This window comes from Oncorhynchus tshawytscha, linkage group LG10 (assembly GCF_018296145.1).
Source record: "Oncorhynchus tshawytscha isolate Ot180627B linkage group LG10, Otsh_v2.0, whole genome shotgun sequence".
Classification (NCBI taxonomy): Eukaryota; Metazoa; Chordata; class Actinopteri; order Salmoniformes; family Salmonidae; genus Oncorhynchus; species Oncorhynchus tshawytscha.
In genome coordinates this window covers 49,905,724-50,027,619 of record NC_056438.1, presented here as the reverse complement: position 1 = coordinate 50,027,619, position 121,896 = coordinate 49,905,724, and the positions used below count along the sequence as shown (strand labels likewise).

The 121,896-nt window shown below is 43.8% G+C and overlaps 5 protein-coding genes, 1 long non-coding RNA gene, 1 other non-coding gene and 1 pseudogene across 17 annotated transcripts in view; 2 read left to right on the top strand and 6 right to left on the bottom strand.

Annotated features, from left to right (window-relative positions):
* Positions 1-2,981: 2,981 nt before the first annotated feature.
* eif4g1a (eukaryotic translation initiation factor 4 gamma, 1a) lies at positions 2,982-29,093 on the bottom strand. Of its 8 annotated transcripts, none has more exons than XM_042328678.1 (33): positions 28,667-29,093; positions 26,203-26,321; positions 25,902-25,988; positions 25,677-25,709; positions 25,002-25,022; positions 24,110-24,289; positions 23,698-23,797; positions 18,579-18,689; positions 17,534-17,688; positions 16,620-16,709; positions 15,941-16,019; positions 14,746-15,768; positions 14,513-14,601; positions 13,882-14,062; positions 13,523-13,656; positions 13,159-13,311; positions 11,997-12,389; positions 10,642-10,788; positions 10,119-10,352; positions 9,866-9,970; positions 9,214-9,588; positions 8,768-8,897; positions 8,362-8,461; positions 7,963-8,222; positions 7,699-7,823; positions 7,370-7,542; positions 7,063-7,188; positions 6,757-6,838; positions 6,544-6,642; positions 5,801-5,938; positions 5,585-5,666; positions 5,032-5,172; positions 2,982-4,526 (listed from the first exon to the last, which is right to left on the bottom strand). In XM_042328678.1, the coding sequence occupies exons 2-33, from the start codon at positions 26,275-26,277 to the stop codon at positions 4,345-4,347; spliced, it is 5,403 nt and encodes a 1,800-aa protein (XP_042184612.1). In that variant the 5' UTR covers positions 26,278-26,321; positions 28,667-29,093; the 3' UTR covers positions 2,982-4,344. The 8 variants fall into 8 exon arrangements, with proteins under 8 accessions (XP_042184612.1, XP_042184613.1, XP_042184609.1 ...); XM_042328679.1 differs by having other exon boundaries at positions 26,203-26,317; XM_042328675.1 differs by lacking the exon at positions 28,667-29,093 and adding an exon at positions 28,583-28,631.
* On the bottom strand, positions 4,834-4,964 carry LOC112261185. Its single transcript, XR_002955136.1, has one exon. It is a non-coding gene; the product is annotated as a small nucleolar RNA SNORA3/SNORA45 family (small nucleolar RNA).
* Positions 5,402-5,524, bottom strand: LOC112261175 (annotated as a pseudogene).
* A 3,407-nt stretch (positions 29,094-32,500) lies between the features above and the next one.
* LOC121847459 lies at positions 32,501-34,879 on the bottom strand. The gene is made up of 4 exons (XR_006084322.1): positions 33,963-34,879; positions 33,576-33,659; positions 33,450-33,470; positions 32,501-33,304 (listed from the first exon to the last, which is right to left on the bottom strand). It is a non-coding gene; the product is annotated as an uncharacterized LOC121847459 (long non-coding RNA).
* Positions 34,880-39,561: 4,682 nt separating this feature from the next.
* LOC112260396 (UBX domain-containing protein 7) lies at positions 39,562-47,197 on the bottom strand. Its single transcript, XM_042328695.1, has 12 exons — positions 47,055-47,197; positions 45,872-46,028; positions 45,615-45,682; positions 45,420-45,485; positions 45,169-45,281; positions 44,821-44,967; positions 43,290-43,380; positions 43,062-43,195; positions 42,597-42,881; positions 42,346-42,565; positions 41,960-42,039; positions 39,562-40,424 (listed from the first exon to the last, which is right to left on the bottom strand). Exons 1-12 carry the CDS (start codon positions 47,152-47,154, stop codon positions 40,263-40,265), a joined length of 1,623 nt encoding a protein of 540 aa, XP_042184629.1. The 5' UTR covers positions 47,155-47,197; the 3' UTR covers positions 39,562-40,262.
* Positions 47,198-47,482: 285 nt separating this feature from the next.
* LOC112260398 (protein phosphatase 1 regulatory subunit 7) lies at positions 47,483-63,071 on the bottom strand. Its single transcript, XM_024435470.2, has 10 exons — positions 62,950-63,071; positions 62,069-62,164; positions 59,168-59,223; positions 59,010-59,075; positions 58,711-58,841; positions 55,964-56,126; positions 52,229-52,345; positions 51,929-52,033; positions 49,680-49,766; positions 47,483-49,525 (listed from the first exon to the last, which is right to left on the bottom strand). The coding sequence occupies exons 1-10, from the start codon at positions 63,050-63,052 to the stop codon at positions 49,349-49,351; spliced, it is 1,101 nt and encodes a 366-aa protein (XP_024291238.1). The 5' UTR covers positions 63,053-63,071; the 3' UTR covers positions 47,483-49,348.
* A 27,466-nt stretch (positions 63,072-90,537) lies between these two features.
* LOC112260404 lies at positions 90,538-108,587 on the top strand. The gene is made up of 6 exons (XM_024435476.2): positions 90,538-90,838; positions 90,985-91,179; positions 97,163-97,438; positions 97,729-97,821; positions 99,614-99,640; positions 106,751-108,587. The coding sequence occupies exons 1-6, from the start codon at positions 90,781-90,783 to the stop codon at positions 106,825-106,827; spliced, it is 726 nt and encodes a 241-aa protein (XP_024291244.1). The 5' UTR covers positions 90,538-90,780; the 3' UTR covers positions 106,828-108,587.
* A 1,979-nt stretch (positions 108,588-110,566) lies between these two features.
* Positions 110,567-121,896, top strand: part of LOC112260391 (5'-3' exoribonuclease 1) — a 22,370-nt gene continuing 11,040 nt past the window's right edge. For 3 of the 4 annotated variants that reach the window (XM_042328685.1, XM_042328687.1, XM_042328684.1), the window contains exons 1-28: positions 110,568-110,984; positions 111,753-111,985; positions 112,113-112,210; positions 112,364-112,473; positions 112,605-112,715; positions 113,230-113,315; positions 113,392-113,479; positions 113,670-113,838; positions 113,950-114,017; positions 114,196-114,333; positions 114,426-114,583; positions 114,775-114,864; positions 114,976-115,132; positions 115,321-115,440; positions 115,536-115,705; positions 115,913-116,030; positions 117,090-117,182; positions 117,291-117,394; positions 117,606-117,737; positions 117,905-118,067; positions 118,264-118,377; positions 118,711-118,809; positions 118,916-119,031; positions 119,139-119,285; positions 119,416-119,505; positions 119,937-120,072; positions 120,326-120,382; positions 120,542-120,674. In XM_042328685.1, coding sequence (XP_042184619.1) covers positions 110,910-110,984; positions 111,753-111,985; positions 112,113-112,210; positions 112,364-112,473; positions 112,605-112,715; positions 113,230-113,315; positions 113,392-113,479; positions 113,670-113,838; positions 113,950-114,017; positions 114,196-114,333; positions 114,426-114,583; positions 114,775-114,864; positions 114,976-115,132; positions 115,321-115,440; positions 115,536-115,705; positions 115,913-116,030; positions 117,090-117,182; positions 117,291-117,394; positions 117,606-117,737; positions 117,905-118,067; positions 118,264-118,377; positions 118,711-118,809; positions 118,916-119,031; positions 119,139-119,285; positions 119,416-119,505; positions 119,937-120,072; positions 120,326-120,382; positions 120,542-120,674 — 3,373 coding nt within the window. In that variant the 5' untranslated portion in view covers positions 110,568-110,909. Of the gene's footprint in view, positions 110,985-111,752; positions 111,986-112,112; positions 112,211-112,363; positions 112,474-112,604; positions 112,716-113,229; positions 113,316-113,391; positions 113,480-113,669; positions 113,839-113,949; positions 114,018-114,195; positions 114,334-114,425; positions 114,584-114,774; positions 114,865-114,975; positions 115,133-115,320; positions 115,441-115,535; positions 115,706-115,912; positions 116,031-117,089; positions 117,183-117,290; positions 117,395-117,605; positions 117,738-117,904; positions 118,068-118,263; positions 118,378-118,710; positions 118,810-118,915; positions 119,032-119,138; positions 119,286-119,415; positions 119,506-119,936; positions 120,073-120,325; positions 120,383-120,541; positions 120,675-121,896 lie in introns of all 4 variants that reach the window. The other variant, XM_042328686.1, reaches the window with a different exon arrangement.

Sequence of the window (121,896 nt, the reverse complement as noted above, 5' to 3'; positions counted from 1 at the left end):
CAAAGTTTATATCACTGATCTTGGCTTCATAATACAGTTTCTTCTTCTTTTTGTTGAGTTCAGTCACATCATTTCTCAATTTGCAGTAATTCAGCCAGTCAGATGTGCAGCCAGACTCATTAGCTACTCCTTTTGCCCCGTCTCTTTCAACCATATAGTTGTTCAATTCCTCATCAATCCATGGAGCCTTAACAGTTCTAACAGTCAGTTTCTTAAAAGATGTATGTTTATCAATAATTGGTAGAAGCAATTTCATAAATTAATCAAGTGCAGGAATTTGGAATTTTGACTTTCCTGGATATAGCCACTATACTGTGATCACTGCATCCAATGGGTACGGATACAGCTTTAGAACAAAGCTCTACAGCATTAGTAAAAATGTGATCGCTACATGTGGATGATCTTCTTCCTGTAGTGTTTGTAAACACCCTGGTAGGTTGATTAATAACCTAAACCAGATTACAGGCACTGGTTACAGTGAGAAGCTTTCTCTTGAGCGGACAGCTTGATGAAAACCAGTCAATATTCAGGTCCCCATCACATACACTATCAAGCATTTCACACATATTATTTAGATACTGACTGTTAACACTTGGTGGCCTATAGTAACACTCCAAAAGAAAAGGCTTGAGATGTACCAGGTGAACCTGCAACCATAACACTTCAATAACACTTGACATAAGATCTTCTCTAAGTATTACAGGGAAATGGCTCTGAATATATACTGCAACCCCTCCCCCATAAGCATTTCTGTCTCTTCTATCAATGTTATATCCTTGTATTGCTACTGATGTATCATCAAATGAATTATAAATTAAGTGAGTCTCAGAAATAGCTAATATACTGTATGAATGTTATCTGACGTTAGCAAGTTATTGATTTCATAAACCTTATTTATAAGGCTACATATTGTATATTAATATGGGCTATTTTCAGCCCTTTCCTGGGTAGCTTATCAGAGATGGACATAATATAGAAAACAGCAAACAAAGCTATACATTCAGCCGTCCATTAATCAGTTGGTGTGCATAAGTGTGTGTGTGCTGCGGGGTTGAAGCTACGAACCCATAGGCTTGGTTCGCTTAGGATGTACAATAAACAGAGTAGCAGCAGCGTATGCGAAGAGTGTGAAAGTGAGTCTATGTGCGAGTGTTAGGAGTGTCACTCGACACTCTCCACTTCAGCCCCGTTGATGTGAACGGGGGCGTGCTCAGCCCTCCATTTCCTGTAGTCCACGATAAGTTATTTTGTCTCGTTGACGTTGCTGCCAGGTCTCTGACCTCCTCCCTATAGGCTGTCTCATCGTCATCAGTGATCAGGCCTACCACCGTCGTGTCGTTGGCAAACTTTATGATGGTGTTGGGAGTCGTACCTGGCAACGCAATCATGGGTGAACAGGGAGTACAGAAGGGGACTAAGTACGCACCCCTGAGGGGCCCCTGTGTTTTGTGTCAGCGTGGCAGATGTGTTGTTGCCTAACCTCACCACCTTGGGAGGCCCGTCAGGAAGTTCAGGATCCAGTTGCAGAGGGAGGTGTTCAGTCCCAGGCTCCTTAGCTTTGTGATGAGCTTGGAGGGCACTATGGAGTTGATCACTGACCTGTAGTCAATTAACTAAAAGTCATTGTCTGAGAGATTTACATGGTTACCAAAACATCACCCCCAGGGTAAGCTTGCACAAAATATAACCCTTATTTAAGTGTATCTAAAATTCCAAGGGAAAGATTTATGGTGGAAAAATGATTGGAATCATTTCCGTTTGACCGCTAAGTTTTATGGGTGTTATGACACCTCCACTGTGGGGTTCTATAGACAGCTACGAAAATCATAGATGAAAACCCTCTTGGTAAATAGTACGGTCTTCAGCTTATCATGAGGTATTTTAACTCAGGCAAGCAGAACCTCAAGACTTCCTTAATATTAGAGATTGTTAATAGCTGGTGCGCAGACACACCACCCCCTCCTTGAGTTTACCCGACGCTACCGTTCAGTCCTGCCGATGTATAGAAAAACAGAGCTAGATTTACATTTTCCATGATCACATTGTTAGGATCGTCTTGAACAGAGATTGCACGTCTGCCAATAGAACGGAGGGTAGAGGCGGTTTATCCACTCGCCGACGTAGTCTCGTCCGGGTATTCTACACGCCGGCCTCTTCCCTTTTCGTGTGTCAAGGCTTTGTGCCTGGTCCGGGATGAGCAGTATGTCCGTCTCATTAAAAGTAGAAATCCTCATCCAAACACAGTGCCTGAATTGCACATGGACACCTGTTTAAATTCATAAATGTTCATGTGACAGAAGGATGTCATAAGGGTTGTAGGTGTAATAAAGCCTATGTATACAGGCACCAACATGTTAGAAATTAATATGGCGGAAATTAGTAATTGGAACAAAAAACATTTCTGTATAAGGCGGTGGTAATGTTCAGGATAGATAAACAGTTTGTGTGAACTGAAACGACCAACACCAGAAGAAAAGCATGCAGAAACAATATTGAACTACATATTTTAAAACGATACCATCTTTGAGGACTAACACTCAAATAACAGCCATGACAACATGCATAGAATTACAGATAGCTTGCTTCAAAACTGCAAACTTCTCTCAGCTCAACAATCTTTCATTGCTGAAAATTTGATTTACAACAGCAAAATTCTCTTCACCACCAATATACCCTTCTAGCTAACAGGCTGTTAGAGTTAACACTTCCTCTTCCAATGAACTGTGAGAAGGTGAAAATAATGAAATGGTCTATCAAATCTATTCATTTTGAAATGGATTACTTCTACCTGCCATTCTCATTCCCCTGATAATACAAGTCGTTATTTTTGTTGCGATCATATGATGGGGGTCCCTGGGTTGCCGACTTTACCAGGGCAAGAAAAGTTTGAAAAGCCCTGCACTACAGTACCCTTAACGCAAGACCTGGGACACGCATGTACAAACTCCGCTCAGCAACTTGATGTACAAACTCCGCTCAGCAACTTGATAAGTCTTTTATTTGCAATTTTCGGTTTCCTCATCTTTTCCAGTTTATGATGCAAAAAGAAGCAGTAATTCCTTAAATAATAAAGAAAGCAACAAAATATTTACAAAAGTCCAATAAAACTAAATCAATGGATGACCTAAAGCACCCCTCTCTGCATCTGGACAAACTGCCACTTCTGTTGGAAAATGATACAGCATTTTATAGTTTACATTACATCAGTAATTTATTTTTATTATTTCTGAAAAATAAAACTGACAAAAAAAACAACTTTAATATATATGTACAGAACGCTCCTGAAATGTGATTCCACTTAGAGTAGAAAAGGCTTTCGGATCATTTCTGTTTTTCTTATTTCATCAAGTTGATTTCTGTAGGTTTCAAGTTTTAATGGTGATTTTTGTCATTAAGGAGTCCTCTAGTTATGGGGTTTGTTTTCTCATTCGACAGGGGTCGAGAGAGAACGCACCCAACAGTTCATCATGTAACTACAGGAGAGGTAAAAGACGCAGTATCTCAGTCAGGATTGACTACTGGGGGAGGAAGTGAAAGGTAGGCTTTAAGGAAGCATATAGAAGACCCCCACTGTCCTCCAGTAGCCAAGGTCAGAGGCTAATGGTCAAAGGTCACAATCCATCCCCCATCTTGTTTCTCTGTCCTCAAAGTCCCAGTACTGCGGTAAACAGGAAGTGGAAAAAAGGAAAAGAACCGTCGCTCAGAAAGCCATTCAGAGCCTCTATAGTCGGCAACATACGCTTGATGTCAGCTGGTCAGCAAACATACCTCGTCTACATCATTAAAAGAAACACACTTCAACCATGCTGCGCACACACACAAAAAAAGAGAAGACAGAGCTGTGTTCGATCGGACATCACACACACGCATGGCATGATACCCCACTCCAAGGGAAAAACATGCTACATGACACCTTGTCTCTATGCGTTTGCGTGTCATATAGTATGTTGCATAATATAATTTTGTCTACAACCACAAAGAGCAGCGTGTTGGTTTGTCATTGTTTTCTCAAGAACAACAAGTCAAAAGGGTTTTATACGCAGTGACCATAGTAGTTATTCCACGCGTTTACACAAGCAAAATCCATCTCAATCATTTATTTCATTTTCGGCGGACAAACGCCATCACAAAAGAGGGAAAAGAGAATGAGGAAGTGAGCGAGAGAGAGAGAGAGAAGAGAGAAAGTGATTGCATGTCAGGTCCCTCTCTAAAAAGCCTTGTTGAGGATCGATATCAGTCCGCCACATTAAAAAAAAGGGCCACAGAGTCCAATTCTCTCCTCGGGCTCCCCTTGCAATACACCTCCCTAGCCATAGAGGGCGGTGGTGGTTTTAGAGAGGACATTTAGTCCTTGTCGGACTCCTCTTCGGCCTCGCGGAGCCAGGTGAAGAAGGCGGTGACCGACTTTAGGGCCACGCCCTTGCCGGTCTGCTCTGCGGGGTCTTTGCTGGACTCCCACCTGTAGAAGGCCTCCTCTTTGATCACGTCCTCGTCGTACAGCGCGTCAAAGAACATCCGCAGCAGATCTGGCGAAGGGAGGATGCCACAGTCAGAGAGGGTAGTTAAGATGCACAGCCATAATCATGATTCCTGAACTATGAATCTAGCCACAACACCATCTGATAGAGAAATGTGGATAAATACATACGCCTTCAGCAAACATTTTAATTCACACAAACAATCAAAGTTCATCTTACATCATTTTTTTTTTTGCGAGACAGAAGACAATGCCAGTGGGGCAGAATGTGAACGACAATCACAAAATCTACACGGAATGGGAAGCAACTGCAGTGCTGTGGATGTTCACGACAAAAAGAAACATCAAAACGGAGGTTCTGTATCTGAGCTGGTGATTAGCTGGGCCACAAGAGACTACAGCCAATGAATAGGCAAAGAGGTTTACTCTGCGAGCACTCTAGCACACCAGGACAATGAGGTTGTAAAGGTGTGACTCTAGCCTCGCTACCCACAATCATACACAACCTCACAGAACTGAGGCGAAACACACACACACCACAGTACTGTACTCACTGGCCGGTTGCTCCATGTGCACCATGAGGGCCTGGAGGGCGTAAAGGGCCTGCAGCTCCCTATGCTCGTCACTCAGGTACCGCTGCAGCAGCTTGGCCCTCTGGGTAATCTGCTCCACGTCCACCTTGTACGGGTTCTCACCTGGACGGAGGGAAAGAGGGAGAGCGTGTTAGAGTGAGTGAAGGCGGAGAGAGAGGGAGAAAGGATGGATGCATGTTCCACCCTCATTCTTCTTACAACGTAGTCTCCAACCAGTCAACCCGATTCATAGGAAAATTAACCCAGACCCATAAACCTAGAGTAGCACCAAACGACCAACACTCATTCTACACCCAACATGATGCCCACATTGCCAATCAGACAGATATCAGAATGTACCAGCGATTGAGCATAGAACCAGAAGTCGGGAACATTCTGGCACCGAATACATAGCACTGTCCTTGGTTTCGCTCCATCACACACACACAGGGCAACAGCATGCCAAGAAAGGAGGTTGGAAGCATCTTTAAGGTACGCAAACAGAAGGGACAGATATGGGCTTCGCGGTACTCACATATAACAGCTGACTGGCAAATGGAGGTCATCAGAGCACGCACAAACTGGTTGGCAGCCGCCTGCTGTTCGTCCAGGTTGGCCTGTAAGTGAGAGGGTAAATAAATAAGTAGTTACCACACAGAGCCTGCTTTCCCAAAAGTTACATGTAGATAGCGTGTTTAAACTTTCAATTGACCTGCTGAAACACAAAGTTGCATATGCACATCACACACACCTCGACCCAGTCTCTGATGCGCTGGTTGTTAGCCCTGTCCTGGATCAGTCTGTCCAGATGTTTGCTAAGCTCCTCCCCGCTCATGGGCTTCTTCTGATTGGTCTCATCCGACTCCTCCCCCAGGGTAAACTCCATTTTCTGGAAAGAGCGAACACACCATAGAATTACATTAGGAACTCTACAGAAGGCACACTCCGATCCCTCAGGTTGCCTGACCACGTCACGAAAATTGATACGCGCGCGTTGCAGAGGCAGCGCGTTATGATTCTGAAAGGTCAAATAGCCATCTACAATGATAAGAGGTGGCTTGTTTCAGTTAGTTGTGTCTTGTTCTTGAGATCGCGTCTCGAGGTGTTTGGACTTATGTCACGTCTATGCAAATATGGCTCAAATTAGCTAGCTAACCAACAACTGTGACAACGCAATTGGAGTCAACCAATGCTTATTGTATGTTTTCAATAAACATTTGGAGACTAAATATAGTTCACGCTGTTGTCAATGATCCTTTGATTCTAAGCCAACAAGGTCCGTTTTGCACACATCGGTTTCGTTGCTAAACACACCTATAGAACGAGAAGGCAAACCCCCCCTTAACCAAAACAACAAAAATCTTCTAATTTATTTAGGGCAGTCGCATGTTCAGTCCACCGATCTTAAATCTTACATGGCATTCAGATCGAGTGGCACTAAAAAAAATATGATTATTATTTTTTGTAAAGTTTAACCCCTTCTCCCACACTGACCTGTTCAGTCACAAACTTATTGACGTCCTCATCCTCTGGCAGGAAGTCTCTCCAGTTGAGCCCTGCTTCCGTCCACAGACCACCCACCTTCTTATGGGTCTGAAAATCATTTATTTTTTTACAAATAATTAATACACAATTAATTTACACACACCCAAAATATTTTATGGACATACACAAACCCCACAGAGCTGCTTGCACAGAGACACTTACCATTCCTTTGCAGAGTAAGTTGAGAATCTGCACCAGCAGCAGACCAGCCTTACCCAGGGGAACCAGAGGCTTGGAGATCTCCCTGGAGAAACACACACAGTAGCAAAAGGTTACCGAGCGTTCCTTTAAACTTCTCATTCATTCTTTACATCCGTCTCAAGCTCTATATTTTCTTGACTAGCACTTCTTCACTATTCATCCACAAAGTCAAGCGTCAGTCAAAGCCTTTCTGGAACCAACGCTGTTACATGGAAGTGACTGCCGGGAGTTGGGGCCTATGCAACCTATATAGAGCCTGGGCCTCACCTGAAGAGCTGTCCCATGGGGATGCCTCCGTCATGGAGCATGGGGGTGATGAGCTCAGCCAGGTATTGCCAGATGTGGGGGATGTCTATGGCCATATCCTCAGCCACCTCCAGGATCTCCTGGAGCCTTTGATTAAAACATAACCAGGTAAAGACCTTATTCAGTACTCTCTCACCCACAAAACAAGGCAATGTAATCACTATCTTGTGGACAGGATTGCGTGCTTCCTCAAAACACACACTTTCTTTCACCATTTCAGAAACGCACACAACCTGGTCTTTAGGGCACTACTCTCTCTGCCTCTCACCCCTTGTAGTACTGTGTTGTGGGCAGGGTGCCGGCCTTGAGGAGTTGGTGCAGCAGCAGGCCCATCCGTTCCCTGGCGATGGCGCTGCGCTCCAGAGTGTCCTCCAGGCCGTTCCGCACAAACACAAAGAGCAGCGGGGCGCTGTTCAGCTCCCCTACACACTGCAGCGCCTCCTACAGGGCCGGAGGGGGAAGGACAGGGGTTTAGTATTACAGCAGTCAGCTATGCAATCGCCTCTGTGTGTGTACCTTTGTCATGGACACAAAACTGATTGTGTGTGTGTGTCTGTGTGCATCTTCATGTTGTCGATGTGGTGTGTGTGTGTGTACCTTCATGTCGTTGAGATGGAGGTACTCCTCGATGATGGCGCTGGACTTCTTGTCCAGCTCCTCCTCGGTCATGGCCGGTTTGGCCGGAGCAGCGGGGGGAAGGGTGGGGCCTGTCTCACGCTTCACTGTACAGATACAACACAGTTACACACACTATTGTACACAAAAACATATATTACACTACGGTGTGTGCACATGAATCCAGTGTGTGTGTGAATGATGTATGTGTTGGCAGTAGAAGTGTGTGTGTGTATAGTCTCTTACCAACAGCCTCCTTGCTAGGAGCCCTGTCCCGGCTACCACTGCCTCCCCGGTCACGGCTGCCTCTGTTCCGGTCGTCAGACATGCTGGCTACGCGCCGGACGGGGGGTTCCGTAGGGGTGCGACTATCGCTCCTACGCTCCTCTGTCTCGCGGCTGAAGCTGCGCTTGGTGACAGGCGGGCGGGCGTCGCGACTACTGTCGCGCCGCTCGAAGCGGTCGAACCTGTCCCGGTCCCCGCCGCGGTCACGACTGGAGCTGGACCTACGGAGAAGGAGAGAGATATTGGAGAGTGGAGAGGGGATAGAAAATTAAGGTGTGTAAGCGAGAGTCGGGGGGCAGAGAGAAAGATCAGGAAGAATGAGGGGGAAACGGAAAGCAAAACAGCAACAGAGGTACTGACCTCTGGGGTACCCTGCGGTCAGCGTCCGAGGACGACGCTGGTGGAGCAGACTGCTGCAAGGCAGAGAAACGGTTGCCAGTGGCCGGACGGCCAGTCTCCGCTATTAGAGAACAAAAGGAAGGAAGGAATGAGCGAGAGATCAATACACGCATATCACACAAATGCCAAGGTTGTATAGTACAGTGTGCACTATAAGTGTGTATAGTACAGTGTGTACTATAAGTGTGTATAGTACAGTGTGAACTATAAGTGTGTATAGTACAGTGTGAACTATAAGTGTGTATAGTACAGTGTGACACATTTGTTCGGTATTTTGCACTTGTGTGAGGGATGTCGGTGTGTGTTTGTATGAAGTAGGCTTCTACCCGACTCCCTGTGTTCGGCACGCGCCCATATGTGGCCCTACCCGGTTCAGCTCCGGCGGCAGGCTTGGCTCCTGTGGTGCCTCCACTGCTGCCCTTGCCCCAGCTGCCCCACATGCCCTTACCCCCGAGCTGGGGCGCAAGGAGCTGGTTGTTGAAGTCCAGAGCACCAGGCTAGTGGGCGGAGAGGTCAAAAGGTTAAAAGGTTGAGAGCAGAGGTGATGACATAAGTATATCCATCTCAATGGGGACTCGACTTGGTAAAACAAAATGACGTAAAATGGCTACTTAAGTGACAAGTGAAATCCCTGAGAATAAACTCTTCACCTGGTCATGTGATCGCAAAAAAGCATCCTTATGAGCTACTGAAATACAATCAATACACACTATTGTTTACCTTCCCCCTCATAATTAGGAACCCGATTTGTGTTGGTTTAGTAATTAAAAACGCGTTCCTTTATTAGTTGCGAACTTTAAAACCACCGCTCACCTTGGTGATCTTGCTGAGCCGGCTGGTATCGATGGGTCTGTTCTTGGTGGAGATGGGCACTGTGTTCCAGCCTTCGTCCTGGGGCTGGCTGCCCCTAGCCCCCTGGCCGCCGTGCTGGCCCCCACGGCCCCCCTGATCCCTTCCTCCTCTGTCTCGGTCTCCCCCCCTGCCGTCTCTTCCTCCACCACCACCACCTCCTCCTCCTCCTCTTCCACCACCACCTCCTCCTCCTCCTCCTCCACCACCACTGTCATTCCTTGACATAAGCTGCTGTTGGACCTTGACCAGCTGCATTTGCTCCTCTCGCTCAGCGTCCTTGTGGATCTGGTCTATGGTCTTCGGGCCTTGCTCCCCTCGCCGGGGTACCCAGCCACTCTGGTGGAGGGAGAGAACTCTTTTAAAGTTTAAGAATTAGCAAAGGCTTTAGAGCCATATGATGAATTAGAGTATGGTCATTACTGTGACGCCATGACTGTAATGATACTATTGCAGAGAAGACAGAGAGGAAAGAAGAAGTAAAAGAGAGCGCTGAAGAGGAGAGAGGAGGGGATGGCGTGAAGGACAGAAAGAGAGAGGAAGATACAGAATGATGGAGGGAGAGAAAAATGAGAAAACATTGCACAGAGAGGGATGGAGGGAGGTGTAGTTGTACCCGTCTGAGGTCGATGACGTCCTGCAGCATGAAGCGGATCCTGGACGAGGTCTTCTTCTCCTTGATGATCTTGTCCATCTGGGCAAAGTACTGGTCCATACGGGGCTGTAGGGACAAACAGAGGGACACTCAGACTGGTGTGTGTGTGGCCATTCACATTTCTGCAGAGAAAATGTCAGGTATCAGTATGTGTGTCCCTGTGCATTGGCATGCGTACATGCCTTTATGTGCCTGTATCTCTCTCTCTGCATACCTTGGCCTTCTCAAAGTCCAGGTCCTTGCCGATGGTGGACAGCAGTCTACAGAGGCACTCCAGCGATTCCTCGTCGTGGTTCTTCAGCAGCTTGACGATGCAGTCGTGCATGATGGCCTCCGTCAGCATCTTCAGCTTGAACAGCTCGCCGATGAACTTGATGTTGCCCAGCGACCGCCGGCGCGCCTTGTCCTTCGCCTCCTCCAGCTCCGCCTTCAGACCGGCTTTCTCCTCCTGGGAGGCGAGAGGTCAAAAGGTCATTTGAAAGTAAAGAAAGCTCTATTGCCCAAAATGCACCCGCTCTTTGAGGGTTCGGGACGGAACAGAATGTGATTCTATCTTTGCTAGTTCAACCACAGACCTCGGCAAAAGTGAAAAACAGCAAGTCAAATGAATAGTCAAATACATGGATTTAGAATTTATGAGGATACAGACCAATCTTGTGATATTGGCAATATAAACAAGGGTTGGATATGAATATAACAGAACGCATCTGTTGTGTAGACAGGATGTGATGTCGTACCTCTTTTGCGGCCTCCATCTCCTTCTGTTTGGCCTCAAAGATCACGTCGTCGTCCTGGTCCTTCTCAAACTCCTTCTGACAGCGGTTCAGCAGCAGCTTACGGAAGTTCACAGTCACTCCCGGCTTGTCTGTGGTGGGCACTTTCAACTGGGAGGACACAAGGAAAGGAAACAAGAAACAAGTCATGTTTAGTTCAAGGTCAGTTTCGTTTATGTTCAGTGGCTTAGAGAAGTACACTCAAACAAATGGATGAAGACAGAATTAAAACAGAGGGGGAGAAAAGGAACGAAAGAGGGCTTCTCAGCTCCTCGAGTTCTTCATTTCCATCCCTATACTGCAGTGTATGGATGTGCATCTTTCCCTTTCAAGACGACACCATACACACCTAGATACATGGGCCCCGAAATTATACATTTTAGTTAGAAACGATTCGGTGTGATTCAGTTTGATGCACTAACATTAATTTTCCATTCTAAATTCAAATCTGCTAGGGCCTCCCGAGTGGCGCAGCGGTGGAAGGCAATGCATCATAGTGCTTGAGGTGTCACTACAGACCCGGCTTTGATCCCAGGCTGTCACACAACCGACCGTGACCGGGAGTCCCATAGGGCAGCATACAATTGGCCCGGCGTTGTCCGTGTTAGGGGAGTGTTTGGCCGGGGGGGGCTTTACTTGGCTCATAGCGCTCTGGCGACTCCTTGCTGCGGGCCCGAGCGCCTGCAGGCTGACTTCGGTAATCAGTTGAACGGTGTTTCCTAAGGCACATTGGTGCAGCTGGCTTCCGGGTGAAGCAGGAGGGTGTTAAGAAGAGCGGCTAGGCGCGTCATGTTTCGGAGGACGTAAAAGTCTGCTGCTGATGGAGCTCATGAGCTGGGCCTCTCTCAACTGGACCTGTCTGAGCTGACTTCTGTGTGTAATGATGTACGTAGGCACCTGATCTGAGCCATAAAGGAGATAAGGCATCTACCACCCCACTACAAGAACTTGTCATGTATTTTTTGCACATTAACTGTTTGAGCTAGTAATGTATCAATAGTTATCATTTACAAAATGAGCGATGGACATAGCCAATGAATAGCACAACTCGGTTGTCACAAACTATGGAGGTATTTTCAGAAGGCAGAATGTAATGAGCAACATTTATTTTAGTTAACCAGCGATTCGTAATGGTTCAATCAACTTTCTGACTGATGCACTTGTATCTTTAACATTTGAATCGGGTACCAACGTGTACTGGTGACGCGTTACCTCCCTACTGCACTGGTCCAAACACATGGCTCAAAGTAGAGGCAGAGAGAACGAAAGAAAAAAAGACAAACACAAAATTCCCAAACGTCGTCAGTCACGTCACTCACCCCCATAAGGCAGCGGCACATGTTGGCGTAGGCCACGGAGAAGTTGGGCTCGGAGATGGCCTTCTCAAAGATGAGGTCGATCACTCCCTTCAGCCGCTCCTCCGTGTCGATGGTCAGCTCGGTGACCTGTTTCATCAGTTGCTGGAACATCTGAGGGGTCAGCTTGTTGAGGATGGAGCGGACCCTCTTGAACAGCTCCTGGGTCTTGGCCTGCTCGGGGTCGTCGCTCTCCTCCTCCTCGGGACCGGTCCCGCGGCTCCCCGCCATCTTCACCGCGGGCTTCCAGGCTTTCTCTGCCTTGTTGAGCTCCACGTCGCCGCCTAGCGATGAGGAGATGATGATCTTGCGGGGCTCCTTACGCTGGCCCTGCTGGGAGCGCCGGGGTCCTGGGGGCTGGGGGGGAGAGGAGAGAGCGCAAAGGGGGGAAAGCAAGATGGGTGAGGGGTAGAGGGATAAAACAGAGAGAAAGAACATCATGTAGAGCAGATAAGAGGGAAATGATGTCTATGAACTTCAAACAAACTGGGCCGTCAATCTATTCACAACTTGCGCCCAGCTTTAGACATAAACAAGGTAGAAAGCAGCCCCAGTTCCACTCAATGGCAGTCTTAGAACACTATTCAATGGTCATCTTTAAAGGCTCACAATAAATTACTGGTTGTCGACCAATTAAACCATTTGTTTTCAAGCAACGTGTGACAAATGATTGATTTATATCACGTGGAGAGTGAGGTAATGACATACTATGAACTGTGACTAATGCTTTCCAAGAGACAACAGCCCAACACGTGACCAAAAAAAATGGTCGATCTTGGTCTTGAATTATAGGATCTCTACGCACTTACAGAGGCATCTGGATGGATATAACCCGTTTTAGCAAAGATGTGTGCTCGGTTTTATACACCTGTCAGCAATGGGTGTGGCTGAAATAGCCAAATCCACATACCTTTGTGTATATATATATATAGTGTATTAAAAATAATATATATATTTACAAAGAACAAAATATGGGGGATTGGAAATGGAGACCAATTTTTCCACTTAAGCCTCCATCCATCTGCCATATTAAATATGATCTAGCCCATAAAATAAATAATATATATATATATTTTGAAGTGTCCACTATATAACTCCATACACGGACCCACACTGCGATACTCACTCCCATATGGTCCCTTCCAGGGCCCCGTGGTCCCCCTCCCCCACCTCCGGAGGACTGTCTGCCCAGGTTACCCATGAAGGCGGGGGTGAAGTCTGGCCCGGCGTTCATCATGTTGCGACCCGGCTCCGCTGGGCGCATGGGGGTCTTATTGGCCTACAGAGAGGAGAGGATTAAGAACCTATGAATTTGACATTGAAATTAGTATTCGGGACAGACTCGAAAAGCACACGAATGAACTACGGGAGCATAATCACGTCACTTAGTTGTGAATAATACACTTCAAACTGGATGCCTATAAAAAAAAAATATATACCCATATTGGCTCATTAAATTGTTATTTCTTTCCTTCAATGACATAGTTTACCTTATCCAACACCACATCACAGATAAGAGGCAGGCCCTCGGGCTTGTTCATGCTGGCACCAATGTACCGGAAGCCCAGCAGGAACTCCCTGTCGTACCTCTTCTTATCCTCCGGGTCGATAGGCTTCCATTGCTCTGTTGGGAGGAAAGGGTGGAGGAGTGGGAGAGTTTGAACAGGCGACGGACTCTTTCATACTGCTTAACCGTTGCTGGGACACATTCAACCAAATCTATCAGACTGCTCCTGAAGAGACATGCCATACACCTGCATAATGGGGTTGTTGACCATTCAAATAGTCGGAGTCAACAAAGATGAATTGGGTCACCTACAGACAAATGTATTTCTAGGGGGCCACCCACCTCCTTTGTACTGGTACTTGAGGTCGCCTGGTTTGAGCGGGGGCGTGTCGGCATTCTGCTTGTCCTCCTTCTCCTCCCACGTCTCGTCTGGCGCGTCGGCGGGCACCAAAGGGGGAGGGGCCACAGGGCTGGGCTCCGCCAGAGTGGACAAGGGCTCGGGGGCAGCCGCCGCCTCCTTCTCCTGTATGGATGAGAGAGTTGGGAGAAGGGACAGGACAATTGGAGGGGTAAGACGGAGTAGAATGAATTTGAGACCCCTACAATGCCGTCAGGATTTGGGGTGACAATCTTTTTTGCTACATTTTATTTTGTTGTTGTGAGAGAATACAAGTTTCAAATTCGCATACGGGAAGTTTGACAAAAACTGTCTGGAAAGTGAAATGATTGTCTCGACAGATATACCAGGACTCCAGGCACAAAGACCAACGGTGCCATATGCCAAGTTGCTCTTGCACTGACCAAACCGGAGTAGCAGCTGGACTGCAGTGCTGGGAGTAACAATCTTACACGTTTTTCAAGGTTTACCACTGGTGCACCTTCAAGTGGTCACGGCCACTGTTCAGAATAGCTCATGACTTTAGAATGCCGCTCTGCTCTATGCAAGCAGGCACATGAGTAGATACAAACGCACCTCTTTGAAGGCATCCAGCATGTCTCCTATGGCCTCCTTCTTGTTCAGCTCCTTCATGTTCCTCTTCTTCTTTGGCACAGACACAGCAGCTAGGAGAGGAGGGTTACATCCAGAAGTTGTTACGTCAAAACCTGAAGCCACACCATCCAGAACCCGTCTGCACCAGCCAAACCCTTGGTGCACACTACTTCCTGACCAAGTGATCCCGGCCAGTAAAAACCTTCCCCTCTCACCTTGCATAGACGTGTCCTCTGAAGGGCTACTGGCCAAGGGCACCGTGGCTGCATCTTCCTCTTTCTCCCCCTCCTCTGCCACAGCAGCATCTGCAAGGATAGCAGTTTCCTGAGGTGTGGGAACGGCAGGCTCGGTGTTGGGCATTGCAGTTCGCTCTTGTGCGGGCACGGGGGCGTCTACCTCGTCGGGGTACTCCTGGGGGAGGCCGTTGGACAGGGGCGTCTGCACCTCGCTCTTCTGGGCCATGGCGGGCTCTGCCTCCGGGACAGAGGGAGTGACGGCAGGAACAGGGGCAGACACGGGCACAGCAGCAGCAGATTCCTGTTTCGGCGCTGTCGGCTCGACCACGCTCTCAGTTTTAGTGGGAGCTTCCACAGACACCACCGGCTTCACAGCCGGGGCAGAGTGTTTGATCGTTGCTGTGGCAACGGGGGTCAAAGGTCGTGGAGCGGGCTTAGTGTGTTCTTTAGCGACCGCCACCGTAACAGGCGCCACTACCTCTGGCTTGGTGGTAAGCACAGGCTCCTGCTTTACCTTCTCTACAATCTCCTCCTCCACCACTACTTCTTCTTCCTTTTTATTCTCTGCCTCCTCTTTCTCCGCTACCAGAGCAGGAGGCTTCTCGACGGCTGCTAGGGCGGCCGAAGGCTCTTCCTCAATGGGAGGAGCCTCAGGAGTCACTGCCTTTCCCGCCAGGGTCACACCGGCATCCACCGTGTCACTGACCTGAGCGATGGTGGTGCTGGGGGGTGGTGTCTGCACCTCTGCAGGGGCAGGGGAGGTAGGAGCTGCCGGGGGCGAGGGGGATGGGGGAGGGGCCTGGTCTTCCTCTGGCGGAATGGCCTCCTCCGCAGCCGTGGGGACAGCCGATTGGCTGGCGACCTGTTCGGTAGGTGGGGCTGCCAGGCTATCTTTTTCCTGCTTGGCCTCAGTTGAGACGGTGGCGGTGGCAGGCTCTGGGGTCACCAACGCAGGAGGCGGGGTCATGGCGGCCATTGTTTCTGCAGGTTCCGTGTTGTCATCTGAAAAAATACATAATCAGTTCAGAACCGTTTTGGAACTATTACGTAATATCATTCAATCATTGAAGATCAAGTTCATCGTTTACTTCATGCTGTTCTACTCTCTATGTAATGTGGCAAATATCACCATGTAAAGACATTGTAGTACCACAAGACCTGGGAGGACGCTCACCTGTTCTCGTCATCATGGTGACGGGCTTTGTAACTTCTCCGTTGGTCTGGGAAGGACCTTCTCCCTCTGTAGTGGAGGACTAGTGGCAGAAAACGAGGAGCACCGTAAAAACTACCGTACACTAGAGTTAAAAAATAATAATCACAAATATGTTGCACAGTGTTTTCTAACGCTATCCTATTGCCTTGATCAAAACCAGTCGAGTTGGAGACGAGACACAACAACCTAAAAGTAAACACTAACTGAATGGAACCGTTCTGGAACAGTTGGCTTCCATTCCAAACTTCCTGGTCTCCCCTATGACATAATCTCTGTGGAATCATCTCAAAGACACAAGATTCCAAACTTGCATTGTGAGCTCATCACTGGGAACGATCCCAAGGAGGTGGCGAAACCAGGGGATGTATTGAGGGATGTGAAACATTTAGAGTTGAATGTATAGAACTAGAATGTATAGAGCTGACACGGCTCTGTCTGAAACATTCGTATCTGTTCTACATGATACATTTCTGCTCCCGCCCCATAGTTTATTTGATGTCCTCATATGATAAATACCAATCACAAAGTTTCAGGATGTGAACAGCAATAGAGTTTTAATCATTGGACAACAACGTTTCTGAATGGTCTGTGAGGTTACATTGTCCTGAACAGGCAGGCCCCAGTGGGTAGCGAGGCATACCTGTGATGGGGGGGTGGAGGTGGCCCTTCCCCCGGACATGATCTCCTCTGTGATATCGCGGCCCCCCTGGTTGGGGTCTCGTATTCTGATCTGAAGAGAAGGAGGAAGTTGAACAACCGACAGTCAGACTACTTCACATTAAAAATCGACTAGCCTGGGCAGTATTCACTAGACGCCAACAGATGAAAAACGCACCGAAACCGGGAGGGACTGGCTATCCGTTTTCTTTTCCCCATTGCAAAACGTTTTGCTACGGTATATACTGATGAATACAACCCTAGTTAAATAGGCCTAAATAAATGATAGTCCCCTTTCCTCTTCTCCCGTCATCCCTCCTACCGTCTAAACTAATCTATACTTCTTTCCCGTTGTTCAATCTCCATCTGTGTCATGAGGTGAGTTGCCTTTAATCACATATCTAGGGTCACATTACCCCGAGGCCAATTCTGATATAGGAACAGATTACCATCCCCCGGATTCTATCTTTAACCATAAGGGGGAGGGAGAGAAGGTATCCGTGTCTGACCCCGTATAAGCGGTAAGGGGCAAGATGTACTACTCCTGCACTGCATTGACCTCAGCAGCGAGGTCATAGTATACCAGCTGCCCTCTGACCTTTATAGGGCTTTTCCACTCCTAATATATACCCTGGTATTATACTAGAGAAAGTTCTCAACAGTGTGGGCTGACACTAACGACTTGTTAAAAGCAGCATCAACAACTTCTGAATCCCCTGAACAGTTGCTTTTTATAAGGAAAAGGCCCAATTGATATGCTAACAGTTAACCTTTGCCATGTTCACGCACCAAGTCCCAGTCTGGCCCCATGTCAGGGTCAAAAGACTGCGTCTTCAGGCCAAACACAAGGGGTACAGTCTTAAAGTGGAAAAGCAAGATTAGTTTGTGGTACAGTACCGCTATGCGCTCCCTCTTGGGTGCCAGTTGTTGGCTCGGCGGCGGCTGAGGGGGCAGGGCCTGTTGCTGGGGCTGGGCGGGGCTTATCATGACAGGCGCCGTTTGGACAGGGGGTGTGTGGCTGTACTGGGGCTGGGCTGGGTAGTAGGCACCTGCTGTAGGGGGGGGGGCAAGTCAAACACAGCACGAAAAGCAACACACAATCACACACTAAAATGACCACAAACATATCATACAGACTAAACAAGCATTGAAATAACCACACACTGAAATAGAACATGTTAAAATAACCACAACAGGGCCTAAAATAAAAAACCCTGCCAGATGTGGGTAGATTGGCATTGGTGGGTAAGACGTCTATTTCCCCAGCCACATTGGCAGTGCAAGCACTTCACTCGCATTTGCGAATAAGAAGAGAGTTAGAAGTGAAGAACGAGCACATTTACAGCAATATAAAGAGCTGGCAGCTAAATCGCACAAAGAACGACCAACCCTAAAACACGCCAGCTCCCACACTGCCTGGCTGGGGAGCTGTGTGCACTGGGATTGAAGTGCTGAAGTAAGACTGGTTTTAGAAGCGCTGAGCACAGGCATAAATGTTGGTCTAATTCACTCTTAAAGTCTACTACAGTGAGACTGTGTTCCTTGGCTATTACAATGTTTTGTTCAATGTTCACAAGCCAGGTTGTTTCCAATGTGTCTGCTTCAACTGCTAGCGAAGACCTGAGATATTTTAAGATGTAGCCGATGCCACAAATAATGAAATAGCATTGAGCAATATACCACATTACTGATTACTAGTAATACATTTGTTTGAGAAACATTACAAAGCATGCTCCTCCAGGTTTGGGGGGGAGGGGGGTTAAGTGGCTGGGGGACCAAAAGGTTTGTTTCAAGCCCTGACCCACATGCACCCGGAGCAAAATAAAACTATGTATACATAAGGGTGGGGCAGCTACAAACCAAACAAACACACAAAACTACAAACCATACATGCAGATAAAGATGCAGCCCCGCACACACCGTGCAACACACACTTACTCACCGGGGTAGCGCTGGGAGGTGAGAGGAGCGCCGTGGAGAGAGAGACGCCCGTTCTCTCGCCCGCCCCCTCTCCCCCCACCCCCCCGCCTTTCCCTCGCAGCCAGAGAGGGCTCTGAACACGACAGGGGGAGGAGAGGAAAGAAGCGAGGGAAGGGAAGAGAGAAAAAGGAGAGAGAGAGAGAGAGAGAGAGAGAGAGGACAGGAAGAGAGATGCAGAGTGAGTGAATGAGAAGGGAACCAGAGGTAAGCAGGGTGTTAAGGCAGTAAGAGGCAGCAGGTGAGAAGACAGAACACAGACTGATAGAGCCGAACCAAAGCCAGAAAAAACACACACACAGCCTTGGTCCTAAGAGAAACAAAGACCACCATACACACAAACACCTGCCAGGCAAAACCACTACAAACAACCAGCAAAGCCATACGGTAAAGAACCTAAGATCAACTGACTGATCAACTGGAAGATCAACTAAGATCAGGCCCTAAAATTAACACCCGCCACCTGCCAAATGCGGGTAGATTTCGGCATTGGCAGGTAAGACTCCACCAGCAACGTTGGTCAGGGCTCAACAGTGCAAGCATTTCACTCGCATTTGATAACAAATATAGTCAAGTGTGAAAACTTTTATAGTAAAATGAATTCTGCTGTAACTGTTTTCAAACTATAGCTGGAAAATGTAATCGCACAAAGTCAAAGAACGACGAAGCCTATATACAGTTGAAGTCAGAAGTTTACATACACTTAGGTTGGAGTCATTAAAACTCGTTTTTCAACCACTCCACAAATTTCTTGTTAACAATCTATAGTTTTGGCAAGTCGATTAGGACATCTACTTTGTGCATGACACAAGTAATTGTTCCAACAATTGTTTAGACAGATTATTTCCCTTATCATTCACTGTATCACAACTCCAGTGGGTCAGAAGTTTACATACACTAAGTTGACTGTGCATTTAAACAGCTTGGGAAATTCCAAAAATTGTCATGAATTTAGAAGCTTCTGATAGGCTAATTGACATAATTTGAGTCAATTAGAGGTGTACCTGTGGATGTATTTCAAAGCCTATCTTCAAACTCAGTGCCTCTTTGCTTGACATCATGTGAAAATCAAAAGAAATCAGCCAAGACCTCAGAAACAAAAATGGTAGACCTCCACAAGTCTGGTTCATCCTTGAGAGCAATTTCCAAACGCCTGAAGGTATCACGTTCATCTGTATGCAAATAAACACCATGGGACCACGCAGCCGTCATACCACTCAGAAAGGAGACACGTTCCGTCTCCTAGAAATGAACTTACTTTGGTGCAAAAACTGCAAATCAATCCCAGAAAAACAGCGAAGGACCTTGTGAAGATGCTGGAGGAAACCGGCACAAAACTATCTATATCCACGAGTCCTATTTCGATAGAACCTGAACCACTCAGCAAGGAAGAAGCCACTGCTCCAAAAACGCCTGACTACAGTTTGCAACTGCACATGGGGACAAAGATCGTACTTTTTGGAGAAATGTCCTCTGGTCTGATGAAACAAAAAATAGAACCGTTTGGCCATAATGACCATCGTTATGTTTGGAGGAAAAAGGGGGATGCTTGCAAGCCGAAGAAAACCATCCCAAACGTGAAGCACGGGGGTGGAAGCATCATGTTGTGGGGGTGCTTTGCTGCAGGAGGGACTGGTGCACTTCACAAAATAGATGGCATCATGAGCAACATCAAGACATCAGTCTTGAAGCTTGGTCGCAAATGGGTCTTCCAAATGGACAATGACCACAAGCATACTTCCAAAGTTGTTGCAAAATGGCTTAAGGACAACAAAGTCAAGGTATTGGAGTGGCCATCACAAAGCCCTGACCTCAATCCTATAGAAAATTTGTGAGCAAAACAGAAAAAGCGTGTGTGAGCAGAGAGGCCTACAAATCTGACTCAGCTACACCAGCTCTGTAAGGAAGAATGTGCCAAAATTCCCCCAACTTATTGTGGAAGGCTACCTGAAATGTTTGACCCAAGTTAATCAATTTAAAGGCAATGCTACCAAATACTAATTGAGTGCATGTAAACTTCTGACCCACTGGGAATGTGATGAAAGAAATAAAAAGCTGAAATAAATCACTGTTATTCTGACATTTCACATTCTTAAAATAAAGTGGTGATCCAAACTGACCTAAGACAGGGAATTCTTACTAGGATTAAATGTCAGGAATTGCGAAAAACTGAGTTTAAATGTATTTGGCTATGGCGTATGTAAACTTCCGACGTCAACTGAAGCTCATTCCACTTGCGCTGCAACACAGCCTTGCTGTGGCCCTCTGTGCATGTGAAGATCTGAGTCAAAGATGAATTTTTAGAAGCCTACCCACAGGCATAAAAATTGGTCTAATTTACTTGAAACTAAAGTCCACCGAAGTGAGACTGCCCTTGTTTCTTCACTATTTACATTGTTTTGTTCACAAGCTAGGTTGTTTCTCTCTCTTTGAGTTTCAACTGCTAGGGAAGAGAAAACGCTTCTACTAGTCAGACTCAATCTCACAGGCGCGTTTGTCTCATCTGTGATACAGTATTTTGGTTAAAAGACTTGGGTCACAGGCTCCCGAGTGGCACAGCGGTCTAATGCACCGCATTGCAGTGTTGCGGCATCACTACAGCCTGGGGTTCGATCCCAGGCTGTGTCATTACCGGCTGTGACCTGAAGTCCCATAGGGTGGCACACAATTGGCTCACCATCGTCCGGGTTAGGGGAGTGTTTGGCTTTACATGGCTCAAGACGCTCTAGCGACTCCTTGTGGCAGGCCGGGCACCTGCAAGCTGACTTCGGTCACCAGTTGAAAGGTGTTTCCTCCGACACATTAGTGCTTCCGGGTCAAGCGAGCGGGTGTTAACAAGTGCGGTTTGACGGGTCATGTTCCAGGGGAAAAATTAAGGGCTCAGGTAACAAAAAATATTACAAGACCTTAAACAAAGTACAATCCGCAAGCATTGCCTTGCCTCTGTCGGCGACTCGAGTGGAAACACTTCTAACATGTGTAATTTAAGTGTAATTTAAGTCGCCATCACAGCAGCAAAGTAATTCCCAAACTCCATGAATCATCAGAGAGAAATTGGATAGGAATTGACAGACACCCTATCTAACGCTCTCCACTGATAGTTGGACTTCCAGAGCAACTCAAGGCTACCTCACTGTGACGGTTCACTATGTACTGGATTGGGTTGACGAAGGGTTAGCCCTTGAACTACTGAACGCTGTGACAGAGTGGAAGCAAGAAAGACCAAATAGCACAATCCCAGCCACTACAGATAACGCACAAAAGATAGTGAATGCCATCCATGAAGCTGATGGGTTTGGGCCCCCACATTGGATGTTTGGCACACATCCTGAACCTTGCAGCCAAGAGGGCAGTCTCTCTCTCTCTCCCAAGGCAGTGTCCCGCCTCCTGGGGAAGGTCACAAAAACACCACCGCTCACCAAGTTGACAGTCAAGCAAGAGATGCTAGATATACCAAAGCACAAATGAATCCATGACAACCCGTTGGAATACCATTCATGACATGCTGGAACGTTGTGGAACAGCAACCGGCCAGCTACTCTGCTGTATTGGAGAAGAAGTCGGTCAAAGACTGACTGACAGCGAACCATGCTGACTGACAGTGAACTGAAGCTGGCAGAAGAACTCATTTTGGCTACTCAACCCCCTGAAAACAATAACAACTCTCATGAGCAGTGAAACCTCATCAATGATCCCTCTAAAGACAATGATTATCAAATCCATGGCACCGGGTCCTGAGGATAGTGCAACCATCAGCGAGGACCAAGGCAGCCATCACTCAGGACTTGGAGAGAAGATACACAGACCGGGATCCTCTGGACTACCTTCAAAGATCTACAGCCCTTGATCCAAGGTTTAAACCCCTGCCCAGCCTGCTGCGACAGAGTCGACAAGGACCTCAAAGAAATTGTGACGCATAAACATCAGGTATTTGATCTATTTTTAAACGATTTCTCATGATATTGCTTTTATCATGTGTGTTAATGTGATGAGATATGTTTCACTTAATAATAATTGTATTATTATTACTAGCCATTTTTCTTGCAGTTTCAAGCAGGGCCATCCACAGAGGAGGAACATCCATCATTATCCCCTCCTCAAAAGAAGAGCGCCATGGCAGAGTTATCTGGGGAGCTTTTCAAAGCAGAGGAACAGACCAAGCCCTTTCCCAAAATGATTGAGGTGGTAACCTCATACAAGGCAGCAGATTTCCTTCATGTGGATGCTGATCCTTTTGTGTGGTGGAAAACAAACCAGTCAAAGTTCCCCCATGTTACAAAACTTGCACAACAGTCTCGGTGAGAGCGTTTTCTCCACTGCAGGGGACATTGTCAGTACAAGCCATTCTCGTCTTGCATCAGAGAATGTTGGACGTGCTTATCTTTTCACAGAAGAACCTAAAAAGAACCTCAACATAAAGGAACAGATATCTCATACAGGGTACCAACTTGATGTTGCACTTTGTTATTTTTGACTTTTAAATATTGCCTATACAAGTATGTACCCTGTTTATTTAAAATAGAGAAGGCAAAGAACCTACAGGTCGTCACAGCTAAGAAGCCATTTTAATTTGAAGGTTTTTCTCCCCTTGGCTTCATACAGTAGAGACAGAAACCAGGCCTAGTCAGTCATGCTGCCATTTTTCCGAATGGAAAGTTCTATTTGTCTATAGGCAAAATAAAGAGTTCATTGTTTAAACGGTGCTGTGTTATGTTTCTTAAATATAAAGATACCGAAACCGTACCGTGGGCCCACTGTCCGTTGCATCCCTACTAGTAATGTATTGTTCTAGAAACATTACAAAGCATGCTTGTTCATTTTTGTGTCTTGCTGGTGTAATTTTAGCAGGCCAAAAATATTTTGGCTGGAAAATGTATTGTTTTTTATCTACCTGCCACAGTGGCTGGTGGACCAAAAAGTTACATTTATGCCCTGACGAGGAGCATCTGATTGCAGTTCAACACTAGGTTTTGGTTCGAGTTCCAGCTGCTGATCCAGTCGTGCCTGTAGTTCAAATCCAGATTGTGGTTGTGGTCATGGTTGTGCTTGGCTGTTGAGCCATGGCCCAGAGTGGAGCCCCTTACCATAGGTGGGGTATTCAGCCGGGCTGGTTCCTGGGTAGAAGCCTGCCGTGCCACTGGTCACGGGGTATTGTGGACTGGGTGGCATGTAGGGAGCCCGGTACTATAGAGAGAGAGAGGGGGGGGCAGACAGGACACTTAGAACTGTTTAAAGGTATAGGACTGTGAGTTATCTGTCCTAAAGGGGTCAAGCTTCTTGTTTGCTGCGTTTCGGTATAGCTACAACACTATGTTGATTTTAGACTTTTTGTTTTGGTGCTGGAATACTGTACGAGAGGTGTTATACGATTTACATTTTAAAATTCCCAAAACTTCCACGACATTCCAGAAAGCTGTGAATTTTATGGAATCTTGCAACCCTATATTCAAGTGAAGTTAACCATTAACATAAAGTCATCATGACCGGTTGTGGCACCTGTCCAGGGGGGATGAAGTAGCCCTGAGGGGAGCCAGCAAAGGACAGCTGCTGCCCAGGGATCATCATCATCTGGGAGCTGGGCTGGTAGACGTGGGTGGGACCCACCGGACGAGGCCCGCTGCTGGTCTGGACCCGGGGGGCACTGGTGGACATGGTGGCCCTGTTGGCATAGTAGGGCTAGAGAGATGGAGGGGAGAGAGAAACTGTCAGTATATTTGAGTGTGTGTATGAGCGAAATGGAGAGCTGTGTGTACTGCGGTGTTAAAATGTCACATGTTGAAACTGTCAGATGGTGGAGGTCGGTCGAGACTCCAGAGAGCTGAACACACTGCACACACGATGACTGCCATGGGGGGGTTTTAGTTTGGGATTTACAAGCCTGTGTTGTGAATTACTGGACACCTCATGGGTGCATGTTCATAGAGTAGCGAGTATGAGAATCCCCCATGACTAACAGGGAGGCGCTATATCCATCCTGGCCCAGTATTTACAAAGCGTCTCAGAGTAGGAGTGCTGATTTAGGATCCGTTTGGCTTTTTCAATAATATTGAATACGATTCTATGGACAAATCCTAGATCAGGACTCCTAGTCAAAAGACACTTTGTGGGCACAGGCTCTGGTTAGTATTTCAAAAGGTGGTCAAACTGGGAACTAGGCTATAATAGGACGGAGCAGGATTAAACTGAAGCAGGATCAGCTACAAGTTTCGACAATGATCATAGCTAGCATCTACCCAACAAAAGTATTTTGCCAATGATCACTGATTGTTGTCAGCCCTCGGGCAAGGGTCGAGAGTCAACTTTTGGACGTTAGTTCTATAGACTCAGACTAAACTACGGCTAGGTTTGACGGACCGAGAGGAGGGTGAGAAGGAAAAGAAGCTGTTACCTGCAGTGCCCTGTATCCGCCCTTCAGCCGCACAACACACGGGCAGAGAGCAAGAGAGGGGGGGGGTGGGGGGAGGAGGACAAGAGAAGAGAGAGCAGAAGGAACGAGAGAATGAGAAGAAGCAGTATATCACTCAGCCACTAACAGTTTGCTGCTGACTACCAGAAAATATGAAGCCATCAAGGAAAAATAAAGCTAGAGAGTTAAATCCACAAGGAACTACCGTTGATCGTAGGCCTGGCTGATGGGTTGGCTGGCACTTTGCCTGATTAGGGAAACTAATTTATACATGAACAGGTGAAATGTAAAAACCGATGGACCCTGGTGCCTAGGAACTTTACCGTATAGTCCTACAGTGGGTGGAATCAGGTGTAACCAAGGGCAACCTATGTAATTAGCAGCCTGAACACATCACTACTGGAATCCTTGGTCCTGGAGAGCCACAAAAGGGCTGAGGATTATAGCACGGCACTCTACTCATGGCCTGAATTGATACTTTTTGAAATATTTCACTCAAAATCAGGTGGTTTTACATCTAGTTACAGCTGGGTCTGATCAGAACTAGAATGGCTGTTTAGCCTCATCTTTCTATGAAGTTAAATTGCATTCACGCACAGCGGTCTACTTTCAGGTCGAGATGACAGACATTTTGGGGAAGGTGAGGGGAGTTAGTACCTGTTGGTGTAAAGCACGAGGCCCTGCGGCGAACTGGGAGGGAGGACAGCAAAAGAGAGCAAGAGATCAAGGTTGGTAGCCAGAGACACTTAAACACAAACAGGTTGGACCAAAGCGTTACAGTTGAGCAAGAGATGGAGTTAACAGCATAACAGAAGCTTGGACATTTAGAGAGCGTGAGCAAAAGAGCAGGAAATAGAATGAGAGAGATGGAGAGGGCAATACCTGTCGCGGTTGCGGTGAAGAGTTCATTTGTTGAGGTGGTGGGGTGGCGAAGACGAGAGAAGGGGGCTGACCTGGGGCATAGGCAGCCTGGGAGAGAAGGGAGGGAGAGAAACACAACTACGTTAGTTAGATCATTTCCTGCCAGAGATGGGTTGTGTTCAATAGGGTACAATTTAATAAAACAAAAATGTGCATCCTTATTGGACAAGTTCAGGTAGCAATGTCATTATCACGTGTTTTTGTCCTAATGAACACTACCCTGACCAGTCAGCACACACTGGGTCTTGTCAATGGCTCTCACCTGTGTCAGTCCAGGGGAGGGGGAGGGGTGTGGGACAGAGGTGGGTCCCGTTATAGGCTGCGGTGGTTTGTTCATTTCACTTGGTTCTGCATTAGGGTGGCGCTGACTTGCCAGCCTATCTGAGGAGAAGGAGGAAGAGTTAGCAAAACAACAACAAAAAATCTAAAATCAACAAAAAAACATGGAAGACGACAATCTACATTTTGATACTGGGTAGGTCAGACTAGGGTGAGTAGACTAGATATACAATAATAACCTGGACACCATGCCCACTGATCGAGCAGCCTCAAGTTAACGGGCTTCCACTAACAGGGATGTCAGAACTTGTGACAGCAATGTTGTTGAGGCGAGTTCCAAAATTGGAAATGGGTTTGTCTGCGCTATAGAAAGGTTGTCCCGCCAAGCAGCAAGGGTGGTGTTTACTGACCCTGCCCTGATAACAGTAATGCCTCCTCCCTGTACCCTTGCGCCAATACACACTTATTTTCACCTCCCTATATGCCTCCTTCACTTTCCACTTAGTCTTCTAGGTTTAGCCTATTTCAGCTGGGTAAAGTTGCATATACTATTTAGGCCTGAAACAAGAGAGATCACATCCCTCCTGGGGTTGAATTGGGTTACGGGTAATTACCATATCTCCACTTTAGGGGCAGTTGAACCATCTATTGATCCTCCTGGCAGATGATAACAATTTTAAAAACACGTTGCACCATGACTATCGTCAACTAATGATGGGGAGATGAATTTGACATGACACATGGATGCGGATTAGAAATGGCGAAAAACCAGTTAATGGGGTCATGGGGTCCGAGTGGCACAGCGGTCTATAAGGCACTGCATCTCAGTGCTAGAGGACGTGATCAGGAGTCCCATTGGGCGGTACACAATTAGCCCAGCGTTGTCCAGGTTCGGGAAGGGTTTAGCCGGGGTAGGCCGTCATTGTGAAATAAGAATTTGTTCTTAACGTGCCTTGTTAAATAAAGGTTAAATAAAAATCTAAAATATATATTCACTTCTCTGCATCCGTTCTTGGGGATTAGGCTCATGCTGGCCTGAGCTGGTACATTCACTCACGCTCAATTGAACTAACTGGTTAGCTAGTTTCAGAGAATGTATTGTTTCTGGTCAAAGTTCACTTGCCAGTAGCCTCTGATTCTAACAGATTTTCCCCATTTTTTTTTTTATAGATATGTGCTGGTTAGTGGTTACAATGTTTGAGATTCTCTATATTTTCTGTATACTTTTACTGTTAAGCAATATATTCCACATTTGAGTGGTGTGGGTTGTAGACAGGCATGGGTCTACTGAGACGTGAGAGGTTCCGCAAATTCCCATTACTTATTGCTACAGTGTTGCCATTAATTCAAGCATGAAAAGAAGTAGTGTCAAACTGTTATCACATGGTCTAAAGAGGCGATCCCACATTAGGAAGACGTGTCATATGGCTAGCTAACTACTAGCTAGCAAGTACCCGGTGTTAGCCATGTTATCCCATCTGTGGCTAGCTCATTATTTGGTAAACACATTTTAGGCACTAAATACAAATAAAGACCATGAAATAACCCTATGATAACACGATCGGTTTGTGGTTTGATTCGGTACAACTAACATTACTGATGGGTCAAATTGCAGGGAAGGCCTTCTAGCATGCCAATGATGGTGGATGTCAAACACACCCCACAAGCTAACGCGCGCTAGCTAGCTAGCTAGCCTGTGTGGTAGTTCTACGTGTCTCTCATAGTAATGTCGAGTGACTGATACATTCTGCAGTGACATGTCGACACATCATTTGTGCATCGCAATATTAAAGGCATTACTTTCTTGGTATCCAATTGAAATAGTTGATACACTTTCATATGTTAATTGGTATGTTAGTCTTGCGATCAGAATTAATTCGTTGTAGGCCCAACCAAGCCTCACACATAGAAAAACCAGCATGACAATTGCCTTACCTAGATTTAGCTATGTTGACAGGTCGGATTAACCAACGTTAGATATTTTAAAAGTGTGATTTAAGAAACTCAAGAGTAAATCGCCAGACCGGCATTGAAGTAAAACACAGGTTAACGAAATGGTTTAGATAGTTAGTCACTTTGTTTCGATGGGAACTGTCATATTGAACGTTCAAAAGAGGGAAAATTAGAAAGCTAGAAACATTCCAGGCTAGCGTTAGCTCGCTAACTAATTTACCAATACCTTCACCCACTTAAAACACCGATATGAACTGGCATTAGTTTAAACTCAAAAGGTTAGCTTATCAAGCTCGTTTTGACGAGCACAGACAGCCAAAGCCAATATTCAATTTTAGCTAGCCAGCGGTTTTACATGTAGCTAGCTAACATTAGCTACTCTTCTAAACTAGCTAGCTAGGTTAGCTAACCTTGTAAATGGACTGACAAGAGCAGGGCCTTCATCCAATTGTCTTTCAAAGATCGATAGCAGGTAGCGCACACTGGATTCTTACCGGTTATGAATTGTGTCTGTGAGGGATATGAGCGAAGACTGGAATCAACAGTGGAAAATATATATTACACCCGATCGTCCGTTACTTAAAAATTGTAGTGTAGTTTCTTGTCCTCTCCTCCAAATGGAAAGTGGTGCCCTTATTGGGGTGAGTGCTATTGCTGTCACTTGTTCTTTAAATCCATGGAGCGTGCAAAAGTGAGTAGGGCATAAAATGTATTAATATAGCACTTGAAGATTATTATTCACAACTCCAATGCCTCCGGAAAAAGCCTCTGGACCGGAGGTCCATGATCAAGGCGCCGATGGTGACGGATTGCCGGTCAAATACACAATCTACTGGGGTTTCGTTCGGTTTACAGCGAGGCCATGTTGCGATGCATTCTCGTCCGCTGGAGCCGGCCGGACGGTGCGCCTGGTAAGTCGCATGGGTACTTCCGGGAAAATCATTATTTGATGACGCATCCTCCGTCATGTGACAGTGGACACGAACACCAGCGTTTTTCCGCTTCTGTACACAAACTTCATATGCGTGTTGTATAAATTATTTTTAAGAGCTATTATTGCATAATGTTGTATTCTTTTGTCACTTACACCCCCTAGATTATTGTGAGAAAACAAGGAAATGACAATCTCTAGAGTAGACATTTGTTTGTAATTGATCAAGGCCAATAACTTGACATGTCTGATACATTCTATAAGAATATGTCATTTAGTCAATGCGTTATTAATTGATATAATACAGGAGTTTTTCAATGAAGAGGTGGCACAATGCAGAAGTAAATAGTGATAAGAATGTGTCAATGAATGGTGGTTGATGTATATCCTTCAATCTTTCTCAGGGGTCACACAAACCTGTGAAGCCAAATGGATTTCCAACAGCAGTATTGAAATAATAAAGGTCATTTAACTTGACTGTACCCACTTAGCCTCTGGAGAACAAAATAAGTAGCACTTGCCTAGTTGCTTTTGACCTGAAGATTTTAAAATGATTTCCTCTCATACTGTGCTCTCGAATGGCTCAGTGGATTGGAGCATGGTGCTTCAAACACGTGAGAAACACCAGAGGCTGTATGTATCAAAGTGTCTCAGAATAGGAGCACTGATCTAGGATCATGTATCCCCTTGTCCATGTAATCTTATTAATTGTGGATGAATCTAAAAGGTATTTCTTCGTTGACAGGCTTGATAAATATTTTTATTTTTTACCTTTATTTAACTAGGCAAGTCAGTTAAGAACAATTTCTTATTTTCAATGATGGCCTAGGAACAGTGGGTTAACTGCCGGTTCGGGGGAAGAACGACAGATTTGTACCTTGTCAGCTCAGGGATTTGACCTTGCAACCTTCCGGTTACTAGTCCAACGCTCTAACCACTAGGCTACCCTGCCGCCCCATATGGCCCCAGAGCACACACAACAGTTCTTGAGACACCCATACAGGTTTGGTTCTTCAGTCACAATCACATTCATCATCTTCAGAGGAACTTGTTCAATGTTCAGAGATTATGAGTCAGATTGGTATTATTTATTTTGACAGGGAAGACATATTGAGACCTAAGTTTCTTTTCCAAATGCGCCCTGTATAATACAATATAAAATACACATTAAACACAAAATAAATAAATACAAATATATATACACATTAGAATACAAAAACACAGTCATGGTAAGCACAAATAAAACATCACAAATTACCCAGAAAAACTGTTACATTCATCCACAAATAAATCCCCAATCAATACTATAAATTGCCCAAACGGCACCAGAACACCAAGAAGAAATGTATTTAGAATTTTGTTCCAGCAATACCGTGCATTAAAACTAAAAGCAGAGTTACCTAGCTCAGTGGAGACCCTAGGAACCTCAAGAGTTAACCAATCCTGTGATTAGGCATGTCCGGTGTTTTCACTTCCACAGCAAAGTTAGATAAGACGGAAGGTTATGGAGTTGGGCCGTGAAAAAAAAGGGAGTAACGTAGAGATCTGCAGGTCTTTAGCGAAGTCCAGCCAAGCTTTTGATATAGGATACAGTGATGAGTATCAAAATTGTAACCGGTAACAAAACCAAGGGCACTATGGTAGAGGGGAACCAAAGGTTTAAGAGTAATAGCAGCTGCACTTTGATGAATAATATCGCCATAATTAAGAGCAGATAAAAAGGTTGACTGAATAATCTGCTTCCTACTGATTAGAGAAAGGCACATTCTGTTTCTGTAGAAAAAGCCAACTTTAAAGCTTACCTTCTTAACCAGCTCATCAATATATTTTTTAAACATCAAATCCATATCAATCCAAATGCTGAAGTATTTATATGGGGGAACACGTTAGATTGGAGAACCATCTAATGAGTGAACATGTAATTCATCGGAAACATTCTTACAAGAGTTTAAAAACATGTCTTTCGTTTAGCCTGTATTAAGCACACATTTTAAATCAGCAAGGGATTCCTGCATTGCTCTAAAATCTGACTAGAGTTTTGACACAGCCAGATCAACAGTCAGGGCAATAGCATACATAATAGTATCATCCAAATACAGATGACATTTTTTATTTAACAGATTGACCAATGGTGTTTATATAAATAGTGAAGAGAGCAGGTCCCAAAATTGACCCCTGTGGTACACCTTTATGTACTTCAAGAAATTCAGACTTAACCCCATCCATGACGGCCTGAGTTCTGTCACGAAGATAATCATGAAACCATGAACAGGTGTTAGAACTCAGGCCTATCGAGGACAACTTAATCAATAAAATAGCATCATCAACAGTATCAAAAGCTTTGGAAAGGTCCACAAAAAGAGGAGCACATTTCATTTTATTGTCTAAAGCATTGACGAGATCATTAACACCTGAAGTGGTTTCTGAAATAGTGGTATGCCCAGGCATAAACCCTGATTGATTCACACACAAAAAATAAGAGCAAATTTGTACATTTACCAAGGATTCAAGAAGCCTAGCTAAACAATGAAGCCTTGAAATGGGATTATCGTTATTAAGATCTGTAATGGCTGCCGTGGGAAGAAGGTGAGGACCAAAGCGCAGCGTGTTAAGTGTTCATCTTATTTAATGAAAACTGAACACTGAATAACAAAACAACAAAAACACAACCGGAACAGTTCTGTCTGGTGTAGACACACAAAGACTGAAAACAACCACCCACAAAACACAATCGAAAACAGGCTACCTAAATATGGTTCTCAATCAGAGGCAACGATTGACAGCTGCCTCTGATTGAGAACCAGACCAGGCCAAACACAGAAATAGAAAATCATAGAAAAACTAACATAGACAACCCACCCAACTCACGCCCTGACCATACTAAAACAAAACAAAGGAACTAAGGTCAGAACGTGACAAGATGTCTACTATCCCTGTCCTTAAGGAGTGGCAGGCAGCACAAGATGATTTCCATACTTTTGGAATATTTCCTGATAACAATGTTAAATAAAAAATGTGGGTTATTGAGGCATCAATGATGGGCGCGGAACACTTAAGCAGACCAGGATGCAATTTGTTTGCCCCTTGTTGTCTAGACACTGTCAGTGATTTACTTAGAATTCAAGGCACACTTGACCAGCATGGCTACCACAGCATTCTGCAGCGATACGCCATCCCATCTGGTTTGTGCTTCGTTGGACTATCATTTGTTTTTTAACAGGCCAATGACCCAACACATCTCAAGGCTGTATACGGGCTATTTGACCAAGAAGGAGAGTGATGGAGTGCTGCATCAGATGACCTGGCCTTCACAATTACCCGACCTCAACCCAATTGAGATGGTTTGGGATGGGTTGGACCGCAGAGTAAAGGAAAAGCAGTCAACAAGTGCCCAGCATACATTATGCTACAATGTAGAAAATAGAAAAGATAAAGAAAAACCCTTGAAGGAGTAGGTGTGTCCAAACTTTATACTGGTACTGTATATCATAAAACCAACTAAATTGAACAATAAAAAGGTACCCATAGTCTAATGAGAAGGCTATTAACTAGTCTTATGGTGAGAAGACTAGAGCGAGGGCGAGTAACGGTACCATGGAAAGTCCCACTGACAGCTGTCTGTAGGCCTTTGTTGAAGTGTCTACGTGGTCTGCAGCCACTACAAATAGCACAAGGTGTTATTGAGCACGTGATGTTATTTTATATGTGTAGCAAGTAACGACGAGAATCATTGAAAATGCACAGAGATGGTAATAAGGGAGATTACTGAGTGCGTTTGGGAATAGTACTAAGTGAATGGGGATGTGAGAGCTGTGTGAGTGTGGAAAGGACGTGTTATGCTGATTTGAAATGTGGATAATAAGCTGAGGATTGAAATTTGGATAGTAAGAGGATTTAGATAAGAGATATTATCACTATTAACTACTGAGTGAATGAGAGCTGTCAGGAGACTAGCTCCAGTGTGAAAGAGGTGCGTGTCTGAATGAATACCCCAACCAGTTCTGTGTGAGCTGAGTTTTCAGAACTAGAACGTTATCTAGGGGTTCTGTCCACCACCACCCATCGATATACAGGTAGTGAGCACTGACCGGAGAAGCCGATGAACATTTTGAGAAGGTAACAGTTGAGCTGGGTAAGGGATGTAACAAAACAGATCCAGAGTCCTTCCTCACTACCGCCACCACATGGTACGATGACACCTCTGAGGGGACACACAGACACAAAGGGAAGAGGTTTAAGACAGCAGTACTAAAATTGTATATTAATACTTTATACTATGTTACCTTAGCAATACTGTAGCATGGTGGATGTTTTGTGAGGGAGTAGATTTAAACAAGTGTACTTACCACCAGGGAAGCTGCACAGACCTGTGAGGAGACAAAGAGGAATGCTGCACGTAAACAGTGGAGGCAGAGCAGAGGGATAGAAAGGGAGAAGAACATCTAGGAAAGTATTGTTTGTGTGTGTGATACCTGCGTCATAGTGTTCCACCTTGGCAGGGACCAGACCACATTTTGCAGCAGTGAACATCTCCCCACTATCCATCGCAGCTGCCTCTTACGTTGTGGGGAGGAGAGAAACAACATATAAATAGATGAAGGAAGGAAGAAAGGAAGGAAGGAAGGAAGGAAGGAAGGAAGGAAGGAAGGAAGGAAGAGAAGAAAGAAACAAACATACGTGATCGGTTCAGAGGGTTTCAAATCTATGTGGTAGCATGGGGTGGAAGAGTAGGAGGAGGATGAGTCGGCTTTTTAAGTTGTAAAAATCCAAATTAAATATTTTACGTTCAAAGAATGGCACTTGGCCGGTTCAAGAAAGGGGAAACAAAATCCTAGTTAGGTTCAGAGCACTTCACTTACAAACCAAAGATCCTTTCGATAATCAACAAATTGAATAGTCTTTTTTCGTGGCTAAGCTCGGTCTTGGCTCCTCCATCACGAGTGATGGCATCGGCCTCACCTGCCTGGCAGAGACAGAGAGAGAGAGACGTTGAGTGAGAAAGTGAGGGAGAGAGAAAGAACGCTAGATGTGCGCCTCACATTGTCGTTTACTTTAAGCAAGCATCTCAACTGGTGCTGGGCTGAAAATAATTATTCCTGTGGCTAATTGGAACCTTTGCCCTAACTCCAAGGAAGTATCCCTCAAAAGAATATGTCAACTATGAAATGCATAAATGAAACAAGCGTGCTATTGCAAAAGTCATTGCATGTCTTCAGCTCGTGGTCCGAATTTTCAACACCATTTCAACTTTCTTTCAGCTGGGGCAGCCTACGCTGTAGCTGAGGACAGAAGAAATGGTCGGCCTATCCGGAATACTTGGGCCCTCCATACCCTAACAACCCCGACCCCTACCATGGAGTTCCTAAACCCAGAGGCGCATCATTGTGTGACTTCCGGAAGAGCTTGCGAAACAGACAGGGTCGGGTTTGAGAAGTCAATGAGAAAAGTGAAAAATTCTTCCTTTGCTGTTAATTGTCTCGAAACCTAAAGACACAATCTAGATTCGAGCCAATGTCTTAAGTAGTTGAACATGTTATTACTCCAACCTCGTGAAGGTTACAAACTGACACGTTTTCATTTTCGTCAAAAAATGACTATATGGACGAAGTGCCTTTGTTTTGACGGCCTGCACCAGTCAAATCACTTGTTACTTATTAAAATCAAGCATTATTTCACAACAGGTCAGTTTTATTGTAGCCTCCCCTGACTGGAAGTGCCGTTATTTCCTAGATCTTTATCATAAGAAAGTGTTGGAGTGTATTGGGAGGGGATGGATGAGCAGCAAGTGGTGACATTTTGGAATCTCCAAGTCTGCTGCCAAAAAATCTAACAAAACAAACAACCCCCTCACTAAAACAACTTATGGCCCTGTATTCATAAAGAGTCTCCGAGTAGGAGTGCTGATATAAGATCAGTTTAGCATTTTAGGATTATATGGACAGGGGGGGGGGGCCTGATCCTAGATCAGCAACCTATGGGCAGCTGAAATGGGACATGGCTTTCCATTCTGGCTTCTCAATATTCAAAAGTGGCCAGTGGCCACAGATACTGTATTTATTTACCCATTCCCTATGTCTACCATGAAATTAGAGACATCCAGGGCTCTGAATGCGAAGGGCCAAAACTGCACTGTGCGCGCTGCACTGCAACTGACCTTGTGCGCCAACCTTTCCATGGGTGTGTCTCAGGGGTTGGGATGACATTGTCCGCAGTGCACGCTGAGAAAGAAACACTCAGAAACTATAAACATTCTGACAAGGACATGACCATTGATTTGAACCAAGTGGCTGGTCAAATGCATAATCACAGCTGGAAACACACATCCACACACTCTCTTGCTCTCTCTCTCTGACACACACAAACACAAGCTCACACACAAACACACACACAGTATCATGTGAACGTTGACCCTGAGTCAGCAGTGTCAGAGTTCAATGACAGCTCCTGGTACACATCCAGCAATAAAGACTTATGTTAGTTACTGGGCCAAGTTGCACAAGTTCACAGCATTAATTGGTGCTCTGGGTCAATATGGAGAACAGCCTCACCATATACAGAACTCGAGTTTCACTGAAGGATTCACTGACTTCCTTCTTATTCTTCATCTACACCAACTTGGACCTTGGACCTGGAGCAAAAGACGAGATTCCCGAAGGGGCGAGCCAAAAGCTAGCCTTTTGCTCGAGTGTAGTGCATGGCTTGTCAACACTGAAACCGGAGTTTGTAACCTCTACCTACTTCATGCAAATCACTCTGATTGCCCTGCACTGAACATATAACTAAATTGCCCCCTTGCCGCTGATGTGGAATTACTATCCCCCTAACGGTTAAGGTTAGGATGGAACCAACCAAAATCATTTCACCAAAATCAAGGTTTCATAATTATTGGCACTCCTCATTTAGTACTTAGTGCAACCACCTCTGCCTCTCCTTGTATGCATATCTGTTTCGACGCTGTATCTGACCAAAACGTTCCATTTGTGTCTCATCTGACCAGAGCACCTTCTACCAGTCATAATTTAAATGACGTTTGGCAAACTCCAAGCGCATGCGTCTGTGTCTTGGGGTCTGAAAGGGCTGTCTTCTGGCAACCCTTCAAAAGAGCCCGTGGTTGTGGCCTGCAATTCCTTCAGTGATTCTTGGGGATGTGGTTGCTTCTCTCACCATCCTCCTCCCTATCCTGGGGTGCAAAATGCATTTGCTTTCTCTGCCTGTGAGGTTTTCAACTGTTCCATATCTTTTACATTTTTTAATAATTGCCCTGACAGTGCTCAGTGGTATATTCAATAGTTTGTGGATCTTCTTGTAGCCACTACCAGATTTATGAAGGTCTACGACCATCTGTCTCTTTTGACCTGCCAGTTTTTTTGTTTTCTTCATGGTGTTGAATGACAAAGGGATATTGCATGCGTGTTACCTCATTTTTATACACTAGTGAAAGTGATGTAATGGCTCAATATAGTTCCTTAAGACTTAGATAAACTTTAATAAGTGGTATTTAATTCCTGGTTTAATTTTGGAATGTTATTTACAATAACCTTTAAGGGTGCCATTACTTGTGAAACCTTGATTTGGAGGACATTGATTTTTAATTAAATCATTTTGGTTGGTTCCATCGAAACATTGAAAGTACAGTTTCTCTATTATTATATTGTTTATATTTTTTTAAAGTATTGTTTGTGCATTGCCAGTCAGGGGTGCCAGTAATTTTAGAGCCCACTGTATATATATATATAATACATGACCAAAAGTATGTTGACACTTGCTCCTCGAACATCATGGGCAATAATTTGGAGTTGGTCCCCCCTTTGCTGCTATAACAGTCTCCACTCTTCTGGGAAGGTTTTCCACTAGATATCAGAACATTGCTGCAGGGACTTGCTTCCATTCAGCCACAAGCATTAGTGAGGTCGGGCATTGATGTTGGGCGATTAGGCCTGGCTCGCAGTCGACTTTCCAATTCATCCCAAAGGGGTTCGATGGGGTCGAGGTCAGGGCTCTGTGCAGGCAAGTCAAGTTCTTCCACACCGATCTCGACAAACCATTTCTGTTTGGACGACGCTTTGTGCACGGGGACATTGTCATGCTGAAACAGGAAAGGGCCTTCCTCAAACTGTTGCCACAAAGTTGGAAGCACAGAATCGTCTAGAATGTCATTGTAGGCTGTAGCGTTAAGATTTCCCTTCACTAGAACTAAGGGGCCTGAACCATGAAAAACAGCCCCAGACCATTATTCCCCCTCCACCAAAATGTACAGTTGGCACTATGCATTGGGGCAGGTAGCGTTCTCCTGGCATCCGCCAAACCCAGATTAGTCTGTCAGACTGCCAGATGGAGAAGTGTGATGCATCACTCCAGAGAATGCGTTTTCGCTGCTTGAGTCCAATGGCGGAAAGCTTTACACCACTCCAGCCGACGCTTGGCATTCGCATAGTGATCTTATGTTGTCGGCGGCTGCTCTGCCATGGAACCCCATTTCATGAAGCTCCAGACGATTTGGATGAAATTAAATGGATTCATTGGTTCTGGGAATCTAGAAATCACCATACAAATACGCCAACATTTATTCAAGACAGTCGTATGCAACAAGACCCCATGTTGAACTACTGACTCAGATCAGAACTCAACAGATTGATATCTCCCCCACTGTTAAGATTCTTAGCTTACTGCAAAGTTGAGGAACCCTGTGACAGACAAATCCAAACTATGAATAAGGGTCAAAGTTAGATTAGCAATATTGTACATGGTCCCAATCCCAAACTACTTGTTATCTCTCCCTCTAATATCAGACTAGACTACATAGATATTAGTTGTTGTAACAGCTCCCCCTCACTAACCATCCACTGGGCTAGATCATACTACCTGATAGATAGGTGAGTGCAACTGAGTCCTATACTATGAATCAGGTTAGAGGAGCTAGAATTGACCAAAGTTATCTGGCTAAATTCAACTCGGGATAACCGATACCAGGAAAGTGGCTCACGTTTTAGCCAGGTAAATTTCAAAGGCAACAAACCTTTTAGAACCAACCTGTTCTGGGGCAGGCTAACTCAATCGATCCTTAGTAGTGTCTGAGCCATAACTTGAGTACCAATGAAATTAGAAACCCTCCCTCGCGCAAATATTGTGTTATCATCCCTTTCTTTTGAGAAAGACAACTGATTAAATATTTTATTAATCAAATGTTGTGTTAAAAAAAAATTGTAATATTAAAATACCTATCACATTACACATTTAGTAATGACAGCATTTGGTTTCCAAACTGTACGTTTTTCTGCCCGATTGGATTTAAAAATTTGCCAAAGCCACAACTAACCATAGACATAAAATCCATAGGATGGCAGTACCCATTCAAGTCAAGACTGGCAGCCATTGCTAGTGTACCCATGAGTTTAACAGTCAAACTGGCAGGGTTAGAGGTTCAAAAACCCTTCTATGGATTATATGTCTATGGCCACAATGCAACAAGCTGTTCCACAGATAGAAGGAGCGATTGGAGTGGGGAAAAGGTGCTCGTGCATTGATAAGCACACCAAAGATGTCCATAAAATAAAGACGTCACTTCTAAAAGCCTATTTCACACCATAGCCTGCTGAATTCACAAGATGACTTTTCTTTCATTGCGCCACAAAATGTAAAATGTGGCACTGACTCGCCGATGGATCTATGTTTCAACATTGTCTCAATGAAGAGTTCAGCGTTCGACTATCCACGTGCGAGGCTTACGAGAAATATCCACCTTCGTAGTACGGATAAAGCCTGACCTTGAATGTTAAGCAAACTGAAGCTGGCTAGCTTTTAAAAAGCCTGAGTAGATCTAGCTTGCTTTGTACTATAAACTGGGTGGTTTGAGCCCTGAATGCTGACTGGCTGACAGCAGTGGTATATCAGACATATACAACGGGTATGACAAAACATGTATTTTTACTGCTCTAATCACGTTGGTAACCAGTTTATAATACAAATAAGGCACCTCCAGGATATGTGGTATATGGCCAATATACCACGGCTAAGGGCTGTGTCCTGGCACACAGCGTTGTGTCGGACAGAGAACAACTCTTAGCCGTGGTATATTGCCATATATCACAAACCCCCGAGGTGCCTTATTGCTTAAGTATACCACTCTGGTGTCCCAGGTCTGAATTAGTCCCTGATCAGAAGGAGAGGATGAAAAACAGAAGTGTTTTGGCCCTCCAGGACCAACAATTAACAGCTCTGGGCTAGAAAGAGTGATAATACCACATCCCATTGTTTACACAAGATCCTTCAGGTCATTGGGGCGGGGGTACCAAGAAATACCTGAGTGATATTGTAGATTCAAGGGGTCAATTTGGGGTTCTTTGTGGCCATTTTCAATGCATCATCACCAAAACTATACTTCTGAGCTCGTGGTCACAATTTAGACAGATTGCAGATACACAACATGGTAGAAATTGAATAGAACAAACAAGCCAAAGATCCCTTTGTTTTGATGATTATATTTAAGCATCAGCATCTTTTCTTGGAAATGGGGCAGCATATAAAAAAATGAATGAAATAAGAAAAAAACTAGACTACATGTCAATCGCTACACCACCCCTGTACAGTGCAGGTTGACAGTTAAGGACACCTCACCCCCTCCCCAAAAATCCCTCACCTCCCCCCCTCATTGATTCCCATATTCAAAGTCACCCCCTTTCTCACAGTCACTACTGCAAAAGCTCCTCGCCCAAACAATGCGGAGAAGAGCAAATTTGGGACCCATCGGCGCTCAGGGTCAGAGTTCAAGCCCCTCCTTTACCTGGCTGTAGGTGTCCATGACTCAAAAAAATAAGTATTAACAACTCAGGGGATAAAAGTATTTTGTCTGCTAACTCTGATGCCAGCTCTGATCATTATCCGGGCCCTCAGCTTATTTCTAACTGTATCTCTAATGTATTCTACTCCGATTGGTTTATTACCTCAGAATAAAACTAAAATCAGAATAGAATGCCTTCGGTAATTGACGATGAACAAAATGCCCTCTAACAAAGTACACAGCCAGCAGCTTCGTCCCAGTCGAATGATGGATAATGGAGTCCATCCACTGTTCCAAAAGAACAAAAAGGTTGCAGTCTGTAACGTCCTCCTGGGGAATTGGTGATATGGGTGTGGCCTGAAGAGATAGAAAAGACAGGGGCTTAGTTCCTCTCCTGCACAAATACAGTCTCCTGTGGACATAGTCCCGCCTCCTGCAGTGTGATGTCATAGTCCAAGTGGGCCAGCTTCCGCCGGGGGAAGTTTGTGACGAGCTCGAAGCGTTCATTGGGGTAACCCTTCGACTGGACGTGTCTCACCAGAGCCTGGATGGGGTGGAGGACACAGAGGAAGAAGTTAAGTAACAAGTCATGGTAACAGCTTACTAAATAACAGCTTGATAACTACAGTCGCAAGAAAAAGTATGTGAACCCTTTAGAATTACCTGGATTTCTGCATAAATTGGTCATAAAATTTGATCTGATCTTCATCTAAGTCACAACAATAGACAAACACAGTCTGCTTAAACTAATAACACACAATTATACGTTTTCATGTCTTTATTGAACACACCGAGTAAACATTCACAGTGCAGAGTGGGAAAAGTATATGAACTCTTGGATTTAATAACTGGTTGACCCTCCTTTGGCCGCAATAACCTCAACCAAACGTTTTCTGTAGTTGCGGATCAGACTTGTACAACGGTCAGGAGGAATTTTGGTCCATTCCTCTTTACAAAACTGTTTCAGTTCAGCAATATTCTTGGGATGTCTGGTGTGAACCGTTCTCTTGAGGTCATGCCACAGCATCTCAATCTCGGGTTGAGGTCAGGACTCTGACTGGGCCACTCCAGAAGTCGTATTTTCTTCTGTTGAAGCCATTCTGTTGATTTACTTCTGTGTTTTGGGTTGTTGTCTTGTTGCATCACCCAACTTTTGTTGAGCTTCAATTGGCCGACAGATAGCCTTCCATTCTTCTGCAAAATGTCTTGATAAACTTGGGAATTCATTTTTCTGTCAATGATAGCAAGCTGTCCAGGCCCTGAGGCAGCAAAGCAGCTTCAAACCATGATGCTCCCTCCACCATACTTTACAGTTGGGATGAGGTTTTGATGTTGGTGTGCTGTGCCTTATTTTTTCCACATGTAGTGTTGTGTGTTCCTTCCAAAGAGCTCAACTGTAGTTCCATCTGTCTACAGAATATTTTGCCAGTAGCGCTGTGGAACATCCAGGTGCTCTTTTGTGAACTTCAAACATGCAGCAATATTTTTGGGGGACAGCAGTGGCTTCTTCCGTGTTGTCCTCCCATGAACACCATTCTTATTTAGTGTTTTACCTATCGTAGACTCATCAACAGAGATGTTAACATGTTCCAGAGATTTCTGTAACTCTTTAGCTGACACTAAGATTCTTCTTAACTTCATTGAGCATTCTGCGCTGTGCTCTTGCAGTCATCTTTGCAGGTCGGCCACTCCTAGGGAGAGTAGCAACAGTGCTGAAATTTCTCCAATTTTTTGTCTATATTGAATACAATACATTTGTGTTATTAGTTCAAGCAAACTGTGCATGTCTATTGTTGTGACTTAGATGAAGATCAGATCAAATTGTATGACCAATTTATGCAGAAGTCCAGGTAATTCCACAGGGTTCACATACTTTTTGTTGCCACTGTAGTTATAGGCATGGAAGATCCTTTATAATGTTCTATATGTTAATGTCCCAGGGAGTTTGGGTCAGTTGCATTTCAACTCAGGATTAATTGAAAATCAATTATTGAACTGAAAACTAACCAGGACTTTCTACGTGGATTTAATTCAGCTCATGAATTGAACCGAAGACCTAACACAAGAGTCCAGTCTCACCATAAGCTTAGCCTTGAACGATAGGGCGATCTGCTCTCTCTGGCCATCTGGATAGCGCAGCATCAGTCTGGCCTTGGGACCTGACGATACAATACAGGAAGAATGCAGTCAGGGTAGAGATGGAGGAAGACGTAGTCGTAGATACACACAATTTACATTTGGTCATTTAGCAAAGGCTTTTATCCAGAGCGATTTACAGGAGCAATTAGGGTTAGGTGTTTTGCTCAAGGGCCCATTGACTGATTTTTCACCTAGTCGAACCAGCAACCTTTTGTTACTGGCCCAATGTTCTTAACTGCTAGGCTACCTGCTAGACTACAATCTCAGAGTAACAGTCACAGCCACACACTTAAACATGGTGCGCAATAACACAGTAGTTTTAATACCATTGTCATCAAGGCAGTCGAGGTCGGAGGTTTCCGTCTTAACAGATCTGGAGCTTTGGACAGCTGAGGTGCGATGGTTCTCCCCAGAACGATGCTCTGAGTCTGGGTCGGCTTGGGAGCGGGCCGGGGTGGCCGCCGGAGGCTCCAAGTGGTTCTTTTTGCTCTCCTCTTTCCTGTGGCTGTTCTCTTTGTGGGGGGACTTCCTGTGACGGGCGGGGGACTGTCCGGCCGTGGCGGGGGCTGGGGGCTGCGGCTGCAGAAGTGGGAGGGGCTGGTCCTGGAGGGGTGTGTCCGCCCATGGAGTAGGAGCTGCCCTCCCGGGGTTCTGTTGTCTCGTTGTCCGAGCCGTCAACAGAGATTAGGCCCTCGCTGTCAGAGAAGGGTTCTGCTTCGGAGTCTCCATCCGAGTCTGCATCTGCAGAGTGGGGGGAGTCAGGGAGATCGGGGGCGGAGGACGACTCATAATGGGTCTCCTGGAGAGAGGCTCGTATGGCTGCCTCCAACTGGCTGTCCTCACTGGCATCTATCAGACTCTCCTGAGAGAGAGATGGGGAGAATAAATCAAACAGAGGTGTGAAAGAGATAGAAGTGATGAAGAGAGAGAGAGTGAACAGATTGAGAGAATAAAGTTACAATGTGACTGGAATTAGCAATATGGAGCTTATTTAAGAAAACACAAAGAGAAAGCTGAAAAAAGAGAGTAGGAGGTGACTCACAGAGCGGGCGCGTTTGGCAGGTGGCGGGTGGCTGGATGCCGGGCCATCTAGCTGGCCATGTTCCGTCAGGAAGCCCGTCACCTGTTCAAGAAACGAAGCCACGTCCAACTGGTTCCACTCCACCATTTTCTGACCTGCAGAACGGTCAAACATCGTCAGCAAGACTTTCCAAAACCTTTTTAGTGTTAGTAACTGATCAAGCACTCAGAAACCCAGAGCAGGCCTCACCAGTCCGGGGGTCCAAAATGGAGATATAGGGAAACTTGTTGAGCTTGTAGAACTGGATATACCTCTGTCCCTCTTCACTGTCGTGGTAAACCTGTCAACGCAAACACACACACAGCAGGTCAGCTCCCCTCAACACGCCTCTATGGCACACAGTGTGTGTGTGTGGAAGTGACAGCGTATGTACTGTGTATGCATGACAGACCAACTGGCAGGTGTCTTCACTGACATTTTCAACGTGTCCCTGATTGAGTCTGTAATACCAACATGTTTCAAGCAAACCACCATAAATTCATGTTCATACTACCTCAATTGGGCCGACCAACCAGCGCTCCCACACATTGGCTAACCGGGCTATTTGCATTGTGTCCCACCACCCACCAACCCCTCTTTTACGCTACTGCTACTATCTGTTCATCATATATGCATAGTCACTTTAACCATATCTACATTTACATACTACCTCAATCAGCCTGACTAACCGGTGTCTGTATATAGCCTTGCTACTGTATATAGCCTGTCTTTTTACTGTTGTTTTATTTCTTTACCTACCTATTGTTCACCTAATACCTTTTTTGCACTATTGGTTAGAGCCTGTAAGTAAGCATTTCACTATGCGGCTGTATTCAGCGCACGTGACAAATAAACTTTGATTTGACTTTATAACAAGGAGAAAAATTGTCACAGTAACCACATTTCCACCCGACCATTTCATGCAGATTAATTACCTGACACACGGAAAAAATCACAACCGGGCTGATGGAAACATGAAACGGCGGTACAATTTTATAAATGCCGACAGACAAAATGTTCGTTCGACATGGTGGAATGTTTTTATGTCTGTAAAATAAAATGATGAGATAAATGGTGGTGGAAACTACTTTATGCGCAGATATTTATGTAATAGCTTTCATATCCAAGTAAACTTGGGAGTCACGCCAAGATATGTTGTGTGGTCCTAATAAACATGCAGTTTGTTAGGCTACAGGTAAGTCATGATGAACTTCAAGGTGGTGAAAGTGCTCGGTAAAAAGCTTGACGCTCATTTCCAATAAATATAGAGGGTCTTAGTCTGGTGATGATCGATGCTTGGCTGCCGTTTTACAACTACAAATAATATTGCTCTTGTCCATAATAATCACATAATGTAAGTAGACTACCCACACAGTAACTATGAGCTGTTGGCCAGAGCACATGTACCAAGACCAGAATGGGCACATTTGCTATAAAACAGTTTTCATGACAAAACCATCAGTAGAGTTGAAAATGAGCTGAAACCCATTTAACTTGAATTTTTCATTCGGTACATGGGAATATACGTTTAAAAAAAAAAGTGAACTATATCATCACGCACAACCTTTTATCCTCAAAAAGTCTGATATAAAACATCTCTGGTGGGAAAAAATGTTTTATGCAGATTTGATAATATTTGCATGAATATCTGCTGCAAACTGGATGGAAACCTAGCTACTGAAACAAAGTATTTATTTCTGAATGGGAAGGTGACATTTCATGTGTGAGTGCACATTCGTACCTGCCAGAATATGAAGTGCTCCCTGATGATGGTCCGGACCGCATCGTTGCTCCACACGTCTCTGTTGAGACACTGGCAGGCAAAGTCCTGCACATTCTGGATGTTGATCATCAGCCACTTGTTCTCCAGCTGACCACAGTCCTTCGCCTAGAGAGAGAAAGGAGCCAGATAGCTATTAAGCAATATGGTAATAGCTCCACCTTGCCCTCTGGCAGGCTAGGTGGAATTGTTACCATATTGCTTAGAGGCCTATTCAATCCTTTCAGCTAAGAATGGTTTGGATGAGGGTCGACTGACAGTCCTCCGGGTCAAGGGAGCTTGGGTGTCCAGGGGGAGGGGGATCCTCACCGTCTCAAAGCTGCCTTTGTGCATGAGCTCGACGGGGGGCCGGAACAGATCCGCCAGGGTGCTGAGTTTTTTGTCCGCCGCACTACCGTTCCTCAGCTCCTGCTCCTGGCGGACTTAAAGAGGGCAGAGAAGCCTTTAGCGTATATACCACAACCTGACCAAGATCACAACACAAGTAGTGCTTTGCCAGATGCCTGAAGGCTGGGTGGCACTATTTGATATGCAAACACATACACATGTGGGCAACTTACTGGTTTCTGTTTGGAAGTCCCTAAAACCGTCAAATATGGAGCGGGCAGGTCTTCGTCGCTTTGGCGCTGCGAGAGTGATAGATGGAGAGAGAGTGAGAGACTGTTAGATGGACTGAGACAGAGAGGGGGAGACAGAGGGAGCTTCAAGTTGTAGTGAGGTAGGCTAAATTATGGGGTTGCTCTGCAGTACTGTACCTCCAAACATAGGCTCTGGCTCCACCAGTATGTCCTGCTTCTGAGGGATGGGCGCCCGCACTTCGTCACTGCAAAACAGACAGACAATATTCAATTTTAAATCCAGGAGCGCAGATCTTTTTCTCATGAACGTGCTTTAAATGAAAAACAACAAGACCAGGATTGGCGATCTCTCGAAGTTTGGGTTTGTTTCATCACAGGCCCCATCTCTTATGACCCTGCAGTTGTTGGTGTGGTGGAACAGGCCATTGACTTACTCTGCGGGGGGAGCTTTGCTGCTGGATGCCCCTGCTGAACTGGAGCTGGTGCTGGGCTCCTCTGCGATCCCCCCTCCGTCCAGGAACATGGTCACTGCCATTTCTAGATTGTTGTTGCATGCTTCTAGCATATGCTTCCCCACACTCTCTGTGGCACCTGGGGAAATGTAACAAATAGCATGGATGACACACACACACGTGACCGGATGTATTACATCTGAAATATATTTTGCTGCATTGAATCATTTCTTAATTGGTTGACATAATCAATGTTATTAAATGTTTCACGAGATCTGTACACCAACTAGGATCAAGCTTTAAAAAAAAACGGAGTGATGCGCATGCGCGGTTCTTGTTTGAGCTGAACGCACCTACAGAAGGATAATGGCACTTTCACTATGTATACGTTTTATCTCCATGCATGGTAATCAAGAACTGTGTGACATGTGCAATTTACAAGCAATCTAAACTTGCATGCAAAAATGTCTGCATATATAGATGGTTAGAGTTTGTCATGTTTACTGCGCATGTCTGTTTCACTTTTCATGTCTTCTCGACAGAACATGATACGATCACACAAAAAAATGGGATGATTCGGCCAAATTGCCATCTACATATATACAACATTAAACGTAGCATCGTTAAATTACAATTTGAATGCAAACTTTGTGTAACAGTAACGTTAGCAGAGGGAGGCTGGTGTGGTGCTTCCGTTCCGATCGCTTGAACATGACAGGCGGGAGATGTTTCAGCCATTGTAAGGTGGAGCCTAGGCTAGGTTAGCTCGACAAGAGGAAAATGTTGCACCCAACGTCCATTCCACAGAAATGAGAGGAAATAAGGCGAGTTATTGCACCCCTAGATACTCAAAATGACTTTTGGGGAAACTCTAGAAAGCCATTTTGTGTCAGACATCATCCCAAGACAATTCTAAGTAGTCTTTCCTGGGGGTCATTTTATGTTTAAAAGTTATATGTTCCATTCTGGTGAACACACACTTGACGGTCGTAGCTATCTCCAGTTATTTTTTCCCCTTGTGTGACAAGAGGGGGCAGTAAGTAAGCACTGATGCCCCGTCTGATTTTCCTGCGCAGCGTTCTGTGATGCTGGGGCGACATGATTGTTTTCGGAAGCTAACTCATGAAAAATGTACATTGTAACAATAAAAGGTAACACATTTTACCTGTAATAGATGTGAACTGTTGTATTAACCCATTCACCCCCGGAGTTGATGCGTCCCCGAGCGCCGCCATCTTACCGCCACCAACAACAACACAAATCATGCGCGTGCGTACTGCCGTTCTGTACTCGCGAGCTTTGCCTGGATGGCTGCGTCACAGACTTGTGTTGGATTGTGGGTAATGTATTTCATTACCCTATCTCTGGTTTGACTACGTTGGCTGAGTAGCAGGCCGCACCAACCACAGCTCAATGGCCCATACAAGGGTATCCTTTCAAGTAAAACAGTTATCTTCTCTTCACAGTATTCACAATGGTACAGCAGTTTTAGTCAATACATGTAATCTAATTTATACAGTGCATGCAATAGTAGCTTTCAATCTCTTTACTAATGTCAGTTTAGTGGTGTAAGCATTTGTGGGGGGAGACATGTAAATTTAAGTAACTTTATTATTTAGTCTTTTATAATACATTCAGTTCAAGAACAGTCTACCAAGCTTGACTAAAAACAAGGCAAAAAATACAAGTGAGTTGTGTGGCATTGTTTTATGAACCCATCTGAGGGACTGGGAATAGTGGGGCAGATACAAAAGTAATGTATAGAACTGCCAACTTGTCTGGCAAAGGGAGTCAATAGTTGAAATTCTATACATTGCATTTTTATCTGTAACATTGTAAAATGTTGCACCCTCTTGAATAAGCCCCAGTTGTATGGGTCACCTTTCACTCTGCAGGTGGGAATATACATTTTCCCCTAACCACTGATAGGGGGGTCATTACACTATTAAAGTTCAAATCTGATTGGGGGTACAAAGGGTTAGCTGATCCTAGATCTGTGGTTAGGGGCAAATTCTGAGCCCATTGGTCCATTGATTGGCAATAGTAAGGTCCTGAGCAATGTGGTTAAAAGTGGTTTACACCACAAACACTCCTTCCCTTCCACATACCTTAACTCAGACACACTCCACTGATCCAGGTTAATAGGTCATAGGAGCCCATTTCTGTTCACAAACACGGTTCACTTCTGTTAAACTTTCCCTGTAAGTGTTCAACTGTAGGTGACTCCATACATGTATATGCATGGGCTATTGACTTAGAAATATTATAACAGATTGTCATATTTGTCTTTACATTATTTTAAAACATTTGAGGGTCATGGCCTGAAAAGAAAGAAGCGCTGAATACCACCATCACTGAACGTTAGTTGCATTTCACAGCAGCAAGATTGACATATGGATAAGAACAGCTCAGACTGCAGATTCATTTGAATTAGGATGTTGAGTCAGTCTAAGAGAATTAGATTATTTACAATCAAAAGCAGATGATCTCCTGGGGATGTTTACCGAAGGATTACCATTCAAAACAAATATGTTTTATAAGAAATCAATGAAAAAAAAACCCTGGTCTGTTTCTTCGGGTGACAATGCATTCAGAACATTTGCCTTATTGGCCTGAGACAGACCAGTTTCAGATAGAAGCGCACTCTTTGTGCTCTTTGATGTGACAGGGCGTGAATTAAGTTCAAGCCTTCACTTAGAACAAGATATCACGTGCACGAGGCAGTGTCTGTAATGCAGCTGCAGTATGCAAGCAGTCCAACGTTGTGATGCTCTAAATATCCCTATGGCAAACTAAGTATCATACGGCCACATTATTTTTATTTTTTTAAACACATTTGATCATTTTAAATTCTTTAATATAAAAAAAAATAAGACTTTGATATCTGTTGAGTGTAGTAGACCTTCCTAAAAAACCACTCACCCCCCTCTCTGCCAAGTGCAGTGCAATTTCAATAACAAAGAGAAAACAGCCTGCCTTCTTTTTTTAATCATCCAGACAAAGGCCAATCAGGCAGGGCAATCGTTCCCTACTCCACATGCAAAAGGGAGGAGAGAAGGAGAAAAGAGGGAGGGAGGACAGTGGGGAAAGATGGGGTCTTTTTGACATCCCTGCAGCCCCCACTCCTACCAGCCCATTTCCAGTCCAATTCTGGGAATAAATTAATAAGCGGTCACACAATAGCATCGGTCAGGTGATGAGTGTGAGTGAGTGTGTACATGCGTGCGTGCACGTGTTTGTGTGTGAGACGTTAAGGAGAAAAGTGATGGTCAGAATGTGTGTATTTAAGTAGACATGTTATACAAAGGGAACCCTTGTCTGTGTGTATCAGTATGTGTCTGTGGTGAATTAGTGCAGTGAGCGGAGATCCATTTTGCAGTGGCAGGGGAAGGACGGTGAGTGGGAGGTGGGGGACACTGAGGTGGGGGTACGAGATGTGGCACGGCTGGCGTGGGCCGGTTAGAAGCGGATGAAGGTGGCATCGATCTGGCGTACGGTGGGCAGCGCCAGCATGATCTTCCTGCGGTATTGGGGGTCCTTCTGTAAGGGGTTCCTCTCCAGGTACACTGTCTCCAGGGCCTTGGAGCTCTTCAGCTCATCCAGATCTGACCAGTTCTCGATCTGATTATCATTCATCTGGGAGGGGGGGTGTTAGAGATTTCATATATGGCTTAACTTCTTTATCTGCAGCCTTGGACATATCTATTTCTCGAACAACTGACAGTGATCTACATTAAAAAATGACTCATCCATGCTACATCCCTCCTTTCAATCTCTCCTTCCCGCTTACCCAGAATTCCTGTAGGTCTGTTAAATGGCTGATGTTTTCAATTTTCTTCACCCGGTTGGCTGCGATGTCCAGAGTTGTCAGCTTTTTCTGTATGTGGACAAACAGCATAAATTGAGTCACCACTTTAAATATTTTCAAATAGTTGCTATTAAACTAGTGTGCAGACATGTTATGTCATAATTTTACAATAACTACAGTTGAAGTCGGAAGTTTAAATGTATTTGGCTAAGGTGTATGTAAACTCAGTTTTTCACAATTCCTGACATTAAATCCTAGTAAAAATTCCCTGTCTTAGGTCAGTTAGGATCACCACTTTATTTTAGGAATGTGAAATGTCAGAATAATGGTAGAGAGAATGAGTTATTTTAGCTTTTATTTATTTTGTCACATTCCCAGTGGGTCAGAAGTTTATACATACACTCAATTACTATTTGGTAGCATTGCCTTTAAATGGTTTAACTTGGGTCAAATGTTTTGGGTAGCCTTCCACAAGCTTCCCACAATAAGTTGGGTGAATTTTGGCCCATTCCTCCTGACAGAGCTGGTGTAACGGAGTCAGGTTTGTAGGCTTCCTTGCTCGCACACACTTTTTCAGTTCTACCCCCCAAAAATATGGGATTGAGGTCAGGGCTTTGTGATGGCCACTCCAATACCTTGACCTTGTTGTCCTTAAGCCAGTTTGCCACAACTTTGGATGTATGCTTGGGGTTATTGTCCATTTGGAAGACCCATTTGTGACCAAGCTTTAACTTCCTGACTGATGTCTTGAGATGTTGCTTCAACATATCCACAACATTTTCCTTCCTCATGTTGCCATCTATTTTGTGAAGTGCACTAGTCCCTCCTGCAGCAAAGCACCCCCACAACATGATGCTGCCCCCCCTGTGCTTCACGGTTGGGATGGTGTTTTTCGGCTTGTAAGCCTCCCCCTTTTTCCTCCAAACATAACGATGGTCATTATGGCCAAACAGTTCTATTTTTGTTTCATCAGACCAGAGGACATTTCTCCAAAAACTATGATCTTTGTCCCCATGCGCAGTTGCAAACCATAGTCTGGCTTTTTAAAAATGGTGGTTTTGGAGCAGTGGCTTCTTCCTTGCTAAGCGGCATTTCAGGTTATGTCGATATTGGACTCGTTTTACACTTTCGTACCCGTTTCCTCCAGCATCTTCACAAGGTCCTTTGCTCTTGTTCTGGGATTGATTTGCACTTTTCGCACCAAGTACGTTCATCTCTAGGAGACAGATCGCATCTCCTTCCTGAGCGGGATGACGGCTGCGTGGTCCCATGGTGTTTATACTTGCGTACTATTGTTTGTACAGATGAACGTGGTACCTTCAGGCATTTGGAAATTGCTCCCAAGGATGAACCAGACTTGTGGAGGTCTACCATTTTTTTTTGAGGTCTTGGCTGATTTCTTTAGATTTTCACATGATGTCAAGCAAAGAGGCACTGAGTTTGAAGGTAGGTCTTGAAATACATCCACAGGTACACCTCCAATGGACTCAAATGATGTCAATTAGCCTATCAGAAGCTTCTAAAGCCATGACATTTTCTGGAATTTTCCAAGCTGTTTAAAGGTACAGTCAACTTAGTGTGTGTTAACTACTGACCCACTGGAATTGTTATACAGTGGATTATAAATGAAATAATCTGTCTGTAGACAATTGTTGTAAAAATGACTTGTGTCATGCACAAAGTAGATGTCCTAACCGACTTGCCAAAACTATAGTTTGTTAAAAAGAAACGCGTGGAGTGGTTAAAACGAGTTTTAATGACTCCAACCTAAATGTATGTAAACTTCCAACTTCAACATGTTCATTTATTTTTCTTTAACTAGGCAAGTGAGTAAAGAACACATTCTTATTTACAATGACGCCTACAACCGCCAAACAGACGGCGCTGGGCCAATTGGGTGTCCCATAGGGCAGCGCACAATCACGGCCATTTGCGTTACAGCCTGGATTCAAACCAGGGTGTCTATAATGAAGCCTCTAGCACTGAGACGCAGTGCCTTAGACACCCCCATGTAAATCGCACATTATTCTTTTTTAGATAAAACATTTTTTTAAATACATTGTATAATCTACATGCAGTGAAGCCGCTAAACATTTACATCAAGTCATCTAGCAGACTCCCACCACATTACTTCATTAGGGATCCATAAATATTGCATTCCTGCTCTAATTTTATTGGTCACCATGGCAACGTGCATGGCCCTACAGTTGTGCAGGTTGCAGTTGACTCACGTTGTTCTCCAGGCCCTCTATGACCTCGATGCCATTGTGACTCAGGTAGAGCTCCTTCAGGTTCACCAGACCCTGCAGACCCTCCATCTTGGTGATGCGGTTACTCTGGAGGAAAGACGACAATTCAACATCCACTTCTTCAATATTGTACCGCTACTGAATAGGGTCACTAAACACAAGCATTTGCGTATTAGAAATGCTGCAGTCTATGACTCGATGTCCCACTGAACACAAAACTGAAGACTGAGGAAGTGGCAGACACTATTAAGCCACTGTGTGTGTGTGTGTGTGTGTGTGTACCTGGATGCTAAGGACTGTCAGATTGTGTAGGCCCTCCAGATGCTGAAACTGTGTGATCTTGTTGGTGCCCAGAAACAGACTCGTCAAGGAGGACAGAGAGTCCAAATTCTCAATTACCTGGAAACACGCAAAAAGCCACACACACACGTTAGATCAATCAAGTCTTTGCGGCAACGATGACTCTTTCTGTTCCAAGTGGCTGCCAATTGAGAGATGTGTAGACTTGGAGTAAGCAGAGCATAAGTGTAAAAAACATTAACACCTTCCTAATATTGAGCTGCACACCACCTCAGAACAGCCTCAATTCATCTGGGTATGGACTCTACAAGGTGTCGAAAGTGTCCCACAGGGACGCTGGCACATGTTGACTCCAAATGCTTCCCACAATTGTGTCAAGTTGGCTGAATGTCCTTTAGGTGTTGGACCATTCTTGATACACACGGCAAACTGTTGAGAGTGAGAAATCCAACAGCATTGCAGATCTTGACACAAACTGGTGCGCAGGGCACCTACTACCATACCCCATTCAAAGGCACCTGTCTCTTGTGGTCTTGCCCATTCACCCTCCGAATTGTACACAAACAATTCATGTCTCAATTGTCACAAGGCTTAAAAATCCTTCTTCAACCCATCTCCTCCCCTTCGTCTACACTGATGGAAGGGGATTTAATAAGCGACACCCTTAGAGATTTTTTACACATTGTAACTTAACAAAGTAGGATTAAATTATCTACAAAATACTCTGTCAAAGTGAAAGATGTATAAAATTAAAATAAAAGTGGAATGAAAAATCCAAATATCTTGATTAGATAAGTATTTTACCCTGAGTCAATACATGGAATCACATTGGGCAGCGATTACAGCTGCGAGTCTTTCTGGGTAAGTCTTAAAGCTTTGCACACCTGCATTGTACAATATTTGCAGATTATTTTTACAATTCTTCAAGGTCTGTCAAGTTGGTTGTTGAAGTCTTGCCATAGATTTAAGCCGGTTTAAGTCAACATTTTAACTAGGCCACTCAGGAACATTCAATGTTGGTTTGGGAAGCAACTCCAATTTATTAGGTACACCCATTTAGTACTGTGTCGGACCCTTTGCCGCCAGATCAGCCCGGAATACGTCGGGACACGGCGTTCAAATCATTGCTCAATTGGTATCAAGTGACTTAACTTGTGCCAGGAAAACATTCCACACACAAATTCACCACAGCCATGAGCCTGTACCGTTGACAACAGGCAGGATGGGTCCATGGACTCATGCTACTTACGCCAAAACTTGACTCTCGCATCTGCATGTCGCAAAACAAACCGGGATTTGTCGGACCAGGAGATGTTTTTCCACTCAAATTGTCCAGTGTTGGTGATTGCGCACCCACTGGATCCGCTCCTTCTTCTTTTTAGCTGACAGGAGTTGAACCCGGTGTGGTCCTAACAGCCCATCCATGACAAGGTTCAACAAGTTGTGCAAGCAGAGATGCCGTTCTACACACCACTGTTGAGCTGTGTTTGCCCACAGGACCGCCGCTGACTGAATGTTTGCGTTGCACTATTCTCGGCAAACCCTCGACATTGTCGTGCATGAAAAACCCAGGAGGGCGGCCGTTTGAGATACTGGATCCGGCAGGCCTGGCACCGATGATCATACCACGTTCAAAGTCGCTTAGGTCATTCGTTTTGCCAATTCTAACGTTCAATTGCAAGCCATGGCCACGTGACTATAGGAGCAATCCATTTTCGTGAACAAGGTGGTGTACCGAATAAAAACAGGCCACATTGTAAATTTGGCCATGTGTTTTAGGCTATTGTCCTGCTGAAAAGGTGAATTAATCACCCAGTGTCTGTTGGAAAGTAGACTGAACTAAGGTTGTCCTCTAGGATTTTGCCTGTGCTTAGCTCTATTCCATTGCTTTTTATCATAAAACACTCCCCAATCCTTGCCGATGACATGCATACCCATAACATGATGCAGCCACCACGATTGAACATTAAGAGTGGAGCTAAGGGATTTACCCCAAACATGACACTTTGTATTCAGGACATGAAGTTAATTTCTTTGCCACATTTCTTGCAGTTTAGTGCCTTACTGTAAAAAGGATGCATGTTTTAGAATATTTTTATTCTGTACAGGCTTCATTCTTTTTACTCATTTAGGTTAGTATTGTGGAGTAACTACAATGTTGTTGAACCATCATCAGTTTTGTCCTATCACAGCCATTAAACTCTGTTTTGGCCTCATGGTGAAATCCCTGAGCGGTTTCCTTCCGTTCCGGCAACTGAGTTAGGAAGGATGCCATCCGAAGTGTAATTAATAACTTACATGCTTTTTTTGTAAAAGCTTAACAAGTCACATAATAAGTAGCATGGACTGTGTGCAATAAGTGTTTTACATGATTTGACTGGACTACCTCATCTCTGTACCCCACACATACAGATAATTTTAAAAGGTCCCTCAGTCGAGCAGTGAAATTCAACCAAAGAGGTTTTCCAATGACTCACAACATTGCACACATTGAACGTCCCGTTCAGCATGTTGAAGTTATTCATTACACTTTGGATGGTGAATCAATACACCCAGTCACTACAAAGATACAGGTGTCCTTCCTAACTCAGTTGCAGGAGAGGAAGGAAACCGCTCAGGGATTTCACCATGAGGCCAATGGTCACTTTAAAACAGTTACAGAGTTTAAAGGCTTTGATAACAGAAAAATGAAGGACAGATCAACAACATTGTACTTACTCCACAATAGTAACCTAAATGACAGAGTAAAAAGAATGAAGCAGAATAAAACATTCAAAAACATGCATTCTGTTTGCAATAACGCACTAAAATAAAACTGCAAAAAATGTGGCAAAAAAATTAACTTTATGTCCTGAATACAAAGCGCTATGTTTGGGGCAAATCCACAACACATCACTGAGTACCACGCTTCATATTCAATCCCACCGCTGTCAATTGTTTTGGGGTGGCAGGTAGCCTAGTGGTTAGAGCGTTGGGCCAGTAACCAAAAGTTTGCTAGATCGAATCCCCGAGCTGACAAGGTAAAAATCTGTCGTTCTGCCCCTGAACAAGGCAGTTAACCCACTGTTCCCGGTAGGCCGTCATTGTAAATTAGAATTTGTTCTTAACGGACTTGCCTAGTTCAATAAAAAGGTTAAATCAAATAAAAATATAGATTTGAATATATATTTTGAAGCATGGTGGTGGCTGCATTATGTTATGGGTATGCTTGTCATTGGCAAGGACTAGGGAGTTTGATAAAATAAACAATAGGGCTAAGCACAGGCAAACTTCAGTCTGCTTTCCAACAGACACTGGGAGATGAGTTCACCTTTCAGCAGGACAACCTAAAATACAAGGCCAAATATACACTGAATGACTACATTGAATGTTCCTGAGTGGCCTAGTTACAGTTGCAGAAAGAATGGACAGAGAAAAGCAGGTGAGTAATGGCTGGTAGCGGATGCGGCGGGAAGATCACAGCTGTCACATGATTATTGGATGAGGCACTCATTGTGATATGACATCACACTGTGTTTGATATTATATTTGTAGAACACAGAGATGCATTCTGTGCTTAGTCAATGATTTTGATGACAGAAACAAACAGTATTTTTTTTCTTCAAAACTGCGAATATCGCCAAAAAGCAAGGAGTTTGCATCTCTGCATACAAATTCTAAGCATATGTAATTGGTCGCACAAGCCCTGTAACCCCTGACCCATGGCCTCTGTCTCACCCGGATGCGGTTAGAGCCCAGCTCCAGCATCTCCAGGCCGGTGAGATGGTCCAAATTGGCGATGTGGCTTATCTTGTTGTGCAGCAGGAATAGCTTCTTCAGCCCCGTCAGACGCTCCAGACCCTCCACCTTCCTCAGAAGATTGAAGGACACGTCCAGCTGGCTGGAGAGCAGAGTCAAAATACATTCAGGTTTAATTAAACTTTACTGAGAGGAAACATTTTGTGCAAAATAGCACATGGAGTAACAAAGTTAATTCAGTTCTGTCAGTGTAACTGAGGAGAGGACACTTAATGGTTAGTAAAAGCTGGTCATCGAGGCAACCGCAAGGTCAGCTGATAGGAAGGTAAACACTGGTGTGTATGCATGCATTTATGTACAGTACCAGTCAAATTTGGACAAACCTACATTGTAGAATAATAGTGAAGACACCAGAACTATGAAATAACACATATTGAATCATGTACTAACCTAACAAGTGTTAAACAAATCAGAATATATTTGAGATTCTTCAAAGTAGCCACCCTTTGCCTTGATGACAGCTTTAAAACAATCTTTGCATTCTCTCAACCAGCTTCATGAGGGATGTTTCTCCAACTGTCTTGAAGGAGTTCCCACATAAGCTGAGCACTTGTTGGCTGATTTTCCTTCACTCTGCAGTCCAACTCATCCCAAACCATCTCAATTGGGTTGAGGTCAGGTCATCTTATGCAGCACTCCATCACTGTCCTTTTTGGTCAAATAGTCCTTACACACCCTGGAGGTGTATTTTGTGTCATTGTTTCACTAAGCGCAAACCAAATCGGATGTATCGCTGCAGAATGCTGTGGTAGCCATGCTGGTTAAGTGTGCTTTGAATTCTAAATAAATCTTAGATAGTGTCACCACAAAAATCACCCCACACCATCACACCTCCTCGATGTTTCACCACACAAGATCATCCGTTCGCATGGGGGTTGGAACCAAAAATCTCTAATTTGGACTCATCAGACCAAAGGACAGATTTCCACTGGTCTAATGTCCATTGCTCATGTTTCTTGGCCCAAGCAAGTCTCTTCTTCTTGGTGTCCTTTAGTAGTGGTTTCTTTGCATCAATTGGACTACGAAGGCCTGATTCACACAGTCTGTCTGTTACTTGAACTCTGAAGCATTTATTTGGGCTGCAATTTCTGAGGAACTTATCCTCTGCAGCAGAGGTAACTCTGAGTCTTCCTTTCCTGTGGTGGTCCTTCATCATAGCGCTTGATGGTTTTTGCGACTGCAACTAAAGAAAATTTCAAAGTTCTTGAAATTTTCAAGATTGAATGACCATGTCTTAAAGTAATGATGGACTGTCGTTTCTCTTTGCTTATTTGAGCTGTTCTTGGCATAATATAGACTTGGTATTTTACCAAATAGAACCATCTCCTGTATACCCCCCCTACCATGTCACAACACAACCGATTGGCTCAAACGCATTAAGGAAAGAAATTCGACAAATTAACAAGGAACTGTTAAAAACCTCTTGATCCTACTTGAGACGCAGACGTCCCAACTAGAGCTCTGGAAATGCAAATGCGCTACGCTAAACGCTAATAGTATTAGTTAAAACGCAAACGTTCATTAAAATACACATGCTTGGTATTGAATTAAAGCTACACTCGTTGTGAATCCAGGCACCAAGTCAGATTTTTAAAATGCTTTTCGGCGAAAGCATGAGAAGCTATTATCTGATAGCATGTAACACCCCAAAAGACCCGTAGGGGATGTAAACAAAAGAATTAGCATAGTCGGCGCTACACAAACCGCACAATAAAATATAAAACATTCATTACCTTTGACCATCTTCTTTGTTGGCACTCCTTGATGTCCCATAATCAATACTGGGTCTTTTTTTCGATTAAATCGGTCCATATATAGCCTAGATATCGATCTATGAAAACTGTGTGATAAACGGAAAAAAATAGCGTTTCATAACGTAACGTCATTTTTTAAAAGTTAAAAAGTCGACGATAAACTTTCACAAAACACTTCGAAATACCTTTCTAATGCAACTTTAGGTATTACTACACGTTAATAAGCTATAAAAATCATCAGGAGGCGATGTAAATTCGATAGCTGGTCGTCTGGAAAAAATGTCCGGAAAAACACCGAGCCAATACATCAAGTTGGTGGTCGGAGGGAATCGGTTCCCTTTGGTCGGATCTACCAAGAATCAAATCAGAATCAAATGAGAAGACTCTATACATCCTGTGGAAGCTGTAGGTACTGCAACCTCGGCCTCATTTAATACGGTTCACCTTTAACAATGGGTTGAAGTGGCGCATGGATATTTTTTTCCATCTCCAGTGATCAGATTTTCCTGCGCTTTTCGATGAAACAGACGTTCTGTTATAGTCACAGCCGTGATTTAACCAGTTTTAGAAACGTTAGAGTGTTTTCTATACACACATACTAATCATATGCATATACTATATTCCTGGCATGAGTAGCAGGACGCCAAAATGTTGCGCGATTTTTAACAGAATGTTCGAAAAAGTAGGGGGTCGGCTTAAGAGGTTTTAATTGAAATGCATTCCAGGTGACTACCTCATTAAGCTCATTCAGAGAATGCCAAGAGGGTGCAAAGCTGTCATCAAGGCAAAGGGTGGCCATTTTGATTTCTTCAGTATTATTCTACAACATAGAAAATAGTAAAAATAAAGAAAAACCCTGGAATGAGTAAGTGTGTCCACACTTTTGACAGGTACTGTATGGGTCAGACTCACTCCAGTTCTGTGAGGGTCTGCAGGTTCTCAAGTTTGCGGATTTGGTTGTCGTAGAGATCCAGCTCCTTCAGAGTCACTAACGTCTCCAGGTTCTCAATGTTTTTGATCAGGTTCTGCCTTAGAGAGAGCGTCTGGAGACACGCAAACATTCAGCGTTAATTAATCTAGTCATTCTGTTTGTGCAGACAGTCTCCTTTACCCGAGGGTGATTGTCATCTATGTTTTCTATAAATAGCTATATGATGTTTTTAGAAATCATACTCTATGGGTGAAGGACTGACAGTAGTCAACCTACTGACCTTAGCCTTCCTCAACACCTCCAATCCCTCAATCTTCCCAATCCTACAGTGGACAAGATCAACATCCTGTGAAGAGAGGTAGGTGTGTTAGGTAGAGAACTAAATTGGAACACCATTCATAATTGTTATGGCAACACTAATTCCCATCCCTCCATCACCTCTTCCTCTGGGTCCAAGGTTATGGTATCCATATCAACGGGAGACTCCTCTTTAACTGTGTACAAAGAGAAAAGACATTTCAAGAAGTGATTTGTAACACAGCATCTAGGCCTAACTAGAGTAGCGTGTACTAGCTACAAAAGTACAAAATGTTCTCAAATCAAATTGTATTCGTCACATGCGCCTAATACAACAGTTTACTTACAAGCCCCCAACCAACTTTGTAGTTTAAAAAAAAATACAGATAAGATTAAGATGAAAGTAACAACTAATTAAAGTGCAGCAGTAAAACAATAGCGAGTCCATATACAGGGGGTACCAGTACAGAGTCAATGTGCGGTGGCACCGGTTAGTTGAGGTAGTATGTACATGTGGGTAGAGTTATTGAAGTGACTATGTATAGATGCAACAGAGTAGAAGCGGTGTAAAGGGGGGGGTGGGGGAGCAATGCAAAAAGTCCGAGTAGCCATTTGATTAGGTGTTCAGCAGACTTATGGCTTGGGAGTAGAAGCTGTTTAGAAGCATCTTGGACCGAGACTTTGCGCTCCGGTATCGCTGCCATGCGGTAGCAGAGAGAACAGTCTATGACGACTAGGGTGGCTGGGGTCTTTGACAATTTTTAGGGCCTTCCTCCGACACCGCCTGGTATAGAGATCCTGGATGGCAAGAAGCTTGGCCCCAGTGATGTACTGGGCCGTACGCACTACCCTCTGTAGTGCCTTGTGGTCGGAGGCCGTTGCCATACTAGGCAGTGATGCAACCAGGATGCTCTCGATGGTGTAGCTGTAGAACCTTTTGGGGATCTGAGGACCCATGCCAAATCTTTTCAGTCTCCTGAGGGGGAAGAGGTGCTGTCATGCCCTCTTCACGGCTGTCTTGGTTTGCTTGGACCATGTTAGTTTGTTGGTGAAGTGGACACCAAGGAAGGAACTTGAAGCGCTCAACCTGCCCCAATACAGCCCTGTCGATGAGAATGGGGGCGTGTTCGGTCCTCTTTTTTCCAGTAGTCCACAATCACCTTCTTTGTCTTGATCATATTGAGGCCAGGTCTCTGACCTCCTCCCTATAGGGCGTCTCGTCATTGTTTGGGCCTCCCACTGTTGTGTCATCTGCAAATTGAATGGTGTTGGAGTCATGCAGTCATGAGTGAACAGGGAGTACAGGAGGGGACAAAACACACATCTAATGGGCCCCTGTGTTGAGGATCAGCGTGGCAGGATGTGTTACCTACCCTTACCACCTGGGGGCTGCCCGTCAGGAAGTCCAGGATCCAGTTGCATAGGGAGGTGTTTAGTCCCAGGGTCCTTCACTTATTGATGAGCTTTGAGGGCACTAGTGTTGAACACTGAGCTGTAGTCAATGAATAGCATTCTCACATAGTTGTTCCTTTTGTCCAGATGGGAAAGGGCAGTGTGGAGTGCAATAGAGATTGCATCATCTGTGGATCTGTTGGGATGGTATGCAAATTGGAGTGGGTCCAGGGTTTCTGGGATAATGGTGTTGATGTGAGCCATGACCAGCCTTTCAAAGCACTTCATGGCTACAGGCGTGAGTGCTACGGGTCGGTAGTCATTTAGGCAGGTTAACTTAGTGTTCTTGGGAACAGGCACTATGGTGGTCTGCTTGAAACATGTTGGTATTACAGACTCAGACAGGGAGAAGTTGAACTTGTCAGTGAAGACACTTGCCAGTTGGTCAGCGCATGCTTGGAGTACACGTCCTGGTAATCCGCCTGGCCCTGCGGCCTTGTGAATGTTGACCTGTTTAAAGGTCTTACTCACATCGGCTGCGGAGAGTGTGATCGCACAGTCGTCCGGAACAGATGGGGCTCTTATGCATGTTTCAGTGTTATTTGCCTCAAAGCGAGCATAGAAGTTCATCTTGGGCAGGTCGCAGTTGTTCTCAACTGGCCTACCTAGTTAAATAAAGGTGAAAAAAAAATGTTTAAAAAATAGTTTAGCTTGTCTGGTATGCTCGTGTCACTGGGCAGCTCTCGGCTGTGCTTCCCGTTGTAGTCTGTAATGGTTTGCAAGCCCTGCCACATCCGACGAGCGTCAGAGCCAGTTTAGTACGATACAATCTTAGTCCTGTATTGATGCTTTGCCTGTTTGATGGTTTGTCTGAAGGCAAAGCGGGATTTCCTATTAATTTCCGGGTCCTTTTTTTATTTCACCTTTATTTAACCAGGTAGGCCAGTTGTGAACAAGTTCTCATTTACAACTGTGACCTGGCTAAGATAAAGCAAAGCGACACAAACAGAGTTACACATGGAATAAACAAACGTCCAGTCAATAACACAATGGGTTAGAGTCCCGCTCCTTGAAAGCGGCAGCTCTAGTCTTTAGGTCAGTGCTGATGCTGCCTGTAATCCATGGCTTCTGGTTGGGCTATGTACGTACGGCCACTGTGGGGACGATGTCGCTGATGCACTTATTGATGAAGCCAATGACTGATATGGTGTACTCCTCAATGCCATTGGAGGAATCCCAGAACATATTCCAGTCTGTGTTAGCAAAACAGTCCTGTAGCTTAGAATCTGCTTCATCTGACCACTTTTTTATTGATCTAGTCACTGGTGCTTCCTGCTTTCAGTCAGATTCAAATCAAAAAATTTTTGTTCAGTTTGTGCCAACTGAGCATGACTTGACACTTTACTTGTGCATAACATAATATTTAATTTGCAGAGCGCATGTCCCACATTAAATTCACATAAGGTAGCAAACAAAAACAGCATTGATTCATCAACAAGTAGAAAAGTCACAATACATCAATACATTACCTACTAATGCAAAAGAGACTTTATGCAAATTAAGTGATCAAACATTAATTGCTAGGTTCTCAGTTAAGTTTTAAATTAGGACATTGAAGCTGCCTCCTTGGCATGTACAGGTAGGCCCCACCTGTGGCAGGAGGCTGGTTCAGGTCTACCTCCCCATTGATGCTCTTCCTCCTGGTCTCATCATCTCCTGACTCCTCTGACTCTCCCTTCCGGTCCACTGCACACATAACAGATGGGAAGGAACAGCCTGGGTCAGTTCAATGTAGTTTGAACATTATCACAGTTGTAGCCATGGATGAGTCATGAAAACTAAAGCGCCCATGTAGCAGGCTCACATGATCGGACCCGCATTTCTATGGATGGCTGTCTGCAAACTACTGCTAGCTGATCAGTAGAAGTAGAAACGTATTTATACTTAGCTAAACCTTGTTTTGAAGTTAGCTATATACAGTAGCTAGTATGGTTATTTTCGTATGTGTCTGTCTGACAGTTTGATTTAGATGTTGGAAGAATCCGACAATATTGAAAGCAACATTTCCACGCTAGCTGACTGGCCAGCAAGGGCCGACCAACCAGCTAGCTAGAGTAGCTTGATAGACCAATCACCATGAGACGTTCCCATTTCAACTACACTCAGTTGCTAGGCTAACTTGCTTTAAGTGGATGAGACGGTCATTATTTGTTATATAGCTAATGTTAGCTAACTACAATAAACATAGGAGGATGACATTTACCTAGGTACAGAAAAAACATGTTAGCTAGTACTAGTAGCTAGATAAATGCTAGCGAACGTAAACAACTTATTGAATGAAATAGCTAGCTACTGCCACTGGTGGCTAACAACATTAGCTAGATAGCATGTCCACGGAGGGAAGGGCAAAGTAGCACAAAATAACATCCCCTGCAGCATGGGGGGGGGGTTCAATAATAAATAGTTAAATATATATTTAACCACCCTCATGAAAAACTATTTGTGATGCAATATTTTAAATTGTCACTCACCTTCCATCTCTTGAGGCTCTCCAACAGACAGGGTAGCCATATTTGTTTCCGATAACTCTCCCTTTTTAATTGACAATCTCCTCAGCCAATCAGGAGGCTGCATGTTTGATGCGGGCTCTGCCTTCAAAAGGGGTGCGTCACTGACCACAATAGACCATTTATCCGTTTGTTAGCGATATTCAAGATCACATTTGAATCCCGAAAATATAGACAAAACATGAATGTTTAAACTGGAAAATATAAGAACTGCGACACTATCACAAAGAGCAGTTTAATTGCACTTTTTGACCACAGGATGGTGCCAATCACACATATTCCTGCACAACAGCACGCCACAATCACACCTGCACAAGAGGACATACATAGATAGCCCTTCAACAAGGGCAGATAAATAAAATAAGAATAGTGTTTATTAAGGGAAGGTCATCCATAACCAGAAACATACTATAGGTGGATGGTGTATATTTTTAAAACAATGAGTTGATGTACTTAATCTACTTCCCGAGTAGGTGTCATGACTTTCCTTTCATTATTCAGATGAATGTTATTTATCTAATCAACTATGTTTAATTGTTACCAGATTAAAATAATCATGTAACAATTAACTCATTAGGAATTTGGGGCACCACAAGAGCGATTGTTTAAAGAGTTACCTGAATTAAATCACGCCCATCAAAGAGTCAAAACAGTTCATCCTAACCTTGTATCATATCATCATTCTGAACAATCATAATCTCTTGCATCTGCAAAAAAAAAAAACCACAGCCTTACATTTGATTCAGCACTACACATATTGGTTTAGTTATTTATTTACTAGCTAACTAAATGATAACACAGGATAAAGATACACACTTAATACATTAGAAACAGGTCCCTAGCCGACTGACACAATATGGTGGCTTTTTATAAAAGACATGGAGAGGGGGAGAGAGAGAGAGAGAGAGGCACTGAGACATAATACTTTGGTACATTTATAAACTACTCTCACAGTAATCATATACTTTGCATATGAACCGCCTCCCTTTTGGAGTAAGCCAAGCCTTCTTGGAAAGGGTTTGGTTGGGCCTTTCCACGGCACGCTTGTAATGCTCTGATCTCCCTCCCCCCTCCCCCTTCTTCTTCTTTGAAGATAGGCTAGCCAGCCGTGTCGTTGGTTCCCATTGAGTGATGAGAGTAGTAGAATACGGTAATTCGAGAAGAGTTGTATAAGGATGGATGGTTTGAAGAGTAGTAGGATGGTCCCACTTCAATTCGCTTTTCTAGAAACTTTACTTAGGACAGCTAATCAGCCGTACCAGTGATATTGTCTCGACCTCGTGTTGAGATTTCAGCGTTCAAACCCCTTTGGACGTGACCTGTAGCTACACACCTCTTTGTTCTGAATGTTAATTTCTTCACCAATCCTTTTATGCACTCTGGTCAAAAGGGACTGTTCCGTCAGGCTGACACACTCTGACCTCACTCGGGGCGTGGCTACTTACTGTGCAAAGTTTTTGAAAACAAATGGTCTCTTATGGCTACAAAAACCACATCCCTACCAAAAACACATTCATCGTTATTCATATTTCATGCACAACGTAAAGGATGGAGACATCGTACATGTAGTGTATATACTTTAAGTTACAGTATTTCCTCTATAATATTTTTAATGACATCCCAAAATAACCAACAATAGTTTTTCATAGCTCGCCTCTAACCATTCCCCACATTTGCTGTGAGAAATATTGTTCCAGTATTCACTTTAGAACGTCTCTGGAGACAGCGCGCATTCCTTTGTGAATTTGGAGAGGGAGACCCTAGAGCTCCTCTGTTTTAATTTACAACAGGGTGTGAGGCTGGTTTTCCATATGAAGTAAAGTACACGGAGTGAAACCGAGACGCTGCTGTTCTTGTTATCTTGACACAGATCTTTACTGCCCAAACAATATTCCCCTCCACTGCGTACCAGGCTTTATAGGCCCTCTTCAGACACACTGCTGGTGAATGGGACTACTTTACTCCAAACTCAGTGTAGTGCCATCAGAACCACACAGTTGCAAAACTCTCTGAAGCATGTGTGGAATCAATCTTTAATAACCTCCCTGTGTATTACATGGATACCATAATATACTTTCCGCTTAGATCATGCATCATGCTCTGTGAACACTTCTTTGTATGAGCTGCTAGCTACTTTGTGTCGTGTCTTTACTATCATTAATTTGAAGACATAGTTAAAGATTCTCTGTAATTAGTATTACGCGATCAACTGATTAATCATGTACATGTAATTAACTAGGAAGTCGGGGCACCATAATTTCCTAATATAACCTTTCAGATATTTTCATATCTGATCCATAGTCTCCTGATTAATGAATTATTTACCTCACGTTAGTCTTATTCCAAACATCGTAAATTGTTGGTTATCTGCACGAACCCAGTCTTCACTATGAGTCATCCATACATCAATTGTCTTAGATGATTTATTACTAACTAAGTAATTCACAGAAATGCATAAACAGTAAATATGGTTACAAGAAATGATAGGAGAATGTGCCCTAGTGGGCTAAACCGGCATCGCGGCTTGTTAGACAAAAAGGGGAAATGGAGGTCAACTAAGAAGTCACTACAGAGTGATAATTATAACAATTGAAATGCTAATCCTTTGCACATGAACGCTCACTCATTCGGGAACAATTGCAATCAATATACACTGCTCAAAAAAATTAAGGGAACACTAAAATAACACATCCTAGATCTGAATGAATGACATTCTTATTTCTTTACATAGTTGAATGTGCTGACAACAAAATCATCAATGGAAATCAAATTTATCAACCCATCGAGGTCTGGATTTGGAGTCACACTCAAAATGAAAGTGGAAAACCACACTACAGGCTGATCCAACTTTGATGTAATGTCCTTAAAACAAGTCAAAATGAGGCTCAGTAGTGTGTGTGGCCTCCACGTGCCTGTATGACCTCCCTACAACGCCTGGGTATGCTCCTGATGAGGTGGCAGATGGTCTCCTGAGGGATCTCCTCCCAGACCTGGACTAAAGCATCCGCCAACTCCTGGACAGTCTGTGGTGCAACGTGGCGTTGGTGGATGGAGCGAGACATGATGTCCCCAGATGTGCTCAATTGGATTCAGGTCTGGGGAACGGGCGGCCCAGTCCATAGCATCAATGCCATCCTCTTGCAGGAACTGCTGACACACTCCAGCCACATGAGGTCTAGCATTGTCTTGCATTAGGAGGAACCCAGGGCCAACCGCACCAGCATGTGGTCTCACAAGGGGTCTGAGGATCTCATCTCGGTACCTAATGGCAGTCAGGCTACCTCTGGCGAGCACATGGAAGGCTGTGCGGCCCCCCAAAGAAATGCCACCACACACCATGACTGACCCACCACCAAACCGGTCATGCTGGAGGATGTTGCAGGCAGCAGAACGTTCTCCATGGCGTCTCCAGACTGTCACGTGCTCAGTGTGAACCTGCTTTCATCTGTGAAGAGCACAGGGCGCCAGTGGCGAATTTGCTAATCTTGGTGTTCTCTGGCAAATGCCAAACGTCCTGCACAGTGTTGGGCTGTAAGCACAACCCCCACCTGTGGACGTCGGGCTCTCATACCACCCTCATGGAGTCTGTTTCTGACCGTTTGAGCAGACACATGCACATTTGTGGCCTGCTGGAGGTCATTTTGCAGGGCTCTGGCAGTGCTCCTCCTTGCACAAAGGCGGAGGTAGCGGTCCTGCTGCTGGATTGTTAACCTCCTACGGCCTCCTCCACGTCTCCTGATGTACTGGCCTGTCTCCTGGTAGCGTCTCCATGCTCTGGACACTACGCTGACAGACACAGCAAACCTTCTTGCTACAGCTCGCATTGATGTGCCATCCTGGATGAGCTGCACTTCCTGAGCCACTTGTGTGGGTTGTAGACTCCGTCTCATGCTACCACTAGAGTGAAAGCACCGCCGGCATTCAAAAGTGACCAAAACATCAGCCAGGAAGCATAGGAACTGATAAGTGGTCTGTGGTCACCACCTGCAGAACCACTCCTTTATTGGAGTGTCTTGCTAATTGCCTATAATTTCCACCTGTTGTCTATTCCATCTGCACAACAGCATGTGAAATGTATTGTCAATCAGTGTTGCTTCCTAAGTGGACAGTTTCATTTCACAGAAGTGTGATCGACTTGGAGTTACATTGTGTTATTTAAGTGTTCCCTTTATTTTTTTGAGCAGTGTATATATATTTACGCTCAGTGTGTCGTCTTGACCGCTGGTGAAAAGTTTATTTTGTAGAATTGTCCATCTCTCTCCCTCTCGTGGTTATAGTGGATAGTTCAGAGTGACATTCATTCGTTTCGTTATAGGAGTGGATCAGTGGTTCGTAACCTTGGAGGTACTGAACCCCACCAGTTTCATATGCGCATTCACCGAACCCTTCTTAATTGGAAAAATAAAATGTGATTTTTTAAAATTCAAAACATAGGTATATATTTGACTGGTGCACAAAATGAACCGTGCATCAACATCACTGTGTTCAAAGAACAAAATCATCAAAACCTGATTTTCAAACAAAAACAAAATAATGAATATTTACTGCAAATCAGTGTGACTTCAGCTGTTGCCTTTCAGAGACCAGTTCAGAAATGCACGGCTTCACCTTGGCAAGTGCCACTCTCATGTCATTTTCGCAACAAAGTCTGTTCCTTTTCTTCTTTTTATGTCCAGCATCCTCGAAAAGGATTGCTCGCAAAGATATGTTGTAACAAACGGTATGAAAATCTCCAGAGCTTTCTTAGCAATAACAGGGTACGTTACCATTTGTTGACACCAAAACGTTGAAAGCGTTGTTGTTCTGAAGAGTTGCTGTTGAACCTGGCTCTGCTGAATTTCAATGATTTCATTGAGGTATTCATCATTGACATCTGTTGTCTCAACATTAAACGTGAACGGCTGTCTCACCCTTGCTCGATATGACTCTTGTAGGGAAGTATCCGTCGAGAGACTTTGCAAGCTCATCTAAGTGCATGGCAATTGCTTGCTTCAGTTCCGCGGGTACAGAAATGTCTCCGATTCCAGATACATCTTCGATCTTACTTACACAGGCGTCGCAAACTTTCCCCTGCTGGACGTTATCGTTCTCTGTTCGTCGTTTCCATAACGGTAGCTTTTTTTGAAAAGCCTTCATGTTTTCCTTCGCTTCGATGATGTCGACTCCACCGCCCTGCATCTTTTGATTGAGATGATTGAGAGCTGCGAAGATATCAGACATGTACGCTAAAATGAGAATGAACTCATTTGGTGCTCTTGCAAAAACAGGGCTAATTCCACACGCACGGCAAAGACACGATTCAGCACCTGTCCCCGGGATATGGTACAGAAGTATTTCGAATTCAGAGCACATTTCTTTACACAGCTCACTGAAGATGCGGTGCCTCAGAGCACTAGTTCGCACATAGTTCACACATTCCACTACCATTTTTAATACTTCTGCCAGTTTGAGGCAAGCTTTTTGTTGCCAACGCATGCCTATGCAGAACACAATGCGTAACAATGATGTGTGGTGCATCGGCTTTCACTAGCGCATCAAAACCAGACTTTCTTCCCAGCATGACTGGAGCTCCGTCCGAACAAACTGCAGAAACCATATCCCACGAAAGATTGTTGTCTTTGAATAAGTCATCCACAAGTTTCTTCACATCGGCTGCCTTAGTTGTTGTTGTAAGAGGCTTACAAAATAAAAAATCTTCCTTTATCACGTTGTCTTTAACATAGCGCACGAATACAGCAAGCTGGCTTAGATTGGAAACGTCTGTGGTCTCCTCGAGTTGAGGAGTCATCTTGTGTCATCGCGAATCATATGAGTCGGGTGCGTGTCTTGACCTCTGCCGAACCCCTGAGACTGACTCACCGAACCCCTGGGGCTCGATCGAACCCAGGTTAAGAACCACTGGAGTGGATGTTTCGGCGGTTGTCGTTCTTCGCGTTCAATGATACCGAATTCCTAGCTGCAGACTAGTAATTGATAAAGACCTGTTCTTATTCTGTCGGTATCGATAGTCAGAGTTTAACCACGTGGTATGGTTAAAAGATTCAGCAATGGTCTACAACCTTTGTCTCCTCCTAATAGAGAAAAGCATGGTCTGCAACCTTTAGCCATCTCGTAATTGAGGTAAGCTCGGTCTGCTGATCGAAAACCCAGGTGGGGGTTTTATTTGGAAGGGCCGAAAAAGGGCTGTCCCAGGAGGCCTTACCCTAACTGGGCTCAGGGGCAGTCCTCTGATTTAGTTCAAATCAAAAAGCGAATTGTATTTTTCTTCAGTAAACAGTCCAAAGTCATATTACACAATTATACAAACAGTATCATACTCACTCATTCATCTTATACAACAATTAGATGTAAAACCTCATATCTGAGGCGATTATATAAACAGCGTTATGGTAATGTGGCCACACCGTCTCCCATGAGCTTCCCCAAGTTGTGACAAACGGACCAGTTCGTAGCTGGATTCTACACCGATCTTTTATACTTTCTCCGGAACATGAAATTTGTTCGTACCTCAAGTTCTGTGAGGAGGAAGGATTTCCTTTGTCCTCTATGAAAATGTACTCTCTCTATACTGTGTGTCTATGAGGAGATCCTCAGGAATTTACGACGTCTCTCTGACCACAGCAACCTAGTTGAAGGAGGAGGCAGGGAGAGGGGGATGGGGCTTGCTATACCCAAAGAGGCCAACGTCATGACATATCCAAACCACCAGGGGGAGGTCTTGTTTGTCCTGCAAGTTACAAATCAACATAAAATCATGAACACGTGATGTCCTGTTTGTAGATCATCGTTGCAGTCCCCTCTGGTGGTTGAACTTGTTAGGCTTCTCTGAAAGTGGAGCAGTCCACCACAAGGATGGCAGTTGATGTCCGGTTGGTGATCGACGTTGCTGTCCCTTCTAGTCATGTACCTTGGTAGGTTCCCTGGAAGCTGCAAAGTACCCCAGGGAGGGCCAGGGGATGTCCTGGTTGGTGACCGCCATTGCGCCCCCCCCCCCTGTGGTTTACCTTGGTAGGCTCTTTGACAGCGGGGCATGCCGCCACAAGGATGGACCGTGGGTGTCCGGATTTGGCGTCGCCGTTCCGGACCAGTCATCTGGTCATTGTCCAGACTGGATGATCTGGGCAGTAACTTACGCACACACACTCATTAAATATATACAATTACATTCATTCCCCAATGAGCAGCGCTGTGGCACTAAGTGATGGTTGTATGGGGACTTTGTTTATGGCTCTCACTTCCTAAGTGTCAAAGGAACTGAACCGAAAAGGAATGAAAGCATAAATAAAAGATATACAAAATATAGTTCTCACACAAAAATAATCTAATTGGACTGTATTCTATATACGTCCAATGTTCTGGCAAAATGACTATCATGGCATTGTCTCCAATGCCATATCTGTGGTTTTCCTACTTGGTGTGCTGCTTAGGCACTATCCTAAGTTGATAACGATATGATAGGTTTACAGCTGTAAGGCACTAGTTTTGGGCAGTCTACAGGGATGACCTATGGACTTCCGGGAAGAAACTGGTGAGTGCTGTAGAGTCAAAGGCCTAGAAGTAAATGTTCAACTTTACTAAGGCTGGTATTTTGCTTGGACCCTTAAGTGATCCTAGCACAAATCCTAATTGGATGTTCCATTGTGCATGTGCGTTTATGCTTACACAAGCGCCCATGTCAAGGAAAGAAAACCAAGTATCCTGGCAGATTACAATTTGTTCTGAATGAGTCTGATGTAATTTTCAGGTCAATGCCTGGAGGTCAGTCAGAATTGGTGTCGAGGGAGTCTGTAGTAGTTTTTCACTACAAGTCACGGTCTTCCACTATTGTAATGGTGATAGCTATGAAATAGACTTCATACCCATGTTATCCACGGAGGAGCTAACCTCACGACGGAAGTACACTAAGTATTAGACCAGTCGTACGTGGTGTGATCGTGGTTAATGATTCTAATCATTTTCCTCCTGAATGGAGGATTCTATTTATTTGTGACATGTCTGTTAACCATTGAAAGAGTGCACTGGAGATTCCCTTCCACGTGTTGCACTCTGAGTAACTCCTATGTCGCTAATTGTCAAGGGTAATTTGATTGGTTAGGTCTCTAACCTTCTTACTGATTGTAGCTAGGCTGACTGTCGCTGGTATTGGTACTGGTGCTCAAAGGGACCAGGTATCCTACCGATTTATTCTGAAATATTATACTACTGGAACACATGATTGGAGCATTTTACTAGTTGTATTGTAGTTGAACCTACACATGGCAAGGAATGATTGTTGCCATTTGTTTTGGAGGTGGACAAGTCCACTGGACTTCCTTTACGACCAGTGTGGTACACCTCAGTACCATCTTAGATGTGTTCTAAGAATCTCCGTCTAGGGGCCTGTCTGCTCCTCACTGTTCTCATAGGGGATTTAACAACTAGACTTAATTTATGCTCTGGCGGCCTCGTATGGTGTCGTCCATAGTCTCTACCCCCCCACCGGCCTCGATGAGGCTCATCATGGGTCTGGGCTACTAATTTCCCCCCTTTGTGTCTCCGGACCCCCCCAGTGCGTGGTGTTGGTGTCCGAGGTGCAAACGAAAAGGTCGGACCCTATGTACGAGTTGTCAGCGTCCGCGTTATGAGAATGGCTGTAACCTTTCAACCAAATCTCCTGGTGTTTGTGCTTCAAAACGCTCAGTGGCTGTCGAGGCATGTCATTCACCAACGCGGCCGCGTGTAAACCTCTTCAGTACCTCCGAACTGAGACGAGGATATGGGTCTGTTATAATCGCAAAGTGTTTCACCAGTGGAAATCGGGTCAGTTGCTGGACTGACGCCATTAGTATCATTGTAAGGGGTGACAGTCCCCAACAAAGCGGAAGGTGTATCATCGGAAGCAGAGTATATTCTGTGCATCAATGTTTTTCTTGCCGAGACGGCCGCAGTGCTTGCGGATGTGTCCGAAAGGCAAGAAGAGTTCATCTCAACTACCGTATTGCACGACTGCAAGGAGGGAAGTTGCTTATTCACAGAGACAGCTGGCTCGAAATCACGAACAGAATGGTCAATCAGGTTGGCTGATGGAATGTGTCGAGATAACGTAATATCTCCTTGGATCGGATTCTGCCCCAAGAGGTTTTAAAACATATTTTTCCCAAGGGGTGCTTTCGACAGATACCCCTTGTGAATGACTGCGTTGCAGCTAGCGTTAGGGGAAGACAGTGTGGTCAGTGGAGAAGGCACGGTGGCCTGTGACCATACCTGGTTGGTTTTCCAATCCATCAATGGGAGTAACCGATCCATCAAGTCTGCTCCAAGTAGCAGGGTTACAGTTTCGAGGCTGGTAACATTCACAGGGTGAACGAGCGATACGATCTTGAAGTGTAGTTTCAGCATGACTCTCAATGTGAGAGACGAGGTAGTTTGAGTGACTCCTCGAAGTGTAGTGTCGCATTGTTCCACTTTTAACCAACATTTAGTTGGCTTCAATGCCCTTTTGAGATCAAACAATGTTTGAGAGATGAGGGATATTGTCGCACCCGAATCAATTAGTGCATGCAAAGTTAAGCAGTCCTCCAGGACTGTTTCCAGGTATGGCCGTTTATATTTGTGGTTAGTGGACATATTCCCCACAAAGTGGAGTGGTCGTTTGCAACGACGTGATGTGCCATCTCTGTTCAAGGTGGAAGCAGATTGACTCTTCCGATTTTGAGTGGGCTTGGCTTTAACGAAGCGTTTGACCTTTTTCTTAGCAACCTTTGTATCAGAGTCTATAGACAAAGCCCGGGGGCTTGTTTCTTGATCAAGCGGGCCCTGGATAGGGTCTTGAATGAGAGCTGGAGAAATTTGAACTTTAACGTCCTTGCTATGGGTGTTAATTCCTGCGGACCTGGTGTCCGGTAATTCCTCGTCTAGTCCTTGTGACTTATCTTTTACCCTTTTCTCAAATTGTTCTCGCTTTAGTTCTTCCCGTAGTGGAACTTCTGGAGAACATTGGTCTACATTTTGATCGTCCTTCAACCCTTTGTTACACTTGTGCTCTAACACTTTTTGTGGGTTGGGTGCAGGAACGTAGCGAACAGGTCGATTGTAGCGGTAGTCATGTTGATGGCGACGTACTATACAGTTATTTCGACTGCGGAGGTTATTGGAATCATGGTTTCGTGGTAGAAACTGTAGTGCGTCATCTCTAAACACTCCAATAGCTGATAATGCACCCTCTAACTGGAGTGAGTGCTCCTGGTCAAACTTCAAAACCGAGTGATCAGGTCTCTTAGCGTTGTGAACTTTTGATGCCTCAAAAGCTGTGCTTGCAAGCTCTCTGAGTTGTAAGATAGGCAAGCCAACGTGGGCGGCAGGGCCCAAATAGGTAAGGAAGGTAGGATACATGTTCGACAGGAACATTTGTTTAAAAAGGTAACAGGTCTTCCATGACCGTTTCAGTGAGTAGGCCAAAGTAAGCTGAACGAAGCCTATGATAGTAAGCTTGTGGGTGTTCGTTCCGAGCTTGTTTGACGGTGTTAGCCAGTGAGCTATCGTGTTTGCGAGTCGCAGAACCACTGAATTCTAATTTCAAAGCTGTGGCAAGTTCAGCGTAGTCATTTAGCACGTGTTGCTGTTGTAGACGAATGAACCTTGTCACATGTCTATTTGATGTTTGTTTCAACAGGTAAACCCTGTCAGAACCAGTAGCCTTCGGGTAGCCATCCAATGCGTCCTCTATGTCGGCTAGGAACGTCTCAGTATCGTTTGGCTGACCTGGAACGGGGTCAAAGGTGGGGAAATTCTCGATGAGTTTGTCAAGGTATTCCGCGGAAAGGGTTGGCTTCATCCAGTGGAGAGATTGGGGCCGAAAGGCCAAGAGGAGAAGACAAGCCTTGTGGTTGTTGGCCAAGAGGCGCAATATTACTCAGTGCCGAATGGCCAAGAGGAGAAGACTGAGGGACACATGAGGGAGGCAAGGTCTGAAACCTATTGTCTTTACTCCTGTGAGTACAGGGCTCCGGTTGCTTGGATTGGTAGAGCGTGACCATTCTGAACTTCCTCCAGATGGTACCTAAGGGCACTGTAACTGCTTTCATATATAAAAGTAGGCCTATGCTCTGTAACTGGTCGAAAATTATGGAATACGATGTAACTTTGGCAGTAGTGTGTAGGCTACTATAGTGCGATTATTAAAACAAATGAAAGTGGCATTGTACAGAAAACAGGCCTCTGTTCTTGCACTTGAGGCAAAGAAATGACACATGGACATAAAAAACAAATGAAATTGCTCTTCAAACCACACACAGTTAACCAAGGATACCTTGCTGAGAAATTGAAAAGTTGAAACAATGGTATAGGATTGATTTCAACTGGAGTCTCCAGTGATCTCACCATATCCAATCTCAACAGCCAAAGCTGCTTCATGTCTTGTAAGGAGGAAGATGGTAGCTACAACCTGGACTCAGGGGTAGACTTAACATAGTAAATGTAAATAATCTGTCTCCCTCCATTTAGTTTGATATATTACATTTCGTATGGTATATATTCATTTATAGACATCCATTTTCCATTTCGTGTGATATGTTATGAATTACAATTTGTATAATATTTTACAAATTGCAATTCGTACAATCTGTTACAAATATTGCATCGTATATGTTACAAATTCCAATTTGTTGTGGCTAATGTTAGCAAGGTGGCTAACGTTAGTTAGGGGTTAAGGTTAGTGTTAACAGTTAAGTTTGAAGTTAGTGTAAGGAGTTAGGGTTAGGCATTAAGGTTAGGGGAAGTGTTAGTTAACATGCTAAGTAGTTGAAAAGTTGCAACACTGAACAAAAATAAACACAACATGCAGCGAAATAGAGAGAGAGGGAAATGGAGGAAAAAGGGAAGTAAATAGTTTGAATGTACAAGTGTGAAGAGGCAGAGAGGGGGAAAGTACATCAAGTTTGCACTTAAGTTTGGAGTAGTAGAGAAAGCACAGGATCAAGACATCGACATAAAGCATTATATCAGGAACTTCATCTTGAGACAGCTGGACGAACCAGACAGTACAGTGTCCAAAACTGACAGAGCTGAGAGCCCCAGAACCCACAAGATGAGGAATCTACTGATATTAATCATCCTGTCCTTTATGACAGGTAATACACTTGTTATAACACTATAGCAATGTAATAACACCCAGTAAGTATTCTTTAAAATACTTCTAAAATAGAGTCTGGAATACCAGTGTGGATGGATAATATGATGCCACCACTGTTTTCTAATGTCATCTCAGGTTGTGTGAGCTGCCTTGAAGTGGAAGGATGCTCAGGAGGAACTGCCATCTTCACCTGTAAATACCCAGACAAATATCAAAGCAACAATAAATATTTCTGCAAGGAGTCAACTCTAAGTTGTGAGGAGATAAATAAAAAGTGGGATGAAGAACACCTGGGAGAACAAGGATAGATTCTCTCTGTGTGACACTGACGGGGAACGCTTTACAATGACCATCAGGAAACTGGAAAAAAGCGATGAAGGGAACTACAAATGTGAAGTGGCCACATCAGATCCATCAAGTGGCCATGTTACTAACGTGGAGCTGAAAGTAAAGGAAGGTGAAAGACATTTTCATTTAGCAAAAACCGAATAGAACTTAAAGGGCAATTCCGCTACTTTTCAACCTCATAGTCATTATCTTCAGCACCATACCAGTGTTTAGATATGGGAAAACGGCACATTTCTATGAGCTGTGGTTAGAAAGATAACAAGAAAGGTCTTAAATGCTTCTCTGTGACATCACAGGGTAGGATTTAAACTTTTTGAAAAAAGGAGTGGCTGTGGATCCAACTTTCCACAGAACTTTTTTTCCTGAATTAAAGATTGACGGCTTCTGCATGTGCAGATCACGTTCTGCGCATGTTTATGCTCTACTTATCTCTATTATATTCTCTACTCGTAAAGAACAGGTTACTCTGGTGAATGGTGTTAGAATAAAGTCAGATCAAAGCTGAATCCATGTCTGCAAGATTACATAATGATAGCATTCTACATAATAGAACTGCATATAATAGTTACTGTAAGACAAAAACACCACCGCATTTTTCTCCTAAATTTGGCCAAAACTCAACCGCACGCGCCACTACGCAGAACACACAGGTAGGCTATGCTACAGTTTGTTAACACCATCTGCTCTACAATTTGTGCACTGTACATCCTTCAAAACAACACTGTAGAGTACTTCAAACACTGCATAACTCAAGAAGATCTAAACGTGTGCAAAGTAGAGGTAAAAAGGCTAACGCACAGAACTTGAGCCTCACATTCGCAGAAGCTTCGGGACCTTTAGTCCAGGAAAAAAGGTCACAGAGAAGTTGGATCTGCAGCCCCAGACTTTTTAAGACCTGCAACGAGTTTCTAGCCAGAGGGAGGGTATTTTCTTTCTCCCCACGTCACTGTTAATCTCACAGAAAATCCCAGTTTATAAAATGCTACCACTTTTGATGATGTCATCGGAATGATGTCAACTTTTTAAAATGTGACCTTTTCACATATGTAGACACTGGTATTATGTTGGAGATGATGAAAGTGAAGTTGAAAAGTTGTGGAATTGCCCTTTAATCCAGTTAAATTTGGCTAGTCACGGTGGTCATCAAGTGAGGGTGTAAGGAGAGACAGGAAATAAAGGCTGAGGTTGTGTTTCCCTTGATGACTGCTGTAAGAAATTAGTCAAAGAGAAAGCCTATCTGGGGGGAAACGCTACCATCACCTGCCAGTTTCCAGAGGACCATGAGAATCGCACCAAGTATTTCTGCAAACAAGAAGATCACTTCATCTGCAAAGACAATATCACTTTAGAATCTGAAAAACTATCAAACAAACATGGTTGATTATTTGTGTCTGATAACAGAAGGTCGAGAGTCTTCACTGTGACTTTCACCAAACTGACTGTGGAGGATACAGGTGTATACAGGTGTGGTGGGAAAACTAATGTCTACACCACCCTGATCACTGAAGTAGAACTCACATTTAATGGTGGGTGTAAGCATTGTTATTCATATCTACTCCCAAGAACAGTTTTTCCCAAAATTATTTTAGTTTTTAGACAAAAGAGAAATAGTAATACCATCCAGTTTATGTAGCAAGGCCTACTAGTATCTTGTTCACAGAGAATGCAAGGAATCAAGGAAAGACCAATTGGGAAAGAGCACTTCCTTTTATCACTTCCTGTGTTGTGTTTCTATGTGGTGAGCTAGCTGTGAGATCTGGGCATGCTTAGTCATGAGATAGTGGTCTGTGAAGGATTTGGTGATTTTGACAGTCCACTTTACAATTAGCTTGTAGTCTTTGCTCTATGATGCCAACGACTTACTATCAAAGCACACACTTCCAGCTACTTAGCCTATTGGTCATTTCAACAAATTAACTGTCTACAATAGTACACTTAGAAAAAAGGGTTGCAAAAGGGTTCTTCGGCTGTCCCCATAGGATAACCCGTTTTTGGTTCCAGGCAGAACCCGTTTTTGGTTCCAGGCAGAACCCTTTTTGGTTCCAGGCAGAACCCTTTTTGGTTCCAGGCAGAACCCTTTTTGGTTCCAGGCAGAACCCTTTTTGGTTCCAGGCAGAACCCTTTTTGGTTCCAGGCAGAACCCTCTATGGAAACGGTTCTACATGGAACCCAGAAGGGTTCTACCTGGAACCAAAAAGGGTTCTTCAAAGGGTTCTCCTATGGGGACAACCAAAGAACCTTTATTGGTTCTAGATAACACCTTTTTTTCTAAGAGTGAAGGGAACTGTGGGCCTATTACTACACTGTTTATAGTTTGTTCTCATAGGAGACGTCATGAACAAATAATGTTTGCTGTACAACATTAAAACCTATTCAGTCTGTCTACAAACAGGCTCTCAAAGTGCTTGATAGGAAGCCCAATAGCCATCATCACTGTTACATCCTCAGAAAGCATGAGCTCCTGAGTTGGGAAAATCTTGTGCAATACACCGACGCATGTCTTGTATTCAAGATCCTAAAATGGCCTGGCTCCCCCTCCAGTCAGTATTTTTGTTAAACAGAAAACCCAAACATATGACAGCAGATCCACAAGGTCTGCCATGAGAGGTGGCTGTATAGTTCCCTTAAGGAAAAACACCTTTAGTAAACTCACTGTGAGAGCTTCCCATGTCTGGAATACACTGCCATCAGAAACACATAACTGCACCACATATCACACTTACACAAAATGCATGAAGACATGGCTAAAGGTCAATCAGATTTGTGATCATAATCCCTAGCTGTGTATTGCCGCTTTCCATGATGTCTGTTGTCTGTAGCTTGTGAGGTGTGGAAACACTGTTGCTTTTATGAATTTTGTCTTGCTGCTTTTTGTTCTGTTGCTCTGTCTGTATGCTATGTCTTGCTTGTCCTATGTTGCTCTGAATGTGCTCACTGCTCAATGATTGTCTATATTGTAATTGTTTTTAAATAACCTGCCCAGGGACTGCGGTTGAAATTTAGCCAGCTGGCTAAAACCAGCACTTTTACTGAAACGTTGATTAATGTGCACTATCCATGTAAAAATAAAATAGACTCAAATAAACACTGTCAAGTTTGTGCGCACTACAAATATGAAAAAGAACTCAAGTACTATTTGCATATGAGGATGTTATGTATTGCACCTAGAATATTCCTCGTATGTGGGCCCACTGTTAGGTTACCCAGGCAAACAGCAAGTTTGTAGCGGTATTTATTAGAGAGGGGTAAAGATAAAAAAATTGTTCGGGCGCCAGGCAGGTATTAACCATGCCAAAAGGAAAAGAGTAGAATAGAGAGAGTACCACTACCAGCAGAAAAGACTGCCCAGAGTGTAGCCTGTTTACCAGATAGCCAGTGTAGAGAAAAGAGAATACACATCCTATAAAACCCACATCACAGCACAGGGGTAACCCCACCAAGAATACCTCATATTATAATAATAATAATAATAACAATAAAAAATGGAGCAATTTAACAGCAACTTCATACAAGAAAGAACCCTGTCATCAACAGAGGATTTGCAATAATATGGATTATCTTGCAGGGGAGGAGAGCAGAGGGTATGAATGTGGGTGGTGTTCATAGACACAAAGGCCTTATAAATGTCCACAATCTTCTCGGCCAACATGTCATTAGTACACCCCACCTCAATACAGTTCAAATAACAATACACAACTTACAAGCAACCTCACTTTTAACTAAAATGTCCACCCAAATACTTCTGGCAGGGCAATAATAGTCCAGCTCTAATGAACTTCAATGGGAAGTGTATTTGAAAAATAGAAAGTCTGGTTGCAGGGTAAAGCACTGGATCAATAGCGGGAAGAGAAAGAGAACAAGAGAGATCTTAGCTGTGATCTTCAGGCGTGCCGGTGTACTGTCTGACCGTTCGATGGTTTGTTGGTTTGTATGTCAAAGCTTCTGGCAACAATGTTGCTACTAATCTACGCGATCCATTACCGGTGTGGTCCCAAACAATAACAACCACGACCTAGAACTTTCACACCGATGATTGAGTTAAATACTTTATAAACTACACAGGCTGAAAATAAACCAAACTTCTACAGCACAGCACACACAATCAAACTGTCGCGCCAAACAAGAGCTCATCCCCAAAGAGCTGTCTTTATTTCCTCCTTCCTGACGGCTGATGCGCTCTTAAAGTGGCAGCGCACGGTGAAGGCTCCGTGCAGGATTTCGCCACAGGTTTAGCTAAAAAAAACAAACAGACAAAAAACAATCTAATTTAATTGTGAATTTGACTGTATATGTGAATATGTCTATATGAATAGTGTATACAAAGGATTTGTGTTTTTTGGTGTAGTCTCTTGACAATATATGACTCTCTTATCTTATTTTAAAATAAATGTACTATTATCTTAGGTTGTTCTTGTCTACAACTGTTCTGTACTCTGTCATTTATTTTTCTATGTTTTGTGTGAACACCAGGAAGAGCAGGGCAATGGGGATCCTTATAAACGAAATATTTGTGAGGCTGTAATTGTGGCAAGCAGTGAAAACATTTCCCCTTTTTGTGTCTCTAACCATTAGCACCACCCAAGACCACCACGGTGACAACCATGTCTCCTGCATCTTCATCCAGGTCACCACCATCACCACTAAATGGTAAATCAAACCTTGATATGAAAATTGGGTTATTTTCGTTTGTCTTTTTTTTTAGGGGGTAGATCAGATTTAATATTGCAGATAGATTGTGGTGTCTATCAATGTAATTGCCTGCATAATTTCCAATCCCCCATATATATTTATTTCAGGCATTCGGAAAGTATTCAGACCCCTTGACTTTTCCCACATTTTGTTACATTACAGCCTTACTCTAAAATTGATTAAATCGTTTTTTCATTTCTCAATCTTCACCCCATGATGACAAAGCAAAAACAGGTTTTTAATATTTTTGCAAATGTATTAAAAATAAATATCACATTTACATACACTACCGTTCAAAAGGTTTAGAACACCTACTCATTCAGTTTCTTTATTTTGACTATTTTCTACAATGTAGAATAATAGTGAAAAAAATCAAAACTGTGAAATAAGCACATATGGAATCATGCAGTAACCAAAACAGTGTAAAACAAATCCAAATATATTTTATATTTGAGATTCTTCAAATAGCCACCCTTTGCCTTGATGACAGCTTTGCACACTCTTGGGATTCTCTCAACCAGCTTCATGATCTAATCACCTGGAATGCATTTCAGTTAACAGGTGTGCCTTCTTAAAAGTTCATTAATGCGTTTGAGCCAATCAGTTGTGTTGTGACAAGGTAGGGGTGGTATACAGTAGATAGCCCTATTTGGTAACAGACCAAGTCCATATTATGGCAGGAACAGCTTAAATAAGCAAAGATAAACAACACTCCATCATTACTTTAAGACATGAAGATCAATCAATATGGAAAAGTTTTAAGTGCATTCGCAAAAACCATAAAGCGCTATGATGAAACTGGCTCTCATGAAGACCGCCACAGGAATGGAAGACCCAGAGTTACCTCTGCTGCAGAGGATAAGTTCATTACCAGCCTCAGAAATTGCAGCTCAAATAAATGCTTCAATGAGTTCAAGTAACAGACACATCTCAACATCAACTGTTTAGAGGAGACTGTGTGAATCAGGCCTTCATGGTCGAATTGCTGCAAAGAAACCACTACTAAAGACACAAATAAGAACAGACTTGCTTGGGCCAAGACACATGAGCAATGGACATTAGACCGGTGGTAATATGTCCTTTGGTCTGGAGTGTCACACACTAATCTGTTTCACCTGTCTTTGTGCTTGTCTCCACCACTCACCAGGTGTCTCCCATCTCCCCTCATTATCCCCTGTGTATTTACAGTTGAATTTCGAAGTTTACATACACCTTAGCCAAATACGTTTAAACTCAGTTTTTCACAATTCCTGACATTTAATCCTAGTAAAAATTCCCTGTCTAGGTCAGTTAGGATCATCACTTTATTTTAAGAATGTGAAATGTCAGAATAATAGTAGAGAGAATGAGTTATTTCAGCTTTTATTTCTTTCATCACATTCCCAGTGGGTCAGAATTTTACATGCACTCAATTAGTCTTTGGTAGCATTGCCTTTAAAATTGTTTAACTTGGGTCAAATATTTCGGGTAGCCTTCCACAGGCTTCCCACAAAGAAAATGGGTGAATATCGGCCCATTCCTCCTGACAGAGCTGGGGTAACTGAGTCAGGTTTATTGACCTCCTTGCTCGCACACACTTTTTCAGTTCTGCCCACACATTTTCTATGGGATTGAGGTCAGGGCTTTGTGATGGCCACTCCAATACCTTGACTTTGTTTTCCTTAAGCCATTTTGCCACACCTTTGGAAGCATGGAAGCATGGGGTCAATGTCCATTTGGAAGACCCATTTGCGACCAAGCTTTAACTTCCTGACTGATGTCTTGAGATGTTGCTTCAATATATCCATATAATTTTCCTCCCTCATGATGCCATCTATTTTGTGAAGTGCACCAGTCCCTCCTGCAGCAAAGCACCCCCACAACATGATGCTGCCAGCACCGTGCTTCACGGTTGGGATGGTGTTCTTCGGCTTGCAAGCCTCCCCCTTTTTCCTCCAAACATAACAATGGTCATTATGGCCAAACAGTTCTATTTTTGTTTCATCAGACCAAAGGACATTTCTCCAAAAAGTTCAGTCTTTTTCCCCATGTGCAGTTGCAAACCGTAGTCTGTCTTTTTCAGGTTAACCTTTTCAGGTTATGTCGATATAGGACTTGTTTTACTGTGGATATAGATACTTTTGTACCTGTTTCCTCCTGCATCTTCACAAGGTCTGGGGTCTGTTCTGGGGTGGATTTGCACTTTTTGCACCAAAGTATGTTAATCTCTATGAGACAGAAAGCATGTCCTTCCTGAGTTAAGGGTATGAATACTTATGTCAATGTGATATTTCAGTTTTTTTTAATGTTTAATACATTTGCAATCCTGTTTTTGCTTTGCTATTATGGGGTATTTTGTGTAGTTTGTTGAGGGGGTAAAACTATTTAATCAATTTTAGAATAAGGCTGTAATATAGCAAAATGTAGAAAAGGTCAAGGGGTCTGAATACTTTCCGAACGCACTGTATAACTGTTTGGTTTGGTTCTGTCCTCTATAGTGCTGTCCGGTTATAACATGATGTTGTGTCCCATCCCTGTACTCTAGATAGTCACCACCACACACACATACACAGCTGTTTCCTTTGAAGATGTTTATATGATTTTGCAGTGGTGTAAAGTACTTAAGTAAAAATGCTTTAAAGTACTACTTAAGTCGTTTTTTGGGGTATCTGTACTTTACTTTCTGATTGATATTTTCTTCACTACATTCCTAAAGAAAATAATGTACTTTTTACTCCATACATTTTCCCTGACAACCACAAGTACTCGGTACATTTTGAATGGCTAGCAGGACAGGAAAATTGTCAAATTCATGCACTTATCAAGAGAACATCCCTGGTCATCCCTATTGCCTCTGATCTGGCAGACTCACTAAACACAAATGCTTTGTTTGTAAATTATGTCTGTGTTGGAGTGTGCCCCTTGCTATCTTTAAAAAAAATAAAAATTAAGAAAATGGTGCTGTCTGGTTTGCTTAATATAAGCACTTTGAAATGATTTATACTTTTACTTTTCATTTTATATTTGAGCAATTATACTTAAGTATCAAAATAAATGTATGTAAAACCAAATACTTTTAAACTTTTACTCAAGTAGTATTTTACTGGGTGACTTTTACTTTAGTAATTTCCTGTTAAGGTATCTTTACCTTTACTCAAGTATGACAATTGGGTACTTTTTCCACCACTGTGATTTTGGTGATCCGAATAACTTGGAATCTTAATGTTGTGGTTATTTCAATACATGCACAACACTCAGACATTCGTGTTACTGTCGACAACAAAAAGTCCTCAGAAACATGCGTCTTCTCCCTTCTGACGACAATAACACTCTGACCTGAGTGGGCGGGTGCAGTAGCTAGATGTGCATTTCCAAGCACTCTGATTGGTTGGGCATGGCAGGGCTTTGATGGGTGAGGAATAACCTAGGTAGGCTGAGCAGACGAACATACGGGACTGAAGGGAAACTGAAGGGACTGTGAGGGGAAGTTAGATAGAGAGGAAAGGAGCAGGACAGCCTTTTTTACACCAACTTTTCCCATTATGTAGGATACATCCAACTTATGCACCACACAAAACGCACTGTGTGTGGGTGTGTGTGTCTTCAAGGTATCTCTGTGGTCATCATTGTATCTGTGAGTCTGGGTGGGTTGGTGTTTGCTGTCATCCTGGTCATTGTCTACAGTTGTAAATGCAACAAACAGAAAGGTTCGTTTTTTTTAACACACACACACACACACTCCAGTGGAAGCTGCTGAGGGGAGGACGGCTCATAATAATGGCCAGAATAGTCCGAATAGTCAATAGAATTCGTCAAACACATGGTTTTGATATGTTTGATACCCTACCCTTCCAGACATTACACACAAACACACACACAGAGCAGACCACATCCAATCAGCTCCTCTGGTCTGCTTCAAGTCCTTCCAGTGTAACTCTCCATATGAGTGATGTGTGCTTTGTGTACCACTGGAGCTGCCTCTTCAACACAAAGGATGAGCGCAGATGCAGGGTAAAATGGAAAGGTCAGTGTGTGTGTGTGTGTGTGTGTGTGTGTGAGTGAGTGTATGTGTGTTTACGTAAGTGTGTGTCAAACAATTCGTTCCTCCCCTTCACGACGTCCTCCTCTTTTTTCCTCTTCCTCTCCCTACTCCTCTTTCTCTCCCACTCCCTCTGTCGTCGTCCTCCCTCTCCTCTCCCTCCTCCTCTTCATCCTAGTCTCTCCTCCTCCTCCTCCTCTCCAGGGTGGTCATGGTATTGTTGACTCTGAAGATATAAAGGAGCGCTGCCTTCAGCCAGACTCAGGTCCGGCGACCACCATCTACGCCTCTGACTCTCTCCACTACGCCAGTGTCAACTTCCAGAAGAACCCCGTCTGCCCCACCGAAGCCACCGCCGCCATCGCTAAGGAGGACACTTCTTTTGCTGACTACGCCACTGTGAACTTTGGTCAAAGCCCCGCCTAATCTATAGTCAATCATCCAAACAGTGCTTCGGAGGCTGTACTTCACAGTCAACAAAACCTGAGACACATGAGTCACTGGCGACCATTCACAAAGGATATAGGCCTACACACACTGGCAACCAATCACAAGGGGCGTGTTTTAAACTCTGTGCCACTCGATGTCTTTCAAACAAGAGGACATTTTGTAAATAATTACAAAATAATTACAAAATGTCCTCTTATTTGAAAGACATAGAGTGATAGAAAAGGACACTATCCCCTCAAGGGTTACAATGTGCATTTACACTTCTTTAAGTAGCTTTTCCTCACTGGAGAAAAGACAGAGACATTCTGTGCATCAGAGGGGTAAAGACTAGGGCACTATGCAGTCATGTAGGGAAGACCTACAGCTGCATCATCTGCTTCATGTCCTTACAGTCAGATGTGTTGCTGACTTCTCTTCCATATGTCTTTTCACCCCTTTATGTTTGGGACACTTAATTAGCATTTTAAGTCAGTAAACTCAGTAACTGTCTCATCTGGCTCCGGAGTTGCGCAGTGGTCTAAGACACTGGATCTCATTGCAAGAGTTGTCACTGCAGTACCAGGTTTGAATCCAGGCTGCATCACATCCGGCTGTGACTGGGAGTCCCAAAGGGCAGTGCGCAATTGGCCTAGCGCCATCCGTGTTTGGCCGGGGTAGGCCGTTATTGTAAATTAGAATTTGTTCTAAACTAATTTGCCTAGTTAAATAAAGGTTCAATTTAAAACATATATACACTGCTCAAAAAAATTAAGGGAACACTAAAATAACACATCCTAGATCTGAATGAATGAAATATTCTTATTAAATACTTTTTTCTTTACATAGTTGAATGTGCTGACAACAAAATCACACAAAAATTATCAATGGAAATCAAATTTATCAACCCATGGAGGTCTGGATTTGGAGTCACGCTCAAAATTAAAGTGGAAAACTGCACTACAGGCTGATCCAACTTTGATGTAATGTCCTTAAAACAAGTCAAAATGAGGCTCAGTAGTGTGTGTGGCCTCCACGTGCCTGTATGACCTCCCTACAACGCCTGGGCATGCTCCTGATGAGGTGGCAGATGGTCTCCTGAGGGATCTCTTCCCAGACCTGGACTAAAGCATCCGCCAACTCCTGGACAATCTGTGAAGCAACGTGGCATTGGTGGATGGAGCGAGACATGATGTCCCAGATGTGCTCAATTGGATTCAGGTCTGGGGAACGGGCGGGCCAGTCCATAGCATCAATGCCTTCCTCTTGCAGGAACTGCTGACACACTCCAGCCACATGAGGTCTAGCATTGTCTTGCATTAGGAGGAACCCAGGGCCAACCGCACCAGCAGGTGGTCTCACAAGGGGTCTGAGGATCTCATCTCGGTACTTAATGGCAGTCAGGCTACCTCTGGCGAGCACATGGAAGGCTGTGCGGCCCCCCAACGAAATGCCACCCCACACCATGACTGACCCACCACCAAACCGGTCATGCTGGAGGATGTTGCAAGCAGCAGAACGTTATCCACGGCGTCTCCAGACTCTGTCGGGTCTGTCACATGTGCTCAGTGTGAACCTGCTTTCATCTGTGAAGAGCACAGGGCGCCAGTGGCGAATTTGCCAATCTTGGTGTTCTCTGGAAAATGCCAAACATCCTGCACGGTGTTGGGCTGTAAGCACAACCCCCACATGTGGATGTCGGGCCCTCATACCACCCTCATGGAGTCTGTTTCTGACTGTTTGAGCAGGCACATGCACATTTGTGAGAGAGATTAAAGTAGACGGCACGCGTCAAAGTAATTGATTTATGACCCAGCGTCATGATGACGTGTGCATGTCCAAATATGGGCCTCCGGCCCTGTCATCCTGTTGTTCCTGTGGTCACGTGTTAGAGGGTGTGTGTTATTTTAAATCAATATGGCATCCTTTGAAGTAGTCATGGTGATTGATGTCTAGGGGCCTGGTTGAACTGGGGGGGTTGAGTGTTTGAACTTTTTAACGTGTATGGCCCCCACCCCCAGTTTTATTGTCCTTATGGTTGTTATCTATGAAGCAGGAATGTGTGTGTGTGTGTGTGCGGGGGGGTGGGGGGGTGTTAGAAACAAGGTCCCTTGGCATTGTGTCCATTTCAGGCTTTAAACAACAATTAAACAGCCATCTAAATAATGTTTCTCAGCCTAGTTTCCTATTTAGTTCTCTTTATATGTACAGGCACAGAGCTTCCAGATGGCTCCAGCCTAAGGATTTTCAGTGCATGTACACCTGGGGAGATTAGAACCACAAAGAAAAGATCCTAAAGGTAATTTCAGATTCAGGTTTATCATGACAGCCGCTTTATGAAAGGCCTTTACTTATGGCTAAACAGCTTCTACACAGCTTATTAATTAATGCTGTGGGATGAAATTAGGTGTTTCTAGGAGGGCTTAAACAAATCTACAATGAAACAAACATGTACACTTTACACACATATTTATTCACTTTTAAAAAGACCACAGTAACATGACAGAATTTGTGCAAATGCAATGAAATCTGCTAGGGGATATTAAATGTACAACAGTAGTATTCTGTAACAAGCAATACGTGTTAAACATGAGGCACATGCAATCATGACAGCCTCTTTATGAAAGGCCTTTAACTATGGCTAAACAGTTTTCTACACATCTTATTAATTAATGATGTGGGCATACCCAGGATTTACAGGCAGGACGTTTGATCTACACAGGGAGGGGAAACTTACGGAGTTATGATGGAGCGGGCAAGCGTCTTTGAGTTGGTGAATTCGAAACGGATAATGGTCAGGGCTAACCGGACCCTTTATCTGTAAGAAATAGTAAACATTTTGGAATTATAACGTGTTAAAATGTAGGTACTAAATATTTTGAATTAAATCAATGGTTTTAAAAATGTATCTCACGCTTTAACGATAGGGGAAGAGGTAATTTCATATTTCGGTTTAGGGGGGTTATTAACTTTATGGAAAACAATATTCACACTATGTGGATTATAAACATGTACGTACATAGAGAACCAACACATCAAGATCGAACAGGGATGAGTGGGGATTCATAGTACAACAGGAGGCTTCTGTAACCGGCAATACTTGTTAAATATGTTTTACATACATCCACGACTGAATGGTTTCACAAACTACCTTTAAAGGTTTTGTCAGAAAGTTGTAACAGGCCTCATTCAACAGTCTAGAGATGAACCTAGAGACACCAAAAACATCACCGCTTAGAGCAGCTTGGAGATTATTAGCCATGTAAGTGGGGAGCAAAAGAGCTGATTTAACCAACTCTGTACAAACCCCGACACGGGGTATGATAACTCTGACGCGTACGTCTAATGATTATTGTAGATGTTTACAACTGAGGGAGTTGACAGTAGGTCAATGAGATGTATAAAGGCAAATTGACATAACGGACCTCAAAGACCAACAGCCTACTTAATAATATAGAATGCTGGGGTCTGTACTGAACATGTAACCATTATAAAACAAAAAAAAATGTCTCGAAACACCCCCTAGTTAGGGACAGAACGTGGAGCATATACTTTAACACTATGTTACCACAGCTTTAGCGCAAACACACAGGCCCGAATATTTAGCTGCCAGGACAGATTAAAAAAGAGATGTGAATAAGTGAATCCCTCCTAATAGATATTTCTGAAGGCTACTGGACATAGGTGATTGGGAAGCGACTGTTAGACGTAGATTCTCAGAAACAATTTATAGTCTTTCCTACAATGGTATGTTATAAAGTTTGTAATAATGTACAACTGTAGACCTCCAATGTTTTTACATAAAACACTAAGGATGCATGTTTAAATAGTAGTACAATTTGGTCATTAATTCTAACACGTCTTTAAAACGTTTGTACTAAATATTTTGGAATTAAATCACTGGTTTTAAAAATGTATCTCACCCTTTAACGATAGGAAAATGTCCTTTCCAGACATTACCCCGGTCTGTCACGAAGAAAAAGACATGGAAAATCAGGGTGCGTGCATGAGTGTGCGTGTGACGGAGCAGCAGGAGTGTGTGTGTGTGCGTTTCAAAAACAAAGGGTGTGTGTGTGTGTGTTCAACAGGGGCCCAAGCATGTAGCCCCATTCTATCTGTAGAGAATCGTTTGAAACCAAGGTGTGCACTATCATGCATAAGGCATGTCGAGATATCGGCCGACCACCCGGGGTTAAACATTGATATCTCTAAGCAGAGCCCGGTTCCCCCCACCCCGGTTGTAGACAGAATGTCGCGACATCCCCTCCTGTTGTTTGAATTCACAGCCATTGTTCTCTAAACCAAATATACAAGGTGTTGCATACAGGATATCTCCCGAAACTCATTCCGTACTTTCGATAGTTAGGGACAGAACGTGGAGCATATACTTTAACACTATGTTACCACAGCTTTAGCGCAAACACACAGGCCCGAACATTTCGCTGCCAGGACAGATTAAAAAAGAGATGTGAATAAGTGAATCCCTCCTAATGGATATTTCTGAAGGCTACTGGACATAAGTGATTGGGAAGCGACTGTACACGAGTTATTTGTGTTTTAAACAGGGGGTAGATTTGTTTAAGCCCTCCTAGAAACACCTAATTTCATCCCACAGCATTAATTAATAAGCTGTGTAGAAGCTGTTTAGCCATAAGTAAAGGCCTTTCATAAAGCGGCTGTCATGATAAACCTGAATCTGAAATTACCTTTAGGATCTTTTCTTTGGGGTTCTAATGTCCCCAGGTGTACATGCACTGAAAATCCTTAGGCTGGAGCCATCTGGAAGCTCTGTGCCTGTACATATAAAGAGAACTAAATAGGAAACTAGGCTGAGAAACATTATTTAGATGGCTGTTTAATTGTTGTTTAAAGCCTGAAATGGACACAATGCCAAGGGCATTATGTCTAATATCTGGTAACAATGACAAGAACATCCGGAAACAAACTATTCTGTACTGTTAGTAGCCTAAGAGGAGCTATGGTTACTTAATAAATATGCACATTTCTCATCATTCAAATTAGAGACATTTGTTAGAAAATGTTCCACTATTCCACTTTTAGACACCAACTGGATGTCAAAATGTACTTTCTATAACCTACAGTATCTAGAATATCTCAAAACTAACTGAAAACAAGAGGAAAACAATTCAGGGTAATTTATAACTGTAATCTGATCGTCCCTATGCCCTCACTCCTATGAGGTAGCCGTCCTTTTAATCTGATGAGATTGTGTTATGTAACACCTACACTGCCCTACAAAGCAAAAGAGCAGTAACTGCTCATAAAGTGAAACTGAGAAAAATGACTTCAAAGTTCTTTTATTGTCCAGACAAATGAATTGTAGGCAGATCATGGGAGATATGGTTGTCTCTTGTCTTACTATGAGGTAATTTTTTATTCATATTGGCCCTGACCTCTGACATGACCTTTGTCCCTAGAAGGCAGTTACTGCCTTCTTGCTTGGTACACTCACTGGAATACACTTCCATGACGATTGTTTTTGACACAAACTTGTGTTAATATGTTTATTTGTATGCGGCTGTCAGTGTCATATAGTTTGACACTTGTATCAGCGAAGAACAATAACTAATACCAAAGTCAACCGAAGACACTGCAGCACAAAGCTCAGTGACACCATGGTAAAAGCAGTAACTATGTGATGGCAGTTACTGCCTTTTTCCTTGGTTTCACCTTAACTTAACACCTTAAACATGACCCCCCCATTTTCTCCATACCACAACACAATGGAGGCGGGATATTTGTCCAAATGATAAAGCATGTATTTAATGTATGAAAAAAAGTAAATCATTTTTTGGGGGACCAAATGCTGTTCCTGCTCTTTTGCTTGGCAGGGCAGTACAGGTTGTTGCAGTTGCACGCCTTGAAGCTCCTCCCCTAACGGAACCAGCTACCACCAGCCAATCACATCAACACTACTGAAAATCTTAGTAGCTAGCTACGCATTTAAAAGACAACATAAGGACGGACTACTCATAGCCACAAATCCAGAGGCTACGCACTTAGCTATGGACGTTTGGTTGATAAGCGCTCTGCCCTTCATCATTCTACCTGTTTGATATTGGAAAGGAGAACACGAGCGAGTCCTTTCTATTGATATATAATCTATTATAATTGGTTTACGTCTTGGAGGTTATTTTAGACTACAGTACATCATTTCCAAAGCCAGTCCTCGCATAGTGCAAAGATGCTACTTCCACTTACATTCATTCTGTTTTTCAATTTAAGTTGGGGTCTTCCAATTGGTATGTTTTTTCATTGCTTACTTTTTTAATTCCCATTGCCATGTACAATTTGTTCATTTTACGCACAACATTCTACACCATAGTGTTATGAATCTTAGGCTACTAATAACAAACCAAATTAGATTTGTTGATGTGTTTTGTTGCAGACACGGTCATTCTGTTCCAGAGGTCGGGAGTGGTCGGCGAGATGGAGACCGTCGAGCAGGTCTTGGTCAACGGAGCACCTCCCTCCAGCGGCGGGAAAAACGTCAGTGGCATTCTCCGTGCTGTATTGATGGGCAACTACGAGTCTTTTCAGCAGGCGTTCGAGATCGAAGAAAATGTCACCAACACCATGACAAGTAGGCCTAATGCATGTCTGAACCTACTGCAACACACTAATAAGTACACAAACACACAGTTGTCACCGTAAAATGTGTTCTATATTGGATATTCGGTGGATATTCTTGATTAAAAAAAAATATCAACAAATATCAACAAACAAAAGAGGAATAGTCACATGCAAACACGCATACATACAAACTATTTACATTGCCAGGAATCCTAAACAAACATCATATTCATTAATAATACCACAAGTTTGAATTGCCTTTTTGTTTTTCATTTTAGTTCAAGTTAATTTATAAAGTGAAAAAAGTTTGGTTTTGAATTAGACCATTTGCATTTGTGAATATGAAATTTACCTAGTATTATTAGCAGTTATATTCAATATACTACATCTTTATCTATGTCAGAATTTCTGAAATAAATCATTATATCAAAACCATTAAATACTACAACCGGTCCCTTTTTTTTCTTAACAGAATTCTGTATGTCAATTCCAAAAATTCGACTATAAATACAGGCAAAAAACAAATGCAAAATGGTCTCCTTCTACATTCCTCAGAAATTGTATTTATAGTCAATATTCAGCTTGAATCAATCCAAAACATGTTTCACAGGATAAATACTATGTAACATTTTAAATGAAACATCCTTTACCTTGTTACAATATTTGTTAGCAATTTCCCCATTGTATATCACCATAGATATCTGACCAAAATAATCTTGCTGAGGGAATTGTAGTATCACAAACAATATTCCTTAATCTGTTTATTACTACATTTATCTTTGATGTTAATATTGCCAATGAATATATTTTCATGTAAATCTATGTTACTTACATCAACCTCAGAGGAATTTAAAAGAGATACAACCCCCAATTTTACAGAGCTAGTACAACCACTATATAAAGTTGACTGCTTTAAAAAAAAGTCACCAAACCCCCCAAAATGTATTGCTTTGAACATAAACTCACGTTCTACAGTGTCAAAAGCTTGATAAAAATCAACAAACATAAGAAAACTATCATCAATGATGAGGTCATTATAGTCAATCATATCTAAGATCAACCTGATGTTATTACTAATGTGTCGACCATGCATAAAACCACATTGTTCTTCATCAATTATATGATGCAAGCCTTGTTTCAACCTCTTAGCAAATACAAGGGCAAATAATTTCTCATTATTCAACAGGCTAATGGGTCTCTCGTTGTCTATATAAAGACTATCCTTATTAGTTTTGGGAATCAAAGTAATTACACCTTGCTTTAACGAAGCCGGTAACTCCCCTTTTTCTATTGATTCTTGGAACATAGCAAGAATGAAAGGAATCAATTTATCATTGAATGCTTTAAAATATTTTTTTCTGTAATAAAAAGCTGATTAAACCATCATTTCCAGGGGACCTATTGTCCTTAAGACTGTATTTGTATTAAAAGCCTTATCTCAATTTCAGATAACTCATCACAAAAATCCCTGAAATCATTATCTATCATCTTAGCAATGTTTGGTATATTGTCTAAGAAAAGATCCATATTGGAAGTTGCCGGTGCTGATGTATACAGATTCTGATAAAACTGGGCAACATGCTGAGTGATTTCAAATCAAATTTCAAATCAAATGTATTTATATAGCCCTTCGTACATCAGCTGATATCTCAAAGTGCTGTACAGAAACCCAGCCTAAAACCCCAAACAGCAAGCAATGCAGGTGTAGAAGCACGGTGGCTAGGAAAAACTCCCTAGAATGGCCAAAACCTAGGAAGAAACCTAGAGAGGAACCAGGCTATGTGGGGTGGCCAGTCCTCTTCTGGCTGTGCCGGGTGGAGATTATAACAGAACATGGCCAAGATGTTCAAATGTTCATAAATGACCAGCATGGTCGTATAATAATAAGGCAGAACAGTTGAAACTGGAGCAGCAGCACGGTCAGGTGGACTGGGGACAGCAAGGAGTCATCATGTCAGGTAGTCTTGGGGCATGGTCCTAGGGCTCAGGTCCTCCGAGAGAGAGAGAAAGAGAGAATTAGAGAACGCACACTTAGATTCACACAGGACACCGAATAGGACAGGAGAGGTACTCCAGATATAACAAACTGACCCTAGCCCCCGACACATAAACTACTGCAGCATAAATACTGGAGGCTGAGACAGGAGGGGTCAGGAGACACTGTGGCCCCATCCGAGGACACCCCGGACAGGGCCAAACAGGAAGGATATAACCCCACCCACTTTGCCAAAGCACAGCCCCCACACCACTAGAGGGATAACTTCAACCACCAACTTACCATCCTGAGACAAGGCTGAGTATAGCCCACAAAGATCTCCGCCATGGCACAACCCAAGGGGGGGGCGCCAACCCAGGATGACCACATCAGTGAATCAACCCACTCAGGTGACGCACCCCTTCCAGGGACGGCATGAGAGAGCCCCAGTAAGCCAGTGACTCAGCCCCTGTAATATTTCTTTTGGATTTTCATTGGGAGTATTATTAATCATTAATTTACATATGGAAGTCTTTTCGCCTGCCCTTTTTTCTAAATTAAAGAAATATTTTGTAACTTTCTCTCCCTATTCCATCCATTTTTGTCTTTATCTTACAAACGCTCCCTGGGCCTTCTCCTCGTAGATACAGTCTAACTGCATTTGCAATGATGATAGCTCCAGTAATTCCTGATTAGGTAGTTAAGTTTTTTTAGAATAATCCATTATTCCCTTTATGATGTCTTTCTTTCTCTCTCTTGGCACGAGCAATTTCTTTCCCCATTGAAATAGCCAAATGCCTTAAATCAAATTTCATTAGCTCCCAGTAACTTCCAAATGTATTCAAAACACAGGCACAATTCTAGTATTTATCAATAATTCCTGTTACTTCCTTCTTAAATACTTAATTCTCTAGTAAAGTCTTGTTCATTTCCCAGTAACTTTTACTGTTTTGTTGTTGACAAACCATGCATATTTATCTTTATTGAGATCCCTTTGTGGTCTGTTAAAATCGATGGTTCAATCGAGACTATCAACCTGTACAGCCATATCTTCAGATATCAGCCAGAAATCAATACAGGATTGTATAGATACATCTTTGGTACTCCATGTAAACATACTCTTATCTGGGTTTCTTATGTCTCCAAATATCTGGGACACCTAACCTTAGACATGTATATTCCTTATCTCACAAACAGAATTGCTATTTTTCGGAGGCCATCTATCTAGATTATCATGTAATACTGTATTATGTAATACTGTATTAAAATCTCCACCCCAATGGAAATGTAGTATGTAAATAAAATAAATAAATACAAAATAAAATAGTTACTTGACTTGTTATTGGAAGCATAAGTATTTACAACAATGAATTGAATGTGGTTGACATCTACCAATAGTATAATCCATCTCCCTGTATTATCTGCCTTATGACTCAATATATGACCCTTAAAGTTGCCTTTTAAAATATACGCAGGTTGTTCTTCATTAAATAGTAATTTTCCTTTGCACTTTTCCATGTCCTATCCCTCGTTGTCCTCGAGATGAATCTCATGAACACTGGTCGTGGTGGCTGATTGTTTTCCCTATCTCTCAGCCTACCTAGGCGGTGCACTACATCCAGAGAACCTGCAACATGTCGCTCCTCCTCTGGGACTATTGCCCCTGCAAATGTCCTTCACTCTTGCTTTTGATGTTATCGTCAGATTTTTCTGCTATTCCATAAATTTGAAGATTCCATCTCCGACGATACCGGCCATTCTCGGGAGTTTCTTCTGCTTTGCAACCTGAATTTTCAATGTTGCGTTCTGCTGCTTCCGAGTTTTGACTTCCTCAGCATTGAAATCAATCGCTTTCTTAAGGTTAACGATACTGATGGTGTTCTTTTTTACCAAATCCATGATGTCATCTGCGCTCTCTTTGATTTTTAGCTGTGAGGCTGCGGACGATGTTCTCCTGCAGCTTACTCATTGATGGTTCACTTCTCAGCTGCTTTGGAAGTTGCTCCTTGGTTGGGGTATTCGGGTATGAATCACATTCGCCCCCTATTTTTACACTGCAAGCATATGAGTGAGTTTCAACAATGCCTCTTTTCTCCCTGGCAGTTTCAACATCCATTATCTCGGCAACAGTTTGGTCATGTCCTGATTCCACGCTACTAGCTAGGAAGACGTTAGCAGGCTAACTAAACTACACACGCTGAAACTTTTCGATGGCTAGCTTGTTCGTTGGAAATCGTCAAATATAATTCAATTGTTTGATCAATTACAAAATATTCTGAAATAATCGCGTCAATATTGAATCACAGCAAGCCATAACTATGAAAATTATATATTCTGAACCGAGGGAGGATGGACAAATACACAGCTTTTTTGTTGTCAAATTGTAGGGTTTCAGTCTTCAATAGCTCTTACACAAAGCGTGCCATGACTATAAAAGTTATATAGTTTGAATCGGTGAAGGATGGACAAGACTCCAGATTTGTATTTTTTTTGGGGGGGAGGGGGGTCCGATCCACCTCTACGCAGACGACACCATTCTGTATACTTCCGGCCCGTCCTTGGACACTGTGCTATCTAACCTCCAAACGAGCTTCAATGCCATACAACACTCCTTCCGTGGCCTCCAACTGCTCTTAAACGCCAGTAAAACCAAATGCATGCTTTTCAACCGTTCGCTGCCTGCACCCGCACGCCCGACTAGCATCACCACCCTGGATGGTTCCGACCTAGAATATGTGGACATCTATAAGTACCTAGGTGTCTGGCTAGACTGTAAACTCTCCTTCCAGACTCATATCAAACATCTCCAATCTAAAATCAAATCTAGTCGGCTTTCTATTCCGCAACAAAGCCTCCTTCACTCACACCGCCAAACTTACCCTAGTAAAACTGACTATCCTACCGATCCTCGACTTCGGCGACGTCATCTACAAAATAGCTTCTAAAACTGCATCCAGTTTACTGAGTAGAGTATATCACAGTGCCATCCGTTTTGTTACTAAAGCACCTTATACCACCCACCACTGCGACCTGTATGCTCTAGTCGGCTGGCCCTCGCTACATATTCGTCGCCAGACCCACTGGCTCCAGGTCATCTACAAGTCCATGCTAGGTAAAGCTCCGCCTTATCTCAGTTCACTGGTCACGATGGCAACACCCACCCGTAGCACGTGCTCCAGCAGGTGTATCTCACTGATCATCCCTAAAGCCAACACCTCATTTGGCCGAACGAATTGCAAAAATTGCTGAAGTTGGAGACTTATCTCCCTCACCAACTTCAAACATCTGCTATCTGAGCAGCTAACCGATCGCTGTACATAGTCTATCGGTAAATAGCCCACCCAATTTTACCTACCTCATCCCCATACTGTTTATATTTATTTACTTTTCTGCTCTTTTGCACACCAATATGTCTACCTGTACATGACCATCTGATCATTTATCACTCCAGTATTAATCTGCAAAATTGTAATTATCCGCCTACCTCCTCATGCCATTTGCACACAATGTATATAGACTCTCTTTTTTTTCTACTGTGTTATTGACTTGTTAATTGTTTACTCCATGTGTAACGCTGTGTTGTCTGTTCACACTGCTATGCTTTATCTTGGCCAGGTCGCAGTTGCAAATGAGAACTTGTTCTCAACTAGCCTACCTGGTTAAATAAAGGTGAAATAAAAAAAATAGTTGTGTAAGAGCCATTTGAAATCCTAAATCTATTTTTAAGTGTGGATTGTTCTCCATCCACCCCTGATTTAAGAAAATACCATCTTCATAGTCATGGTTTGCTTGGTTCAATAGCTATTGTCGAGGTTACTAAATATTCACTGAATATCCAGTATAAAACAAAATTTACCTCTGTACAGGTGCCTTGCTCAAGGGCACAATAGCAGTTACCTGAGATAGGGCAGGACAAATCTACCTCCTTGACTGACAAGGAATACAATCAGATATATATTATGTATAAACGACACATTCATCCTTAACCATTCCTTTCCCTTTTTCCTTCAATGTCCAGAAAATCCTACTTACCAGTACCTGCGTGTGCGTGAATGCAAACTGAATGGATTTCGAGTGGTGCATTCGACCGACCAGCTCCTTGTCAACGGGAATGACTTCCTGACTTTGGACCAATCCACAGACACCTGGACAGCTGAGGTACCACAGGCCCTCTCACTCAAACAGCTTTGGGACTGGGACACTGAGTTCACGAGGAGGGAGAAGATGCAACTCCATGAGAGCTGTACCGAACTGATGAAGGAGCTCAGACATTCCGAGCCCACCACCAATAGAGGTAAGTGTACGGGAGGAGGCCTACTTGGTGCCACTGCTTTAGTGTACACTGAAAGAGCATTGTATAGATTAGAAGGCAAGTGTGTATGCATGCGTGCATCTGTTTTATGTACAGCGTGTGTGTATGTCAAGCTTGTGTCGGGTTTAAGAAAAGGTGTAACAACACTGTCAGACTACACGCCACAAGATCAACAGAATGTTCCCATTCTTTGGTCACTTGTTTTAACTAGTTATGAAGTACAGTAGGTCATGCAGGTGAATCCAGTGAATTCCTGTTGTATGTTTCAACAGGAACGTCCCTGCTGACTGTCCTGGCTCCACTGTTTGCATGCCTGACCTTTGTTGTCATGGTTATTGCAAGCTTCCTCATGTCTAAACAACAAGGTGAGTGACATTATAAAGCATATTTTGTATGCACCAGTACTGTATGTCGAATACATTTTCCCCCTCTTGGATATTAAACTTCATCCTATTCTAAACTCAGCAAAAAAAAGAAACGTCCCTTTTTCAGGACCCTGTCTTTTAAAGATAATTAGTAAACATCCAAATAACTTCACAGATCTTCATTGTAAACGGTTTAAACACTGTTTCCCATGCTTGTTCAATGAACCATAAACAATTAATGAACATGCACCTGTGGAACGGTCGTTAAGACACTAACAGCTTACAGACGGTAGGCAAGTAAGGTCACAGTTATGAAAACTTAGGACACTATAGAGGCTTTTCTACTTACTCTGAAAAACACCAAAAGAAAGATGCCCAGGGCCCCTGCCCATCTGCGTGAACGTGCTTTAGGCATGCTGCAAAGAGGCAGGAGGACTGCAGATGTGACCAGGGCAATAAATTGTAATGTCCGTACTGTGAGACGCCTAAGACAGCGCTACAGGGAGACAGAACGGACAACTCATCGTCCTCGCAGTGGCAGACCATGTGTAACAACACCTGCACAGGATCGGTACATCCGAACATCACACCTGCGGGACAGGTACAGGATGGCAACAACAACTGCCCGAGTCTGCAATAGGCTGAGAGAGGCTGGACTGAGGGCTTGTAGGCCTGTTGTAAGGCAGATCCTCACCAGACATCACCGGCAACAATGTTGCCTATGGGCACAAACCTACCGTAGCTGGACCAGACAGGACTAGCAAAAAGAGCTCTTCACTGACGAGTCACAGTTTTGTCTCACCAGGGGTGATGGTCGGATTCGCGTTTATCGTCGAAGGAATGAGCGTTACACCGAGGCCTGTACTCTGGAGCGGGATCGATTTGGTGGAGGGTCCATCGTGGTCTGGGTCGGTGTGTCACAGCATTATCGAACTGAGCTTGTTGTCATTGCAGGCAATCTCAACGCTGTGCGTTACAGGGAAGACATCCTCCTCCCTCATGTGGTACCCTTCCTGCAGGTTCACCCTGACAGGACCCTCCAGCATGACAATGCCACCAGCCATACTGCTCGTTCTGTGCATGATTTCCTGCAAGACAGGAATGTCAGTGTTCTGCCATGGCGAGCAAAGAGCCCGGATCTCAATCCCATTGAGCACGTCTGGGACCTGTTGGATTGACGGGTGAGGGCTAGGGCCATTCCCCCCAGAAATGTTAGGGAACTTGCAGGTGCCTTGGTGGAAGAGTGGGGTAACATCTCACAGCAAGAACTGGCAAATCTGGTGCAGTCCATGAGGAGGAGATGCACGGCAGTACTTAATGCAGCTGGTGGCCACACCAGATACTGACTGTTACTTTTGATTTGGACCCTCCCCCTTTGTTCAGGGACACGTTATTCCATTTGTTAGTCACATGTCTGTGGAACTTGTTCAGTTTATGTCTCAGTAAATATTTGTATGGCCGTATGTTAAGTTTGCTGAAAATAAACGCAGTTGACAGTGAGGGGACGTTTCTTTTTTTGCTGAGTTTATGTCATACTGGTTGTTCTCTTGCTGCCCAGTCTGGGATATTTACTGAATGGCTTTCATGATCTCTATTTAAATCAGTGTGTCAGCTATGTAGAACGTTTACTGCATGCAATGACATCTTTAGAAGCTCTATATACAATTCTATATTTTCCTTTTGCGTCTTGATTCCTAACGTTATTGTGTAATTCTGAATGTTATATTCCAAATGACCATATGTAGCTAGTCTACAACAGAGCCAACAGAATGTTTTGTTTCTCTTTCTTCAGATCCCAGAGTTTCCAGACACCCTGGAGGTAAAATATTTTTACTTCCATCTCATTGTCCCCCATCGGTTTCTTGGTTAACAGGAGTATAGAACATTCAATATTAACAGATGGTTCAGTATGTTGACTGGGAACTGCTGTCTCCTAAACCACACCTTGTAAACAGGCCTGGGCACATTGTCCTTATCTTCTGATGCTACTGGCTTTCTGTGTGCTTCTCTCAGTGGTGTGTATGTTTGTCTTTCACAGGTAGTTCCCTTTTTGTCAAATGTGTGACTCCTAGGGCCGAGGGTAGTATTCAGGATCACAGGGTTTGGTGTCAATGCTTATGTTGACTGTGATTTATATAGATTCCATGCTTCCTGGACATTCCTACATTTAGAAAGCTGCTGTTCAAACATGTTGAACAACATTGTGAACAGTTGTTTTGGTAAATACTGATTGTGTTTTAGTTGTAGGTCTGTCACTTGTGCCTTTAACACGAGTGATGTATATTTGCATGTACTCTATGTACATTGCACAACAGACTTAGTCTGAATGACACGAAACTCGAAGTCCTCCTGACTTCCAAGATGGCGTAGCAGTCAGACGTCTTTGTCTTGTCTCGTCCCATGTGTATATAGCTTTTTCTTCATGTTCTTTTTAATATTTTTCCTAAACCTCAACTTCAAAATACTCTCGTGCAACCCGCCTCACCCAATGTGGTGTGGATCCGTTTTTTTTTCCTAAAGTATTTATATTTACTCCCAAACTGGAATACCTCAACTGAAGCTAGCTAGCTAACTAGCTACCAGCTATCAGTCAGCTAACCACTGCTAGCGGTCATCAGCTAACCTTTAGCTCGGAAAGCTCTCGCCAGTTCGTACAACGCGTTTCAAACCAGAGCATATCGGACCTATTTTTCTCTCCATATCCCTGAATTCCTACCACAAACTCTGAACCTTTTCATCTGGATCATCACAGCTAGCTAACCGCAACCCGGTTTTACTACTCCTGGCTAATGTTTCCGTCCTGGAGCTAGCACCAACTAGCCTGGGGCTAGCCCATGCTAGACCCATCTCCCGGCTCACTCCTGGGCTACAATATCCGGACTCCTTCTACTACCGGTACGGGGCACGGAACCCTGCCGATCCTCAACGATTGGAATACCGACATAATCTGCCCGAGGATTCCATCTGGCTCCTCAGGCGCGATGTCCGCTGAAGGACCATTCTGCTAGGCCTGCTAGCTACCTAGAGCTACTTGGAACCCCCGGTCTGCTAACTGCTTGCTTGCTAACCTGGTCTGCTAACTGATAGCTTGTTTAGCCCCGGCCTACTAACTGTTAGCTTGTTAGCATCGGCCTGCTAACTGTCTGAGTCGCCGTGTCCCCAGTCAGCCCAACCACTCATTGGACCCATATGTTCACTTGGCTACGCATGCCTCTCTCTAATATCAATATGCCTCGTTCATTACTGTCCTGGTTAGTGATTACTGTCTTATTTCACTGTAGAGCCTCTAGCCCTGCTCAATATGCCTTAACTAACCATGTTGTTCCACCTCCTACATATGCGATGACATCACCTGGTTTAACCTGTAGTGACGCCCAGCCCGTGAACGGGACCGTTATCATCATCTGACACTAATTAGCATAACGCAACGGACATAAATCTTCCTATTCATGAAAATCACAAGTGAAATATATTGGAACACAGCTTAGCCTTTTGTTAATCACCCTGTCATCTCAGATTTTCAAAATATGCTTTACAGCCAACGCTAGACAAGCATTTGTGTAAGTTTATCATAGCCTAGCATAGCATTATGCCTTGCTAGCAGCAGGCAAACTTGTCACGGAAATCAGAAAAGCAATCAAATTAAATCGTTTACCTTTGATGAACTTCGGATGTTTTCACTCACGAGACTCCCAGGTAGACAGCCAAAGTTCATTTTTTCCCAAAATATTATTTTTGTAGGTGAAATAGCTCCGTTTGTGCTTCTCGTTTGGCTGAGAAATTGCCCGGAAATTGCGGTCACCACAACGCCGAAAAATATTCCATATTAGCTCCATAATATCGACAGAAACAAGGCAAACGTTGTTTAGAATCCATCCTCAAGGTGTTTTTCTAATATCTATTCGATAATATATCCGTCGGGACAATTCCTTTTTCTCTAGGACCGATTGGAGTAATGGCTACCTCTGCACTTTACGCGAGAATCTCTCTCGGAGCCACCATGTGACCACTTACGCAATGTGCCCCCATACGGCTATTCTTCAACAGAAATGCGTAAAACTATGTCACAATGCTGTAGACACCTTGGGGAATACGTAGAAAGCGTAAGCTCGTTGATGGTAAATTCACAGCCATATAGGGAGTCATTGGAACGCAGCGCTTTCAAAAACTGGGGCACTTCCGGATTGGCCTTTTCTCTGGCTTTCGCCTGCAACATCAGTTCTGTTATACTCACAGACAATATCTTTACAGTTTTGGAAACATTAGAGTGTTTTCTATCCAAAGCTGTCAATTATATGCATATTCTAGCATCTTTTCCTGACAAAATATCCTGTTTAAAACGGGAACGTTGTTTTTCCAAAAATGAAAATACTGCCCCCTAACACCAAGAGGTTAAACGTCTCTAGAGACCATATCTCTCTCATCATTACTCAATGCCTAGGTTTACCTCCAATGTACTCACATCCTACCTCACCTTTGTCTGTACACTATGCCTTGAATCTATGCTATCGTGCCCAGAAACCTGCTCCTTTTACTCTCTGTTCCGAACGTGCTAGACAGCCAGTTCGAATAGCATTTAGCCGTACCCTTAACCTACTTCTCCTCTGTTCCTCTGGTGATGTAGAGGTTAATCCAGGTCCTGCAGTGCCTAGCTCCACTCCCACTCCCCAGGTGCTCTCATTTGTTGACTTCTGTAACCATAAAAGCCTTGGTTTCATGCATGTTAACATTAGAAGCCTACTCCCTAAGTTTGTTTTACTCACTGCTTTAGCACACTCTGCCAACCCGGATGTCTTAGCCGTGTCTGAATCCTGGCTTAGGAAAACCACCAAAAACCCTGAAATCTCCATTGCGAACTATAACATTTTCCGCCACGATAGAACTGCCAAAGGGTGCTGTGTTGCAATCTACTGCAAAGATAGCCTGCAGAGTTCTGTATTACTATCCAAGTCTGTACCCAAACAATTCAAGCTTCTACTTCTAAAAATTCACCTTTCCAAAAAACAAGTCTCTCACTGTTGCCGCTTGCTATAGACCCCCCTGTGCCCCGAGCTGTGCCCTCGATACACTATGTGAATTGATTGCCCCACATCTATCTTCTGAGCTTGTGCTACTTGGTGACCTAAACTGGGACATGCTTAACACCTCGGCCATCCAACAATCCAAGCTTGATGCCTTCAATCTCACACAAATTATCAATGATCCTACCAGGTACAACTCCAAATCCGTAAACACGGGCATCCTCATAGATGTCATCCTAACTAACTCGCACGCCAAATACACCTCTGCTGTTTTCAATCAAGATCTCAGCAATCACTGCCTCATTGCCTGCATCCGTAATGGGTCTGCGGTCAAACGTCCATCCCTCATCACTGTCAAACGCTCCCTAAAACACTTCAGCAAGCAGGCCTTTCTAATGAACCTGGCCTGGATATCCTGAAATGACATTGACCTCATCCTGTCAGTAGATGATGCCTGGCTATTCTTTAAAAGTGCCTTCCTCACCATCTTAAATAAGCATGCCCCATTCAAAAAATGTAGAACTGGGAATAGATATAGTCCTTGGTTCACTCCAGACCTGTCTGCCCTTGACCAGCACAAAAACATCCTGTGAAGTTCTGCATTAGCATCGAATAGCCCCTGTGATATGCAACTTTTCAGGGAAGTTAGGAACAAATATACACAGGCAGTTAGGATAGTTAAGGCTAGTTTTTTCATTCAGAAATTTGCATCCTGTAGTACGAACTCAAAAAAGTTCTGGGATACTGTAAAGTCCATGGAGAATAAGAGCACCTCCTCCCAGCTGCCTACTGCTCTGAGGCTAGGAAACACTGTTACCATCGATAAATCTACTATAATTGAGAATTTCAATAAGCATTTCTCTATGGCTGGCCATGCTTTCCACCTGGCTACCCCTACCTCGGTCAACTGCCCCGCACCCTCCACAGCAATCCTCCAAAGCCCCCACCATTTCTCCTTCACCCAAATCCAGATAACTGATGTTCTGAAAGAGCTGCAAAATCTGGACCCCTACAAATCAGCCAGGCTAGACAATCTGGACCCTCTCTTTCTAAAATTATCTGCCGAAATTGTTGCAACCCCTGTTACTAGCCTGTTCAACCTCTTTTGTATCGTCTGAGATTCCCAAAGATTGGAACGCTGCCGCGGTCATCCCCCTCTTCAAAGGGGGTGACACTCTCGACCCAAACTGCTACAGACCTATATCTATCCTACCCTGTCTTTCTAAGGACTTTGAAAGCCAAGTTAACAAACAGATTACCGACCATTTCGAATCCCACTGTACCTTCTCCACTATGCAATCTGTTTTCAGAGCTGGTCATGGGTGCACCTCAGCCACGCTCAAGGTTCTAAACGACATCATAACCGCCATCGATAAGAGACATTACTGTGCAGCCGTATTCATCGACCTGGCCAAGGCTTTCGACTCTGTCAATCACCACATTCTTATTGGCAGACGCGAAAGCCTTGGTTTCTCAAGTGATTGCCTCGCCTGGTTTACCGACTACTTCTCAGATAGAGTTCAGTGTGTCAAATCGGAGAGCCTGTTGTCCAGACCTCTGGCAGTCTCTATGGGGGTGCCACAGGGTTCAATCCTCGGGCCGACTCTCTTCTCTGTATACATCAATGATGTTGCTCTTGCTGCTGGTGATTCTCTGATACACCTCTACAAAGACGACAACATTCTGTATACTTCTGGCCCCTCTTTGGACACTGTGTTAACGAACCTCCAGACAAGCTTCAATGCCATACAACTCTCCTTTCGTGGCCTCCAACTGCTCTTAAATGCAAGTAAAACTAAATGCATGCAATTCAACCGATCACTGCTCGCCCGTCCAGCATCACTACTCTGGACGGCTCTGACTTAGAATACGTGGACAACTACAAATACCTAGGTGTCTGGTTAGACTGTAAACTCTCCTTCCAGACTCACATTAAGCATCTCCAATCCAAAATTAAATCTAAAATCGGCTTCCTATATCGCAACAAAGCATCCTTCACTCATGCTGCCAAACATACCCTCGTAAAACTGACCATCCTACCGATCCTCGACTTCGGTGATGCCATCTATAAAATAGCCTCCAACACTCTACTCAACGAACTGGATGCAGTCTATCACAGTGCCATCCGTTTTGTCACCAAAGCCCCATACAATAACAACCATTGCGACCTGTATGCTCTCGTTGGTTGGCCCTCGCTTCATATTCGTACCCAAACCCACTGGCTCCAGGTCATTTATAAGTCTTTGCTAAGTAAAGCCCCGCCTTATCTCAGCTCACTGGTCACCATAGCAGCACCCACCCGTAGCACGCACTCCAGCAGGTATATCTCACTGGTCACCCCCAAAGCCAATTCCTCCTTTGGTCGTCTTTCCTTCCAGTTCTCTGCTGCCAATGACTGGAACGAACTGCAAAAATCTCTGAAGCTGGAGACTCACATCTCCCTCACTAACTTTAAGCGCCAGCTGTCAGAGCAGCTCACAGATCACTGCACCTGTACATAGCCCATCTGTAAACAGCCCATCTATTGACCTACCTCATCCCCATACTGTATTTATTTATCTTGCTCCTTTGCACCCCAGTATCTCTACTTGCACATTCCTCTTCTGCACATCTACCATTCCAGTGTTTAATTGCTATATTGTAATTACTTTGCCACTATGGCCTATTTATTGCCTTAACTCACCTCATTTGCACTCACTGTATATAGACTTTTTGTTTTCTTTTGTTCTACTGTATTATTAGCCATGTTTTGTTTATTCCATGTGTATGTGTCGAATTGCTATGCTTTATTTTGGCCAGGTCGCAGTTGCAAATGAGAACGTGTTCTCAACTAGCCTACCTGTGTCACGTTCTGACCTTAGTTCCTTTGTTTTGTCTTTTGTTTTAGTATGGTCAGGGTGTGAGTTGGGTGGGTTGTCTGTTAGTTTTTCTATATTTTTCTATTTCTGTGTTTGGCCTGATATGGTTCTCAATCAGAGGCACCTGTCAATCGTTGTCCCTGATTGAGAACCATATTTAGGTAGCCTGTTTTCAATTGTGTTTTGTGGGTGGTCATTTTCAGTCTTTGTGTGTCTGCACCAGATAGAATTGTTTCGGTTTTCACTTCATTGTTTTGTATTTTGAAGTGTTCAGTTTCATTAAAAAAGATGAACACTTACCACGCTGCGCTTTGGTCCTCTCCTTCTTTCACTGACGACAACCGTTACAACCTGGTTAAATAAAGGTGAAATAATACAATTAAAATACAAACTTGAGAGGCTGTTTGATGTTTTCGGGACAATGCGCCGATAATGAAGTGGGCTGTGCTTTTACCTGGTTGGCTCGCCTCTGTCTTTCTCACTCAAATACTCTCGTGTACAGCCCCCGGACGCCACAAATCCAAACAACAAGAGGTCTTAATCCCCCCAGGGGGGGAAAAAATGTTTGAGAGAGCCAATCAAAGCTCGATCAATTGCTGGGTGAAAATTGCACCAGCAAATGGACTCCTGTCCAGACCAGTAGGTCATAGTGCTCCCTCGATGTGTACCACATGAGTGGCGTCAGCCAGGCTACAACATACTTGCAATTGATGCCGAAAGTAGTGACATCGGAATGGCCAAATAGTCCGCTTTAGAAGAACCGTAATGCAGAATAATCGACACTCTACCAAGAGGGAGAAAATGAAGGACTCTTGAACCCCACACTGCTGTAGCGCTGTGTGGTTAACTCATCTGCATGTCTCCTACCACATGTCTGGTGTTTGTTCTTGTCTTACTGTTGTCTCATCTCTCAAGTGTTTACGGTGTTTGGCGTAGTGTCTGCTGAGGTAAACATCAGTAGTCAGCTGTGTGTGTGTGTGTGTGTGTGTATGTATGTTTCAGGTGTGTTTTACATCTTCCTAAATTGTGTTTTCTTTTTCCTCCCTGCAGGAGTACTTGGCTCCATTGTCCACTACTATCAGAATGTCACAGAAACACAATCAGGAAAAGACTACCAGGCCCTCTAAAACTCAACCCACCTCCGCTCATCCACCTCTGATGACTGCTCTGTGAAGGGAGTAGTACACAGCGTTGTACGAGATCTTCAGTTTCTTGGCAATTTCTCACATGGAATAGCCTTCATTTCTCAGAACAAGAATAACGTGACGAGTTTCAGAAGAAAGGTCTTTGTTTCTGGCCATTTTGAGCCTGTAATCGAACCCAAAAATGCTGACGCTCCAGATACTCAACTAGTCTAAAGAAGGCCAGTTCTATTGCATCTTTAATAAGCACAACAGTTTTCAGCTGTGCTAACATAATTGCAAAAGGGTTTTCTAATGATAAATTAGCCTTTTAAAATGATGAACTTTGATTAGCTAACACAACGTGCCATTGGAACACAGGAGTGATGGTTGCTGATAATGGTCCTCTGTGCGCCTATGTAGATATTCCATTAAAAAATAATCAATTTCCAGCTCCAATAGTCATTTACAACATTAAGAATGTCTACACTGCATTTCTGATCAATTTGATGTTATTTTAAGGGACAAAAGAAAAAGCAAATTTATCAAAAACTAGGATATTTCTTAAGTGGCCCCAAACTTTTGTACCCTTGTCCATCCAACTCTCTGGTCCCCCTTTCTCCCTGGGCCTTCTTCCAACAGGCCCCATTCCTATAGACCCAGGAGGATTGTAGCCTACCAAATATTTATAATATGAAAGGAACTGTGACATTCCAATTTGTATAACTTACTGTTGTGTGTGTGACTTGAACTCTTGAAGTAGTTCCTAGTTAACCACAAGAAAAGAATATGAAGACAGTTTTATGCACTTTATAATTGTGTATTTCCTCACCTTTGTATTTCCTCACTTATCTACCGGTGCCTATGCCTTTCAGGCTTTGCTTTTCAGCCTATGTCAAAACAGACAGACGCATGAACACACACAGACACACACTCTGTGTGTTCATGCTCGATAGCTCAAAACTACTGTAACTGGGTCTTCCGGGTGGCGCAGTGGTTAAGGGTGCTGTACTGCAGCGCCAGCTGTGCCACCAGAGACCTTGGGTTCGCGCCCAGGCTCTGTCGTAACTGGGGCGACGCACAATTGGCCTAGCGTCGTCTGGGTTAGGGAGGGTTTGGCCGGTAGGGAAATCCTTGTCTCATAGCTCACCAGCGTCTCCTGTGGCGGGCCGGGTGCAGTGCACGCTAGCCAGGTGTACAGTGTTTCCTCCAACACATTGGTGCGGCTGGCTTCCGAGTTGGATGGCGCTGTGTTAAGAAGCAGTGTGGCTTGGTTGGGTTGTGTATCGGAGGACGCAAGACTTTCAACCTTCGTTGAGCCCGTACGGGAGTTGTAGCGATGAGACAAGATAGTAGCTACTAAACAATTGGATACCATGAATTTGGGGAGAAAAAGGGGTAAAATTAAAAAAACACAACTACTAGAACTAGATTTGTGTAGAGCTGTCGGTTGCATTTAGTCAACAGCTATCAATACCTTTTCCTTGTTAAAAAAAAACGATGTGAAAAGTTTTCAATTTGGTCCATCTGTTTTGAATAAATGTTATTTTGATCCAGTTACACATTCAGGGTGCAATACGGTAAAAAAAAAACATGTACAGTGAGGAAATGTGTTCACTTTGCACTTTTGTGTATATTAAGCTACTGTATTATGATTTGAGGGGACAGAATTGTACATTGAACCGGATATGTATGAATGATTTTTATCACTTGTTTATCACTTTACTTTGTATGTTTGTCACTTTATTAAAGCTATTAAAATGCAACTTTTGTATTGGAGTATCTTTAAATGGAAAATTGACCTGGATGCCAAATAGATGGATAGTACACCCCGATCAACTCAAAATAACAAGAATTGCGACAAGCTCAGGAGGCTAGGTATTGGGGTAAGCCTACTTGAAAGGCTGAGGTATCATTATTACTTGGCTAGAGGCATTCTACATAGCATCCCATTAATACCTTTTCTGAAATACAATGGATTTTAAAACATCCTTTTTTTTAACAGTGGAAGAGATCGCCAGGGCCTTAATGTTTGCATTGTTCCTCAGTCATGTCAGCAAGCTTTGTAGGTTGGCTTGCTTTGTGAAAATTGTGCAACTTCAATGGGTGAGATGGGGAAGGGTGAACTAGATGGTAACTTTACAAGTAAAGTTGCGGGGCTTGCTAAAGCTCTTAAAAAAAAAATTGTTGTAATGAAAGAAGTTTAAAAAAGTTGCACTATTGATTATTCCAATTGTGAAATTATTTGAAATTCCCATCGACAGTCAGATTTGGTCAGAAGTTGTGGTCAGTAGTTATGTGGTTCAATAGTTGTGTGGATATGGTCAAAAGTTTGATGTTTGGTCAGAAATTGTGTTTGTGGTCCCTAGATGTCAGAAGTGTGGTTGTGGTCCCTAGATATGGTCAGAAGTTGTGCGGTTGATGTCAGATGTTATGTGGTTCTGTAGTTGTGGTCAATAGTTAAATGTGTGATCAGAAGTTGTGTGGTTGTGGAATGTAATTGTGTGATATGGTAAGCAGTTGTGTGGTTGTGGTATGTAATTGTATGGTTGTGGATACTAGATGTGGTCAGAAGTTGTGAGGTTGAGGTCAAAAGTTGTGTGGTTGTGGTCACTTCTCTCTCATCATTTTGGCCCACGTGTCCTAGCAACGGTTCCATTATGGAATCTCAATAACAACACAGAGCTGTTAGAAACGAGCAGGCGATGAGTTACTAAAATTGCTCTACCAAGAGATTAGTACACACGATTCCTAAACCGTTTTTAGGATTTGACAAGCAGAGAAGTGTAGGAAGATTTAATTCCAAAATATTTTTGTCTAATTGTTGGGTTAGTGGTAAAAACGGTAGTTGTCTGGAAAATAATACATCTGCTAGCTTCTGACATGAATAACAGCAGCTAGAAAGAGACAGGCGATGGGTTACTAAAACGGCTCTAGTTACACATTGGCACGCATGATTCCGAATCCGAAACGGAGAAGTCGAGGAAGATTTCATACCTTAGAAAATGTTAGTTGGAAGTGATGATGACACAATGGGGAGCCTTAGAATAGTGAGAAATAACATGTTAGCGTATTTGGGCAAAAAGAAAATACCGAAAAGTTTAATAACGTTAAAAGTATAACATATATCAAAACGTTGTATACTCGAGCGAGACCATTCTGGACGTTTTGACCTTTGAACGGTGTTTCTAGCTTAAACGGTGTAGGATGAGTAGAGTGTGGAAGAAGAAGTTTGTCGAATATCTAAGCTGGGGCTCTTGCTGCGCAAGCCCCTCAATAATATTCAGAGAGAGCACTATCCAATTCTGTATATAACCCTGGATTGATAATGTTATGTATTGGTCAATGACAGGCTTTGAAGCGACCACTCAGCCATAATCGCACTCCCTAGAAGGAGTGTTCAGAAGAAATGAATGGAATTCTACAGTATTTCATTTAAATGTTTATGGGACAAAATTTTATGCATTTAAGTATGTTTTTGATGTAGTGGGGAAAGTAACATGAGTACTTTCAAAGGTGTATGTAATAGAATAAACGTAGACATTAACAAATGTAGACAAAAATAAATGCATTTCTAAAGCTCCCACAACATTACATTGGTGGGCGAGTGCCAAGATGGAGGCGCGAAGACTTCAAAACAGCACCCCCTGTTAGACATTTAGTGTATATTTAAATGATTGGAGATGGGCTCTTTCCTTGTGCTGACGTGGAACCAATAAATGCTAACTGCCAGTCTCGACGGAATTTTTAAAATGATTGCACAGGAATGAAAGCGTCAAACGAAAAGAAAAACAAAGGCCATATTTGTTAGAATTTTTTACAATTTTTATAAAGCGTGTTTTATTAATAGTTGTTAAAATACTAGCGAATCAGTCACAGAGTAGGCCTGTGTTACTATTTTCTGTTTGAGAGCTGGCATTTTGGTTATTTCGTCATTGATTCCACCCGGACTGTTTTACTGGCTGTACAGTTCCATTCTACCGAACGGAACCCCCAGTAGCAGAAGCAACTTCTCATGTTACTTTACGCATCTCTTATACCCTTGCATTTGTATTAATTTAACCCCAAATTAAGAGTTTGTGGTCAAGATGGGAGTGCCGAAATTCTACCGATGGATTTCTGAAAGATACCCTTGCCTGAGTGAAGTTGTCAAGGAACATCAGGTATGATATCCGTAGCCTACTTTTTTGCTACCTAGTAAGCGAATATTACTGTTGCAGGTAACTAGTCAAGCTATCAAGCTAAATATAGCAGGCCCATAACAGTTTCACCTTCACGTATCGATGTTTCCACTCTGCCCTTACGCGCTACTCATAGCTATGATTTATTATTAATAAACCAACGTGTTGTGGTTACAATTACACCTGCAGTTAGCTAACTGACGGTACATTAATATTTACCAACTCATTTAGCTACGTGTTTGACTCAATTTACCTTCTAGGTAACTAATTAGTTAGCTAGTTTGCGTGCTACTACTACTTGCTATCAGCTCCAGTTAGATGTCATAACAAATAGCCTAGTGAATAAGGCAGGCCTATATTAGTTTAACTGAGGAACGCTCAATTCTGTTCTCTTTATCGAGGCGGAGTTGATTTTATGCTTTGTTTGGTTTGTCAAGTAAATAGAACGTTATTCTGAATAACAAATATTGTAGTCGTCGACCAGATGTAACCGTTTTACTACCGAGATCACCAGTGCCAGATTAGCCCACATTTGTTGGCAGGTGTGCAAGATGCATTAGTGGAATATTGACCAAGAGTCCATATCTGTTTCCAATCAATCCCACTAGATCTTTTTTATTTTTTTAATCCTCAACTCGTAAATACACTCCCTCCATTATTAAAGTATTGATGCTATTGCCTTCTTATATGGATAGTAGACAGAGCAGTTGGCCCATCTGTCTGACACACCCCTTTACCTCTCTCTTAAAGATCCCAGAGTTTGACAACCTCTACCTGGATATGAATGGCATCATCCACCAGTGCTCCCACCCCAATGATGAGGACGTCCACTTCCGTATCTCGGAGGAGAAGATCTTTGCGGACATCTTCCACTACCTGGAGGTGCTGTTCAGGATCATCAAGCCCAGGAAGGTGTTCTTCATGGCCGTGGACGGAGTGGCTCCCCGGGCCAAGATGAACCAGCAGAGAGGCAGGAGATTCCGGTAAAGATCATGATGATAACTGCCTTTGTACTTTATGTGCTGTGTCTGTGACCGAGTGGCATAGCGATGGATCACGCAATGTCATAACTCAATCAACCAATCAGTCACTTACATGTTTCTTGTGAAGGTCGGCCAAAGAAGCAGAGGACAAGATAAAGAAAGCCCTTGAGAAAGGAGAGGTCCTACCCTCTGAGGCCCGCTTTGACTCCAACTGCATCACACCTGGTATGTAGCCTCCTACACGATCCATCACTTCTCCACCAATCTGTCCACTCATACCTCTCATCCAATTCCTAGGGGTTCAGGTTGTCCTTCCTGTTTTAGTCTGTTCTTCAGTTTTGTGCCTACTGAATACTATCCATCATGTCTCTCATGTAGGGACGGACTTCATGGCCAGGCTACAGGAGCAGCTCAAGTATTTTGTCAACAGCAAACTATCCACAGATAATGCCTGGAAAGGAGTTAACGTCTACCTTTCCGGACATGAGGTGAGGACGGGCACACGGCGTGTGTGTCAGTGTGCACATTTTGTTTGATTAGATGTCATATGTGAATGAGTGACATTGACTGTACATGCGTTGTAACTGTCTGTGACTGTGATCCTCTGTTTCCCTCCCAGACTCCAGGAGAAGGAGAACACAAGATCATGGAGTTTATCCGCAGGGAAAACTCAGAGCCAGGCCACGACCCAAACACACGCCACTGTCTCTATGGCCTGGATGCTGACCTGGTGGGTGGCCCGCGGGTTTGGGAGATACGGCATCAATGTGTGTCGGGAAGTGTGTGTGTTTGTGAGACATTAGGGAGATGTGTATATGGTGGCAGATGTGTATATGGTGGCAGATGTGTATGTATATGGTGGCAGATGTGAATGTCTATATATGTCTGTAATCCAGGGGTGTCCAACATATGGCTAGCAAATCTGATCTGGCTAGCAAATCAGATCTGGCCCGCAAGCGTGGTCCAATCCGGCCTGCAGATGGGTTGAGTTTTTATTAAAAAAACATATATTTTTATTATATTTTGGGGAGGGGGATGAATTTAATATACTTTAAGTGACTAAAACCAGATCGAAATTGTATAGAAATGAAGACCAAATTGAAGTCAGAATGCGGCCACTGGGGCAAAATGAGTTTGATGCCCTTTGCTGTAATCAGTCAATTACCGTGACAAAATTCTACTGTTGTTTCATTCGTATTAATGAAGATGTGTTGTATTAACTACAGTCTCTTTCTCTACTACAGATGATGTTAGGTCTGACCAGCCACGAGCCACACTTCTCCCTACTCAGAGAAGAGGTCCGCTTTGGAGGGAAGAAAAACCAGAAGAGGTGTGTCTGGTGTGCAAGAGAGCGCTGTGTGTGTGTGTGGGAGACAGAGTTATATGTATGTATTCCCCTCCTGCAGAATAACAGCTCCAGAGGAGACAACCTTCCATCTACTGCACCTGTCACTATTTAGGGAGTACATAGACTACGAGTTCTCTGAAGTTAAGGTAAGACAAGCGCATACTCCCACAAAATAAAGTTCTGCTTCAGTGTGACAAATACAGTAGATGCATATCTACTTGTTTACTGATAAGTGACTAACACACAGTATCAATTCTCTATGAATGGTTTGAATAACAATGTCATATGATTGGTTGGTCCTCACAGTAAGATGTCTGATGATTGGTTGTTTAACAGAACAAGATCTCGTTTGAGTACGACCTGGAGCGAATCATCGACGACTGGATCCTAATGGGCTTCCTGGTGGGGAATGACTTCATCCCTCACCTTCCTCATCTTCACATCAACCAAGACGCCCTGCCTCTCCTTTACCGCACCTACATCAGTGTGCTGCCAACGCTGGGAGGTGAGAACACTCACACACCGTACTCGGACAACACACAATCCACACACACAACGTTTTATTTGCGTACCGGCTGGAGAAATTGATTCGCTTCTTTATATTTGACCCATGCAGGGTACTTGAATGAGAATGGCCACCTGAACCTGGGCAACTTTGAGAAGTACCTGGAGAAACTGTCCGAGGTGGGAGAGACCAGTAAACATCCACAAATCAGTGGAATTATTTATATACAATGCATTTCTGATTGTGACGCATGTCTTGCTCTCTTTCTCTCTCTTGATACCTGTTTTGCAATCTCTCGCTCTCTCTCTTCGTCCCTTCCTCTTTATCCCCTTTTCGCGCTCTCTTCCTCTGCCCCAGTTTGACAGGGAGCACTTCAACGAGGTGTTTGTGGATCTCAAGTGGTTTGAGAGTAAGGTGGGCAACAAGTACCTGAACGAGGCCGCGGGACTGGCAGCAGAGGAGGCTCACAGCAAGGACGCCAGGAGGAAAGACCCGGTGAGACATGCGCCTGCAATGCACACGCAGAGATCCTTCAAATACAGATGCGTGTCTTGAAATCCATATTCAATGTCTGTGTGTGTGTGCAGGACTCTCTGCGTCTAACTACTCTGGATGGCGGGAAGGACCGAGTCCCTGGTCGAGGTTTTGAGGAGGATGGTGAAGAAGAGGACATGTTTGAGGCAGAGTTCAGACAGTACAAACGCACCTACTACATGACCAAGATGGGAGTGGAGGTGGTCTCAGAGTTAGTATACCTCACCAGTGTCTCCCCCAAAATACTCAAAATATTTTCCCACAACCTCGAACGATCCTGAAATGCTCTTAGAAAAGTTTGTTTCCCCAAACGGAGCTGAACTTGTATGATTTTTCTAGTTTATAACTTAAGACAATGGCATTGTAGAGCACAACGTTTGTTTAAACTTTTGTTGTTTTCAGTGAGTTTCTAGCAAATCAGGCGTTGTGCTATGTGGAGGGAATCCAGTGGATCCTGCATTACTATTACCATGGAGTCCAGTCCTGGAGCTGGTGAGTCTCTGTCTGTCTCTCTCTGTCTGTCCCTATGTATGTCCCTCTGTTTGTCTCCATGTCCCTCTGTCTTTCTGTGCACGCGTGTACTAAAACCTCCCTCTGTCCTAGGTATTACCCTCACCACTACGCCCCGTTCCTATCAGATGTGAGGAACATAGCCCATCTGAAGTTGACCTTTGACATGGGCAAGCCTTTCATGCCCTTCCAGCAACTACTGGGAGTCCTGCCCGCTGCCAGCAAAGACCTGCTTCCCCAGAGCTACAGGGTAACGCACACATACAGACCTGCTTCCCCAGAGCTACAGGGTAACGCACACATACAGACCTGCTTCCCCAGAGCTACAGGGTAACGCACACATACAGACCTGCTTAGCAGCATTGTGGCGACCTATGACATGTACACTTTCTCATAACACACCCGCATTCCGATACCTCCGTTTTGTTCTGTCCACAGCACCTGATGACATCAGAGAATTCTAGCATCATTGAGTATTACCCTCTGGACTTCAAGACGGACCTCAACGGGAAACAGCAGGAGTGGGAGGCTGTGGTGCTCATCCCCTTCATAGACGAGGTGCACACAGACGTCATTCGGTGACCTACTTCATCCCTGTGTGTCTTTTTAAAAATTCTGACGTTACTTATTTATTTGCGAGTTTTCCTTTCCAGAGATGTTTGCTCGCTGCGATGGAGCCTTATAACGATCACATGACCAAGGCTGAGAAGGCCCGTAACCGCCACACCGAGTGTGCTGTGTACAGCTACCACGCTGAGCTAGACTACCCTTACACCTCCACCCTGCCTGAACTGTTCCCCAGCATCATGCACTGCCATGTCAGGTGAGACACATGCTGAACGCACACGCGCGCACACACACACACACACGCACACACACACACACACACACACACACACACACACACACACACACACACACACACACACACACACACACACACACACACACACACACACACACACACGCACACACTGAACACACTACTTCCACGAGGCTAAGATACTGTAATGTGATTGGTGGTTTCCAGGGTGACATCGGTTCCCATGGATGCGTGGCACGTGTCGTTGAGCCACGTGGGGCGCAGCGACAACAGCAGCCAGCTCTACTTCCTCGGCTTCCCCACCCTGCAGCACATCAGACACAAGGTACAATAGACGGGCCGACAGACAATGAGACGGAGTGTGAATCGGGAACACGTGATCTGAGAGCAACACAAAACGTATAATAAAATGGAACACTATAATATCATGTGCTGTGTCTCTGTTCAGGAAACACGCTGACAGCGTTCTGCCACTAATCACACCCCACAGTCAGTCTTCACACAAGGCACAGGTGGCCAACAGTCCCAAGATGATTTGTCAATAAAGATGCTGCAAGCTCAAGATCTAGTTACGTAAACAGTCACTCATTAATCCAAGCCCTCGAAGTGTGGCTGGAGAGGTATACAAGCTAGATCTGTTTTGAGGATTTTCTAAAGCTAGCCAGCTTCAGTTAGCTTCACGTTCCATTATGTCGCACGCGGCTAGTCGAACGATGAACTCTTTATTGAGACGAGGCTAGAACGTCAATCCGGTGGCGAGTCGGTGTCACATTTTCATTTTGCCCAAAAATCACAATGAAAGAAGTTACCCTGCAAATTAAGCAGGCTATGTTGGGAAATGGGCTATTGTTTATGGTATTGTTTATGGTCTTCACTGTGTTTATCAATGTACGGGCCTTTTATACCCCCCTCCAAAACACTTATCGCGTGGAGTTTCAAATGAATCCCATTCGTTACTAAATGTGTAGAACGATATGGTCCGGAGAATGACAGAACGATGACGTACTCTTTACAAGAGGGAGCCTAATTTGATTGGTCCTCGCCTCGCGGCACAAACGCTCTGAAGGGTTCGTTGCCATAGAAATGTACCTGCCTAAAAAGGTGAGCCCAGGTCATGTCAACGGCTAAAAAGGTGAGCCCAGGTCATGTCAGCAGCTATCTCGATTTGAACCACGAGAGTCGACCAACGTTTAGCTCGCTCTTCGATCTCACGCCGTAGTACAAACCCCTCTGAACTGAGGTTTCATTGAAACCAGGAGATAAAATGTATTTTAAACGTGGCTGCATTTACACCCCCAGTATTGACTGTGTATTGGCCGTCTTGGCATCGGAATACTTCTGTGTATGTTTCATATGTAGATGTGCTTCCCCCCCGTCTTTATAGTTCTATAAGAAGAAGCACGGAGTGGTGGTGTTCCAGCAGAGCAGCCGAGGGGAGAACATGATGCTGGAGATCACACGTAGCAAAGAGGAACCCGTGAGTGTAGATGCGTGCACACGGTCTTGTTTCTATGAAGAGCCGACGACTGTGTTGGGTCTATGTCTGGAGCAGAAACGGTAGATGTTGTTTCTCTCTCTCTGTCAGGTGTGTGGCGATGTGGCGGCCCTGGTCCTGGGTTGTTCTGTGTTTGTCAACTGGCCCCACCTAGAGGAGGCCAGGGTGACAGCGGTGTCTGACGGGGAGAGCAAGTAAGAGTCACGCTGAGTTCTACTCGTGCCTAAAATAGATGGCAGTATTATACCCGGACCGTCACTCAAAACCCTTTATGCCTCTGGCTCTGCCGTTCATTCACTTCTCTTTCGACCGTTACTTTGAAGAACACTGAGTCGTTGACATTCATCGGTCTACCTCAAACACTCCTTTCCCTTACTTCTTCTACATCACACCCCTCCCTCTCAGGTTCTTCCTGGAGGAGCCGGCGGGAGTGCAGAAGCTGTATGACCGGGACTCACCCCCCCCCACCAAGGTCACCTACCTCAGTGACAGGGAGCAGAAGGACTGGGTGAAGGATGTCCAGGGCATCACTGAGCAGTAAGGATCCGTTTGTTAAAAACCTACGTTTTGTTATCAAAGGGTAAGATTTATTTAACCAAGATGTCCCATTGTGATCAGAGCTGATAAGACCACTTGGCCGAGGGGGACTTTGGCAGACCTCTCTCCTCCTTACCTAAATACATCTCAATCTCTTCTCCTCTCAGTTTCAGTAAGCGTAAGGGCATCGTGGTGAATGAGACGGCGGTGGTGTTGTATGCCCAGCTGCTGACAGGCAGGAAGTATGTACCTGGGCAGAGCGGACAGGTGCACCTGGAGAAACAGTGGTCCAAGCAGATAATGCCCTTCGCCTACCAGACCATTGTCAAGGTAGGCACACGCATACAGAGATGTACATAGGAAGACACACATACTACACACGCATACCTCACATTCCGCTCTCTTCTCTCCTCCTCCGCTCGCTCTCTTCTCTCCTCCTTCGCTCGCTCTCTTCTCTCCTCCTTCGCTTGCTCTCTTCTCTCCTCCTTCGCTTGCTCTCCTCCTTTGCTCTCTCTGTCTCTCTCAGGATATCAAGGCCTTTGACTCGTCGTCGACTCGCTTCCAGACCCTGGAGGAGCTGTTTCCCCCGACGACCACAGTGTTCATGGTGGGGAACCCCTACTACGGAGCCATGGGAGAGGTCTGTACCGCTTCCGGTCTCTACTTCCTGTTTGAGCCTTACACACTTGGAATCATTGACTTGGAATCATCAGTAATGGGGACTCTTGAAGAGTACTGGTACACTTGCTGCTGAAGAGTACTGGTTTAGGCTTGCTGCTTTTTGTGACCTTGAATTTGAATATCTAGTCTTGCAAAAAAATATTTGTCAAAACAAAACGTAAAATGTATGCACTTTTAGATGTGATATAGAGAAATAATATTTAATGTGATTTATTGGACATTTTTGGGGGGCTTAATCTGTTGCATTGCACATCTTTGCCTTTTCAATAACATGATTTGCTCTTGGACACAGGTGCAGGAGTCTAGTGATGTCATCAAAGAGGGACGAGTGTGGGTAGTGTTCACGGTGCCCTGTGAACCACCGATGGAAGCCTTAATACAGAACCAGCATGTAAGTCAATCTCAAAACGACACCTCTCACACTCTTCCTCGCCCTGCCCCCCACATGACCAAACGTGTGCGCCGTTGCTAAGCTTACTCCCTCCCTTCCCTGGTAGAAATACTGTGTGAAGTACAGTCCCGGCTATGTTCTGGCCTCTCGCCTCGGCATCACCAGCTACCTCGTCTCCAGATTCTCCGGCAGCATCTTCGTCGGCAGAGGATCCAAGAAGAAGTGAGTGAACACCTCTCAAATGGATGTCTATTTCCCATTTAGTGTACTACTTTTGACCAGAGCCGTGTAGGTTGAATAAACCATGTGACGCGCTCTCCCTCTCTCAGTCCCCATGGGGAGCAGAAGGCTAACGTTGGTCTGAACCTGAAGTTCAATAAGAAGAATGAGGAGGTGCCAGGTTACACCAAGAGAACTGAGAAGGAGTGGCTCTACTCTGACGCTGTGGAGGAGCTGATGTCTGAGTACCTGGATAGGTGTGTGTGTGTGTGTGTGTCCTTGTGTGTTTTTCTCTGCATTTATGAAACTGTGTTGTCTGTATGTGTGAAACTGCGAACGTGTGCATGTGTTTGTGTGCGTGTGTAACCTGCATTGTGTCTCCTGTAGGTTCTCCGAAGTGTTTGACCTGGTGTCCAGGAACAGTCACGACGATGTCTTCTACGAGGACGACATCTGGCCTGCGGAGTACGAGAACGGGTAACATTCATGCACTCACATTTAAGATTTGCACTCGACAATCATAATTTACACTCATAACAGTTAAACCTGTATGCTTGTAACACTTACTCAAGTTCAGTTATCTCGAAGGCCCAGTGCAGTCACAATGACTTTTTTTCCTGTCTGACCACTCCGACTGTCCTACCAAAATACTTGCTTGAGAAATGTTTGTTTCTTTTTGACCATTTAAAAAAAAAAAATGGAAATCTATTACCATAAGGTACTGAAATGTTACCTAGAAATGGTTTGATATTGAGATGAAAACGGCTGCATTGGGCCTTTAAACGCTCATGTAAAACACTTTGAGGACGTTTTAATATATGTAACAAGGCAGAGGTAGATCATAACAGTTGTAGGAATACTGAAAATGGTGGTGATGGTAGTTGTGATGGGGATGGTTTTACGGGCAGCGCGGAGAAGGTGAAGGAGATCACTTCCTGGTTGAAGACCCACCCAGTCGCCGACGTCGCCCGCGCGTCATGTGACCTGCAGATCCTGGACAAGGCCATCGTGGAGCGGATCGAGGAGGAGGTGGTGAAGGCTAAGGTAACTCGGTGGTGGGGGGGGGGCGTCAATCATTTAGCTGTTCTGTCCGTCAATCATCTGTCAATCATTTATTTACTCCTACTCGCTTTCTTTTCTATCAGGAAATCCCCTCTAACCTCGTTTTTATGTCAATAATATAGTTGGATGCATATGCAGACTACTACTCAACAAGCCCTTCCTTTACTGTCAGTGACTAATCTACTTTCTTTTTTTAGTGTTCATGTAGTGACTCTTACCTCCGTCTGTTTCTCAGGTGAAGAAGAGCAGCGAGAAAGTACGTGTTACTGTGAGGCCACGTTTGCTCTTCAGGGTGAGTTCGTCACTTTCCGTTTTTTGTTGTTGCGTGTATTTTTCTAGAGAGTGAGTGAAAATGACATTGGCTCCAAACAGCACAAGGGTTCAGAGTTCCAACAATTCCAACTCCACACCTCTCTAACCTGTGTGTGTGCGCGCGTGTCCCTCCCTCCAGCCCTTAGAGCAGCAGCACGGTGTGGTCCCTGACCCGGATGCAGAGTACCACCTGTTTGACCGAGTGGTCAACGTCAGAGAGAGCTTCTCTGTCCCCCTCGGCCTCAGGGGAACAGTCATCGGCATCAAGGCAGGTGAGTGGTTGCACGCGCACCCAAACGTACACTCGGAAAGTATTCAGAAAAGTATTCAGACCCCTTGACTTTTCCACATTTTGTTACGTTACAGCCTTATTCTAAAATGGATTCAATTATCCGCCCCCCCCCTGATTATTCTACACACAATACCCCATGATGACATAGCGAAAATATTTTATTTTTAAATGTTTGCTAATTTATTACAAATTTTAAAAAGCTACCTTATTACAAGTATGAGGTCACTTAGAAATGTCATTGTTTTTGAATGAAAAGCATTGAGCAAGAAGACAAGTACATTAGTGTCTAGTTTGAGAAACAGACCTCACAAGTCCTTAAATGGCAGCTTCATTAAGTAGTACCCGCAAAGCACCAGTCTCAACGGCAACAGTGAAGAAGCGACCCCGGGATGCTGGCCTTCTAGGCAGAGTTGCAAAGAAAAAGCCATATCTCAGACTAGCCAATAAAAAGAAAAGATTAAGATGTGCAAAAGAACAGACACTGGACAGAAGAACACTGCTTAGAAGGCCAGCATCCCGGAGTCACCTCTTCACTGTTGACGTTGAGACTGTTTTTTTTTGCGGGTACTATTTAATGAAGCTGCCAGTTGAGGACTTGAGGCGTCTGTTTCTCAAACTAGACACTCTCCTTTATGCAACCGTTATTTCAGATTTTAAAAAAACTTTACGGAAAAAGCAAACCATGCAATAATCTGAGACTGTGCTCAGAAAATAAATAAAATTATCCACCATGTTGGAGTCAACAGAAACCAGAAATCACATTATAAATATTCCCTTACGCTTTGATGATCTTCATCAGAATGCACTCCCAGGAATCCTAGTTCTACAATAAATGTTTGATTTGTTTGATAATGTCCATTATTTATGTCCAAGTAGCTACTTCTGTTAGAGCGTTAGGTACACATATCCAAACGCTTGTGCAGGTCCAGCATGACTTCGGACAAAAAGTTCTGTTACAGGTCGAAGAGACATTTCAAACTAAGTACAGAATCAATCATTAGGATGTTTTTAACATATCACTTCAATAAAGTTCCAACCGGAGTATTCCTTTGTGTCTTGATGAGCAACGGAATGCAAGTGGATACCATGAGGAATGTGCGTGATCAGAAAATGGCTGACTGCCAGACACCTGACTGATTCTGCTATCATTCACTCCCCCAACATCATAGAAGTCTCATTATAATTTCTATTGATGGTTGACA

Excerpts from the sequence above, each read along its gene's own strand:
- eif4g1a (XM_042328675.1), bottom strand. The coding sequence starts at position 28,616 with ATGAAGGCCCTGCTCTTGTCAGTCCATTTACAAG. Across the intron at positions 25,989-26,202 it reads CCTCCCCTGGACTGACACAG|GCTGCCTATGCCCCAGGTCA; the intron begins GTGAGAGCCATT and ends CTTCTCTCCCAG. Across the intron at positions 10,789-11,996 it reads TGTGCCGCTGCCTTATGGGG|TTGAAAGTGCCCACCACAGA; the intron begins GTGAGTGACGTG and ends GTGTCCTCCCAG.
- LOC112260396 (XM_042328695.1), bottom strand. The coding sequence starts at position 47,154 with ATGATTTGTGTTGTTGTTGGTGGCGGTAAGATGGCGGCGCTCGGGGAC. Across the intron at positions 43,196-43,289 it reads CATTTTGGACCCCCGGACTG|GTCAGAAAATGGTGGAGTGG; the intron begins GTGAGGCCTGCT and ends ACCGTTCTGCAG. Across the intron at positions 42,040-42,345 it reads CGACTGCCTTGATGACAATG|GTCCCAAGGCCAGACTGATG; the intron begins GTATTAAAACTA and ends TTGTATCGTCAG.
- LOC112260398 (XM_024435470.2), bottom strand. The coding sequence starts at position 63,052 with ATGCAGCCTCCTGATTGGCTGAGGAGATTGTCAATTAAAAAGGGAGAG. Across the intron at positions 52,034-52,228 it reads TGACAGTCCTTAGCATCCAG|AGTAACCGCATCACCAAGAT; the intron begins GTACACACACAC and ends TCTTTCCTCCAG. Across the intron at positions 49,767-51,928 it reads TAGAGGGCCTGGAGAACAAC|AAAAAGCTGACAACTCTGGA; the intron begins GTGAGTCAACTG and ends GTCCACATACAG.
- LOC112260404 (XM_024435476.2), top strand. The coding sequence starts at position 90,781 with ATGCTACTTCCACTTACATTCATTCTGTTTTTCAATTTAAGTTGGGGT. Across the intron at positions 90,839-90,984 it reads AAGTTGGGGTCTTCCAATTG|ACACGGTCATTCTGTTCCAG; the intron begins GTATGTTTTTTC and ends GTTTTGTTGCAG. Across the intron at positions 97,822-99,613 it reads CCTCATGTCTAAACAACAAG|ATCCCAGAGTTTCCAGACAC; the intron begins GTGAGTGACATT and ends CTCTTTCTTCAG.